Below are 144,179 nucleotides of genomic sequence, written 5' to 3'. Positions count from 1 at the left end.
GCCCTTGTACAATAAGGTTACCAGATTTTTTTCAATGAATCCGGGGACACTTTTCAACTTCAGTCGGAATGATAGTTCGATAGGAAGTTTGCCTTTATTACTAAGATAATATATTAAAACAATTACATTAATGAAATTGAAGAGTTCCCTTTGTTTTGAACTAGTTGTATTTTTCCGAAGAGTGCACCTTGTTGAGAAGATCTCTTCTTGACTCCAGTTTTGTTGCAAATTCTTGGCAAGTCATGGAAAAGTTACTTAGGACAGCTAACATAGCTTTGATAGTGTCAATACCAAGTCTTGATCTCTGAGATGTCCACATCATGTTCATGGAAGAAAACACTCTCTCCACTGCAGCATTGCTTCCTGGTAGACAGAGACAGAGTTGAACCAACTATTGTAGCTGTGGATAGGGGATCATCTTCTGAGAGAAGAATGAGAAAACGTCACTCCATCTTGTACACACATAAGCACCATCTTCATTCCATTTACTTATCTTTTCTTGTTGCGGCAAGGGCAGGGCCGGCCTCCCAGTTTGGCAGCCCACGCCTAGCCGCCCCGCTGATGCCGCACCTGCCTCTCCGGCTGCCCTGGTCCCCTGCGGCTTCTCTGAAGTTGGGGTGAGACTGCCTGGGCTGCTTCGTCCAGGGGCGGCAGAGGGTAAGTGTGCCGTCCCGGGACATAAGTGTTGTAGATTTATTAGACAACTGTAAATTACTCCTACAATGTGATTGCTGTGGGAAACACCAGGACGGAGCCCGGGAAAAACGGGGAGGTCCGGAGCCAGCTGCATCGCCGCGGCACGGCCCCCGACTGCCCCCAACCCTTGGAACAGTTAGGAGGCAGGGAGAGAGACCTCTCCCCATAACCAGCCCAGTTCCGCCCAACAGCTGAGAGGTGGGCGGGCTAGGCAAACAGCCAGGAGGATCTCACGGCCGGCACCGACAGGGATGAGGGATGGAAGGGAGGGGCCTGAGAGGCATCAAGGCCCCAATAAAGCCTCGGAGGGGGAGGAAAAGGGGTGGGACACGATTGGGGGGAAGGGAAGGTTGGCGGGGCTGAGACTGAGGAGGATTGCTCAGCCAGAGGTGTGGCTCTTGCTTGCAGAGAGCAACCCTGGTGACGACAGAAGGGGAAGACAGCTCTAGCTCCCCTTCTGAATGGTCTGAGGCCGAGGAGGCCCCGCCCGACAAAACTCCAACATGGGAAGGCACAGCCGGCAGTAACATCAAGGGGGTGGACTCCCACAACTTAAAATATAAATTCGGGGACATTAAATCAAATCCGGGGACATTCTGGGGATGGATTTTGTCTGGGGACAGATTTGTAAATCCGGGGACTGTCCCCGGGAAACAGGGACGTCTGGTAACTCTATTGTACAAATCTATGGTGAGACCACACTTGGAATACTGTGTATAGTTCTGGTCACCACACATAAAAAAGGATATTACAGAGCTTGAGAAGGTGCAGAAAAGAGCAACCAAAATGATTAGGGGACTAGAGAAACTGTCCTATGGGGAGCGGTTAAGACGCTTAAGGCTGTTTAGCTTAGAAAGAAGGCGGCTGAGGGTAGACATGATAGAGGTCTATAAAATTATGCATGGTTTGGAGAGAGTGGACAGGGAGAGGTTTTTCTCCCTCTCCCATAATACTAGAACACGGGGTCATCTGCTAAAGCTGGAGGGTGAGAGATTCAAAACAGATAAAAGGAAGTATTTTTTCACACAACGCATAGTTAAATTGTGGAACTCCCTGCCCCAGGATGTGGTGATGGCTGCCAGCTTGGAGGGCTTTAGGAGGGGAGTGGACATATTCATGAAGGAGAGGGGTATTCATGGCTGTTAGTTAGAATGGATACTAGTCATGCTGCTTACCTATTCCCTCTAGTATCAGAGGAGCATGCTTATCATATTTCATTTCATTTCATTAACCTTTATTGGCATACCAAAGACAGAGATAGAAAAAACAACAACAAAATACCTCCAAAGGGCAAATCATATTGTGTGCTGTGGAACACAGGCAGGATGGTGCTGCTGCAGTCGTCTGGTTTGTGGCTTCCTAGAGGCACCTGATTGGCCACTGTGTGAACAGACTGCTGGACTTGATGGGCCTTGGTCTGATCCAGCAGGGTCTTTCTTATGTTCTTATGAGGAGAAAACTATGTAAGCTGCTTTGGGTCCCCATTGAGCAGAAAGGCAGGGTACAAATGAAGTAAGTAAGTAAAGAAACAAATAAATAAAAAATCTAGCATTGCCTGCAAATATAAGGTTATGCCCTATTTTTAGGGTTGCATGCCAGATCCCTCTTTGCAACTGGCAGGAGGTTTTTGGGGCAGAGCCTGAGGAGGGCAGGGTTTGGGGAGGGACTTCAGTGCCATAGAGTCCAATTGCCAAAGAGGCTATTTTCTCCAGGCAAACTGATCTCTGTCGGCTGGAGATCAGTTGTAACAGCAAGAGATCTCCAGCTAGTACACATTGTATGTTGCTCTGTGCCTTATCTTTAAGATGACTGGCGTCTCTCGCTTTTGTAGAAACTCTCATTCTCAGTGAGTTCATCTACTAAAAAAAAACATGCTTTTTTGGGGTGGCAAATGGGCAAGCAATAAGGGGGGAAATTCAAAGAGATAGGTGCAATAGAAAACTCACCTGATATGGCAAAACTGTATCCTTGATGAGAAGGTAGCTTTAGAGTTCTTCTAATCTCAGCACCAGCCTCTTAAACTGTCGATTTCTAGTGGGGGAGGGGGGGAGAGGCTGTGTGTATGTTTTTTGCCCTCATAGCTTTCTCAGTAATTATGTTGCAGACTATTAACTGCCTGAGCATTGGCTTGCCTTCGCCATGTTCTGTGCTGTGCAGCCTTAATAAATCCACAAGGTTCCTATGCATAAAACACTGCCATGATAATTGACCACAAAATGAGTTATACATCTCAAACTGAAAGTACACATTATGCAACAGGAGACAAAGGGTCTCTTGCAAACAAGTCTGCATTCTAACTGTAATCTTCTTTACAATTTGCTATTTTTGACATTTAATACGATGACACATTTTGCTAACATTAAACTGAAGATCAGCTTTCCAACAAATTATCTGAATATTATACGCAGCTCAACAAAAGTGAATAAAATTCCTAGAATCTGCAAACTGAGCAACATAAGTTACTGCTGTATTACTGCTTTGGTGGGTTATATGCAGTACTCACACACACACACACCCTAGCAAAGAGTACAAAAATGAATGGAGATACTTGATGGACTAGGACTGCAAGATAAAGAAGGTTAACCGCCCATTCCTGAAAGGGGGAGCCGAAACCACTTAGGAGGCAGCATGACCCCGCCGCCAGTGTCAGTGTGTGTAAAACCGTGATTACACTCACTTACGCTGGCAGCGAGGCCAGTCCCGCCGGAGGCCGAGCACCACCAGACCATGCCTCGCCCCTCCGCCAGTGCAGCCTCTCTGTGGCGCAGGCCACAGCGTAGAGAGGCCGCGCTGGCACAGGGGGGCATTCCAGGGGCGTTCCGAAGGGGAGGAGCCACCGGTTAGGCAGCTTCCTATCCCAGTTTGGCCAGTTATGCCGGCACCAGGAATGGCGGTGCTGCGCCTGCTTTTGACATTTTGAGCTTTTGACATTTTGAGCAGGCGCAGAGCACCGCGAAACAGCTTTTTTGTTTTGTTTTAAGGCATCTGCTAATCGGCTTAGGAAGAGGGGCCGCTGCGCCTCTTCCCCGCTGACTCCGCATGCCGTCATTTCAGGAATGGGCTGTTGGTGTAATAATCCAGTATATATAAGTGTTGCACACTGGCGACTCCTGGTGGAGTTTTCAAGGGAAGAGACTTCAGAGGTGGTTAGCCATTGTTTGTCTCCACATCACGATGCTGGTATTTCTTGGAAGTCTCCCATCCAAATACTAGCCAGGGCAGACCCTACTTAGCTTCTGAGATCTGATGAGATCAGGTTAGCCTGGGGCTATCCAGATCAGGGCCCACTATCATTAAGAAGACTTAATTTCAGAATTCAGTGCTTAACAGTGCAATCCTATGCAAAGTTATACCAGTGTAATTTCACTGAAATCAATGGGTTTACACTGAAGTAACTGGATAGCCCAGGCCAGCCTGATCTCATTAGATCTCAGAAGCTAAGCAGGGTTGACCCTGACAAGTATTTGGATGGGAGACCTCCACAAAATACCAGGGTCATGACATGGAGCCAGGCAATGGCAATCCACCTCTGAACATCTCTTGCCTTGAAAACCTCACCAGGGGTCACCATAAATCAGATGTGACTTGATGGCAAAAACAAAAACCCACCTCTCCATAGAATGGCACAATAAACTTCAGACAGCCCCCGTTGTTGTTGTGATGCTGTATCTTATTGATTGCTGTCAGCTACCTTGAGCAAATTGACTTTTGAAAAATCACTATTATAATGGAATATAATCATTACTGAAACTATAGGAATATAATCATTACCAATACTATAATCACTGCAGCATGCAGAAACACAGTTCTTCACTGAAAAACCATTTAAAGTGTTCTCTGATTATAATAAAAGGGAGAGGAGGAAATATAAGTCTTCTTAACCAACTCATTTTACAAATGCCTATATTCAGTGGTACTTAATATACACTTTGGCACAGATCACAGATATCTGTTTCAGACCAACTGTAACTGTAGAACTATAGTTGTCAGATGATATATGTAATAGTTTTTCTTTCATGAAATAGTGTAGTGGAGAAATTAGAAACAAATTGATCCCACTACAAATGTTATCCCTTTTTATGATCTAGGGCTGCATGTCAAGAGATAAAGATGAGATTAGTGTACTCATGCGCTTGATCCTTGGCTTTCTTTGCCTGACACAGAGCACCATATATCACTCAGCACCCATGTTTAAGAATTTTATCACATGTGCAATGGATGTTAAAATGCTTTATGGTTAATGTGATTCCTGATTAATATACTGCACTAGAAAGAAGCACGTTCTTATCAGAGCCATCTGAACTATACATAGTTGGCTGTTATGAAATGCCAAGTGTTTTAGAATAGAGGCTTTGGAAGTACACAGATTGGTGTAAGGATAGGAATGTTACTTCTAGCTTATACTTTTCCAGATATTTTGTGCTAGGAATCTTTTTAGTGGAATTCTGTCTTTTCTGAAGGCTCCTCCCTTTTGGTTCACCCCTTGACTGGGGCATCAGCTTGCAAGTGTTGCACATGGCAATTGTAGGCTTCCTTGTGAAATGCTCATAACCTTCCCACCCCAATTTGGCAGGTAGTGGTCCTTATAGGATTCATAATTCTAATTTGGTCACATCTAATATTCTGTCTTTCCTGTAAGATAAATTCATGGTGTCCTTCTGTCAACATCTTAGCGTATTTAACAACACTTGATACCTGAGCAACAGTCCCCATCCATTAGTATCAGTTAGGGGTTTTGCTGTTGACTTCAATAGGAGTATATTGCAATTTTGGCTCATTTTTTATATACACATGGGTTTCTTTGAGGCTCCTGTTCCAAACTATGGCACAGAAAAACATGAGTACATGGGACCTTTTCTCCTTCTGTGGCAAACAAGGAATCCTTTAAGAACCAGAAATTCTCCAAATGATGACAAAATTATATCCAACCATTAGGGTTGCCAGGTCCCTCTTCGCCACCGGTGGGAGGTTTTTGGGACCGAGCCTGAGGAGGGCAGGGTTTGAAGATGGGAGGGACTTCAATGCCATAGAGTCCAATTGGCAAAGCGGCCATTTTCTCCAGGTGAACTGATCTCTATTGGTTGGAGATCAGTTGCGATAGCAGGAGATCTCCTGCCACCACCTGGAGGTTAGAAAATCAGTACAGGAGAGAAAATAGTTAACAAAGTGCAACAAAATTTATCATGAATGCTACAAAATTAACACAACAACAAAGATATGTACAACATATAAAAATCCACAATCCACTGAAGAACAACAAGGTGCAGCAAGCCTGTCAACCTAAGTTGTATGGATTTCTCAAAAGTCTCTGTAAGAGTACTTTCACCATTGTAGACAATGTAGTTCACAACATACACAGAATGATGCCAAATTTCACAAGGAGGATATGGCCGTTTCAAATTCTTGGTTGAAAATTCTTCATCAGTCCTTCAGAAGTTTATCAGTCCTTCAGAAGTAAAGAAAGTAAACTTTCTTTACTACGTAGGGTAAAGAAAAGTGTAGCAGAGTGAAGCACTCTGCTTCACTCTGCTACACTTTTCTTTACCCTACGTGGGAATTGCTGACAATCCTGGAATTTGTTTTGTGAAAACTATGTAGACAAATAATAAACTTCTGCAATAAGAGTTTTTCAGCATTCTCCAGGATGCAGAAACCCATATTCTTGACACACATTGGAAGAATCAAAAATTATTATACAACCACTGGCCCGTAATAAAGAACAATTTACACTGTTCCGAATCCTTGAAAATAATTCACTCCTTAAATTGTGAATTGTACCCCATTGTGTTTTAATTTTGCAGTCAGGTACAATCAGAGGATATATAGAAACAGAAAAATTAATAATCGAGGATTTGCCTTAGTCTGAGAGATTCAAGCACATTGTCCTTTCAGAGAGACAAAACCAGATACCGTATATACTCGAGTATAAGCCGAGTTTTTTAGCCATGATTTTTGGCTTAAAAAACTCACCTCGGCTTATACTCAGGTCAATACGGTAATTCGCCTGCCGGGCCCTCTCCCAGCGCGCTCCCGCCGGCCAGCTGATGGGCGGGCTGTCCTGCCTTCTCCCCCCCACCCCACCTGATCGCGCCTTCTGAGCGGCAGCGGCGGCTTCTCCCACCCCACCCCACCTGATCAGCCTTTTGCGAGATTGCAATCGAGCCTTTTGCGCGATCATCGCGCCTTTTGCGCGATCGCGCCTTATGCGCGGCGGCGGTTTCTTCACCCCCCACCCCACCCCGCCTTCTGCTGGGCGGTGGTGGTTTCTTTCCCCCCCCCACCCCCCCACCTCACCCGGGTCGGTCCTCCCGCTTGCCAGCTGACCCTGCGGGGCCTCCTGTGCGCAGGGAGGGGGCCGCCACCTGCCAGTGCGCCTTCCCTGCGGCCCGGGAGCGGCCTGGGAGTGGCCTGCAGGGCCTCCTGCACGCAGGGAGGGGGCTGCCAATGCCACCGCCTGCCTGCGCACCTGGAGCCCGGTCAGGTAAGCCTGCGGGGGGGAGGGGGTGCATTTCCCTCTCGGCTTATACGTGGGTGCCTAATTTTTCCCCATTTTTGGGGTGAAATTAGGCACCTCGGCTTATACTCGGGTCGGCTTTCCCTTTTCTTAGAATGGTCACATATCCATTTCAGAGATTTCCAGGAACAGAAGGGGCAGGCAAATTTCACCAATTCCTCCTCCCACTGCAGACCCCCCCAATACTGTTCCTGTGAATCCCCTTGACCCCAGGAACAGCAGTAGGGGTGGGTAGGGTTGCCAGGTCCCTCTTTGCCACTGGCAGGAGGTTTTTTGGGCAGAGCCTGAGGACGGCAGGGTTTGCAGAGGGGATGGACTTCAATGCCATAGAGTCCAATTGCCAATGCAGCCATTTTCTCCAGGGAACTGATCTCTATCAGCTGGAGGAGATCTCCAGCTAGTACCTGGAGGTTGGCAACCCTAGGGGTGGGGCATATTTGCCTGCAGTGGGAGATAAGGAAATCCTGCTCTGCGAACAGAAATTCCTCCCATCCGTGGAAATCTCTGCAGGGTCCAAGTCATTGCAAGCATCTCTGAATGTAGAACAGCAGACTGTGATAACTGTTCCCCTCTCATATCTGCTTACCATGATTAATTTAGGTTTTCATTATTCCTATCCTGAAAACCAAAATTAATAATTGTAAACAGACATGAGAAGGGAATAGTTACATATTGTGTTGCTTTTACTCATTTAGTAGAGGAATATAACAAAATTACTTAGGAAGTTTTGGTATCAGTTTGGAACAGACATGGATCTAGATTTTAAACAGTTAATCTGAAAAAAATTGCAATGCATGGACTGAATCGTAATTCTTAAATTCCAGCCATGATCCACTGAAGTTTTAGCCCTTTTATTTCAGCCCCATTGATATAGATGGGAAAGCAAAGCATTGATTTAGAACTCTCTGACTGAAATTGATAGGTGTTAAAGATCCTTAAATGGTGCTGAATTGCATCCCTTGTTTCCCATTTTGCCCTTTCTTTAACAATCCTTTATCTGTCTTGGCCATGAGTATTGTGGCTATGAGGAATTTATTGACACATGCATTATGCAGTCTATAAACCATTAGGAATTAATCCTTCCATAAACAAACACAGACAGTCCTGCTGTAGTAATCTGGCACTTCTTTGGTTTACTCATCCCCCCCCCCATTTTTGAAACTACAAATGAAAACGTACTTATTTGTGGCATTTATTTATTTATTTCACTCTCCCAAAAGACTACCTTGACATATGCACTTGGTGTCTGTATAGTAGCTGTGTAATGTAACCAGAGATTAATATTCTGGAAAACCACAATTTATGATAGCTAGGATCGCACAAGTATCAGCTGACAATACTGTGTCACATTTTATTTCAAAGAAGTAGCATTAACAATGGCTTATAGTAATAACAGTAATGCTCCTTCCCCTCAGGGAAAGGCAGAGAATGCTATCTTGCCACATGATCTCATTTCTTTTAAGCTTTGCACTAACCGCTGACATATCACATAAATGCCTCCTTTATTACCTGCCAGTGATTGTCTTCTGTATTGGGAATAGTCCCTGGAACCTATGTCCACATGCCAGCAAAGTGCTTCACTTACTCCATGTGAATTTCTCTCTGTTTAGTGTTCCATGAGGCCTCTTTATACACCTGACCATTCTTGCTAACTCAGGTAGCCTCAATTACACTGCCTATGAAAGGCCTTTGTTCCGTCGCCTTAGTAAAACTGGGACTGGGAGCTGGCAGAGGCCTGGGTTATGTTTCTGTATTTGCCAAGTAAGTAATTTGCCATTTTAGTCAGTTTTTAGCTGTGTCCAGCAAGTAATGCAGCCTGGCCACACATCTCCGCAAGGATTGCGAATCTTATTATTTCAATTGCTTTTAAACAAAGGGGCTATTCAGGCCCAGGGTTGCACTTATCATATCCTTGGTGGATAAAATGATAGACATTTCAAATTGGCTGCATACCTCTTTCCAGTTTCTGTATGGCTAGGTATGGATTATGGTATGTTAGCCCTTTGTTAGTGTTTGTTATTTATACCGGTTGAGAGATAATACTTTCATGTTATACAGTGATCATATTCAAGATGCATTCATTTTGCCAAAGCAAGTCAGCGACTATTTTGAAGGAAGCTGTCAGTCTGTAGTCATCGCTGCACAAAAGACTTAAGCTACATTGGCAATGGCTATGCTTGATCTCTGTAGAAAGATTAATTAAACCCTCTCCACAATCTAGGGTTGTCAGGTCCATCTTCACCACCAGCAGGATGTTTTTGGGGTGAAGCCTGAGGAAGGCAGGGTTTGGGGAGGGGAAGGGCTTCAGTGCCATAGAGTCCAATGGCCAAAGTGGCCATTTTCTCCAGGTGAACTGATCTCTATCAGCTGAAGATCAGTTGTAATAGCCGGAGATCTCCAGCTACCACCTGGAGGTTGGTAACCCTACCACAATCCCCACTGGCATGTGTTAACAGGTGTCATCTTAGAGTGGCCCATGTGTTACTGAGTATTGTTAAAAGCCTTGTGTCAGTATGACTGTGGATCACATTCTGGTTGGAGCCCAAATCTACACTAAAGTAGCCTAAGCATCAGGAAGAAAACCTTCCTTCCACTGTCTCTCACTCCTTAAGCCTGCTGACTTTTCCAAACCAAAACCAAAAGATTTGAAGGAATAGCTCTATCTCAGTAGAGACCCTCTCAATGGCTATAAAAGTACTTTAATAGAGGAACTTGGAAAGAATACTGAGAATTCAATGAAACCAGAAATAAAGTTTACTGAGAAAAAATTAGCAAACTCGAGCAGTCAAAATAATATCACACATCCAAATATTAATAGTAGGCAGGCTAATGAAGAGCCAGTCACTCTAAGCATCCAAACAATAATGCAAGCTACTCCACTCAGGAGGAGAGGCAGGAGGAATCATCAGAAGATTATAGTTACCTATCCCTTGAAGCTAAGCAGGAGGTTTTAGAGCAGAGGCAAAGATCCATCTGTCTTGGATAGCACATAATTGAGGAGTAACCCAGAGGGAAAGAGAAGCAGGGACACATTATGCATGTCTAATTCACAGTCACACAAACATGGGTGGTTTGGAGCCAGTAAATGTGACCTTTGGGGACAGATTCAGACCCCAGTTATAGGAAGAGGTGGAGTCCAAAAACTATTTTTTTTTCTTTCCAGACATAGAAAGAGGAAAGGGGGCAAGGTGGGTTGTTAGGTGCTCATCTGTTACCCAAATTGGTCCCTTGTTAGGCATGTCACATGAAAAGCATCCCTGGACTAGAACATGAATTCTGAGGCAAAAGGAGACCATTTTTGTTCGTTCTATACTTGGGTCTCATTTTCAGCATACTAGATCCTTGAAAAGAGAGAAAGATCAAAGGGAGATAAGCACTCAACCAGCATGCGGCTTTATTGCCTTGTCCAATATACAGAGTAAAAATGGGGAAATCAAGACAAAAATACAAGACACAGAGCAATTGCAGTCATACCACAGCAATTTAAATATGGCATTACAATAAAACCATTCAAACTTGCACAGTTTTACTGTTTGGTTGTATCACTTCAAGCTAGATAATTAAGTTCCGAACCAGTTTCTTTCCACATGGCTGTTCCAGAGCAAACCAACCCTGAAGAAGGAATATGTGAGGGGTTGCCCAGAATGGGACCAGAAGGTGCAGTAGAATAAAGGGGAAGGAATTTTGGGTAGAAAAGAGTCCCTGATCAGGAAGGTGATGCAGTGGGGAAGGATTTGCTGGCAGTGGGGCAGATCAACCACTAACAGGAGATGGTGGGACTAAGGACAGGCAGCAGGTAGAAAGATGTGGAAGGTTAAATTTGAAGTGGAGAGTAGGATGGGGGGAAAGAAAAACATATTCTCCTTTTACAAACTCAGACGCTGAAAGAAGGTTCTGGGAGGAACCACTACAAAGATGAGGAGAGATTGAGATGCCCTTATTATGCATCTGAATTTACCTGGGTTCCAATGTGGGAGCCCTGATGTTGGCAAAATTTAGTGGAGAGTTTGAATTGACAATGGTATTGAACCAAACTTCCTATTGGTGGGATTGAGTTTTTGTAAATGTAGGTAGAAGTCCAAATATGGCCATAAAGAAGAAGAGGGGGAAGATGGGTACCAAGTGAGGATGATCTAGGTGGGATTATTGAATTACTTGAGTGACATACTGGTTAAGGTTAGGATTGTTTGACAAAGGTAGATTGATGGCCCTTCCTGGGCTTTGTGATTAAATTGTCACAGCGACCATTTTCTCAGCTGAAGATCAGTTGTAATAGTGGGAGATTTCCAGCCACCACCTATAGGTTGAATATACAAGCCAATTAGGCAAAGAAATACAGCATGTGATTTAATGAGGCATTAACTTCATGCCACTCACACAAATGCAAAACAATATGAAACAATACTAAAACAAAACCACAAAAAAGCATACATAAATGCAAAGCAGTTCATTCAACCGGGGCAAAGCCTCCAAAAAAGATATCCCGCCCGGGAGTTCCGGGAGATAAATGTAAGTCCAAAAGAGATGGTCCAAAGGATTCAAAATCAAGTCCAGAGGTATGAGAACATGTGGCTAGTCTTGCGTCCACGTTTCGAAGGGCTTCATCAGCTCAATAATAAATTATAAGGTAACCGGCAAATAAAGACGAATTGTGAATACAGCCGGTGGGATGGTCACTCTGTGAAATTGACAAGAATACATAACAGATATACAATCTAATGTAACAATACAAAAAGAACAGCATTCCCAGTAGGACATATCAAACATAAGCTTACCTAGAGATCATGCGTCTAAGAACAAATTGTATATGCGCGCATGAGTTCCTCCTAAGGCGGTGAGCTATTGAGGTTAGCTACTGGCTAAATGTAGCAAACATCCAATAGGAAACAGGGAAGTGGGGGTGCTTAGCTGACTCTGCAAGCGGGCAGTTTAAAGAGACAGAGACATTGAGTATCGAGCAATGGGTAAGGTGTAGGATGACCCTAGTCAACCCTAGTCACAGGTGACATGCCAAAGAGCCACATGTGGCTCCCATGCTTTGCTGCCTTTTTCAGGTGACACAAGCACAAAGAAATCATATATCTTCCCTTGGTAAATTATCATGTATGTGTGTGTTAAGTATAATTAAATTAACATTGGTGCACTTTTGTGGAACATCTCTTTTTGGAGAAAATTTCAACTCATTGTACAAGTTGTTAGAAACATATGGATGCACATGTGCTTTTTCTAAGAGTATTTCCTTGAGGGAAGTAAACTATAGGGATGGTCTATTATACCAGTACCTTGCATTCTTACAGAGCAATTCTGTAGTCGGTATTGAAGGGTGTAACTCTGTTTAGAATTGTTATTCTCCTATTATATTAGTCACAGTTTGAAACTGACCCCTAGCCTTAATACCATGGATCAGACATACACTGTCAGCCTAACCTACTTCACAAGGTTGGTATGAGGATAAAATGAAGGAGAGGGTAGCAATGTAAGCTGGAAGGCAGAACATAAATAAAGAAAATAAATAAATAAAAATATTATTCTAAACCCACTAATGTTTTCCTACGGCTTAGCGGAAGTAAAATAAGAATATATTGCAGAGCAAATCAAGAAGCTTTTATTCAGAAGACTGCAATCATTTGGCCAAAATAAGACTTGCAGAATAACATCCTTCAGTTGTTGAAGGGAAATTGGTTGTAAGTTTTTTTCAAAACCAATTTGAATGAAAAATGTCCTCCTTCCAGAATTGTTCCTTTGGCTCTCAGTAGGATCAACCTTTTCCTCACAACGATCTATTCAGTTAGTCTGTACCAGGCTTCATCCACAGCCCTGTGGTGCCGCTCTGAAATAGCCAGAAAGGAAATGGAAGATATGCTTGGCCCACATCTAGCTCCACTGGCAATTTTACCATCAGTTCTCAGGAGAGAAGGATCAAGTTCCAGTTTTTCTTTTTGAGACAGTACTTTTTTGGCAGCAGCCATTGAGCAATGGAACAAATCTCATACTTCATTTGGATAGTGATGGGAAGACAATTTTCTGCTAATATACAAGTATTATCCTTGTATTATATTTATATAATGTACAAGTGACATCATATTTATATTCCTAATCCTAAATATGATTACTGAAAATTAGGTCCTATGATTTCCCTGTGGAAATTATTTCCAAACAATGATATTCGAATTCTATCATGTCCTTTTGTAATTCCAGTTTGCAATTCTTGTACTTAAAAAAGTAAATAATAAAGTCACTTATTGCTAAAATATATTTACAAGATACCGCTATAGTGAATGCGTAAGACTGCATGTTACTTGTGTGGAATGTGGTTCATTACAGTCTATTTTGTATACTAAAAATGAATCAACACAAGATGCCTTTTTATACCACAGTTTGAATGCATAAATAGCATTACTCTACAAGCTGTCTAAACAATGGATGGTAAGGATAGTAACAACTAACATGGAATATCCCTGGGAAAGTATAATACTGCAAACTTAGAATGGGAGGTGAAAGAAATTGCCTTATTTTCTTTTACTCTCGAAAAATGAACTTAGATCCCACATTTGTTTGCTTTAGTTTGCAGCTTTGCCAGGTGCAAAAGGAGACACTAGGACAGGATGCACTCAAGATATTTGAGTGATTCTCTTTCCCTTTTTATTTTTCTTCAAATCCTGTTGCATATATTAACACATCCTCTTGTCCACATCTGGCAATAAATTATTGCAGTGGCCATTTTTATTCAATACATCTGTTGATTCACAATGTTTTGAAGGCGAGGAGGTAAAGTGTGGGGAATATTTATCTGCCAGAAACAATATTTTTGTGACTTTTAACTGTAAATATTTTTTTCTGATTGCTTTAAAGTTGCCCAGGTAAAGCATCATTTAAAAAAGTTTTTAAGGATACATTCATTGTTGTGTGTTTATTTATTTGAATATTAACACACACACACACACATACACACACCATTGTATTTAAAATAAACAGTTGTAGCTTATAAAATCTATGCAAAACTTTTAAAACTCGACAACTTCCATTTGAAAACTGACTTATAGGGGCCAAGGGCAATTTTAACTAAAAAAGATCTTCACACACACACAAACACACACACACAAAGTTTTCAGCTGATGCCAGCAGCCTCTAAACCATTTGTAGGGCAGGGCAGGGAGCAATTTCCAAAGAGCCCGGCACAATTGCCAAGAAAGCCTTCTTGGGGGTTCCCACTGATTGGATTTCTCCAACAGGAAGGTTCAGCAATAAGCTTCTATTGATTGACCAAAGAGCACAAGCTGCTATGTCCTGGCAGAAGCAGAGAGCCAAGTACTTTGGACTTTGTATTGGACCCAGAAATGTACTGGGAGCCAACTAAGTGCAAGATGGGAGTAATGCGCTTGTTGTAGCAAGCCCCTGGAAACATCCAGGTTCACTTTGTTCTGAGCCAGTGGAACCTTCTATCCCATCTTAAAAGACAGTCCCACGTAGATAGGGTTGCCAGGTCCCTCTTCATCACCAGTGGGAGGTTTATGGGGTGGAGCCTGAAGAGGGCAGGGTTTGGAGAGGGGAGGGACTTCAATGCCATAGAGCACAATTGCCAAAGCGGCCATTTTCTCCAGGTGAGCTGATCTCTATCAGATGGAGATCAGTTGTAATAGCAGGAGATCTCCAGCTACTACCTGGAGGTTAATGAATACAAAAGCTCGTGCTAAATATGTTGAAGAATACACAAAAAAATAGCACTAATGACTAAATGGTAACTGAACAAAATATGCTCATAATAACAGTTATGTAAATATATAACCAAACCACAATTGTGTGTATTAATTTTGTCAAAACATGTAATATATATACTCTCAGAGAATCACAATTGCTATATGCAAGGTTACAACAAATAAGTGTATCAAAATTACACCAACAACCACACGGCAGAAATCTTGCAAACTGCAAATTACATTGACAAAGTCCCAAAGCGTACAAATGGTAAACTGATGGGTTCCAGTGCAATACAACCCTCCTGAATTAGGAGTAGAAGCACATAGAAAAGATCATGGTGAGACCAACAAATAAAAAGAAGGGGTTCCGGTAAAAGTCCCTTTTCACCGAGGTTTCTTTGGTCCTAGTTGTGGTCTTCCACTCAAAACAAGCGCAAAATGCACATCACTGAAGTGAAGAATCCAATAACAGTCACTCTCATCAGACAGCTACTATGCCTGTGACAGCTACTTGTGACAGTTCTGTAGTTAACATTTGGCAAGGTGGTTGTTGCTTGTTGCTTAAGCTCATCAAAAGCTTCTCTAATTTTGCTTTAAAAATCCTGCAGTAATATTGCTTTTATTTTCTTGATGTTCAGGTGTGATCCTGCTTTGACATTTGACTCAAACCCCCACCATTCTCCACCTGTGGCCACCCCAGTCCCACCCCCTAAAACCTCCCAAGGTGGCAGCTGTAGCCATGAGTGCATTTTACTAGCTTTGACTGGTTAGCCAGCTGCAGCCTTCCCTGGGCAGAAATGATCTGGCCACTCTGGTGCATGCCCTGGTTACATCTAGATTAGATTACTGCAATGCAGTATACTTGACGCTGCCCCTGAGAGGTATTCAGAAACTTCAACTGGTACAGAAAGCTGCAACCAGGATGTTGATCAAAGTCCTAAGGACCATATTACTCCAGTCTTGACTCAATTTGTTTCTGGGTGCAATTCAAGGTGTTGATTTTGATTTATAAAGCCCTATATGGTTTGGTACCACTATCCTGAAGAACTGCCTGCTCCCTTATGAACCTGCTCAACCAATGTGGTCATATTTGGAGGCCCTGCTTTGGGTGCCTCTGCCTTCTGAGATTAGGGAGGTGGCAAACCAAGGGAGGGATCTTCTCGGTCATGGCAGCAAAGCTTTGGAATTCTCTTCCCACAGAGATTTGGCTGTCCCCTTCTGTTGACATCTTCTACTAGTGGGTGTTTTTGTTTGTTTGTTTCATTTGGCATTCTCTCAGTCATCCTTTCCAGAACCCTTACTAAAAGAATGCACACATGTGTACGCAAATGGCATGAGTAGTGCAGACAAGGGAAATCACAGTGCCACTCCAGTGGTGTACTTTCAAGTAACTGAGATGGTGCAAGTGAATACTGAGCACAAAACTATCAATTGGGGCAATTTGATTTGGCACGAACTCTTCCATTGGACAACATGAGAGTGATGATGAGCTGTTTTTTCCCTTTTACTGGCCCAAGCCCCACAGGCTGCCAGCTGCCTGGGAAAATGAGACCAGACAATGAGGCACCAGTATAAATGGCCAGATCAGAAACAATCCTGTTCAGATTCAGAGAAGAAGAAGAAGAAGAATTGGCTTACAATCACTTTCCCTTCCCCTCCCCTGTGAGGTAGGTGGGACTGAGAGAGTGTGACTAGCCCAAGGTCACCCTGTTGGCTCCATGTGTAGGCGTGGGGAAACCAACCCAGTTCACCAGACTAGTGTCTGCCACTCATGTGGAGGAGTGGGGAATCAAACCTGGTTCTCCAGATCAGAGTCCACCGCTCCAAACCACTCTTAACCATGACACCATGCTGCATTCTGCATTTATGAACAGGTGTTGTTTGAGTCCGATCTTCATTGGTAATTTCCAGTTGTACATCCTGATGATTTAGTTGAATAGGCAAATTGATTAAGAAGTCCAAATAATCATACAAAAATTGTTCAACAGACTAACCACTCTGTCTGATTTCCTTTATCTATAAAATAATTAGGTTATCATCACCTTTAGGATCAATGTACTTTTTGGCATATTAAAAAGGTTAAAACAACATTGGGTAAAGCTCATGAAGGGAAGGGTTTAAAAAAATTCTTTTAGCTACTATGCACTGCTCCTCTCCTCTTTGAAAATATTCATTCATTATAGTTTGTCTGGAAGCATTGAGAGCCAAGTGTTTCTGCCAGTGTCACCCAGCACTCTTTGCTCACTGCCTCTTTGTAAATTCCCAAGAATTGGCAGCAGCACTGAGAAAGAGTAACAAATTCAACAGGGCTACACTCAGTGTCTGAGCAAGAGGGAGAGAAAAATACAGAAGACTAAGAATAGGAGAGAGGATGTTGTTTACTCTAAACAGTCGAGTTAGAAGGGGTGCATTCTTACCCATTTTTTCACACACTGAATCCAGCAAGCAAAAAGGGAATTTCTCAAATTCAAAGTTTCTTCTTCTTCATCATCATCATCATCATCATCGATATTGGGTATTGGGTGGAAGGCTTGAAAAACCCAGCCTATTTATATTCAAAACGATTTGCAAAATTGGAGATGGCAAACAAAAGTAGGGTTTTTTTATTGCAACATCGCTTGCCTCCATCACTGCATGAGGTAAGAAATAGTCCAACATTGCCTGTCCCTATGCAAGGCTCCATATTTTCTTCTGTTGCAGACAGAACCCTAGCTCATAGAATCATAGAGTTGGGAAGGGCCATACAGGTCATCTAGTCCAACCCCCTGCTCAATGCAGGATCAGCCTAGATTATCCTTGACAAGTGGTCATTCAGCCACTCCTTGAATACTGCCAGAGAGGAGGAGCTCACCACCTCACCATGAAGAGGGAAACTAACATCTGAACTTTACTAACAACAGCCCCTTCATTCATCCCACATGAAGTTTAATTACAAGTTTACAGGGAGAAAAAAAGATGACTACTTTTTCAAATGGCTTTTTGAAGAACTCTGTGCCACTCACAGTGCATTCCTGAGAGAAATGCCTGTGCCAGGATTAGGAGGCAATGCGGCTGCACTGTCTCCAAAGAAGGTTTCAGCCCTGCCGAAACCTCCTCCTGGCGCCAAAAAATTGTGCAACCCTCATTGGGTTGCACGGGAGATACACCACCTAAATGTTGGCGTATCTCGCCAAAAATTCCCAGGCATTCCCAGGCTGAAAGGGCTTTGGAGGCCACCTAAAGGCAGCCCCACTCCCAGCCCAGCACCGTAATGCCCTAGGAACACCTCCCAGGACGCCGTAACGCCCCGGGAACGCCTCCCTGGACGCAGGAGTGGCCTTTGATGGCATTCATCTGCCACCGGAAGGCCGTGTCGCCTTCCTGGGCCAGCACTGCACCCCGCAACCGGACCTTCCCACTGGCGTTCGGGCCACTAACGCTGGCATTAGCTGCCCGGATGCCGGCGAGGCACCTTCCTGACTTCCTAAGGGCTTTTCCCCTTAGATCTCAGGAATGTGCTATCAGAGATTCACATTTATGCTCTTCCACAGTTCTCATTTGTTTGCATCAGTAGTTTTTCTTATCCAAGATAAAGTCATGGTGGATTATCATCTAGACTTTCTAAGGGAGCATCAACAATGCAATTCATGCACATTTATTCCAGTTACTATATTAGAAAATGTGGAGGAGAACATAGAGGAGGATGGGGAAACTGACCTGCTGAAGATCCATGGAGTTTATAATATAGTGGAGAGCAAGAGACATTGATCCCACTCCAAAGGGTGAGGCAAAACATTTTCTCCTCTTTCCCCGTGAACTATTACATCCAGGGCTATGTAACCAGTTTCCTATCCCAACCTCTGCACTGAGCTTTACAAAGGAAACATGCAAGTGTGGTTGACTGATTGTTTTCAGGAATAAGTGAGGAGCAGGAAGCCACTCGATAAGATCCAGAGCTCACCCATTTTTGCCATGGGATGGGGAGAAATTCCCAGTGAGTTATTTCAGTCGTTCCTCATGATTCATAAACTTGTTTTATTATGTATACATTTATTTTTATGTTTACATACATTTGTTTGCTTTTTGGTTCTAAGACCTAAGAGCTAAAATATTTTTAATTGACAAGAAAAGTTTAACCCAAAAAAAGCAGACAAAAATTGTTACAGTAATATCAGCAAACATATAATTTACCCACTTCCCAGAAACATCATTTAAACCAAAAGCTTGCCAAAACACAAACCATTTTAACAAAATCCCTGCTCAGCCATGACACCTAATTGTGGATCAGTCTTACTCCTGAGCTTAACCTAAGTTCCAGGAGGTGCCACTGAACTCCTGTTTAATTTTGCCTCAACAGAATAACATGATTAACAGAACAATCCATCTGGAACTACCTCCCAGGGTTGTGAAAATAAAAAGGGGGTGGGGACCCGTGTTTGCCCTGACTGATGAAAGACAGAGCTTATCATATCTATCTAGTACAATTTTATCTTGCCCTTTCTCCAAGAAGCTCAGGGCAGCATACATGGTTCTCCCCTCCTCCATTTTATTCTCATGACAACCCTGTGAGGTAGGCTAAACTGAGATCATGTGACTGGCCCAAGATCTGTCAGTGAGCTTCCACGGTAGAGTGAGGATTTTAACCTGGGTCTCCAAGATTCCAGTTTGACACTAGCCCTGTTCACATGTTACAGTGAATGCACTTACATCCTCCATGTATATGCATACATCTGCTTGAAAGAAACAGTTGATACATGTTCACTTTGCAGAAGAAAGAATGCATTTTTATTATTTATTTAAATAATTATACCTTATGTGATGGACAGCTGAATACTGATGTTTTGTCCCAGTCTTGGAACCTTTTATTGACAGGGGGTTGAAAGAGAATTCTACATTTTGGAGTTGAGAGAGGCAGTTGGGAAATGACAGTCAGAGAATGACAGTTAGTAACGGAGAGTTGGAAGTTGATAGTGAGAAGCTGAGAGTAAAAGGCTAGCAGCCAGGATGGAAGGAATACAGTTGTGTGCAGGATCCAGAAGGATCCTGTGGGTGGGAAGTGAATCGAGTGTCCTTCCCTAAGGGAGATAGTTCCAAAGTAAAGGGGGTGATCCCTAACCAGTTTTAAGAAAGAAAACTGGGGAAATGTGTGTTTTGTTCCTGCGTCCACCAACTTTAGAAATATTGTTTTCAAAGAAGCTTATGTCAGTTCAACTAAGCAGTAGCTGCCAAGTGTTCAGTCTCTCAAAAGTAGCAAACACATGTCTATGAAACCTGTCAGCTACATTCTTAATACAAAATATCTGTTGTATATAATTATCCTAAGCTTCCTCATTCCTGTTGTTGTTACTGGAAAAATTTATTCTTGAACCCTCCCTGAAAACCTGACCTTACCATTTTCCCAAAAGAGAAAAAATAAAAGTTTTGAGTTTTTAATTTGTTCAGCCTCTCTTATGCCGTACTCTGCCTTAAACAAATAAAGGGTTGGTGATGGCTTCCTCATCGTCCTAAGTGTGGGTCAGAAAAACAACAAGAGGCAACTTATAAGTCTCTGGAGTGAGTGGGGTGGTGAAGAATAATATCCTTCATACCTTGCTTTTATTTTTGGTTCAAGGTGGCATTGTATGCAACATAAGAATTTCTCAGTGCACATATTTTTTTCAAATAATGTACTCCGTACATGGATTGTATGTGGGTTCACTATAACTTGAGAACAGGGCTATTATAACCACTATACAACATATGTATCTAGTATGAACAAATTAAACATACAAAAGACTGCTGTAACTAGTAATATTGCTTACTAAGATGCAGACAGCTGGTTGATTCAGACACCTTTCTTATTCTTCAGAGCTTTTAGACATATTTACTGTATTCATGTATAGCACTTCCCCACTTGTTCACCAAACAATAGTAGCACACACCTAGCATTTAAAAATTGTATTTAAAATATTTATATGCTGTCTCTGTTCAAATATGCACCCGAAATGGTTTATAATATGTCAAGAATACAACTCATAAAGCAAATTAAAAAATGGGATCCAAGCTATCCTCAAAACCAATAATAACCACATAAGCCATAAATAAAGCACATAAACCACATAAAACAGCACTGACAGGGTACTGAAAGCAACAAATAAAGTAGTTTATGTTTCCTTCAGATTGAATTAATTTTCCATTGGCAGGCAGGGAAGGACCATCCGGAGCGGGGTGGCTCAATAAGGTTTGGAATTGGTGTCTGAGAAGCAATTGAGGGAAGAATGATGAGTTCTTGATGTCGCCTTGGTTTAAAAAGACACAGCAGCAGGGCCTAAAAGGCTAAAAACAACTCATCTAATTGCTATGAATTTATCTTCTGGTTCAAATCGCATTTACCAGGCATTTAACATTCACATTGTTACTTTGCCAAGTAACCTTACAAAATCCAACTTCATTTTAATTTTCTTGGTAAATTTTTGGATCTCCATAAAGATTGCTTGTCAGCTGCCATGTCATTGGCTGCAGTGATTCACACTGCAACATTTACCCCGCCAACAGAAAATGCTACAATAAAGCTCACTTCCTGTTTGGCAATTAAATCTTTTAAGATGTGATGGTCTGCATCTTGAGGTTCTGGTGATGGTCAGTGTCATTAAAAGTGGTTTTCTCATCTTCGGCCAATAAATAGTATGACGTTTGTCTGATTAATATATTGTTAACAATCAGGGCACAATTCTCCCAATAAAATGTATTGTTAGTTGCCTCTGTTATGATTAAGGCTGTGCCAAATTTTCTCCAGTGACGTTTTTTGGGCAAAAATGGGAGTAGGGGAGGGCTATAAAAGAAATGGGAATGTTATTTTGATTATGTTAAATGGAAAGGGTAGACTTTTAGATATAAGGATCAGCTTATAAAATTTACTATATAGTATAGAAGGAATTTATTAACCAAAAAGTAGAATATAAGAACAATGTATAAGATGTTTGAAATGTAAGATGAAATAGACTCCCCGAAGGAGTTCAAATTGTGTGAATGTATGTGTATATAATTTGTTTGTTTGTTTATTCTTGAAAATGTTAATAAAATACCTTAAAAAAACATTTTTTTTAAAAACCTTCAAATATATATTTTGGTAAAGAGTGTCACAGTTACTGCATTCCCCTCTGTTCTGCTCCCAGAAGTCACTTCTTGCTTACAATGTGCTCCCAGCCAATCAGAGACCATGTTGTGAAAATAATGATATCATAGCACATGTACCCAATCAGATTTGGATGCATGATGACATGACTGAGGGCAAGCGAGTATTTACCATTGCTCTGAAGGGGTGGGCAGAGATCTAGCTTATCTCTTTTGCTGAGACTGTTAGGGACACATTATCTCTTCTCCCAACACTTGCTCCCCCACACTATGGGTAAGCACTGTCTTCTCCTTTGAACTCCTGCTCAGAACCTGCCAAAAGGAAGAGTGGTTCTGTGGAGAGTGAAAATATTCATGAGACGACCCACATGCACTCATCCATTGGGCTCAGAATTAATTGTGACTATTTACATTTGTGTGTGAGGAGAAAAGCTGAAGCACTAACTTTTAGGGCAGGCAGTTTCCTTAACTTACAATCTGCTATGAATGCTTATTCTAAACAAGTCTCATTGAAGTCAGTGGAAATTACAACAGGTTAAAAGCACATTTTTCCATTTCTCTTGATTGTAGATCAAGATTCCTTTGATTTTTATTGTTCTGGTTGTTGGGAAAGATGTGTATATACTGTGTTCAGATATTTTTCAACCAGCACTAAACATTCCTATCATAATATTGCAAGGAATCCAACATACAGAGGGAAAGGAATTTTCCACAGGAGAGGTCTTAAAGTATGAACACAGGTAGGGCAACCTGGAAACAGAAAGCATTTGAAGTGTCCTCTAGACTTCAGGCAGACTGACTTGCAGCTCAAATAACACCAGTAGCTGGCTTAAGCCAGGTCCAACATCAGCAGCTGACACCGTCAGGCATCTACTGGGTCACTGGTAGGAATTAAAACAAAACAATAGAGACACTTAAGGAGAACTCTGCCTTATCTTGTTCCCCAGGCTTTCTCTTTCCTATGCTTGCTCCCTTTCTCCAGCCTGGCTATTGAGACTTTCAGCTACCATGGGAGTGTGGCCCTGTTGGCTTGGCAGGCAAGCTGAGACTTTACCTTTGGCTGTGTTGCAGCCACTCCTTCTGGCTCTCCCTTGCAGGAGCAGAGAAGCGTGTCCCCATCACCACAACAACTGAGCCACCACTCTCCACCCCAACACAAAGGATACTGCCTCTTCCTTCTCAACAGCCACAGAAGAATGCATCCTATTGCTGTGGTGACTAGACTGCTACTACCCATTTGGCTGCCTAGCAACAGTTCACCTTTCCCCTCCTGGAATGGTTCAGCCCAGAAAGTTTGACAGGTGTTCTTATGGCTCTGGGGCAAGTTTTACATTGTGAAGGCAAGGGAGAGCATGGATAATTTGTTGCAAAGAGGCCCATAAAAATGTGGAGCTGGCCCTCCTATGAGCCAATTAATTTCAATTATTTACAGGCTCTGAATCCATAGCATGTTCATTTAAAAAAGGCTCTGCTAATTTTAGTCAGTAGTTTTCTCCATGTAAATGTGTTTAGACATTAGGTTTACATTAATTTGATTATACACATATCCTGGGTTTTTTTCTACTCTGCAACCCATGGTTATAGAGTAGAAAAGATTTTGAAGTGTAAGGATTTGTCACTGGCCACCAAAACTAGATTAATTCATGCCATCGTATTTCCTATTACTATGTATGGGTGTGAAAGCTGGACAGTGAAGAAAGCTGATAGGAAGAAAATAGACTCCTTTGAAATGTGGTGTCGGAGGAGAGTGTTATGGATAGAAACCGAAAAACAGCCGAAATTCCCCCGATTCGGCTGTTTTTCGGTTCGGACGAACCGAACTCAAAAAAGGCGGGAAACGGGGGAGCCGAATTTGCCGATTTTGGGGGTTTGGTGAATAAATTCAGCAGATTCAGGGGCCCCCTGCACCTTCACAGGGCTTTCATGAAGGTGCAGGGAGGGGGCAGGGAGGGGGCCCTCCAGCTGGGAGGCGCAGATCTGTTTAAAGGGCCCCCGGGCACGCGGGGGGGCGAATTTCCCCCCGAACTCCGGATCCCCCCCGAATTTCGGGGATCCGAAGCGGGGGAATTCGGACTTCGGCACGGCCCGAATAAAAACGGGCCGAATTTTGCCGAAGCCAAACTATACCGAATTTTTTTTTCTTTTTTTTAAATAAATTTTATTGGTTTTTGAAACTATAAATTCTTCATAATTTTAACAGCAATTTAAGGATAATATCAAAGTCACGATTGTATCAATTGTTGTCTTAATTACAAGTAAACATAAAATAAACTATTTGACTTCCCCGCCACCCCCGCCTGCCTCTCAGTAAAATATTTTAATCCATCGTTAATATATTCTGATCCTCATATTGATCTCATGTCATATAAAATGTTACTTTCTGGATCAGAGTAAAGAGTAACCTTCCATTTTTCCCAAATCTTATAGATATAATAATTCATTCAAGCCTCCCATTTTCCCATAGATTATACATTAACTTTTCAATTTAATATAACATGTTAATTTCTCCATCTCCACCTGCTCTTAAGTCTTAATAATCCAATCTTCTAGTACTTCCGTCTCTTTCCATTTGGTTGCAAGTAATAATCTTGCAACCATTGTAATATACATTAAAAATGTCTAGTAAATATTGTATCGTAAATAGCCATGCCATCCATTTTTGTTGTCAGAACCGTCCAAATCCAATAGTCATATTTAGGCCAGTCCTTTAGCCATGATCTAATATTTCCTTCTGCATTTGAAGTAGGTCAGCCAAAAACAGGAACAAGAGCTCTTCATTCTTTCTCATCTCCTCAAACGGACTACACAAGCCAAGATTATTTTCCATGACCTTCATCTTCATCATGGCTAATTCCTTAACTGTATTCTGATTGGTTTGTAGTGCATCAATCTGTTTTTCTTGACCTTCAAATTCCTTCTTTGTGTCCTTGAGTTCTTCCATAACTTTTTTGACTGAAGTATCCATTTCTTGCATATCTATTTTCTTTGTCACCGGCAGGTTACATTCTTGATCTTCTTTCTTCTTTTTTATATCCATATGTTCTTCCATGGCTTTTTGTACAGAAGAATCCATTACTTGCTTGTCTGTATCGATGATCATCATTTGGGCCTTGACATCTTTTATGTCTTCTGTAACCGAATCCAACTTCTGATTGATGGTTTGTGATGATTTGTCAAGAATAGCCACCATTGAAATCAGTTGAGCCATTTGTATTGATATTTGTTCTAGTTGTTTAATTGTCTCCTCAGACTGATTAGCTAACATGTCCTGCACTTTTCTCTCCATGGTTAAGTTCTGTAGATTCTCCTTTAATTTATTAAAGGCAGGGCTGTACAGTAAATCAGACCAGAGACGTTCCAAAAGTTCTAGTAGGGATCCGTTATTTTTAATTAATAGCAAGTATTTCGTTGACCAGCTTAAGTTCTTTTTCAAATTAAAAAGATTAACATTTACTCTTAAAATCACTTTTTAAAGTTGACTGTATCAGCGAGTTTTACCGGACGCTCTAGGTCGGCAGAACTAGGAAGTATTCCAGGGATTACCTCGTCATGGACCTTCTATCGTCTATTCTCGATGGTTGTTATCTTCAGGAACGGTTTTGATGTAGCACGAGTAAGACGTGTTTCCAGTCCTATAACTTACTTCCTGTTTTTTTGCATGCCGAGCAGTAGAGAGGGATAGTAGATGAAGCGCAGAGTCTTCCGGTCAAAGATATCCCCGATGTTGTAAACGTGGCTGGAGGACTCTTTTTACACTGGAAAAGTTCAGAGATATCTCCCTCCCCTTCCTTTAAGAGCGAGTCGGATTGGCAGATCTTAAGTCATTATTTAAAGTCGTTGTTTTACTTTAAGCTGACCAGTTTGATAAGACTCCTGCCGCTTTATCTGATGGATCTCGTATGGCAAAATCATCCGTTTCAATTAAGGGAGGAACGAGGTTACCAAAATTATCTTCTTCAGCCCCCCTGTTATTCGATGATGCCCGTGAAGAATGAAAGATTCTTATCTACTCACTTGAGCGTCTGGGGGTGAGGTTCTAATCTTAAAGTGTTCCTTATGATGTTTATAAGATGGTGGAGGGTAGAGTCTGATGCCAAAGTTGCGTTCTGGCGATTCAAATCCCTTCGTGCCCACGGGAACAACGTCTAAAACTCCGGGGGGCTTAGTAAAGCTCCCTCGGAGTATTTAGGAGATCAAACCGCGTAGATGGCTGCAGGGAATTCCTGCTTCCCAGCCCACTTGCAAGGGCTGGGTTGGGGTGCAGTAAACACCCCAAAAGAAGCGCAAACTTGGATTCCCCCCAGGAGCCCCTGGGAGAACGTGGCACTCAGCCCAGCGTCACCACCGGAAGTCCCGAATTTGTTTTTCAACAGCCCTAGTTACGGATACCGTGGACTACCAAAAAACAAATCAGTGGGTTATAGATCAAATCAAGCCTGAACTGACCCTAGAAGCTAAAATGACTAAACTGAGGCTATCGTATTTTGGTCACATCATGAGACGACAAGAGTCACTGGAAAAAACAGTCATGCTAGGAAAAGTTGAGGGCAGCAGGAAAGAGGAAGACCCAACAAGAGATGGATTGACTCAATAAAGGAAGCCACAGCCCTCAATTTGCAAGATCGGAGCAAGGCTGTCAAAGATAGGAAATTTTGGAGGACTTTCATTCATAGGGTAACCATAAGTCGGAGTGACTTGACGGCACTTAACACATACACACACACACACACAACCCATGGCAGTTTGCAGAAGGGTTCTTAAGCCATCTTCCACAGACTAGATCCCGATCACCAAGGCGAATGCACCTTCCAACCATTCCTGGGGAGCTAAATCTGCCCAAAGCCAAATTATTGGACCCCGTGGCATTGTCGTGAGCTTGCCACGGCTCTGGGTGGGAAAATATGGCAATATTCTGCATGGGGGAAAGCTATAATTTTAATATGAAATCAATTATGAAATCATAATCAGTTATGAAAGTAAGGTCGCTATTCATCATAGCCTATGGATGGCTGTCTATGCAATTAAAGCCATCTTTTAGCATATTTAAGCAGATTAAAGAAAAAATAACCATTTACTTCCATCTTGTATCAGTAATCTTCAGTTTAGCAAATTTACATTTAAGAAATGCAGGAAAAAAGTGCATTCAGTATTTTGTCTCAGTTATCCTTTCATACATCCTTTCATCCCAATCATTCGCTTCAAAGAAGGACTCAAAGACGCTCAGTGTGGAGCGCAGGAACCACTGGATACATAATTGCGTAAAATTCACGCTAGCAGATCATTGGTCCAGTATGTGTCTTCAGACTGTCTGAAGATACATACTGGACCGATGATCTGCTAGCGTGAATTTTACACAATTATGTACCCAGTGGTTCCTGCGCTCCACACTGAGAGTCTTTGAGTCCTTCTTTGAAGCGAGTGATTGGGCAACTGAAGAAATTTGTCTTTGAAATGGGATTTTTACTGAATTCCCCTCTCACCATTCACTGAACTATTTGCTTTGGATGTCTCCATGATGTCTTACTGATGATTTTGAGATGATTTGTCAATGTGCATTTATGAATTGATTTGGATGTTCTTATGCATATTGCAATACATATACACGCTGACTATTTATATAATTTCGCTAAGATTCTTTAATATACATATTGTTATTCATAGTGTGTTGGGATACAATTGCTTTATGATATTACTGTATATATGCAGTTTTGATTGTTGTATCCATTTAGTCATCAGTGCCACTATTTTTTCTACAATCTTGTTACTTGGCACGAGTCCCCCTTTTTTTACCACTTGGAAGTTGGCAACTCTATTCATAAGATATATACAATGAAATACATGGGTTTTCATTAAGAATTGAAACGCGGTGGGCAAAATCTAGTTTTTCAGCTCCTAGTGATGATTAACTTTAATGGCTGACAAGCAGAGAACTGAAAGCAGAAAGCAGTGATACTGACACTCCCTGTGTGTATGAATCTGAGACTAATACTACACTGCAGCTGCCATTAGAATCCAGCAAGTATTAATTCTTCATGAAGAGACTTCTTCAAGAAACATCACAACCAGTGATGTAATGGAATGTTGACTCAAGGAAGTAATTACATATTATGTGGAAAAAGGAAGTTTAAGTGCTAAGTAATGTACTTAAGTGGTTCGCTTGACTGATGTCTTGACCCAACAGGGCATAGTAGCAGACACTAACTTATGGCATAGCTCCAACAAAAACAGCCATCATCTATGTCCAACATAAATCATTAACTACTGTCTCATTCCAGGTGTACATAGGTTCTGGAAGAAATAGGTGATAAAATTTATGTTTGTAAATATAACTCTGTCAAAACTAATCCTGTTACTGGCAGATTAAGATGTTACCCATGCCTGGCTGGTAAGAGAATACACATATTTTCAGGAAATAATGCACCAAGTATATAATTAGTTTTAAATGGCAAAGTTACAGAATGCTGTGTTCACCATAATTGACATCTTCCATTCATCCAAATAACAGAAGACTTCAGTACTTCTGGAGGTCACGCACATAGAGAAAGAATAGATGTTGATAGGAGTCCTCTTCCAGAAAGGCACCAGGAGTTTCTATCAGCCACCACTTGTCCTGCTACCCTTGATTTTGTGTCAGCAACCTTTTAGATGTTGTTGAAACTCTTACCATACTGTATACTTTATTCTTAGAAAACAGATTTAAAATTTTTGTCATGGCAACACATTGTATAAATGTCAGCCTCTTCTAATTACTGTACCTACAATATGGACAACCCTTTTGACTTATTTGAAAATAAGGTGTGCGAGTAAATGTAGTTGCTCAAGTAAGTGAGCAAATTGAGCCACTGTTTTTTGAGCATGCATGTCTAATGCACCAAGTATATAATTACAGATATAAAGCAGACTAACTACAGTAGCAAAGGGGAAGCTGTGTACTTGCATAGGTGTAACCAATGCATAAGTTTGGACAGATGAGTGTGGTGTCATCATTAAGTTAAGCCAGTGGTTCCCAAACCTTTTTCAGGCCACCTCCCTCTTGGTTCTATAAACACATCCCCAGTACCCCTTACCCTACCCTACAAAAGTATTATTCAGAATAGCAACTCTCTAAGGAAGATACCAATGAAATTCAAAACAATTACATTTAATCGCATATTTATTAAAATCCAATTAATACTTTTTAGTTTAATTTATTCAACAAAATTGATGGATTTGATCCAATGATACCAGCTTTTCAAAGTCTGATAGTCATTTAGCATGAATCTTTGCTACCACGTTTAGGAACTACTTCACTGTTCAGTAAATGAATGGGGTTGATGAAGTGAGACCAGTTTCCTTGCAAATAACTCTTGAGCCAAACCTTTTTCTTTTATAAAGTGTACGTAAGTAAGAAGCATAGATTCATTGCCTAGCAAAGTTGACTCATCCAGCTATAATGCAAATTCTGTTGTCCTTAGTATAGAATCATAAAATCACAGAGTTGGAAGGGGCCATACAGGCCATCTTGTCCAACCCCCTGCTCAATGCAAGACCAGCCTACAGCATCCCTGACATGTCCAGCCACTGATTGAAGACTGCCAGAGAAGAGGAGCTCACCACCTTCCTAGGTAGCCCATTCCTTTGTTGAACAACTCTTACTGTAAAAATATTTTTCCTAATATCTAGCCGGTACCTTTCCACCTGTAATTTAAACCCATTATTATGAGTCCTTTCCTCTACTGCCATCAGGAACAGCTCCCTGCCCTCCTATAAGTGACAATCCTTCAAATACTTAGAGAGTGATCATGTACGCTGCATAATGTATCTTCCACATTTTCAGCCATTTCATCTATGCGTCTTTGCACTGAATAGTTGCTGAGGGGATCATCTTAATTATATCATGTGGTGACTTATGCAAAATAGTCCTCAGAACCTCACTCACCAGAGGGAGGATTTGTTCACCAGTTGTATGTGGCTTTCCAGACTTCGCAATTAACAATGAAATGTTTATATGGTGCACACAAACCATCAATGTTTTGTTGTGAGGCATTGCAAAACATGCTTGACAGTGTTAGCTGCTTTTGAAATTTGTCTCAAAGTGATTGAAAAGAAGTTAAGTTCTTGTCAGCTTTGTCAGGATGTGCTAGAGTTGTCATGTCCCCAGTGGCCATGACAATTTGGAACCCCCCAATTTGGGGACACTGAATTAAACTAAAGTTTCTGTCTGCTGTGCTGAATGTATTTTTATATTTGAAAGATGTAAATATTGCGATTTTTGTGGACAACATGCCATAAATAAAATATGTGGGTTGTATCCAAAATGCCCCCCACAGTGGTTGCCAGTTCTCACTGCTTCCATGCCACAGTATGCTGTTCTGCAGAGGGATGCCTCGACTCTCCTCAGTAGATGATCATGGAAATGAAGGGAGCAACAGAAAGTGGGTGCTAATGTCAAAGTGTATGCATGGAACACTAGATATCATTACTTGTATCCATGGGTTGATTTCCACAAGGCCCAAGTGAGGGCAGAAAGGTGGGACATAAATTTTGTAAAAACTTTGTAAAATAAACAAACAAGAAAACAAAGAAAGACAGGGATCACGGGATATGAGATCCTGGGGATCCAGGACCCAAACTATGAATTCTGTCACAGCCATATATTAGACAGTCATATATCTCTAATTTCATGTGCACTCTTCCTGCTCCGGATCAGGACCATGGAATGGTTAAGAAAGAGATTCAACCTCACACATATGCACACACGCACAATGTTACCATGAACAGAAACAGGGCAGGAAAGGAGATATTTGGTGTATTGCAGACTTCGGCAACTGGTCAAGTAATCTCCCCCACTCCCTGCAGCTAGTAAGAACAGACAGTGCTGAACTAGTAGGGATCAGTGGTCTGATTTGGTACAAGGAAGCTACAAATATTCTTATATATTTCATTGTCTGAAAGCAAGGGCGGTCTGTGGGAAATGTCTGCCCTTCCTATTAAAATAGAGCAGGCAATGTTCTACAGCATTAAATATAATGTTGCCCACATTGCCTTTGTCAAGTTACCAAATCTAAAATTGTTAAAAAGATTTGCTATCAAAGGATTGTAAAACAAGCTCCCACCCAGTAAACATAGAGAGCAGTGTACATGGCCTCATGCTACAGACAACAAGCCGCTCACTGGAAGTGTTATTTGTTCTCTCTGTTTTAATCTCCTTATATCTTTTCTCTTCTTTCCTGACCTTACTAAGGAATTTGGGGGTGGGGAGGGGTATTTTTGAATCATGGTGATATCATGGGTTAACCCCCCTCTCTTTTGCTTTTTGAATGTAAATTCTTTTTTGACATTCTTACTTATTGCCCAGCATTGACTCCTTTTTGACAACAAAACCAACTGCTCTTTGGTTATGCATAGTTAACATTTTGCTAATGGGAAGCCAAGATTCTCTCAGCAGCTCAACAACATTTTCTAAAGCACACTGCCGTTGTTGTAGCAACTGGTGGCTGATCTGTGAATAAAGCAGATGTCATTGTGGCCGGATAAAGAGAGAACAATCTATCACCCAGATACTGCCACTCCTCCTGCCCAAACAAGTCATCAAAATGACAACGTTGGTGCCACGGCCATCAATTAGGGTCGGTGCATCACCTTTACTCTTCTCGTTATGAAATAAATTGGTGTTATGCTACTAATGTGGAGAATGCATCAGCCCACCACCAGTGGTTTTCCCATAGAGAAGGCTAAGGCACGGCGTCTTTGCCAGCTCCTTTTAAGACTATGATTCATTTTGTACTTTCATCCAAATGGGCCTGGCCTAAATAAACACAATATATATTCTCAAAAGTTCCCCCCTCTATTTCCAGCATTAAATTTAAATTCAGTCCATTCAGCATGCAATTAGAGATGGCAAGCACTGACATATTCTGACTAGTGCCCGTAGTTAGTACAAAGGGAGCGAGAGAGTTGGATTAGTCCCCTTTCTAACTTTTGCAAAAAGGCTCCATCTACCTGGGCGTTCTCTTGCTCTGAGAGTGTCAACTCTTGCTCTCAAAGTGGGCCTAGCAAGTCATCCTGACAGAATGTAGCCTGTTTTCCGATCTTAAGGGTTTTCTATTCACATACTGTGGCAGAACAATATGGAAATGTATTCCCCAGAACACACCTCTGCATGGAGGTTTTGAAAACTCTTGTCAAAGTTTTTCATTGATGAAAGATCATGAGATCTCTGTAAGAGAAGAAAAAGGTAAGATTCCCATTTTGTATACATAGAAAATGAAATACAGCCCATGTGCCTTGGTAGTTGACTATTTCTGCCTCAAGAGGTTACTGATTCATTTTTCTCCAGATAGCTGAAGCTCTGCCACCGAGCAGTTCCAATGAGATTCTTCCATGGATCACTTTTTCCTGCAACCATTTTGTCACAGGCTCCAGCTGTCATTAACCTCTGCCTTGATTGGGTGCCATTGGATGTTGGTGTTACAGCCTCAGATGGCAGGAGTACATGATAGAGGATAATATCCAGACAGGAGATACAAGTGAAAGGATTTGTTTATCATCTATAGAGAATTAAACAACAGGTACAATGTCCCTAGTAGCTCTCCAATAGCTCTTCTGGCCACCTTTCTGGCTCAGGACATGATGCGCGTTGAAGTATTGAACTGCAGCTTCATCTTTCATTTAGAATCCCCTCCACTCTTTCCCTTCTGTCTCTATCTTTTCTTCCTTTCCCCTCTTCCAGCCCTGCCTGTCTCTTTACCTGCTTCTCTACCCACCTCTTTGTCACTCCTATCCTTTGTGCTTTCTTTTCCATTTACAAACTTGACATTCTCTTTGCTGTCCTCCACTGCTTCTTTCCTTTCTCTCTCCTTCCATCATCGACCACCACTCCTTAGCTTCCTTCCACTCCTTATGAATTATGCCCTGTCCCCTGAGTGCATCTGCTCCATCCCCACTGGCTCCCCACATGGACAGGGAGGCTACTCCTAGGCACTGAGTTACTGCTGATGCCAGAGAAGTCCACCTTTTGTGTCATGTTGAAACACTTCCATTTTAAATCGAGGTTAAGGCGTTCTTTCCCATATTCTTTTCTAATCTAAAGCTGCCTTTTCTAGTATGTGAGTGTGGTAATTCCTTTGCATTTCTCGGGTAGAAGGATCTATCAATTTGCTAATTATATGGTGGCTTAAGGGCCAGACTAGACATGACCGAGTCCTCATGGTCACCAAGAGGATGCCACCATCTATTTAAAGTCATTTAAAAATGTCACAAGGATCCAATCCTGATTGGGCCCAAACTGGGTGCTCTTGTTCCCCCTAGAGTTGCGAGGTCCTTCTTTGCCACCAGCAGGTTTTGGGGGCGAAGCCTGAGGAGGGTGGGGTTTGGGGAGGGGAGGGATTTCAATGCCATAGAATCCAATTGCCAAAGTGGCCATTTTCTCCAGGGGAACTGGTCTCTATTGGCTGGAGATCAGTTGTAATAGCAGGAGATCTCCTGCTACTACCTGGAGGTTGGCAAGCCTAGTTCCTCCCCCAACCTTTCAAGTGCCAAAATCAGCATGGGGATGAACAAGTGGGTAAACCCCACTGGGGATGAACCCCACTGCGCTTCCTCATAACATTTTAAAATTACTTTAAAATGGCAGGACCATCCTTGTGACAACCACAAGGGTGCCGTTACAGAGCCCTTTGGAGGGTCTGGTAAACATGACTGAACTTCCTGCTTCCTTACCCTGAAGCAGCCATATGGCTGTAACCATTGTGAAAAATGGTCTAAATCTAGGGTTGCCAACCTCCAGGTACTTAGCATGGGAGAATGGGTACAAGGATGCACATAGACAGATTGCAAAATAGCAAATATATAATGAGTGACAAAGCTAGAAAGGACAAGTGTGCAACACAAATTCTTAACAGCTAAGTTGCTAAATATGTACAAAATTACAAGGTAAGTATGCAATAGTCTTTTTGGTGTAAATCAGGAGGCAAAAGTCCTCTTCTGGATTTCAAAGATAACCAGTTCCTTAGGATATCCAGTTACAGGTATAAATCCAAAAGTTGGGGGACGGCCGTTTCACATTCGTTTCTTCAGCCCCATAATATATCAATCATTTTCAAGTAAATCAATTATATCAGAAAGTAGTCTGTTTCAATTCAACATTTTATCATACTTGTATCCCTTTGGGAACTGGTTGACATTGCTGCTGCAGAATGTTGAATTGAAACAGACTACTTTCTGATATAATTGATTTACTTGAAAATGATTGATATATTATGGGGCTGAAGAAACAAATGTGAAACGGCCGTCCCCCAACTTTTGGATTTATATCTGTAATTGGATATCCTAAGGAACTGGTTATCTTTGAAATCCAGAAGAGGACTTTTGCCTCCTGATTTACACCAAAAAGACTATTGCATACTTACCTTGTAATTTTGTACATATTTAGCAACTTAGCTGTAAAGAATTTGTGTTGCACACTTGTCTTGTCCTTTCTAGCTTTATCACTCATTATACATTTGCTATTTTGCAGTCTGTCTATGTGCATCCTTGTACCCATTCTCCCGTGCTAATTTCCAAACCTTCCGGTATAGGCACGGAGGTACCATTGTCTTTGTTTTGCTAGCCTCCAGGTACTAGCTGGAGATCTGCTATTACAACTGATCCTATCAGTTCACTTGGCGAAAATGCCTGCTTTGGCAATTGGACTCTATGGCATTGAAGTAGGGTTGTCAACTGCCAGGAAGTAGCAGGAGATCTCCTGCTAATTCAACTGATCTCCAGCCGATAGAGATCAGATCACCTGGAGAAAAATGGCCGCTTTGGCAATTGAACTCTATGGCATTGAAGTCCCTCCCCTCCCCAAACCTCGCCCTCTTCAGGCTCCACCCCCAAAATCTCCCGCTGGTTGTGAAGAGGGACCTGGCAACCCTACATTTAAGTCCCTCCCCTCCCCAAACCCCACCCTCCTCAGTTTCTGCCACAAAAACCTCCCACTGGTGGAGAAGACGGACCTGGCAACCCTATCTAAATCAAAGGAATATTCCGATAATTAATCTTTACGACGCTGCCTGAATTGCCCTGGCTTCGGCCTGGTGAAATGCTCTGCCTAGTAACATCAGGCCCTGTGGGACCTGAAAGAGTTCTGTAGGGGCTGTAAGACAGAGCTTTTCCACCAGGCCTATGACTGAGGACAGCTGCAGGTGATATTAATGCAGGCCTCCCTCCTCTTCCCCCCTTTTTTACTTTATACAACTGATATTATTGGGGGGATAGCCGACTGGTTTATCTTGTTCGGCATTCTTGCTATTGCTGGCACTATTATGTGGCAACCATCTTTTAATATTTAGGAATGGTGCTATGCTTTTAAATGTTTTTAAAGTTTTGTTGTTATACTTGTGTTTTAATGTTGTCACCCGCCCTGAGCCCGGCTTTGGCCAGGGAGGGTGGGTTAGAAATATGAAAACTAAATAAATAAATATCTAGCATCAGATATGTGAATGTTTTTAATTTTTAATGTCTATTATTCTGCCTTTCCCATTTTTAGAAGTTATCTACTTTCTACTTACAGATGCCTTATAAATTCTGCTTTCAGCAGTTACGTCCTTTTCAGTTTTTTATTTATGATTCTGCACCTAGATATCCACAATAACACTCTATCTTTCTGTGTCTGTATACTTCAATCACAAGGTTGTTTCCCTGTTAATGGTTATTTGTTTGTTTATTTAGAGGCTTTAAGATCTGCTTGAGGCAGCGAACATAAGGAAATAAAACAATAGATATTTGTTTAAAACAATTGTTTAAATAATTTGATAACATCTAATCAGTCAACGATAGAACCATCCCCAGTAATGAGTTCAAACACCAGTCAATAAATCAACAGTGTAAACTGCTGGGCAAATTGCAACATAAAAGCAGGCCATAACAGCATAAGCAGTGGGCAAACCTGGGCAGTCAGTAAAGTAACAATGAAATTGGATGAAATTTAATTAAAAGTCTGGATGACAGGAAACCTTCTGTTCTAGTGCCTAGAAGCCAATAAAATAGGTACCAGGTAGAGTGGTCAACTCTGGCTTTGGGAAGGTCTGGAGATTTGGGGGCAGCCTGGGGATGGCAGAGTTGGGGGGCAGGAGGGAGCTTAGTGGAGATGCCATAGAGTCTGCCCTACACAGCAGCTATTTCCTCCTAGGGAACTGATCGCTGGAGTCTGGAGATAAGATTTGCCAACCTCCAGGTGGAGCCTGGAGATCTCCTAGAATTAAAACTGATCTCCAGACTACAGAGATCAGTTGCCCTGGAGATAATGCGTGCTTTGGAGGATGTATGCTATGGCATTATAGCCTACTGAAGTCCTTCCGCTCCCCAAACCCCATCGTCCCCAGACTCTACCTGCAAATCCCTAGGAATTGCACAAACACTAGAATTGGCAACACTATCTGGAGATAAGGTGCAATTTCAGGAAGACTCCAGGACCTACCTTGAATGTGGGTGTTTGAGCTAGAGAGCCAGTGTGGTGTAGTGGTGTAATGAGTAAGAATGGCAGGCTGTAACCTCCGGTGGAGCTTGGCGAGCCAGAGGGAGTGCTTTCCAAGTTCTCTCTTCCTTTCACCCCCCTTGCTGGGACCCTGAGGATCAGGGCCGGGTGAAAACCCTCCGGGGGACTCCCCCTCTCTTCAGAGAGCCAGGTGAACTGGTGATCGTGCTCCTTTGGTGCAATCCGGTGATTTCAGCTTGGGGGTTTGCAGAGAGACTGACCAGGCTGGCCTCCACCATTTTGGTGTAACTGTGTGAGTGTGAGACGAATGAGTGTTAAAGAACTTTGGGAACTTTAAACGAAGCTTACTTCGGGGCCATTCTAGAGAAAATTAAACCAAGAAGGGGGATGAAAAATTTTGTGGCGGCGGAGACAATGGGGGAAAGCAGCGGCTGGGCTAATCATAAGCAGCTGACAGAGATGGGCAAATGGAAGGGGGGGAAGAGCCGGGAGAATGAATCAAACAATTTAAAAACTACAATAAAAAGGCAGGTAGCTCGGTTAAAGAAGGAAAGGAAAGAGGGGAAGATTGGAAACATCAGAAAAAATAAAGAAGAGCAGCTCAAGTCTGCAAAACAAAATCGAAAGTAAAAGCGGATGGTGAGCGAGCAGCAGGCGCCATTACGCAGCACTGAAACAAACAGCCTCTCCTGATCTCAACAAGCGGCTAATGCTCCCTCTCCTTTTTAAAATCATAAACCCCTGCCTCACCTTCTAAAATCAGGAATCATTATCTGCCCCCCCCCCCCGACAAGAAGAAAATCTCAACAACATAACCCCCCACCAGGAACTTTTTTTTCATTTCCTTACTGAGAAGCAGAGTGCTGGTCAACGCGCTAACGGATGTTGGAGTGAAAGCACCATCTTGTGGCCAAAGTTGAAAAACCATTTTTTCCTCTTTCCTACCTAATAATATAGGTTTAAGCTGACAGCATAACAGCATAACTAACTCATTATTCATTTTCATTATTGCCTAATTTCTATCTCTCTTGCTAACTAATAAGATATTACATTATAGAATCTATCCTTTAACTAATGAATTAATATAGCAAAAAAATTATTTAAAATTAATTTTACTAATTTCTTAAATACTTACCTAACTAACTGACACCTTGTTATCAACAACGGGAAATTATTAATCAATCTCAGAGGGGGGAAATATGTAATTTACCTAATTATACATTGTATTATATTGCTGTAAAAAAATTTTTTTTACTTGGATTATTTGAATAACTTCAAACTGCTGTTTTTGTGTGTGTGTGATCAGACTATATAGCCCAATTAGATTTTAAGTTCAATGAATGAATAATGCTGATTTAAATGTGATGAATGATGACTATTTATTTAAATTTGATGAATGACTAATAGTGTATGGAAAAATTATATTACCATATGCAATTAAGAAGAAAAAAACAAAGACAACAACAGGTTACAAAGAGAAGAAGCAAGGATGCTAAAAAAGACAAATCATCCAGTGAAGAAGAGCTAGAGGGTCAGAAGCAACAACAAGGCACAAAGAGAAAAGGCAAGGCCAATAAAAAAGATAAATCAGCCACTGAAGAAAAGCTGGAAGGTCAACCATCGGAAGCAATGACCAATGCGGTGGCAAACGCAGTGGTCGAACAACTTATGCCACAGCTAGCGGGACTAGAAAGCAGACTAAAAGAAGAACTACAATCCTTCAAACTTGAAACAAGAACATCCCTTTCAGAAATCAAGGTTAAGATAGCAGAGATCAAAGATCTGAAAATATCTAACCAGCAGATTTCTGATACTGTACAAGAACACGAAGTCTGGAAGAACAAAGCTGATCCAAGAATTGATATCTTAGAGATCCAGAACAGAGAAGCCAACCTGAGATTTCGCGCTCTTGAAGAGGACTTTGGGAAAGACAATTTACTACAGAGTTTCACAGATTGATCCAAGATTACTTACAGCTGGAAGAAGAACCTTGCTTAATTTACAATATTTACAGAATTAACTCAAGATACGTAGCAAGAAATAATCTTCCAAGAGACATCCTTGTGAGATTTATGCAGAAAACAACGAAAGATTCAATACTAAGACTGCAAAAAGACAAACCGTTGGAATACAAAGGCAAAAGAATTCAGATCTTTCAAGACCTTCCGAGTTCAGTAGTGGAAAAAAGAAAGGATTTCAACCAACTTAGGCAAATCTTACTAAGTAAAGGAATTAGATATCAGTGGATTATCTCAGCGGGGCTGGAGATATTTCTCACTACTGGAAAGAAAACAGTTCTCAACCAACAACAAACGAATAGGCTCATAAAAGATCTGCAGACTTCAGGCAAAAACGGTAAAGAGAGATCACCAAAGAAGAAAAAAGATTCCCCAAGAACTATCCCCAACAGAGGACAAGAGAAACAAGGAGGAAAAGCTAATACTGAGCAGCAAGAGAAGAAGAAGGCAGAAAGAGAAGAGGCATTCAAACTGAAAGAAGCGTCGGCTTTTTAAAACATCTAGAAGATGGAGAAACTTCAGATAATCTCCATGAATATTAATGGACAATTCACCATCCAAAAGAAATAGAGCATTCCATCAATTGATTAAACAAAAAACAGATATAATTTGCATTCAGGAAACACATATTAAACAAGCTCATGAACACTTATTAAAGAATAAAAGATTATCACACATCGGCAAAGGAGAAGAAAAAAGGAGTGGTGGTCTATTTAAGAAACCCACATCTCCAAATAATCACTGAGATTAAAGACAGTTTAACAATGCATGGATTTATTACAATTACAAGATGCGTGGAGAACTAAAAACAATACCAAAAGAGGGTACACACACTACTCACAAAGACATGATTCATATTCAAGAATCGATATGTGCTGGATTTCCCAGACAATGTTGAATAACTTAGAAGATGTGGAAATATTACCAAAATTATTATCGGACCATAATCCAATAGAATTGACCTGGAGATATTACAGCCCAGGATTTAGGAGATGGAGACTGGACGAAAACTTATTGCATAAAAAAAGTGCTACTCCAATGCAAAAAAGAATTGAAAGAATTTTTTGCATTGAATCTCTCGCCGGAGGTTACAATTGCAACGGTCTGGGATAAGCTGAAAACATTTGACAAAGATGACTTATGGTGAAACCAAAATATTACCATACAAGAGATTACTTCAGCAATTGCCAATCAGAAAACGAACAAAGCTCCAGGCCCAGATGGCTTTTCTATGAGATATTACAAATGCTTTGAAGAAGAAGTAGCCTTACATCTGCAAAAGCTGTTGAACGATATACCAGAAAGTGGAAACATTCCAGAATCATGGCAAGAAGCGCATATCACATTAATTCACAAAGAAGGAAATGATCCACAATTGCCTGCTTTGTATAGACCGATATCTTTACTAAACATGGATTACAAAATATTTGCTTCTATCTTGGCTGAAAGATTAAAAAAGAAAATAGGTCAAATTATACACCTTGATCAAACTGGTTTTATCCCAAAAAGACTTATGCGGGACAATATGTGTTTCATCATTAATGCCATAGAACATGTAAAACAGAGGAAATGCAAAGCGGCTTTTATTTTTCTAGATGCAGAAAAAGCATTTGATAACATCCAATGGGACTTTTTACTAAAGATTATCGAAAGTTTGAACTGTGGCAATAAATATATACAATGGATCCAGAGTATATACCAAAGACCATCAGCAAGATTAGTCATTAATGGGAAGCTATCTGAAAAATTTGAAATTAATAAAGGCACTAGACAAGGATGTCCATTATCTCCACTTTTGTTTAACGTGGCTTTGGAAGTACTAACAACTAGATTAAGACAAGATGAAAAAATTGCTGGTCTGAAAACCTCCGCCGAGGAGTACAAATTAAAGTGCTATGCTGATGACGTGGTCCTAACTTTGGAAGATCCGGCAGAATCAATGGAACATCTCAGGAAAGAAATTGAAAAATATGGTCAACTATCTGGATATAAATAAATAAAAATAAAACAAAGATTATTTTAGAAAACATGGACAATTTTGAGAAGCAAAATATCCAATAGTTGACAGGATGCAAAGTTACAGAAGAACGGGTAAGGTATTTGGGAATCTATCTCACTGGGAAAAATCAAACATTGCTAAATGACAATTATCAAAAAATGTGGCTGACAATACAGAATGACTTAGAAAGATGGACTAAGTTGAATCTGTCATGGACGGGCAGAATAGCACTATAAAGATGAATTTGTTACCGAGACTGACTTTTCCAAATGCTTCCAATACAAATAGAAGAAAAAAAATACTGGCTGAATGGCAAAGACAAATTAATAAATTTGTGTGGGTGGGCAAAAAACCAAGGATTAATTTTAAAGTCATGCAAGATAAGAAGAAAAGAGGAGGACTGGCATTACCAAATATCAAGTTATATCATCAAGTGGCAGGATTATCTTGGATTGCCAACTGGATCAGAGACCCAAATCAAAAAATGCTGAAGATAGAAAAGGGAACATGGGATCGTGGTCTCCATCATTATCTGTGGAAAGCAAAAAGATCAGAGATATTTGCATAGAAGCACATTATTAAAGATGGACTGATGAAGACATGGATCAGGAACAAAAATAGATTAAGTCCTTTACCACCTCTAATGATGTCTCCAACAGATACATACTTAAGCAAGGGAGAAAGAAAACGCACAGATTTTATAAGATACCAGGACATGTTAAATGGACAAGAGGAAATAAAATCTTGGGATGAGATGAAGCGGAGCAAAAAAGTAGATTGGGTAACCTACAATCAAATGATTATGAAATTACGACAAGACTGTTACCAACAGGCTAAACTAAAAAAGAATACAGAATTTGAAAATCTAGTCAGTAAAGAGACAGAACATATTTTGGGGAAAATCTACAAATTACTGCTTAAATTTGAAATAGAACAAGAGCAAGTTAAAGTATGCATGATTAAATGGATGGAAAATTTTAAGAAAGAGATAACAATGCAGCAATGGGAAAGACTATGGACTAAGTCAATTAAATTTACTGCCAGTAATAATTTGCGAGAAAACTGGTACAAGCAATTCTTCAGATGGTATATTACACCCATGGATATTAAAAAGATAGACAAAACATGATTGCCGCTGCTGGAAATGCAAAGACAAAGACGGAACCTACTTTCATTTGTGATGGACTTTTGAAAAGGTGAGAAAATACTGGATACAGATTCACCAAGAAATCCAAAAGATTCTTAAGATTAAATTTCCAATGAATCCGGAAATTATGTTACTGGGAATAGAACCATAGAATTTAGAAAATAATCATAGAGAACTTTTTGGATATCTCACAACGGCAGCAAGGACAGTATTGGCAGCATCATGGAAACAAGAGACTGTTCCGGATTTAGAAAAGTGGCAACGAAAAAAGGAAGAATTTGTGGTGATGGCCAGACTAACCAACATCCTGAAAGAAAGAACGATTGCTGATTCACAGAAGAAATGGAAATGTTATTTTGAATATGCTAACTGGAAAGTGTAGAATAAAAATTTAATAGAGATAGAAAATAATAGTCATATATCTTGAATAAGTTATAGATAAAGATAAATTTAGAGCATAAACATAGACAAGATAGTAATGCTTAAGTAAATATCATAACAATAGAACAATGTTTATGTAAACTGATTCCTTAAGTAAGCGCAAAATGTATGAATGGAAGTATATGTGTATGTTTGTTTGTTATCTTTTCTTTTGAAAATGTTAATAAAATATCTTTTAAAAAAAAGAATGGTGGGCTGTAATCTGGAGAACCAGGTTTGATTCCCCACTCCTCCACATGAGCAGCGGACACTATTCAATGAACCAGGTTGGCTTCCCCACTCCTCCACATGAAGCCTGCTTAGGGTTGCCAGGTCCCTCTTCGCAACCGGCAGGAGGTTTTTTGGGGGGAGCCTGAGGAGGGTGGGGTTTGGAGAGGGGAGTCACTTCAATGCCATAGAGTCCAATTCCCAAAGTGCCCATTTTCTCCAGGGGAACTGGTCTCTATCGGCTGGAGATCAGTTGTAACAGCAGGAGATCTCCAGCAAGTACCTAGAGGTTGGCAACCCTAATTTTCCATCAAAATGGGGTGCAATTTTTGATTTTACTTTTCATAAAGGAATCATTTCTCACAAATTCAGTCCCATGCTATAGTGTCTTGGGTTGCCAGGTCCCTCTTTGCCACCGGTGGGAGGTTTTGGGGGCGGAGTCTGAGGAGGGCAGGGTTTGGAGAAGGGAGGGACTTCAATGTCATAGTCCAATTGCCAAAGTGGCCATTTTCTCCAGGGGAACTGATCTCTATCGGCTGGAGATAAGTTGTAATAGCAGGAGATCTCCAGCTAGTACCTGGAGGTTGTGCAACCGAAACAAAAGCTAGTGCCCCAAAAGTGACTACTGGAATACTCAAGCACTTATGGCAAATTGGAATACTCAAGCACTTATGGCAAATTGGAATACTCAAGCACTTATGGCAAGGCCCCAGCCCAGGATAAAAGGCAGTCAGAGCTGAGGCCAGGGAGGAGAATGGCCTCGGGTTGGGCAGGCTGAGACCCTGGCTTCCTCTGAGGGACAGGCTAGCTCAGAGTCCCCCCCCCCAGAGTGGTCTGAGGCTGAGGAGGCTCCACTGCCATGGCCTCCCGCAGCAGCTGAGGTGAAAGAGGTAGGGCTCATGGAGTCGGGACTCCACATATTTCAATTATACAAAGACTTGAAAATCCTGGGTAAGCAGCAGTCACGTGTAAATGCTTGGCGAGGCCACCTGTTTTAGCTTGCAGCATTTTCAACACCTTATTGTCAGGACAGTGCAAATGTTGCTGTTTCATGAAAGTGGTACATAACAGTTCTGCTTCCTAAGAATATAAGCTTGCTTTTAAAAAAAAATCAGTTTCTAGCCTATACAGTTTTCAAGATATGTTTCAGCGTTGTAGGCTGGGTGAAGACAGAGGACAGAACTGTTACTGTTCTTAGATGATTGAAAGACATGAATTGTAAATCAATATATATATGTAAAAGTTAGATTCTAAAAAGCAGGAAAAATCAAGAATGAATTTGATAATTTTGAGAAAGCTCAGTGCTAATTCAGTGACCATTCTTTATGAGGTTGGCCCTTTCTTTCTTACCAAAATTCACATTGTTGTGAATCATTCTCTGGGAATGTCAAGCTGCCCTTTTGCAAAATGTTACAAATCTTCCTAACGTAGCTTGAGCAATGCGTGAAACAACCATCTTCAGTACATGCACACTGGGTTAAAAATATAGTCCCCGGGCATAAACTATGTGAATTAAGCCTCAAATAAAATCAAATGTTCAGAGGGGGAAAAAACCTAGATGTTTAGCTATGCCCTCTCTGTTTTCTCTTCTTCTTCTAGCAATATATAAATTTTGCCACTTACCAAGTTGGCTGATCCCTGGTTACATTTTTGTCCCGTTAGCATCTTTGCTGCTACAAGTACAATAAGGATTTCTACATTAGTTCCCCTTCAGGAAGAAAAAAAAAAAGTCAGCCCTGAGTGCTGTAGTTAAAAAAAATGAACTGTGACCTTTGGTAGAATACCACTGAATGTTGTGCCTATTGTGTACTACAGTGGTTATGGAGCCTGTTTTTTTACCTGACAGTTCCCGTGTCCCCCACCCCACCCCAACATTACATGTTGGGCCACATCCAGGAATACACTGAGTACAGAAACGTCTGTTTTCTCAAAGCTGCAAGTTGCATCAGCAAGCATAAACTTTCTGGTATACAAGAATTGTCACTGGAATGATAAGGGTGAGAGAATTGGCAAGCTGAGTGGCTTTGGCAACTTTGCTAGAAAACACAAAGCCCCCCTCTTACTGCAAACAAAACCATGCCTTAGTTACACTGAGGCTAATTTGCTGCAAACCATTAACCTTTGTTTCCTGAATGTTCTGCTTTTTCGGCTTTAATGTTATATTCGTTTAAAGCAAGGGAATCCTATACTAGGACTTGAAGAAAAACATTCCTTAATAGCCAATTAGGAATCCCTCTGTTGTGAAAATTGCCCCAAAGAAAGAGAAAATCTTTTAGGCAAACTCTGTGCCAAGAAGGTCATAATGTTTGATAAAACCCAAGCAATGGGCTAAATACTGTGAGCTACATGTTGGCATGTGCTGCATATAAATGCTCCCTGGTAAACCTCTGGCCAGCAAAAGAAATACAGTGTAAAATGTGGCTTTTGTATTCAGGGTATGTTTATGTGCATGCATTTTTCTGATTAGCTCTTTTCCTAACAGCAGTAGGTTTTTAAATACCACTGAATGAATATTCATAGACATCTTGAGGGATACATTCTGGTAGCTTCCACCTACTGCAAATTTGCAATGCTGCATTCTTCCAGATAAATCATTATTCAATTTCAAGGTTGTTGGTTTTTTCATTTCATTACTTGTTTTAGATTCACAGTTTCAAAGTACATATATTCTAGAATAGCATTTATAAAACAGTTTAAGGTTAATTATATTATCTAAACTGTGCCTTTTACATGGACACATGAAGCTGCCTTATACTGACTGAATCAGGCCATTGGTCTATCAGGGTCAGCACTGTCTACTCAGATGGGCAGCAGCTCTCCAGCATCTCGGGCGGATGTCTTTCATATCACCTGATCCTTTTAGCTGGAGATACCAGGGATTGAACCTGGGACCTTCTGCATGCAAGGCAGATGCTCTACTAGCCTCCTTTTGTCCATTAAAGAGCTCAGGGTTCCTAGGAACTCTCTCAGCTAGGCATGAGACCTAGATTGGCTTATCTTCAGGCCATTTCTGCACCATGTGCCATTCCCTGACCTTATATGGCAAGGTTCCAACTTGAGCTGCCTTTCATTGCTTTTAGTGGTTTTCTTTTGTAGCTTTGTTCATTTTATTGTGAGATTTTAATTTTCTGACTATTGGTACTGATATTGTAAGGCTGCTACAGAGCAGGGCCCAACTGAAATCTGGTGTCCTGAAAGGTTGAAATTACATGCAAGGACCTTGCAAGTACGGAGCTTGTCTATCCTCTTGCTCCCTTTACAGTTTCCATAACTCATATTATGATGGCTAATACCTTATCTCTGTCAGAGAATCAGTGGCCAAGTTTCTGAAATTCAGTTCAGTTTACAGTACCAGTAATCAAAGCAGCTCGGGGAGAGGGAGGTTATTTGTAAAGACTGGTGGTAGAAAGTGCCGTCAAGTCACAACTGACTTATGGCAACCCCATAGGGTTTTCAAGGCAAGCAATGTTCAGAGGTGACTTGCCATTATTTGGCTCTGCATAGCATCCCTAGTATTCCTTGGTGGTCTCCCATCCAAATACTGATCAGGGCTGACCCTTCTTAGCTTCTGAAATCTAATAAAATTGGGCTAGCCTGGACCATCCAGGTCAGAGCATCTGTGGAGATCAGACTACATGTTACTTTTATCATATGGATGGAAGTGGACTATCACATGATTCTTTCATTTGCCCTGAGCATTTCCCTGACAGCTATTACTAGTAATAATACTGGAGTGGATTTGGCTATTGTAATTGAAACAATCTCTTGATCTGTTGCTAGATATTCCAGAAGAAGCCATAAGGAGATTATTTTCCACTTCATCCATATGATGAAGGTAAAGAGTAAACTCAGAATGAATGCTAAAACAGGAATGTTTCATAATATGCCCAATGTATTTTCATTCTGATAGTTTTCAATAGACACTAACAATCCAAAATGTGTGCGCCCAACTAAGAAAACATGCCTCAAAACTGTACGGCATAATGGTTAGAATGTCAAATGAGGACTAGGGAGAGCTGGACTCGAATCCCCGTTTTGCCATGAAGCTCACTGGGTGACCTTGGATTAATTCTTCTCAGTCTCAGCTACTTCACAAGATTTTTCTGAAGATCACGTGTTAGTCACAGAGTTGGAAGGGGTACTGTAGGTCATCTAGTCCAATGCCCTGCTCAGTATAGGAAATACAAGGGTGGAGCATTCCTGACAGGATGACAGCCCAGGCTATTCTTGAAGAGTTCTAGTGAGGGAGAACTCATCTTTGTCTCCTAAGTAATTGATTTCATTATTGAGTTTCTTCCAATGTTCAGCAGGAATCTAAATCTCATTTTGTTTTCTTATGTTCTTATGTTCTTAAGAATATATGCTGCCCTGAGTTCCTTGGAGAGAGGGTAGGATAAAAATCTAACATAATAATTCAAGCTTAATTCCCATACAGTTGTTCTTTCTTTCTGGCATTTTGTGGAACACTCTGTTAGGCCCAAACTAGACATGACAGTGTCCACATGTCTGCCACAGGGACACTGCCACCATTTTAAAATGATTCAAAAATGTCACAAGGGCCCACAGGGCCTGTAGCACAGCATGCTGAGGCACTCTGTTCCCTCTCCAACAGGTCTTTTCAAGTGCCAAAATGTGCAAGGAGGAAACAAGAGTGTCTTAGCCTGCCATACTGCAGGCCTAATCAGGATTGAACCCTTACAGCATTTTTAAATCACTTTAAAATGGCAGCAGGGTCTAGGGGTGTGCATATCAACATGCTGAATTCTTTGAAAACCCCAAAATATATTTTCTGTATTTGGGGGGGGGGGGATTTTACCAGCAAAAAAAAATGGCAACAATAAATGGGGACCAAAAAAGTGGACCCTAAATAATGCCAAATTTATTCAACATTATTCGGGGCCACTGTTGTGGGGAGGAGAAGGGAAGGTGATTGTAAGCCAGTTTGAGTCTTCCTTAAGTGGTGGAGAAAGTCGGCATATAAAAACCAACTCTTCTTCTTCTGCCATTTCTTTTTAGCCTCCCCCCTCCCTCTCTCCTTTACTTACCTGCAGTGTCCTTCGCTGCAGCAGCAGATCTCCAACTGGAGATCAGCTGCCACGGTGAAGCGGACTGGAGGTGGGGTTGAATGGAGCTTGAGCTCTGCTGCCATGCTGAAGCAAACTGAAGATGGGGCTGGCTGGGAGTTCAACATGGAGTTCAACTGTGGCAAGATGCAGAACTGAACACTGGGCTCACTTTGAGCCCAGCCTTCAGCTCTGCACCTTATTTTTCGGGTTTGAGTTTATTAACCCAAATTTTTCAAGAAATTTGGGAAAAGCCGAATTAAGTACTTGGCTTTTTCAGGTTTTGCGAAAATTGCCAGGTCTAATAAACCCAAACCTGAAAAATACCAAATAAAACATTGGTGCAAACCCCTAGCAGGGTCCCTGTGGCAGACACAAGGACACACATCTCGTTTGACCCTTAGAGACTGGTATGGGCAAAATGTGAGAGAGCTCAAGTTAACTTTCATTTCATTTCAACACCCAGTGGTACTATGATAGCACGCCTGCCAGTATAGCCACTCCGCTGGAATGTGAGCATCAAGACAAAATCGGGGGTTCAGCAGCATTTTCTAACAGTTTGGTGAATCCCCTATCCAGCACCATTATCCCAGTATGTTAAAATGATAAAAATGTTATCTAACATACAGTGAATTTCTCTCTAAATACAAGTAACCCAATTACAGTGATTTATTTCTAAACTCAATAAAAAATAAAATCTTTGAACTGAATTTAGCCACAAGAGTTTATACAGTTCTTCAAATATCTCAGTACATTTTACAATACTAAGATGTTTTGTTTCTTGCTTTCTAAGACCCAGCCTTAGCATACCAGATGGGCCAATTTAGAGTACAGTTTGCAAGATTTTGTGCTAATTGTCAGTGCTGAAAGACATGTCTCTGTTAGTTTTGTGCAAACTTGGCAAAAAGAAAAACCTGACATATTGTAGTTGGATCCTTGTTTCATATCAGTATATCTTGCAAAACTAAATCCATATTTGTGATCGACAGCTGTCATATTTCTCTTGTCAGTAAGATTTCTTTAAATTGTATACATAAGATTTAAAGTATATTCTACAGAGTCTCATTAATAATCATTACCAATATGTTCATGTTTCAGTATTTTGAAATTTTTTCAGTACTCAAAATAACAGAAAGGGCTTTGCTCAGTCTGAGTTGAGTAATGTTCTCTGCAACACTGCATGGATCTTGAGATGCAACTTTTGGATTACACATGGCTTCATCAGCACCCCTTAATACTCTAGATGTCCAAAGGAATGCTTGAGTTTCTTGCACAACTTTGTTATTATTAAAACTCTGGTCTGGTGAGAGCGATCCATTTGTTTGCACATGTAGATAAGATCAAAAGGCTGTAGAATGGGCAAAAATACCCTCTGATCCAGTACATGCAGACTCCCTGTGCCACATGAATATTATCTGAGTCCTGATAGGCACTGCTGGCTCAGGTAACACTGATCACCTGCAAGATGGGTAGGGAAGAAACAAGGATTTCACTCTGACCAGAAAATCTCTTCCATATTTTTGCCTTCTTAACGGATGGACACAGGGTAGAGTGGGACTAATCCCGACTCACCTGCATGCATGTACTCTGAGCAGCTCTATCAGGTGTCCACAACAGTCTTCTCTGTTACATATGTGAATTCCTGGGCCAAAAGTCCAAGAACTTATGGGGAACTGAAGAATATGGGGCACTCTGGATCAAGGGCTTAGAAATACCATAATTATCTTCATGTGGAGCTACAAATGGTACAAGCTACTTCATGTGCCATTGCAGCCATGGGTATTTTTTAGAATGAGATGGTATATCAGTTTAATATTTCTTTCCCCCAGTTTATTAGTTTTTATGGATGTTTGTTTTCAGAATATCTGCAAAGTTACTCATGTAACATTCATTCAGCAATTCATTCAGTTGGCAAAATGTTGGCAAAATATTTTCCTATGACACTGCAATTGTGTGCATTTCAGTTCATGCTGATCCTACCTAAGGAAGTCCACAGAAACAAAGAACAATTAGGCCAACCTCCACAGAACCCTAACAGTCTCTTTTTCTGCTGTAACTTTTCATGCTATCCAGGCACATTTAGAATCAGTTCTTTCCCATCTGCTAACTGATGTACCAGATTTGTCTTCAAATGAGAAGATGTAGGTAGATTACCTTTTCCTCACTGCTTAATCTAGAAGTCAGCTGTTTTTTAAACAATATGTCTGGCTTGAAATTCAACTTCTAAGCAAGAGAGGAGATGGTCAGAAGCATCATAAGTGTGCCTTATAAGATCCAGGTTGTTGTTTTTTAAGTTCAAGTCAAAACACAAAATTTCTGTAGCAACCTATTCAGTTTTCCTTAGCTCACTACAAGGTTCTTTAAAACTGCTTTTTGTACATCCACTTCTTTATTATTGTAAATAAAACTATTTAAAGAAACCAGACCTTTAGGAATTATTGTGCTAGTGATACACTGGGTATCATCAACATAGCAAAATATACAGAGAGCAGCAATTTTACAGAATGTTATCCAAGGATAAAAACATGCTGCAAATGTAACACGTGGTTGTAACAGTCTGTAATCAATAAGCATCAGATTTCCAAATGGGATGTTTGAGAAGTCCACTGTACACAACAACCAACCCTCTTATAATCAAATGTCTGTGTCATGAAACCAAGTTAGCTGCTGCACAATAGCTTTATCTAGTGAGAGTTCGTGGAATATGTCTACTATGCAGTCAAATCTGAGCATCAGTTTTTTATGATCAACATATCGAGTGTAAAAGCCATAGAGTTATACATTCGTCAGATTATGGGTTGTTGGTGAAAACTTGCTGTGAATTCATCTGGCATTTTGAAAGCAGCCACTTAAATAGGCCGTTTACTGACATGGTCCTCCTGTAACTCCTCCATTCCAGTGCTTTGTGGACTACACTTTGAAAACTATCAACAACAAAGTAAGTAAACTGTAGGTGTTATAAAGCAATGCTGTTGATCCAATCCAGCCTCTCATCTCTGCAATGAGAAAGTCACACCTGTGGAATTTCTGCATTAGATTTCGGGCCCTGGAATGGTTATGACTATGTTTCCTTCTGCCCCTTAAAAGCTATGAGGTGTACTTCACCATTCAATTTTCCTGCCACTACAACAGTGTAATGAGAGAACCTGCACTTGGGGAGCGTCAGTCTTCCTCAAAGTTCTTAAGATATCAAAAGTCCTACCTGTCTAGGACAATTGTCACCCCTGCCCATGGCACCCACTTACTTTCCCCATCCCCTACACAGTTATTACCTCTAAGGCCCAATTCATAGATTACTTAGATGGTATAGCTGTCATCAAGAAGTAAAACCATGTGGGTCCTATCTTAACCTAAGTGCTTGTTTCCCACCTAGTTGCCCATGAGATTCAAGCAATGTTCAGCCACATCAGGGAAACACCGTATATAACTCCATAAAGCTGTGTTTTCCCATATTCATTTTTTCCTTTTTTTTCCATTGCTGATCTCACATATATAGTCCTTATAATGGATCCTGCACAAATAATTGTGAATTTGGTTCACACTGATGAGCAAAACCTTTTTTCTTGTGAACATGTTTATATTCTTTTCCACATAAATAAAGTGGAAAGATAAGAGCTACCAAAGAAGACAAGAGACTAGATAGGTATGCATTTCTGTCATAATCTTTATGAGACAGGATCACCTTACAACTTGTCCACTGTCGTTCTAACCCTAAACACATTTACTTAGAAGTTATTATCATTTATTTTAATAGATTAGGGAATAAGCATTACATGTGTGAAATACTAAAAGGTGTAATGCAATATATATATATATATATTTTAAAAAATGCTGCTCTGCTTCTTCTCAAAGAAGCCGAGTTGGTTTTTATACCCCAGTTTTCTCTACCTTTTTAAGGAGACTCAAACCGGCTTACAATAGCCTTCCCTTCCTCTCCTCACAACAAGCACCTTGTGAAATATGTGGGGCTGAGAGAGTTCTGAGAGAACTGTGACTAGCCCAAGGTCACTCAGCAGGCTTCGTCTGTAGGAGTGGGAAAACCAACCCGGTTCACCAGATTAGAGTCTGCCGCTCATGTGGAGGAGTGGGGAATTAAACCTGGTTTTCCAGATTACAGTCTGCTGCTCTTAACCACTACATCACGCTGGCTCTCAAAGTCTTGAATGAGGTCATGGCAATCCATTTATATAAGCTAAAGTTCCTATTACATTGGAATCTGTAGTTGGATCGCTTGTGTTTTTTCCAGGGGTGCAATTTGGATAAGGGGCACAGTACTGAAAAGGGAAAGGGTTAACTATTTCTTCCTGATGGTTCTCCCAATGAGTTTTTTGAGCCTAGAAAGTGAACACAGGGAGACCTGCTCAGAATTGAACTGTGGCACTGGGCAAGAACAGGTTTAACTCTTAAGCTTGGCTCTTTTCTTGATCAAAACTAGCCCTCACTTGGGGAGTAGGGTGCAATTAGCCTAGGAAGCGAAGGAAGACAGGCGGAAACATAATGCTAGGGATGTCAGGTCCCCCACTATGGCAGGAAGCCTCCCAGCAATCCCCCATTGCCCACTGTAACCTCAAAGGTGAGCAGGTAGGGTTGCCAGGTCCCCCCACTCCTCTGGCGGGAGGTTTTTGGGGCAGAACTGAGGCAGGGATCATGTGCATGTGGCTGCACCAGTGCGATCGCATCACTTTTGGTTTACACGTGGAAGTAGTCACATCGCAATGGGCCTTTTACCACTCAAACTGGGATTTTGAGTGGGAAAAGGCCTGTTGTGATGCGGCACTTCCGGGTAGGGCTGTCAATTCCGTTCGTCCTGAACCGAAAAACAGCTGAATTTCCCCCGATTTGGCGGGTTTTAGTTTGGGACGAACCGAACTAAAAAAAGGCAGGAAACGGGGGAGCCGAATTCGCCAACTTTGGGGGTTCGGCGAATAAATTCGGCAGATTAGGGTTTCCCCCCCCCCATGCGCCTTCACGGGGCTTCCATGAAGGCGCGCGGGGGAGGGCTCTTTAAACAGATCTGCGCCTCCCAGGGAGGCGCAGATCTGTTTAAAGAGCCCACCGCGCGCCTTCATGGAAGCCCCGTAAAGGCCCGCGGGGGGGGGAATTTTCCCCCGAACTCTGGATTTCGCCCGAATTTCGGTGATCCGAAGCGGGGGAGTTCGGACTTCGGCATGGCCCGAATTTAAAAGGGCCAAATTTTGCCGAAGCTGAACTTTCCCGAATTTTTTTTCAACAGCCCTACTTCTGGGTGTAAACCTGAAGTGATGCAATCACATCAGTGCGGCCGTGCACACAAGCGATTCCTGCTTCAGAGTCGGGCAATGGATTGGCAAGCGATTGCCTGCCAATCTAAGCAACCTGGCAACCCTATGAGCAAGGGAAGAAAACTGAGTGCTGTGGATCCCAGCCATTGTCCACAATTCAGAGGACTGCATACCCAAGATTCACATAGCTGTGAGAAACAGGTAGAATAGGTTCACTGGATGCAGGTTGAGTCTGTGCAAAGTTTTGATGAAGGAATTTAGCCCATTGATTTTGGCTAAGTATAGGGTTGCCAACCTCCAGGTGGTAGCTGGAGATCTCCTGCTATTACAACCGATCTTCAGGTGGTAGAGATCAGTTCTCCTGGAGAAAATGGCTGCTTTAGCAATTGGACTCTATGGCACTGAAGTCCCTCCCCTCTCCAAACCCCGCCCCCTCAGGCTCCACCTCCAAAATCTCCAGGTATTTTCCAACCTGGAGCCGGCAACCCTACTGATCCCACAAACTCCTTCAAATCAGTACTCTATTCACTGAGCCTCCACTTGGGTTTCTTCAGGAGAGTCATGATTTCTTTTAATTTGTATGGATTGTTTCATAGTTTAGGGTTTTGTAAGTACGGTTGCAACCTCCAGGTAGTAGCTGGAGATCTCCTGCTATGACAACTGATCTCCAGCCCATAGAGATCAGTTCACCTGGAGAAAACGAGCGCTTTGGCAATTGGACTCTATGGCATTGAAGCCCCTCCCCAAGCCCCGTCCTCCTCAAGATCCACCCTAAAAACCTCCCACCAGTGGCAAAGAGGGACCTGGCAACCCTAGCTAAGTATCAGGTTACAAGGTAGGCAGAAATGCTAGTGGAGATCAAATCCTTAATGATCCTGGCAGGATGATCAAAATAATGCCGAAGAAGCAAACTATTTAATTGAACAGAACTGCAGGAGAAAAAAATCTTAGGAATAAAAATGGAAATGCCAAAGCATAGAAACCAATTGGCACAAAATGAGGTGGGGGGCGGGGAATGGATAACTGAAAGTTAGTCTAAATGCGACGTGATCTTGTTAGCTAAGAACTTTTGGGGAGATAAACAGTAAGGCAAATGCCAAAAACCAGTTGGACAAAACCCGTAAGCTTCGTGTCTTATCTATGAGAATCAGACTATGCGTGTCATGCTAGTTTTTATAGTCATAGTCTACAGTCTTCCACTGATAAAATCAAATTTGACAGTAGCACAATATAGAGGTTTAACTGACAGCACACACAGCACATTTGCTAGTCATAACGCCACAGTTTAATGACTGATGCATCTGGGAAGCTAATTCAGATTTTTTTTTCTGAATGGGATAAAGGAGCATCCAGTTAATACCAACCATGAATTCAAGCCATGTGACAAAACCGGTGCTACATACCCTGTTCTTGTTCTGCACATTCTGCAAATTGAACTGCAGTAAAGAGCCACTTTGTACATACATCCGGAGAGAAAAACTCGTTCTGTATATTGTACATTCACCAGTGGTGGGTGAATGCATCCCGAGTGCTACTTTCGTGTCAGCAAAGTAATCAGCCGTTATCTGTTAAATAGCCTAAGAATTACAAATTGTGTGCCTGTTTTGAGAAAAAGTACAGGTTATAGAATTATACAAGCAGACATAGTATAAATAAAATATTCATATAAAAATAGTCTCTTACAAAATATACTCTCTTATCCTATGTTTCATTTTCCAATGATGGAAACTTGTCTGGACTTTTGCATTTATATGCGATGCATTGTTCCAACTGGATGTTTGTAATGCTCCTTTGTTTTTGTTTTTAAACTGGAAAAAGGTTAGGTACTGGTAACTAAGCCCTGACCTGGATGGCCCAGGCTAGCCTGATCTCGTCACATCTCAGAAGCTAAGCAGGGTCAGCCCTGGTTAGTATTTGGATGGGAGACCACCAAGGAAGACCAGGGTTGCTGTGCAGAGGAAACCACCTCTGTTAGTCTCTTGCCATGAAAACCCCAAAAGGGGTAGCCATAAGTCGGCTGCGACTTGATGGCACTTTACACACACACACACAGGTAACTAAGTGGAAATGACTATCAGTTTGAGATTCCAGACAACTAGCAGCAAACAGCCCAAAAAAAATTATAAAAGATGCCTGCTTTTGTACTTAATATCTATTATTGCAGAACAATATTCCACAATCAAACTAGTAGAAATATCCAAGTAAAGAATAATATATACAGCTCAAGGGGTTTTTTTGTTTTTGTTCCCTTGCCATATCTACAAAATTATTCCACAAAAAGCAGGCTATCTACTTTAATTGCAGAATGGTTCCCAAAATGTTGGCAGAGGTTTTTTTAATTAAATAAATTAATATTAGTTTTATCTGGATAAATTGTTAAATATTGCTATTATTATTATGCCCAGATGTCCCAAATCCCTGTGCTAAAATCTGCAGCACGACAAAAGGCAGATAAACCAGTGTCTATATGGAAAACATCAACAATTCTACTTGCTGTAGCGCATTGCCTGAAAAAAATGGAAAGACTGAAACAACTGGCAGAGGCTTTTCTCAAGTGTAGAACTCCCTAAATCTGCATAATCCACACTCTTAAGCAAAATTCACACTGGCGCATTGTGACCCCATCCTGTGCAAAGACCATGTTAAAGCAAAGTTTTGTTCCTCCGGCCCTCCCTTTCTGCATGGTGGCTTGTGTATTTCAAGATCTCTCATCCAGTCCCAGGGGGCATATCGCCAAGGTCTCGACAAGTATTTTTTCCCCTTTAAGGCAGTCAATAAATTATGTTTGGAAGGCGCAGATCATTTGAGACCATGTTTTCCTGCTTATTTTTGGGGATCAAGGATCTTTTTTGCTTCTGCTTCCTTTTTAGAAAGTTGCTGTTGGTTTTGGCTTATTTCTCTAGGTTTTCGAAGAGTATCCATGAAGTCCTGACATATCGGAGGGAAAGACAGGATCCACTTGCTAACTTTTCTTTTGGAATCCTAGGTCTTTGCTACAGTCTTGTATAGGTACACTGAGCTTATGTGCAAAAAAATGTGTTTATTCCAGGGCCATAGATTCCCTCTCCCAAGCCACACTTTCATTTACAGGTGTACACTTCTGTTCGTTCACTGCATGTATTACATTTAACATAACAGCACCAATGAAATTTACAGTTGCATTGCCACACTCGTGAATACTGGTGAGTATTATAACCTCGTCCACAGCACATCAGATCACAGCCATTCGTCTGCTGGGCTGTTTTGTTGCACATTCTGCCTTGTGTTCCCACACTACCAGTAACAGGGTCCTCTTCACAGTAGTTAGGCGATTTCTCTATATACACTAGATCTGTATCCATGGGTTTACGGTAGGAGAGCGGCTTCTTGATCTTCAGGAAAGTTGGACGCTTATTACGACTTGCCCTTACTGGTTCAACCTGAACAGCTTCATTGTATTTGTCTTTAAGGATGTAGCCCAGCTCCCTGAATTTAGGTAGAGTTGTCCAGCAGGTTTTAGTAGTACATGATCCTGACACTCCATGGCACTTGCATTCCAATTTCATGTTCTCTTCAAGGATCTAGATTGAAAGGATGAGAAGGTGTTACATGTCAGACAAGAGAGAATGGGAGACAGTGTTTCGCTCTTACATTGTATCAAGAACTGGTGATCTGGTGTGGTTGTTCTAGGCTCAGATAGTTTGTGCAATTGTATTTTTTGCGACTTTGAACACACACACGCACACACACACCCCTGAATGGCAAAACTCCAGTTCATGACCTTCAGTTCTAAAAATACATCAGTGATCCTTTTGTTGATAATAGAAATATTTGTCCACAGCAAATCAATTTGATGGGAAATGGCGAGTCTTAAAAATAATTTGTAAATGGCTATATTAGTGCATTATAGAAGTCTAGCAGGTGAATGGACAGAATTGCTGTCTTGCAAGAGAAGGACAACACAGTAGAAGTTTCTTCATCAGTATTGCTAACATTGTGCTATTTGTAGTTCAGCAAAAGAAACAAAGTTATTGCTTGATCTAAATAATATTTCATGAGAAACCTATCTCATTTTTCTAACTCCAGTGAAACATTCAAAATAGTTATCTGGAAATTTCATCCACCTTTTTGTCATAGGTAGACAGAAACAACTCTTCATCTAATAAACTAGCAATCCGTCTGGGCATGATGGGTGGGTTAACATCTCTTGATTGGGAAATTCTTGGAGATTTGGGGGTGGAGCCTGGGGAGGGGAGGGACCTCAGGGCAGTATAATGCCATAGAATCCACCCTCCAAAGCAGCCATTTTCTCCAGGAGATCTGATATCTGTGCTTTGGAGATCAGTTGTACTTCCAGAAGATCTCCATGCCCCACCTGGAGATTGGTGACATAAGGTTGAGAAAGGGCCTATAGACATGCTGTCTGATCTGGATCAAACCAGTCTGATCAATCATCCAAAAACTTGGGAAATCAACCATCCAAAATTAGCCCCATTTCAACATTATGGCCCTGCATGGTTTATCATTGGAATCCAAGGAAGGGCAGGTGCATCCGTCAATGGACTAGTTTCAGTCTTGTCTTGCTCCTCACCATATATAGAAAACAGCATATTGTATAAATACCTCTTTTTAAAAAAAAAATGGGTATATAATGAAGGTTGTGTGTGTGAAATGTAGGGATGCCAGCTTTCAGCTCATCTGTAGACTACAGAGATCAGTTCCCCTGGAGGAAATGAATGCTTTGTACCCCACTGAGGTCCCTGTCCTCCCCGGGCTCCACCTCCAAATCTCCAGGAGTTTCCCAACCTGGATCTGTCAACCCTACCCCCCCCACACACACACACCTGTCAACCCTAGTAAAGTACCGTCAAGCCACAGCTGACTTTATGGTAACTCAGTAGGGTTTGCAAGGCAAGGAGACTAACACAGGTGTTTTGTTATTGCCTTCCTCTGCATAATGACCCTGGCATTCTTTGGTGGTCTCCCATCCAAGTACTAACCAAGGCTGATCCTGCTTAGCTTCTGAGATTTGACGAGATCAGGCTAGCCTGGGCCATCCAGGTCAGGGCTGCAGTGAAGGTCACTTTTTTGGTAAGAAATAGTAAGGATTTAATTTCTTATTCTGAACCAGGATAAACATTTTTATTGCTGATGTTACAGTAACAGTGCATTTACGTATCTACTGTGGAAATGATTTTTACCATACTTGTTAGGTATTTTGCTTTATTGTTTAAATACACAGTTGGGCATTATCAATTACACCGTGTTCAAATTCCCAGAGATGTCTTTTTCCCAAAGATTGCTTTACTGCATCATATGCACAGCCAGCAAAAACAGAGGCCAACTTGATGTACATTCCTTTGACGTCTACATTTGAGATGGTCTAAATTAAAATGAGATGTAAACACAAACGTACACCAGGCTTTAGATTGCACGCCATCCTTATGACTTTGTTCAGAGCAGTCTACTCTTTAGAATGCTCAAGTTCCCGTTCAGTTCGCGTAACAGACAGTGACCACAGAGGGAATAAACAACTCCATTGGAAAGAGCTGAGTAAGCTGCTGCAATTGATCAGCATATGAAAGGACTCATGACATGTGTTGAGCTTGCTGTTCTCAGGGATGTATCTTTCTTGATGCCAGCTGGAACCAGTTTGGGGACTCTTCTTGTCCAAATCAGGACTGGGCATGAGTGGGGGTGGGAGAAAACATCCAACTAGATAACACGGATTCTTTCTGTCTTTTTAAAGAAAGATCCTCCTTGCATTCTCTGTGAATGAGTAGACATGTGAATTGATACACTAGAAACCCTCCCCCATCATGTCTGGTCTGGCCCTGAGCAGGGTTGAAGTCGCATTTATTGGGACCCAGCTCCTAATGATCAATTTCTCATTATTTTCATATTTAGAAAAACATATACAGGGTTTCAGTTTGCATGTTCCATTATGCACGAGTACCCTGCCATCTACCAAATGCCAATAACCTACGCAATGTATCATAAAATGTACCATCCAAATTTGACAATATACAGATAATATACACGTATCACCCTGGGACTCAATAAGGACTGGCGGTGGCTAGCTTCTTCTTTACATACAGTACTTATGTATATTATTCATCTAACTTTTTGCAGGATGGAGTGAGCCACTCCCACTGATGGGATCATTTACTCTATTGACTGGATCTTGTTGGCACCTTCAATATGGCCTTAGAACGCTGGGCTTTCTGCCTTCTCTTTGTAATATCCCTCCACCCTATTTGTTCTCTTTTGGGGGGGTATCTGTGTGTGTGAGAGAGAAAGTGTGTGTGTGTCAACTGAGTGTAGGGTTGCCAACTTTCAGGTCATAGCTGGAGATTTCCCAATTACAACTGATCTCCTGGCAACAGAGATCAGTTCCACTGGAGAAAATGGCCACTTTGGCAATTGGACTCTATGGCATTGAAGTCCCTCCCCTCTCCAAGCCCCACCTTCCTCAGGCTCCACCCCCAAAATCTCCAGGTATTTCTAAGCCCCCGACTGGCAACCCTAACTCAGTGTAATACTTCATATATTTGACAAAGTGTGCTCTGGTTCACAACAGCTGTGGACAACAGTATACTACTGTGTATAATAGAGCTCTGGAACTCTTCCCGAGGGAGAGTCATCTGCCCCCTTCTGTTGTCATCTTCCACCAGGGCCTGAAGACTTTTTTGTTTTGTTTGGCAATCCCTCAGCGATTTTGGGGATGTGGAATGGTATAGTATAGCCTGATGAGATCAGATCTGGGAAGTTAAGCAGGGTCAGTACTTGGATGGGAGACCACCAAGGAAGACTTAGCAAAGAATAGCAATAGCTAATCACCTCTGCTTAATCACTTGCCTTGAAAATCCATGCTGGGGTTGCCATAAGTCAGCTGCAACTTGATGGCACTTTACACACACACACACATGTATTTTGACTCTTTTAAAAATTGATTTAATTATGTGTGTCTGGGGAGGTTGATTTTAATGGTTTTAAAATGTGATTTTATCATGCATTTTTAAATTGTTACCATCCTTGGTGCCCCTTGTGCGGGCAGAAAGGAGGGGTACAAGTTTTGTAAATAAATAAATAATAAATACTGTGTATACGCGACTTGACAGCACTTTACACACACACACACACATAGTATGTATTGCATATTATCTTGTTCTCAGTGCGCTGTATTTCTACTTACATAATGCCATTTTCTGCATAATTTAACATGTCATGTTCAGTACTTATGCTTTGTTTCTGATTTCTGCTAATTTCCAGTTTCTGCAATTCTAGTCTTATTACATTGCTTGTTAGACGTCTCATCCTATTGATTGCCTTGCCTTGCATACTCCTCCTTGAGCCTCCATAAGAAAGGGAAATTATAAATAGCATTATTAACTAAATACATAAAATCTTATGCAACAATAAATTTCTTTGTTTTTAGGTAGCACCAGATTCTTAACAGGTACACTACACAAAGATATTTAAGAGTAAATGATGCTCGGTGACTCAAGGAAGACCACCAAGCCAATATAACAGCAGAAGATCAGATTAGAAAATAACATCAGTTTGATGATCTTTAATTCATGTACTCATCCATTGTATTTTTGGAAGGAACTTGAGAAACAGAAGTACAATTTAAAAAAATGGGACATTACTGAAGGCATTAAGATTTAGAAGTCTGGAACCAACCACAAAGAACTGAAGCATAGCATAAGTATTAACATGACACATTAAAAAGTACGGAAATTATATAATAGGATCCTGCTTACAATAAACTATCCATAGCAGTATAGACCATAGTCCCTAATCATTTATCCAAGCAAGTTTGTGAACCATTTTGTACAGTGCAACCCTATTACCTGTGTAGAAAAGCCCTCTTGAACAGTTCAGTTTTGCATAGTTTGTGGAAGGACAGGAGAGTGGGAGCTTTCTTGACCTCCTCGGGCAGAAGCCACAACAGAGAAAGCACATGTACAAGCAGTTGTTGGTTCTGCCTATTTGCAGGTTGGCATCTGCAGAAGCCCCTGCTGACATGAAAGAAATTGTTGTGGCAGAGCATAGGAAGAGTGGTGGTCCCACAAATAAGAGGGGCCAAGGCTATGAAGGGCTTTGTATGTGATAATACCTTAAACTGAGCCTAGTAACAGATGGGCGGCCAATGCAGCATCTACAGAATGGGAGTAATATGCATGCTCTCTCTAGCTCCCATTAATAGCTGAGACATGGCATTCTGGACCTGTTGGAGTTTCTGAGCTGATTTTGAGGGGAGACCTCAAATGTACAGTGCATTATAGCAGTCAAGTCTCAATGTTATTGTGGCATGGATCCAGGTGGCCAGGTCAGATGTATCAAGGCAAGGGGGCATTTTATGGGCTAGGCTAAGCTAATAGGCTGTCAAAGATAGGACATTTTGGAGGACTTCATAGGGTCGCCATGAGTCGGAAGCAACTTGATGGCACTTAACACACACACAAGCTAATAGAAAGCATTTTTTGCAGCTGCATTAACTTGTTTCTCTAGTAATAAAGCTTGATCCAGTATGACCCCAAGGCTTTTAACTGAGTCAGCAAGGGTCAGTTGAACATCAAAAGTGAACAATAGGGGTTACCGCACTTTGTATTCCCAGCGATGTATTAAGAGTTTGAAAATGTTATAAAAAACATCGCTTTAAAAGGGTTTTTGGATACTACTGCTTATAAATGGTTGGATGGTTGGAAGATGTCTTCTTCACAGCTAAAGGGGCCAAACAAAGTGCGAACAGTATTTTTTATAACGTTTTCAAACTCTTAATACATCACTGGGAATACAAGTGCGGTAACCCCCAATGTCCTTCAAGGCCTTCATATTCCCAACCAGCATTACCTCTGTCTTTTCAGGATTTAGTTTCAATTTGTTCTCATTTAGCCAGCTAACCACCATGGCCTGGCAGTGATTCAGGACCTCTACCGCATCACCAGGAGATTTGGATAAGACTATATAGAGCTGAGTATCATCAGCATATTGATGACAACTGACCCCAAAACTAGTAATGATTTATCCTAAGGGATTTACATAGAGATTGAAAAGCATGGGGATAGAACTGCACCCTGTGGAACCCTGCAAGATAGGTCCCACACCGCTAAAAACTGGTTTCCAATAGCAACCCTTTGAGTCCTATAGATGAGGAATTATTTGAACCAGTTCAACGCACATCCCCTGATATTTCCTTCAGACTCCAGGTCCAGGCGCCTCAACACGATAGCATGATCTACTGTATCAAAGGCTGCAGATAAATCCAAAAAGAGCAACAGAGGGGCTTGGTCTTTGTCTACACTCAGAGGGAGTTCATCAACTAAACCTTGCAAAGCTGTCTCTGTCCCATAGCCTGGCCTGAAGCCAGACTGAAAAGGGCGTAGAGTTATCCAAGAAGACTTGGCGTTTCAAGCTACAAAGTAATTCTGGCACAACGGGGTGTGAAGATAAACCTAGGGTTGCCAGGTCCCTCTTCGCCACCGGCGGGAGGTTTTTGGGACAGAGCTTGAGGAGGGTGGAGTTTGGGGAGGGGAGGGATTTCAATGCCATAGAGTCCAATGGCCAAAGCGGCCATTGTCTCCAGGTGAACTGATCTCTATTGTCTGGAGATCAGTTGTAATAGCAGGAGATCTTCAGCTAGTACCTGGTGGTTGGCAATCCTAGATAAACCACAACTGTCCCTGGGCAGCAATTGGTGGAAGCACACTATCAGGCATATGTTTTAAGTATATGCTTATGGGGTCTGAACTGATTGAGACTGAGATTGAAAGAGATCTTTGGGTTGTAGTTGAAAGTTCAATGAAAATGTCAATCCAGTATGCGGTAGAGGAGGAGAAGGCAAAGTCCATGCTACAAATTATTAGGAAACGGATTGAAAATAAAATGGGCAATATTGTAATGCCCTTAGGACATCACTGTTAATAGGTCCTTTTATTATTAAGCTCACGTGATAGGTCTACATATTAAAAGAAAGTATATCTTATGGTCTCTCCTGGACTGTAACATTTCAGAATTTCAGAAATGAAGTTGGTACGTTCCTTGATATTTCCATGCATACATACTTGTTTTGAAAACTCTCTGCACATAGAAAACCTAGCATGTCTGTGAAGTCTCTATCTGAATTTAAATTTGCTAGTTGATTATGGTGGTTGATTAATCATTCCGATTTATTATGAATCCTGAGACCTTTTCTAAAGATAATAGAATTCAAAAACAAGCACGATCATCTGGGCTGATTAAACAAAACCCTGTGCCAAATGTTTTATTTGAGGCGTTTTTTATGGAATTATCCCAATAATCTCCTGACTTTGTATACTCAAGTATAATATATAACTACCATAAAAAGCACAGGTGTGCTGTTTTGTAAAATTTACAGTTTTACATTAAGAACTAGCCATTTTAACTGTGTATTCCATGATAGTTAAACCATGTATTTGTGGGAAAGTGTGTAGGGAAAATCAGGCCTAACATAATCTCCGATTCAGAAGATGCAGTTTATAGCCTCACATAGTACGTACACATTGGAGGTTGCCCAATGTTAGCCCCTCTAGCCCTTCTTTCAATAGGCCCATAAAAAACTGTAATTGGCTTCCTGGAATGTTCACAAACAGTCTAAGTGCCCGGGAGAAAAATATTCACAAAAGAATGTACCTGAATCTGTAATATCAGTGAGACAAAAGCCCCTCTTTTAAGGATGAAATTTTAAGGATGGGAAGAACCATATCCTGGGGAAAGAAGGCAGGCTGAACACTGAGCACTTGAGTGGGAAGAGGTACTATTAAATAAAGAAGCTAAGTAAAAGTATTCATAGATAGAGGGTCCATAGAATATATATTGTGAACATCAGAGGGGCAAAAAAGACCCTAGTCTATGATCCTGGAATCTATTGCCAGGCAGAGTGGTCAAGTGAGGTTTATGAAAGGCAGCTTCAAATATTCATGAGATTCAGAGCCTTGTTGCAGTGTAGATGTAGGATGGGGAAAGTGTGTGATGTGCTGAGGGAAGATCAGGTGGAATTAGGAGTAGAGCTCTCTTGGGGATAATAAATGTAGCAAGTTGGAAAAGAACGAACAATGAGAAAAGAAGGGCTGGGTAAAAACTTCATAGAGTACAAGAACAGGAAAGGTTGAATGCTGTAGCTAGTAAGAATAGTCACGTCTTATATGGAGTCAGACCATAGTTCTATCAAGATCAGTATTATCTACTCTGACATCACCTACTACCTTATCCTCTTAACTGGAGATGTCAGAGATTGAACCTGAGGCTTCTAGCATCAAAGCAAATGCTCTGCCACTGAACCATGATGGCCACAGGCAAAGCTAGCTTTACTAGAGAATTAGTCATATTCATGGAGATGAGTTCCACCAATGGCTACTAGCCATGGTGAGTAATGGAACCTCCATAAAGATAGGCAGAAAACCTCTGAATGGAATACACAGGGCAGGATCAGGGGAAAAGCTAGTAAGACAGGCGACTGAAAGCAAGGGAATTGAGGAAACAATGGGCAAAAAGTGGGAATAAAGCAGAAAGGACTGTGGCAAAAAATGGGAATAAAGCAGGAAGGACTCACACAGCTATTGGGATGAAAAAAGGTTGTGCAATTGTAGAATGAGAATGAGTCACTGAGGAGCTTTGGAAATGAAGGCCAAAGAAGCAATGGGGGTGGATTTTATCTTCCAGCTACCGGTAATTTGAAAAGTAAGGCCAGCATGCCAGAGGCACTAGGGAATTGGAATACCTTATCACAGTGCTGGTTGACCTGTGGAATGCAGAGATGACACGGGCGATGGACACAAGTGGTGCTGTGCACCCTCTTCCCTCCTGCAGAGCCTGGAATGTCCCTTGGTTTACTGAGGAGCTTGGAGTGGTGAAATGGTTGGGCAGATGGTTAGAGTGGAAGCAGAAGAAAGCTTGAAGTGAATGTAACAGAACACAGGTGTGAACTCATTATAATGCCTACTCCATGGTGGCAATGGCAGTGAAGCAAGCTCTTTTCTCTGCCACTGTTGCATCTGCACAGTGTCATTCAGCATTGCTTTTTCAGATGGGGAGGGACCTCTTATGCCCCTGAGGAGGTAGACCCAGAAAAAATACAAGCCCTGCTGTGCGACTCCTCGCAATTCTTTTTGTGGATAAAATTGCCTACATCGACTGCAACTCTGATACTACAGCTGATTCAGCTAAATCGCAAGATGCTCTTGGAACATAGTTTGGTTTTAGTTGCCTAGATGAACTTCAGTCGGTGAGGCCTAAAAGTGGACAAGCTGCTTAGAAGTGTGCAGCCTACCACATATACACATAAGAAAAGCCTTGCTGGATCAGACCAAGGTCTATCAAGTCCAGCAGTCGGTTCACACAGTCGTCAACCAGGTTCCTTTAGGAAGTCCACAAACAAGATGACTGCAGCAGCATCCTGCCTGTGTTTCACAGCACCTAATATCATAGACACAATTCCTGCCTTTCTTGCCTGTTGGTGTCAAGCTTGGCTGGTTTGGTTGAATGGGTGCAGAAGGTAATAAATGCCTCTCTTTGGGAGGGTATAAATTCCAGCTGCTTAAAAAAAATAGCTTCAGCTGCTCACAAGGTCATACATTTTCCTCGCAGAGAATCCTGCAGGCCTGGAGTTGTGGATAAGCCCTAATCTCCTGTGTAAAACTTCAACCTCTGAAGATATGAAGGAGCTGAAAGCCCAGAAAGAAGTAGGACAAAGTACCACATATAATTTGAAAGCAGAGGACAGGTGGACTGAGGACTTGCAGATTACAATTTGTGTGCAGTTTAGTTCTCATATCACTTAATGTATTTTCCCTATTATCTACATGCTGGCCTTTTGCAGAGATTTCCTGTCAAGTTTACCTGCTTCATTTCTTAAAGCAGTAGAACAAGTATTTCATAGATCTTTGATCCCTTCAAATGCAAATTAAGTACTGTGAGATACCCCAGGACTTCCCCTTTTAACACTTAGAATGTTTGCACTTGCATACTGCTGTCAAGTGACAGTAGAAATACTTGATCCTGCTAGATTTGTCAGGGAGTTCTCAGGATGTGCTAACTTTGTTTCTGTCCAGCGCTGAAAGCTGTTTAATATCCCACCTAATAAGTGTGTAGCTGCATTCAGATGTCACAGCAAACCCGTTTTTCATGACAGGCACAAACCTAGCTTATTGTCAGGCTTGCATGCTTCCCTCGCTCCTCCTGGTTTCTGTCATTAACAAACTTACTAAATAGGGCCTATGTCCTGGTGTAGAGTATAGGCCACTGGTAAAACGATTAATGAAGGTTAATGAGATATTGTTGCAGAACAATTTTTTAAAATGTTCTTATAACTTTTCCACCTCTCTCTCTCTTTCTCCCCCTCCCTGGCTGTCACTAGCAAAACAATTAGGACAAGGTTCTCAACGCTGATCTTTAGTGGTAGCCACAAATATTCATACAGAACATGCATGGTGGTTGCAACCACTGCAGTCCCATGGCAGTCAATATGGTGCTTTACTAGTCACATCAAAAAGCACCGGTGGCTCCATGTAGCCGTTGGTGCCACATTTGAGAAACCATGGAATCGAATATTGGTAAGATCAGCTGCCATAAGATTATTTGTCAGGAAAAGATTTTCATGTGTGCTCAGGGAGGTTCTGATATACATTCTTTTTTCTTGACATGTACAAACAGATCTCTGAAAGCACATTTATAGTTTTTCCAGTGAGCCCACACAAAACGTTTGTTTGGGTTGAGAAAGATATGAAAAGGCAACCTAATCTTCTTCTCCATGTTGCAAATTTAGATACACTGTTGATGTATTTAAAACTTTTTGAAGTATTAGTAGCCACCATGGCTGCACTGACTCTGGAGCTGTGACACTTTCCCAGGTATTAAGAGGAAACATTATGATAGCTACCTAGGTGAGCTATCAATTAATTACCCTGTAGGCTCAAGTCTTGAGTGTGGTTTATCTGGCCTTGTGTGGATGGATCTGATCAGTGTAAGGATACTATGAAATATGTGGTGGTGGTGATGACAATGATGATGTCACTAAAAATCCCTTCAAGCCTTCCAATTCTATAATTATGAGACCGATTTATGCCCTTCAAAGCCTGTTGACTTCAATGGACTTAGATGGGGATAACTCCACTCTGGATGGAACTATTACAGTACCATTTTAACCAGGTCTACTCAGAAGGCTACTCAGGTCTCTTCAGTGGGAAAGAGTTCTTAGGATTGCATTGTTAGTGTCATCAGTAACTTGACTGGTCCCAAAGAAAGTATCTGCAAGGAGGACATCTGGTACGCCTGCAACCTTACCTACCTGAAAACAACTCCCACTACAAACAATAAACACCCGTAGGAGCAAGGTGTAATACGTTGAATTAAACAATGTCTACTCAGGAAACAATATCTGTTTCTCTAATGGAACTCCATAAACTGCAATAGTAAGCAATTCCATTTGTATGTGGTGGAAAGTGCCGTCAAGTTGCAGCCAACTTAGGGTGACCCCATAGGGTTTTCAAGGCAAGAGACATTCAGAAGTAGTTTTGCCCTTCCCTGCCCCTGCATAGCAACCCTGGGCTTCCTTGGTGGTCTCCCATCCAAATGCTAACCAAGGCTGACCGTGCTTAGCATCCAAGATCTGGTGAAATCTGCATAGCCTGGGCCGTCCAGGCCAGGGCTTTTGTTTTATTTTTAAGGATCCTTTTGAATGATGCTACATTTTTATGTAGATTCCTTCAAAAGAGGAAAGGTCACAAAGCTGTATGTGTATCTGGACACATACTCAAGAACTAGGGTTGCCAGGTCCCTCTTCACCACTGGTGGAAGGTTTTTGGGGTGGAGACTGAGGAGGGTGGGGTTTGGGGAAGGGAAGGACTTTAATGCCATAGAGTCCAATTGCCAAAGTGGCCATTTTCTCCAGATGAACTGATGTTTATCAGCTGGAAATCAGTTGTAGTAGCAGGATATCTCCAGCTAGTACCCTACCAAGAATATCTTTGACCTCTGTATTGTCTTTCCAGCAATTTAAGGGCTGCAGGAGAGATTTCAAATAAACCTCTGGCTACACAAGCAGTTCTCCCACACACATGCACACAGCTTCATTGGACTGTGCCCCAAAACCGGAAGACTTTAAAAGCAAAGATCAGCAATGTTAATCAAATGACACCAAAGTCTAAAAACATTTAAAATTGCATGATTAACACCTGAACTTCAAGGCCTAGGTGGCTTTGCTGCTGATACCATAATATCCCTTGATTCCACAGGTATCAGAGCAGCCTCAGCCAGTTTTTAATTATTCAAAATAGGATGTTCTTCTAGACTTCCTGGAGTCTATGGTAATTTTCAAAAGTTCCAGACACGTGAGGGCATTTAAAGCTTTTTTGCTGGCATGACTGAAGATACCGTGGCACATATTTTTGGTTACCTTGCATGTACAACAGTTTCTCTCTCTCTCTCTCTCTCTCTCTCTCTCTCTCTCTGTTCAAAGCTCCCTGACTTAAAGGCCAGGCTGAAGTTGGCAAATGTGGAAAAAGATCTTCTTATGGAGTCATCTGCACAAATATATCCCACAGTAGTATAGAGGCCAGTGCTTGTTGGCATCTGTATTTTTAAAATTTGTTTGTTTGTTAGAAAATGGTAAACACCCCACTCCTAAACAGTTCATCCTGGAAATTCAGGACATGAATTAAACAAGGGAAGGTAGGATGGCAAATATACCCACAGCCATGATTGTGAGGCAGTCACTTGCATTCACAAGTAGAGAAAAGACAGCAGAAATTCCAATAAAGGCCAAATGAGTATCCTATTGCACATGAAACCAACACATTTTGAATTTCAGGATGAACGTTTATCAACCTCTGATTTGTAGACCTGTTTGGAAGTTCTTTAAAACTTGGACCACTTCCTGATCCACTTCAATTTATCATCTTATATTATTCTTTTTTCTCCTTACAGATTTGATCTATTCCTACTGCAGATTTCATGTAACATAGGGTCTCTTCTTAGAGGCCCTGCCTGAATGCATATGGGCTAGAATAGTGTACCCTGCCCTGTCTAAATATCCACAAAGCATCATCAGATACAAGCTGAAGGAGAGTTGATTTTTATATGCCGATTTTCTCTACCTTTTAAGGAGAATTAAACCAGCTTACAATCTCCTTCCCTTCCTCTCCTCACAAAAGACACCTTGTGAGGTAGGTGAGGCTGAGAGAGCTCAAAGAGAACTATGACTAGCCCAAGGTCTCCCAGCTGGCTTCATGTGTAGGGGTGGGGAAACCAACCCGGTTCATCAGACTAGCGCCCGCCACTCATATGGAGGAGTGGGGGAATCAAACCTGGTTCTCCAGATTAGAGTCCATCACTCTGAACCACTACACCACACTGGTTGTCATGGTGTTTTTGTCAATTACATGAAGTTAATTAGTAACTTGAATGAATCTGGTGAAAGGAGAGCTACTCCTAGCAGTATCTGTATATCAACAAAATCCTGTTTATGATATTCAGTTCTTTGGACCCTTGGACATGCTTCTTTAATTCTCATCATCACACAATGCTTTGGGAATCCAGATACTTCCATTGATCTTGTGTTATATCATCTTTAGAATAAGTAATTATTTCAATGTATTCCTTTTGTAAGCAATGACCTCATCTCCAATAGCCACGGAAGATTTTGTTATATTTTCTCTGAATTGCTTTGAATTACAAAAGCAAATTTCAGTTCAAGAGCTGAAGGTAAAGCAAAGCACTATCAAATGTAGGACATGATAGGATTACTAAGTCAGCACACCTATATCCCTCTGTGTAGAGAAACATCAAATAAAAATCCACCTTGATGTGCCCTTGGTTTCCAGAGCCTACTAATGCAGCCCGTGTCATGATTTATAACAATGACTCATAATGTGGCGTTATATTTAATATGATGTAATGCTGATGCAAAATGCCATTCAGTGAATTTCAATGTCACAAAGAGAGATCAGGAGAAAGAAGGAACACCATGCAATAGTTTGCTTTTAGCACAGTCAAATGTTGCTTGAAAGGTGTTGGCTTTTTCCTGTACACTCATTAGTATTCAGTTAAGACTGACTGAAATGGATTTCTGTTTTCTTTAATATAAGCAAGAAATGGTACGTTTTCTCAATTGTGATCACAGAGCCTGTGTACAAAGGCTGTTAAACTGGCTAAGAGTCTATTCACAGATATTTTCACAAGCACTAGGTGACTTCCCAGCAGCCGCCTTATGGCAGCAATCTGCATCGGAGCCAGTTCACCATCTGCCCTAGTTCCCAGCTGGCTACTGCCACAGCACACGTGGCAAAAAAAGGGTTTGATGTGGAATTGTACAGATATTATCTCCTGGTGGGCCAACAGACATGCAAATTGACCTATGTGGCCAATGACACAGTTGTCCCACATGATGAATTCATAGTGCTGCCATGGAAGAACAGAGCACATCACCTACAATTTGTGAAACCTTTCCCCATTTTTTCTGACACACCTCTTACGAATTCCATGTTGTTGCTGTTTTACTTTTCAGCAATGACACCTAATATTTCAACATGCATTGAAAGTGAGCAAAGGAAAATTGGTGGTAATGCTAGAGGCTACTGTGGTGTGGTAAATAATATGTTGAATCTAGAGTGTGTGGTTCACATCCCAGCTCACGCAACTTCACTTCCTCTATCTTGCATAGTTGTGAGAATAAAATTAGATGGACCCTGTGTACTCCACCTTAATCTCCATCACAGAAGAGTAGGAGTTGCTTATATTAGTGTGTAAAGCACCGGATGCAGTGATGGTGCTATATAAAAATGAATATATATATCTGAAATTATGTTAACATTTAATAGCATAATGGCTAAAAAAATGATCCAGGGAACCTCTTCTCCTGATCTTGCCTCTGCAGTAAACTTCCTAGATAGCTTAGGCTAACCATTCTATCTCAGTCCTACATATGTGGAGAATAATACTGGCCTGCCTTACTGGGTTGTAGTAAGGATGACAACATGATAATGTATGTGAAGCACTTTGAACACAGAAAGCACTCTATCAATGTGAGGTATTATTATTCCTGCTGTTCTAGTGGCATCTCATGAAATTAGAGGAGTCACTGTGATAAAGAACTCTCATGTTAATGTTACAGATGACTTATGCCGAGGAAGAAACCAGTTTTCCGTATATCTCGGGTCAAACACAGGACTGTACAGGAGTTAGAAATTTAGAGATCTTGTAAAAAATTGACAGTGATGCTTCCTGATCTGAAGAATTTGTGAGGTAAAAGGGCCTTCCTATCACATGTTCTTAATATATTTATATAGCAAAAATAAGCACCATATTAAACACTTTCATTAGTGGTCCTTTCTCCGCTTCTTTGTAGTCATTCAGTAATATCAGCTGTTCCTGTGTTGTGCTAAAACATTAATAGATTGGCAACACCCCTGAAAGCAATGCAGCATTTCTTCAATGGACAGACATGTAAATATTTCCATATCAAAACAGCTTACATGCCTGTCCGGAACTGGCAAATGGCCAAAGATAGCACAAGCACTATGCTTCCAGATAATACCACCAGTAGAGGGGAAACCAACATGCTTGGATTATTAGTGCTGGGTGATTACTGTGTAGGATTGCCAACTCAGGGCTGGGAAATTCCTGGAGATTTGGGGGGAGGTGCAGCCTAGGGAGGGTGGGAATTGGGGACATCAGCAGGTATAATGCCATGGAATTCACCCTCCAAGCCAGCCATATTCTCCAAGGAAACTGATCTATGTAGTCTGAAGATCCATTGTAATTCTGGGAGATCTTCCACATGAAAGTTGCCAACCATGTTAATGAGTATCTATGAGCCAGTTTTGTTATAGTATTTTTCTTCCATAAGACGATGTAGGAATGGGGCCAACTTAAGAGTGAACACTTTTCATTATAATGGGCTGGCATGCATGATATTCAAAGATAATATCAGGAGATGAAGCTTCAGTTCCTAAAAATCCAGTTCATGATGGAGAAGGAGGAGGAGGAGAGTTGGTTTTTATATGCCGACTTTCTCTACCACTTAAGGAAGAATCGAACTAGCTTACAATCACCTTCCCCTCCCCACAACAGACACCCTGTGAGGTAGGTGGGGCTGAGAGAGTGTGACTAGACCAAGGTCTCCCAGCTGGCTTCATGTGGAAGAGTGGGGAAACAAATCCAGTTCACCAGAATAGCCTCTGCCGCTCATGTGGAGAAGTGGGGAATCAAACCTGGTTCTCCAGATCAGAGTCCACCGCTCCAAACCACCACTCTTAACCACTACACCATGCTGGCTCTCACACCATGCTGAGCATATTGAAAGGACAGCCTCAAACATATCAGCATGCACAGGAATCATCCCATCAGCCAAGCTGTGGCTTCAGAATAGTACAACTGAATCTTGCACTAACTCATGCACCCAGTCAGGGTCCTCATTTCTTTCTAGGAAGTCATATCTGCCTCCATGAAGTTTCTTCCTTGAACATAAAATACTGCCTGTGCACATGAAAGATTGTGAGCTCTCATATGGGCAATGGAGCCCATTACATCATACAGGCATTATTACCCACTCCTTTCTATTAAAGTGGTAACTAGAGAGGTAAATATTACTCATCTTCATATGCTTTGCCTTATAAGTAGGGTTGCCAGCTCTGGGTTTGGAAATACCTGGAGGTTTTTGGAGTGGAGCCTGAGGAGCGTGGGGTTTGGGGAGAGGAGGGACTTCAATGCCATAGAGTCCAGTTGCCAAGATGGCCATTTTCTCCAGGTGAACTGATCTCTATTGGCTGGAGATCAGTTGTAATAGCAGGAGATCTCCAGCTAGTGCCTGGAGGTTGGCAACCCTACTGGATAAGCAGGTGGCAGCTGTGGCCAGGAGTGCCTTTTACCAGCTTTAACTGGTTAGCCAGCTGTGGTGTTTCCTGGGCAGGAACGATCTGGCCACTGTGGTACATGCCCTGGCTACATCTAGATTAGATTACTGCAATACAGTCTGTGTGGGTCTGCTCTTGAAGAGTGTTTAGAAATGTCAATTGGTGAAGAATGCTTCACCCAGGATGTTGACTAGGGTGGGTCATAGGCACCATATCACTCCAATTTTGTTCTATCTACACTGGCTCCCAGTTTGTTTCCTGGCACAACTCAAGTTGCTGGTCTTATTTAAAGCCCTATATGGTTTGGGGCCCATGCCTGAAGGAACATCTACTCCCCTATGAACCTACCTGACCACCATGGTCATCTTCAGTGGGTCTGCTCTGGGTGCCTCGGCCTTCTGAGATTAAGTGGGTGGAAACCTAGGAAAGGGCCATCTCAGAAGTGGTACCAAAACTCTGGAACCCTCTCCCGAGGGAGATTTGCTGTTGCCCTCTTCCACCAGCATGTGAAGACTTTTTTGTTTCGCTTGTCATTCCCTCAGTGATCCCGCCTTCCTCCCCAGTGTTTTAACACTTTTGTGATTATTTTAAACTTTATTTTTAACTTGTTTAATTATATATTTATTTTTGGTTTTAATAGCTTTTTGTGTGTGTGTGTGTGTGAAGTGCCATCAAGTCGCAGCCAACTTATGGCTACCCCTTTTGGGGTTTTCATGGCAAGAGACTAACAGAGGTGGTTTGCCAGTGCCTTCCTCTGCACAGCAACCCTGGTATTCCTTGGTGGTCTCCCATCCAAATACTAACCTGGGCTGACCCTGCTTAGCTTCTGAGACCTGACGAGATCAGGCTAGCCTGGGCCATCCAGCTCAGGGCTAATAGGTTTTTAGGATATTTTAATTTGTATGTAATAATTTGTTAGGTGTAGCATGGTGTAGTGGTGGACTGATCTGGAGAACTGGATTTGATTCCCCACATGAGTGGTGGATGCTAGTCTGGTGAACCAGGTTGGTTTCCCCACTCCTACACATGAAGCCAGCTGGGTGACCTTGGGGTAGGCACAGTTCTATTAAGAGCTCTCTCAGCCCCACCCACCCCACAGGGTGTCTGTTGTGGGGAGGGGAAGGGAAGGTGATTGTAAGCCAGTTTGAGTCTTCCTTAAGTGGTAGAGAAAGTCGGCACATAAAAACCAACTCTTCTTCTTGGTGCCTTGATGGCCCTGTAGGGCAGAAAGGGGGGAACCTTGTAAATAAATAATAAATGTACAGCCATGTGTACAGTCAAACTAGCCATGACATTTTGCCCACCTATTTCAGAAATCATATGGGACAATTACAATTATATCCAAAATCTGAAGTACTGTCCATACATCTTTTAGCTCTGTGGAATTAATACTTTACTCACTAATCCTTCGGGCCAACATACACTTTGGAACAACTTAGACTTTTTTTAAACATTCTTTTCCTGCTAAATGAAAATTGGCCACCCCTCCCAGGTGTCACAAATAGATGGAGCATCATGTATTATAAGCTAATTACCGTCCTAAATTACGTTTAATTAATCAGACTGAAGGACAATTACAGATGCACTGTGCGTCCCCAAGGAGCCTAAAGTAATGTTTCTAATTCAATGCACAGGAACAAAGTTGCACTTATTAAAAGTATATTTAAACCAAACCAGAAAGGATGCTAAAAGGACATTAATATTTTAAGCCACAAAAATAAAGTCTGAATACTCCTCTATCAGTACATTTTACCACCCTTAATGTTGCTATTGTTTGAGACTGAAAGTGGCTTTTCTAAGGCTCAGATGCTTGGAGGATGCTAATTTTTGTTAGTACGTTAAAGATATATGTGTCCAAAGCTACTTGCCAAACCCCTCCATTCAGTTCTGAATCACTCCAAGACAATGCCAAAAAAAAAAAAAACCCCACAAAAATACCATGACCCAGGTTACAAAGAGGCAAATAAGATACTGGTCGTTATGAAAAAAATATTTTGCTTCCTCAGATATATCCAGACTCTACGTTCAAAATCTTTTCTGAAAGCAGCAATATATATCATCAATATCACTGTTTCCTGATACCTAGTACCATGTAGAATACAAAATATACTGCCATGTACTCCAAATACATGGTGGAAACACTGTGGCCACAAACGTAGGTATTTTTACCTACATGCCACATGACAAGGACTTCTGGAAAATTATACAGGCTGAATTTCAGGTTATTCTATGTCTTTCAGTTTCTGAGGAATATTATCAGTTCTGGTAATATTCTTGATCCTTCAATCCCATTATACTAAAGCAGCATTATTATTGTACATGTAAAGTGCCGTCAAGTTGCAGGAAACATATGCCAACTCCAGCAAGGGCTGTCAAGGCAAGTGGGAAGCAAGACATGGTTAGCCATTGCCTTCCTCTGCAGAGTCTTCCTTGGTGGTCTTCCTTCCATGTACTGATTCTGCTTAGCTTCCAAGATCTGTCTAGATCCAGCTATGCCATGCCACCTTCCCTTAAACATTATTATTAACTAACTCATTGCAGCAAAAACCAATTTTACGAGCAAATGACCCTTTTAATGGCTAGCAAAAGTTATCAGAAGTTTGTGGCCTTGGGACAAAGAAACCCTGAACATTATGTAGTAATGTAGTAATTCCATCTTGATAACAAAAAGTCATGTCGCTCCAGTGGACAGAAGAGATCAATATGGAAGGTGCCAAAGGTGTGGTAAGTTCCTACAGCAATGCCCAATGCCCCTTCCCCAGGGCAGGCAGGAAACGTTGATATGAGAAGGAATCATCAAAAGATCCAGCAGCCGTTCCTCACCTGTAATGTAAAGACTGGATCTAAGAGGTTACCACAGAAGGCACTGCCATGTGATCCAGTGTAAAGCAGCCACAAGGAGTATATTTTTCTCTTAACATTCCCAGCAGAGTCACCCTTTTTAAAAGCAGGGATTAATTTTTGAACAGAAACTCCCCCCCTCCTTTTAAAATAAATACTAAAAAGTTAACATTGTTAACCAGAAGCAAATCTGATTTTCAAGCTATGAATTAGCTAATGGAAACATTTCAGTCTTAAAACACAAACCGATTATCATGACCTGTTTTGCTTTCACTTGCTGTTTTATTATTGCAAAGAAGAACTGTAGGACAAATATTTGCCAAGAAGGATCGCTCTACAATGTGCACGTTTGCATATTCATAAACTGGTAAGCGACATTTGCTACAATGTTCTATGCACCTAAATGTTACTGTAGACATGGGATGGCCACATTGAGAGGTGAGCAAAGGTGAGCCTACCTTTCGCCCCGCCTCGTTGTTGTGCAAGTTCATGAGCGTCCTTGCATTCTGTTTAATCTCCCTGGCATCCACAAACACTTTGGCGAATCCTATTCCATAGCGGATGTCTGCAGAGCAGCCTCCCCATTTCCATCCTTCATCTCTGTGGTACTGTCCCTGTTTTTCCTTGTCACAGCCACAGTCGCTCAGGTTCCCCTGGGTGCAGGCGGCAGTGATTGCATGTGCTACTCCCGCAGCAATGATGGCATAGGTGAATGCTGCTTCTCTACTACCTGAAATTAGGATACATGGCTCAGTAAAGGACACAACATTTGGGGGGGGGGAGAAAGGAGAAAAACGTGCAAGTCCATGCAGTGAAAAATGCTGCAAGGTTATTATTAGACATGCTATAAATATGCAGGCATAAGCATTTCTTGACAGTTTAAGAGTCTGATCTTTTGGTTGATGTTCAGGCACTCCAAAAAGAACCAATACACATGCTTGTAGTGAAGCAGCGCATGTTGCCATGTTCATAAATGTAGGGTTACCATACTCGACCGTTAATGTAGTCAGGCTCAAGGGTGCAGGCAAGACTGCGATATCAAATGGAAACTTTAAGAGGACTTCAACAGGATTTTGAAAAACTCAACAGGACATCTTCAGCTCCAGTTAGTCTTTTGGCTGTACAAGTCAACGTCATTCTATTCAGGTGATAGTCAGTGTGATGGATACATAATGATAACATTCTTCCCAACAGAAATCCAGAACTAATATTTCCTTTATGCCATTTGGCCAGGGATTTGCTGAGAATGGTACAAACACTCTAGTTCTAAATGTCACAATTAACTTGGTTTGTTTAAGCCACAGATCGGTTGCATAAAACCCTGGTTAGTCTACCAGACCTACATAACAGGACATGTTTTGTTTATAAACCCCAGATAGTCTGTTTCCTTTATTTATATCAAGAAGGCTTACAAGTTCAAATTTTAAAAAATATACAAAAAATACATTCCAACCTCCAAGCAGGATCCCTTAATAATCTCCAAACTTTCTTGCATTGCTGGCAAAACATATGCAGTTTGCTCACTGCTGTTTGGTTACTATAGATGGACAGGAAATGAGCAGGAACAAACCTAGGCTGAACCAAACTTCCTCAGGGATTCTGGAGCGCTCTTGCCCTTCTCTTACATAACAACATAAGAAAGGCCCTGCTGGATCAGACCAAGGTCCATCAAGTCCAGCAGTCTGTTCACACAGTGGCCAACTGGGTGCCTCTAGGAAGCCCACAAACAAGACAACTGCAGCAGCCTTATCCTGCCTGTGTTTCACAGCACCTAATATAATAGGCCCACTTCTCTGATCCTGGAGAGAACAGGTATGCATCATGACTAGTAGCCATTTTGACTAGTAGGCATGGATAGCCCATGACATGTTCACTCCCCTCTTAAAGCCTTCCAAGTTGGCAGCCATCACCACATCCTGGGGCAGGGAGTTGCGCAATTTAACTATGCATTGTGTGAGGAAATACTTCCTTTTGTCTGTTTTGAATCTCTCACCCTCCAGCTTCAGCAGATGACCCCGCGTTCTAGTATTATGAGAGAGAAAAGCTTCTTCCTATCCATTCTCTCGACACTGTGCATAATTTTATAGACCTCTATCATGTCTTCCCTTACCCACCTTTTTTTCTAAGCTAAACAGTGCTAAGCGTTTTAACCACTCCTCATAAGGCAGTTGCCCTAGCCCTTTCTATCTAGCCATCTCCTTGCATTCCCTGAACATTTTTTGAAACAAAATAGAACTCTTATAGTCTGCACGCACACACACACACACACTTTCCCCCCTCTTGTTCATTTATTCCATCCCTTAAACTTGTTTTCTCTCAGAAAGAAAATTAAAGTTCAGGAATACACACATAAGGACTGTTGGGTCACATACTCCCTCTCTCCCACAATACTGAGTAGGTTTTGGAGTTTTGAGTTCTCTTTACAGGAAGGAAGGTATGACCGTAGGTTGACTGTGAACCGATTTTGATTGTAGCTGAGTTTTGTGTGGAAGAATTTCTTCCATGTGTAACTGAATAAACATTCTTTTCAGACTCTAACACTAGGTAAGTTCTACATAAGTTTGTAGTTATTTCATAATTCTGTTCCAAATATTGGTTGTTGAACCTCATGATTTTTGCAGCACATGTCTGATGTGTCAGTCTATACAAAAAACAGAGAAGAAAGTATCCTACAGTGCAATCCTCAGCAGAGTTACACAATTCTATTGAAATAAATGGACTTAGAAGGGTGTAACTCTGTTTTGGATGGTACAGCTAGGCACTTCTATTCTCCACAGTATCACTCTCTGCAAGTGATCTATATATTAATGCTTGCCTCTTAGTGGTTCTTTTACAGAAAATACCTACTTCCTTACCATATGCCACAAATAGCTAATGGCATAATGGACACAAAGATGACATCAACAAAATCAGTTAATAGGCATTTTCATGGCCACTTAGCTACAGGATATATATTGATAGAAGTCTGTACTATCCTTTTTAGGTTTTAGTTGTTACTTGTTTATATAATTGCATATACATATAAGAAACTTGTACTTTCAAAATGTATAAATATCCTGGAAACACTAAACTTTCTAATGAGCTCCTTTGTCATAAGCACAATTTAACTGATTGTAATGCAAACTGAAGGAAATGGTATTAATATACATCCATGAAGTGTTGTGTGTGTGTATAAAGTGCTGTCAAGTTGCAGCTGACTTATGGCGACCCCAGAAAGGGGCTTTCAAGAAAGTGATTAAGCAGAGGTGGTTTGCCATTGCCTTCCTCTGCAGAGTCTTGCTTGGAGGTCTCCCTTCCAAGTACTGACCCACCCTGCTTAGCTTCAGAGATCTGACAAGATTGGCCTATACCATGCTGCCTTTCCTCCACATGAAGTGTTGCATTGGCATAATTAGTCTCCAAAGGATGTCTCACACAGTGTTAAATTTTGATGTAGTAGAAGATGAAGATAGAGTACATAAATGAACGGTGAGCATATTAGCTTCTCAGCTAACAACTGCCCACAAAAGCACTGCACTCTTACTGAGCTCACCAACAGTGCAATCCTAAACAGTTATACTCTTCTAATAGGGTTGCCAACCTCCAGGTACTAGCTGGAGATCTCCTGCTATTACAACTGATCTCCAGCCGATGGAGATCAGTTCACCTGGAGAAAATGGCCACTTTGTCAATTGTACTCTATGGCACTGATGTCTCTCCCCTCCCCAAACCCCGCCCACCTGAGGCTCCATCCCAAAAATCTCCAGGTATTTCCCAACCCGGAGCTGGCAACCCTACCTTCTAAACCCATTGGACTTCAATTGGTGTAACTCTGCATAGCCTTGTACTGTTTGTTTACCACCTCCAGTCCTTACAGAACGAAGACACTTAGGAAACTTTGAATTGGTCTCTTAGATATATGCAGAATAAGCACCATCCTGACTTTCCTAGCAAATTCTCATAACCTGAATCTGAGAGTTACAATGATTAAAACTATTTTGGTGAGGAGCAAGTCAATGTGAGAATTAATAGTACTTCTGAATTTACTCTAAAACCATAACACTATAATGATGTCTTTAGAATCATAGAATCATAGAGTTGGAAGGGATCACCAGGGTCATCTAGTCCAACCCCCTGCACAATGCAGGAAATTCACAACTACTTCCCCCACACACACACCCAGTGACCCCTACTACATGTCCAGAAGATGGCCAAGATGCATTCCCTCTCATCATCTGCTTAAGGTTATAGAATCAGCATTGCTGACAGATGGCCATCCAACCTCTTCTTAAAAACCTCCAGGGAAGGAGAGCTTACCACCTCCCAAGGAAGCCTGTTTCACTGAGGAACAGTTCTGTTAGAAAATTCTTCCTAATGTCTAGACGGAAACTCTTTTGATTTAACTTCAGCCCATTGTTTCTGGTCTGACCTTCTGGGGCAACAGAAAACAACTCAGCACCCTCCTCTAAGTGAAAGCCCTTCAAGTACTTGAAGCTGGTTATCATATCCCCTCGCAGTCTTCTCCTCTTCAGGCTAAACATACCCTTCAACTTTCCTCATAGGATTTGGTCTCCAGACCCCTCACCATCTTTGTTGCCCTCCTCTGGACACGTTCCAGCTTGCCTACATCTTTCTTAAATTGTGTACCAAAACTGAACACAGTACTCTAGGTGAGGTCTAACCAGAGCAAAGCAAATCGATACCAGCACTTTGCGTGATCTAGACACTATACTTCTGCTGATACAGCCCAAGATCACATTTGCCTTTTTAGCTACTGCATCACATACTGCTGACTCATGTTCAGTGTTTGGTCAACTAAGACCCCAAGATCCTTTTTTGCACACACTACTGCTCAGACAAGTCTCCCCCATCCTATTAAGTCCAAGCCTTTTAAAGCTTCACTATGATCCTGGTCTATTGCAGTCAAGATACCCATAAAATTGTGCTTCCAGACCAAAACCCTAAATCTGTTCCCTAGTTCTGCCCATGTCAGTTTGAGCCTGGTCAATAAATGGCTTCTCATGTGCAGCTGATTCCTCTCCATAGTTCCATGTTCATCTTCTAGCATGTCATAGTTCTGTTGGGCAGGTATCAGTGCTTTGGAAGCATGTGCGACAGGAAAGCCTTTCTACAACAATATAACATCCAGCAAAACTGGCATTCACTGAAACAATTACTTTTTCTGGTGAAAAAAACATGGTAACTTGTGAAAATAAATGTGTGTTTTTGCTAGTATCTTCTTTAAAAACAGGATTACACCCTTGAAGTAAGTGGGCTTTTGTATTTTTGTATTGTATTGTAATACAGATTATATTGCATTGATACTCGATGTGAGCCACTCTGAGCCCGGCCTTGGTATACGTTTAAAAATAAATAAATAAAATAAAATAAACATTTTGTAAAACAAAACAAAAAAAACCTACACAAGTCGCAGTAGATTACCACAGTTAGTTTTGGTATAAATTGGCTTCTTAACTACATCAGTCTTTCTTCTCCCTTACAGACTGTATCATTTGCAGGGGGGTTTTTTGTTTTGTTTTTTGTTTTTTCATTCTCCCTTATTGTCTGTAAGGGAGGGGAAATCCCAATGCAGTTAAGAAGCTGAGCTGCATCAAAAATGCTGTGTGGAAAAGCCCTGTATCAAATGGCCTTTTGTGACACTGGGACCATATGAGTTACATAAATAACATGCAATACCTGTTTTGTGGACTGTTGCTAGACTGAGTAATGTATCAATCACATCTTTGATATATGTATCACTTTATATCAAATTAACTCTTTGTACCAAATTTATTTTAGTTAAGATATTCAGACCTAAAATATCCTGTATTTTCAGCGACTGTACATTATCATTATACCTCCAATTCATCTTAAATTCAGCTACCTGCCTTTGTGTGTAGGAGCACTGTGGGGGAGAGACATTACTGATGCCATGATGTCATTTCTGGGTGAGCACCAGGAAGTGTTGTCACAGTGTTTGTCCCACTCTATGAATTGCCCTAATCTCTATTGCGGGAAGTTCCTAGAGTGCCATGGAAGCCATGACATCATCCCCCTCTTCCATTTTTTTTCTCCCACTCTTTCATCGTGTGGGGATGCAGCTCGGGGGTGAGAGATTGCCCCCACAGGTATGTGTGAGTATCACTTATTCTGTCAGAGAGTGATGCCTTGAACTATGATTCAGTTTATGGCCTTCAAATTTTTAATCTAGTCGCAATGCATAATGTGCTGCACTCTAGAGGAAACCAGAGATAGTTTTCCAAACTCCTTCTATGGCTCACAAGTTCAAACAACACTATAAGCATGCTATAATCCTGAAGACTATTGGCTGTGTCAGCAATTGGGGCTGCCTTTACACATTACAATCAGGGGTTTTCAACATCACTAGAAACCTGGACAAGTTCCTTGAGGCTCCTCCTTTATCAATACCTTAACGCAGAACTCTGGAGAGGTAGCATAAAAAATTCCTAAATAAATAAATGTAGGAGAATGACTTGGCTTGTGGATGGCAAGACGCTGAATGCATCCAGAAACAGACATGCATTTTAAAAACTACCAGAATCAAAGATCTGAAGAACTCTAGGGATCCCTTTGTGACATATACCCAGTGTCCCTCCTTGATGTCAGAATTAGATCAGATTGCATTAAACGGTACACTGTAATGCACATAAAAGGCTCCTTTATTCTTCCTTAGTGAAAACTTCTTTTCATCTCTAAAGTACTGAAGGACAGAGAGGACAGCAAAAAAGACAAGAATCCAAAGCAATTTACCACCCTGGAGTTATAAAAAGCTCGAGTCCCATATTGATGAAATATCACATTCTTGCCTCATTTAATTTATATACACTGTGGTTTCACCGATGACTCATGATCCAGAGCACCCGATTGTTCTTTAGAATGTAAATGAAGTAGAAAATATTCTGGCATTGGTACTTGTAATTCAGCTTTCTTATTGTGTTATTTTAAGACTATTTTATCCAGAAGATTAATTTTCCCCTTGAGTATTTGTTTTGCCCTGAAGTAACAACTGTGATCCTGAGCTCAGTGTGTGCATATAGCAGCCAGGAGCCAAAGGGAAAAGAACAGCATATAAGTGGGAGAAAGAATCACTGGGAGAACAGCAAGGGAATTTATAAATTGCTGATTTATTTGTGCTTTTAATTTCATTATACAGTTATCCCAAGTACTACATTATAGACAACATAGGCTGCTTCAACATGGTGACAGTTCTGCATGTAGCTTTTGTTTGTCACTGCAAAAGCATTCATAGTGATAATGGAGCACCCACATGGCAGTTTACCCCAAACATCCCTTGCCTCAGTCCTCTGTGGCTGCCGTTGCTCCCCACACAGCCCATGACAGCATAGGGTTTTTAGGTTTTTAAAAATTAGGAATTGGCCTCCCCCCTGGCGTTGAGTAGGGGGTGGAGGGCAGGCATGCTTTGGCATCCCTGAATCTGGTGCTGGACCTGGAATGCGATTATTGGGGGGGGGGTTCAAGGGTTCTTAGCCAAGGGATATTTCTCTCTCACACTCCTCGTCTCTATTTTTCTCTCCCTTTCCTTCCTTTCTTTTCTCCTCCTCTCTCTGTCCTCTCTTTCTCTCTGGTTCTCTTTCTCCCCCCCTTCTCTGGTGCTTGTTTGCTTTCTCTGCCCCCCTCTAGTTCGTTCGTTCGTTCTCTCTCTCTCTTCCCCCGTTCTCTTTTTCTTTTTCTTTCTCACTCTTTCTCTCCCTTTTTTTAATTTCTTTCTCTCTTTGTCCCCCTTTCTCTCTCTCTCCCTCTTTCTTCCCCCTTCTCTCTTTGTGTTTCTCTCTCCCTCTCTTTCTCTCTCAGTATCTGTCTGTCTATCTATCTATTTCTCTCTCTGGTTCTCTCTTTCTTGGGATGTACTGAAACAAATGACGGGATTGTCCGTTAGAAGCAATGGGAGAGGCTGCACAGCCCACTGAAAATAATGGGAATCTGGATTGCCAATTGACTTGCATGGGCTCCATTGAAATACATTACAGCACAAAAAGAGTTGCAAAGAAATAGTGGTACGGAATTTCCAGTAAGAGCTCTAAGCCCAGATACGCTACTCTGGGACCGGAAGGACAGGCCCTGGAGCTAGCAGAAGTGTTCTGGGACTGGATTGACAGCATCCAGAGTGGAATGAGGACCCCTGGGACTTGCACAAGTGTTCTGGGACTGGAATGACAGCCAGGCGGGAATCCGGTTTGTCTCCAGGCTGGGAACTGATTCCCTTCCTGATTGTTGCAGATGAAACCTAAGCTAAAGGCACAGATGCTGGGCAGGCTGGAGTTTCTCCTGGTCATTTGGCAACCCGAGTGTAAAGTTGTATGGGCTGCCAGGCAGAGCTTTGTCTGGCTGCAGAGCACTCTGTTTGTATTTGGTGAGGGGAAATAGAGCTGCCTCCATGTGTACCCCCCAAGACTGTCTGAGAAAAGTGGGTACCTGTCCTCTGGGTCTTCACTTACTTGGTGTTGCTTGGTGTTGAAAGATAACTGAATTCCCCCCCCCCCCGATCTCTGAGGCAAAAACGCGGCCCTGGTGAGCACCTGCCCTCTTGAAGCGAATCTTTTTTTTCTCATGGGAAATGGGATTCCTTTGGAGCAGGAGGAGATGGTGGGAATACAGTGAGGCCCTCCTTTGGCAAATGGGGGTAGGTGGGGTGGAAGTGTTACACAACATAGGATTTCTGTGGGGCTGGTAAGGCATGTCTCCTGATTTGTAACTTTTTCAGCCTCTCTTGAGTGGACAGATCAGGAGAATCCCAAATGGAGAATGTGGGTGGGGGGGAAAGGTGGGGGGGAAAAACATTTTCCCCCAGGAAGAGCTGCTCAGAGCAAGAGGCCAGATGCCTTAACTGGAGTGGGTGGGGACTCTTTTGAGGGGGGAGGGAGATTCTCAGATGACTGCAGCCTGTTAGGCAGGGTGTGCATACTCCTGCCAATGTCTTTCATCTGAACCACATTTTTCAGGAGGATGCTTTAATTAAAAAAGGGATATTGTTGTGATTTTCATGCTGGTTGATATATGGCTGGTATAGGAAAAACCCCTCCTTGCCCAATGTTGCAGTCACAGTCTAAATTGGACCTCCCCAATGGCTCCAAAGTGAGAAGGTGTGGCTTCTCATCTGGATTCTTCCACTTGTTTTGCGGCTGACAGGTCTGTTGCTGACTTAAAGGTGAGCATTGCCTTCTTGCCAACTTTCCTGGGGAAAGCTTAAAACTTTTTAATTAAAACAAAAGAAAATTGATCAGAAGGTGGAGTTTCATGAAGCTACCCTGACAATGCATGAAGGGAAGAACGAACAAGCTGAAGAACGTTTTGATCTTCAAGATATCATCAATAGAGAGAATAATCTAAAATTCAGAGGCTTTTCGGAAAGTTTCGGATCTGAGGACCTGGAAACTGAATTACAACAATTGCTCCAAGATACTTTTGATCTCAAGGAAGTTGAAAAAATATTCAGGATTACTACAGCTTTCTCCAAAAAATTTCAAGCCCCTAGAGATATCGTAGTTAAATTCACACATCAGAGAGTGAGAGATGAAATACTCAGACTCCAGAGAGAGAAAAGATTGACATATGAAGAGAAGCAAATTCAGATCTTCTCAGACCTACCTCCAGCAGTTATTCAGAGACGGAAACAATCTGATGAATTACGGGCTATTCTACACAAGTACAATATAAGATTCCGTTGGATTGCGCCCTACGCATTAGATATCTCTTTATTGGATGGGAGAAGAATAGTCAGAAATAAAGGAGAGGCGGAGCAGCTAGACGAAGAACTACTGTATTCCCATCAATACCGTCGCTACAGGAGAAGAGAGAGTCAAAACACACCAGCAGAAGAAAGATCTGAAGAGGAGAGGAGAGGAGAAAAAGAAGAATAAAAAACTCAAAGAAGCGGTTTTAGGACTAGTTAAAGTTGATCCAAGTACACCAAGGGCGGAACGTAATCAGTTCCATCAGCTGGTAGATGTGGCAAAGCCTTACATATCACCTGAATCTCTTCTAGAGATTGATCAAGAAGTAGAAAGACAAGCAAAACTTCAGGCATTGGAGGCCCCAGACTCTGAAGAACTAGAAGAAGAACTGAAAGCGGATGAAGCTTGTGCATATAAATAAAATGGAAAAAACTAATATCATTTCAGTTAACATAAATTGACTAAATTCTCCAGGCAAAAGAAAGAGAATATTTCATAAGTTATGTAAACTGAATTTGGATTTGATTTGTATTCAAGAGATGCATATAAAAAAAGTTCATGAAAAACATTTTAGAACACAAAAAACTTGGTACGGCAGTTTCATCATCAGCATCCAAAAAAAAGAAAGGGGTGGCGATTTACGTTAAAGAGACTAAATTTTTCATAGAAAATGTTAGAACTGACAAGGATGGTTGATATGTCCTTCTATTACTGCAAGGGGCAAATGGACTTAAATTCACAATTGTGAATATTTATGCACCAAAACATACTAAGGAAAAGTTTTTTAAGACCTTCTTTGAAGATCTAACTGACTTTCACCAAGGAGAAATATTGATAGTAGGATATATGAACGGGGTAATGGACCCTAAGATGGACAAATCAACAAGACAAAAAGGGAACAAACTACCGAAGATAGTATTTCAGTATCTTCAAGATGGGAAGTTGATAGACGCATGACGCTTTAAGTACCCCAATAAAAAAGATTACACTTATTATTCCAACAGACACAGTTCTCATTCCAGAATAGATCTTGGATGGATTTCAAATTCTTTATTATCAAATTTGGAGGAAGTGGAAATTTTACCAGTGACATACGCAGATCATAATCCTCTACAAATGAAATTTCATGGAGACAGAAGAGGACCAAGAAGGTGGAGAATGAATGATAATCTGTTTCTTAGGACATTGTGAAACAGTTTCCAGAGGAGGTGAAACTCTTTTTTGAAAATAATTGTACCCCAGAGATGGAATCAAGAATGGTTTGGGATGCAAGTAAAGCTAACATGAGAGGAAGACTGACAGCAATTGCCTCCAAAGTGAAAAAAGAAAGAGAAGAAAGACTACAAAACCTACATTCCCAACTAAGACTTTCAGAAGAACAATGCCATAAGTCGGGAAATAAACAGGATATGCTGAAGATCTTAAGTCTCAAACAACAGAAAGTTTGGAAGTAGAAGAGATGCACAAGAAACTGAGATTTGTAAAACACAAATACTTTGAACAAGCAAACAAACCGGGGAGACTATTAGCTAATACTCTGAAAAATGAATCTGCAAAAAGAATTACTGTTGTATATAAGAATGAAGAACTGACAACCAAGGAAGAAGACATTCAAGAATTTTTTAAAGAATACTATGTACAATTATATCAGAACAATGATACTGTACAAACAGATCTTGAATCCTATGTTCAATCTGCAAATCTTAAAAAATTTGAGGAGGAAGATCGAAAAATCTTAAATCAGAAAGTTACCAGACAAGAAATAAATGATGTCCTGAGAAATTTAAAAGTAGATAAGGCGCCAGGACCAGACGGAATTTCAGTGAGCTATTATAAGAAGATGAAGAACATAGTAACTCCTCAATTGCAAAAGGTATTAAATGATTTGCTTCAGGAAGGCAAAATTCCAGAAACATGGAAAGTTGCACATATGTCTCTAATTCTGAAGGATGAAAAAGAAAGATGTTCCCCTAAATCATACAGACCAATTTCACTTTTAAATGTGGATTACAAAATTTTTGCCTCAATATTAGCTCAATGGCTGAAGAAGTGTATTACGAAAATAATCCACCCAGATCAAACAGGATTTATCCTGAAAAGGCAATTAAAAGACAATGTCAGAGTTGTCCTGACTGCAATTAATTTTATTAAGAACAAAAGAGAAAAAGCAGCAATGATATATTTGGATGCGGAGAAGGCTTTTGATAATGTCTCTTGGAGATTTCTGCAGGAAACATTGCAATAACTAGACTGTGGTACACAATTTTGAAAGCTGTGAATTCTATTTACACCAATCAAAGCGCAAGTCTTCTGATCAATGGGATGCTAACTGATAAATTGATGATACAAAAAGGAACAAGACAGGGCTGTCCTTTGTCACCACAGTTGTTCAACTTGTCAATGGAGATACTTGCAAACAGGATAAGGAACGATCCTAAAATAGAAGGAATAAAATATGAAGACCAAGAATATAAAATAAGAAGCTACGCAGATGATGTGGTGTTAATATGTCAAAAACCAGAACTTTCATTGAATGAAATTCAGAAACAAATTGATCTATTCAGTTATTACTCTGGATATAAGCTTAACAAAACTAAAACCAATATGATTCTTTATAACGTCTCAGAAGAAGAAAGACAAGACATTCAGAATAGATTTCAATGGTTCACACCAAAGAAGAGTGTGAAGTATTTGGGTGTTAAGATACCAACAAGATCTGACACACTTTTTGATTTAAATTACAAAGAAGTATGGGCGAAGCTTGAAGAAGATCTACAAAGGTGGAACAGACTTCAAATCTCATGGTTGGGTCGAATAGCAGTATTGAAAATGAATGTTATGCCAAGACTCAAATTTCTTTTTCAAACAATTCCAATTGACATAAACCCAATGGTAATGACTAAATGGCAGAGAAGAATGAATAAATTTATTTGGAATGGTAAGAAACCCAGAGTAAGATTTGCAGTGCTACAAGATGAGAAAAGTAGAGGAGGATTAAATCTACCAAATCTCAAATTATATCATCAAGCAGCCACACTGGCTGCACTGTCAGACTGGATTATCCTCCCTGAAGACAGAATGATAAGATTAGAAAAAGCTGATCTTGGACATGGATTTCATCAACTACTTTGGACCAAAAAAGTTGTAACTAAACTCAAGAATGTAAACACAGAGAATTTACCAATACAGATGATGAAGGTATGGAATTTACTTAAAAGATTTCTCAGTCCCTCACCACCAGAAATGTCTCAGTCCCTCACCACCAGTCTCCTATTGAAGCATACACAGACTTTGCAAGCAGGATCAAAAATGGGTTACTCGCTTATAATGACCTAGTTAAGAAAGATGGACAAATAAAATCATTGCAAGAACTTCAGGAAGAAAATGTAAAAATCTCTTGGTTTACATATCACCAAATAATTCATGTATTAAGAAAGGACTATTTACAAGGATCCAAACAAAGAAAATTGACAGAATTTGAAACTTTGATTACGAAAAATCAGGACCACCTTTTGTCAAATATATATAAAATATTGTTGGCTATAGACACCACATCAGAACAAGTAAAGACATGTATGGTGAAGTGGATGCAAAACTTTGGGGAGATAATTCCATTGCAAATTTGGGAAAAACTGTGGAAAACAGAAATTAAATTCTCAAGATCACAAGCCGTAAGAGAGAACTGGTATAAAATGTTTTTTAGATGGCATTATGCTCTGAAAGAACTGCAGAAGATGTACAAAGCAAATCAGGCTAACTGTTGGAAGTGTTCAGAAACAGAAGGAACATATTTCCATCAATGGTGGACATGTAAAAAAATTCAAACTTTTTGGAATGTCATACATAAAGAAATACAAGAGATGTTGAAAATGAGCTTTCAATTGGAAGCTAAATATTTTTTATTGGGAATAACTCCAACTCAAATACCTGTAAAGTATAAAGAACTTTATCAATATGCAATGACTGCTGCGAGACTGTTAATAGCACAAAAATGGAAGGACAAGGAGACACCTGACTTAAAGATGTGGATTACAAAAATGCATGAATATGCAATGATGGCAAGACGTTCGGCCATATTGCATTATGAGATGACCAAAGAACACATGCAAAAATGGCGGCCTTTTATGAAAGATACTGATGTTCAGAAATATGTTTATTAGACAGAGTTATTAAGAACAAGAATTGATGTAGTATAAGAAAATTGTATTAGATTTAGGAAATGCCATTAATAGATTAGAGAGACATTCTATGTAGATGATGAAACAGTCCATGCACCGGTGAAAAACAGTGAATGTAATTCTATTTTCCTTTCCCTAATTTCCCCTTTTTTCTTTGTATTTTGAAAAATATAATTAAAATATTTTTTAAAAAAATCCGGCTGCAAACTAGTAGCTGGCAGGAGGGAGGAGTCCAGAGGAAGAGCCCTCAACCTCGAAGGGCAGAATACTTTCAAGCTTTCATATGTTAATGGATCTGGTCAAAGTCGGGCATGGTCTACTATCTCACACCCTACTACATTGTCACATCCAAACTGACAAAAGACTGCTAGGAGCCAAATGGCTAGTTAACCTTTCCTCTTGAAGCAGGAAGGACTGGAATCTCAGAACAGAGAGAAGAAACTCCCTTATCTTATGGCTTCTGGCCAGTAGGGTTGCCAGGTCCCTCTTCGCCACTGGCAGAAGGTTTTTGGGGGAGAGACTGAGGAGGGCAGGGTTTAGAGAGGGGAGGGACTTCAATGCAATAGAGTCCAATTGCCAAAGTGGCCATTTTTTCCAGGGGTACTGATCTCTATCAGCTGGAGATCAGTTGTAATAGCAGGAGATCTCCAGCTAGTACCTGGAGGTTGGGAACCCTAAACATGGCTGGCTTGTGACTCTGTTCCTTAGCCGTGACTTTTTCCATTATCAGCCTCTGCATACCTTCAGAAACCACTGCATAAAAGAAATCAGCTAGAAATTTCAGAAATGAGCTCAATACTAAGCTGGCAACAACGCTATTTGGAAAGAAAATCTGAAATGCTTTGACAATCCTCTGGAATTTGCCTGTCTTTTTCCCTTCTGGGGAAAAAGCTCCTGGGTGGGGTGAGGGTATGTCTGGAAAACAGTGCAAAGGGGAATGGTTAAATCCTGCCCACCTTCTGCCCTGCAATTGCTTTTAAAATCATTGAGAGATCTGATCATAGATCTCTCACCTCTTGTCTAGTTAGGCCTCTGCGCACAAACTCAGATCAAAATCTCAACAAGGAAAACTTCAAACTAATCCTTGAAGAACACATCATCTATCTGAACAAAAGTGAAGCAGAAGGAGCCAGTGGAAGTGGGTAGAAAAAGAGTGGGTAGGCAATTTCGCCTGGTTCCTCCTCCTCACTGCAGCTCTCCAGGCTATGTGGTCTTTTGTATTTGTGTGTCCCACAACCTCCAGGATCAGTGCTTTGGAGGTCTCAGGGAACTACTGGGGGATGGGGAAAGGCAGGAAAGACCTGCTCCACGAGTGTCCTCAAATGTATGCTTCATAGATTCCAAACCATCATAGGAGACAGTGATGCTGATGTGGAAACCAGGTGAACTAAGACTAGGTTAGGACAGGCAAACTAATGAAGGTGTAAGAGCCAGTGTAATGTAGTGGTCACACTAGGGCAGGGGTAGGCAAACCGCTGCTCGAGAGCTGCATGCGGCTCTTTGGCCCCTTGAGTGCGGCTCTGGGCTGCAGGATCGTGGCCGCCCACCCAAGAGAAGCCACCTTCCCCGGGCGCGGAGGGCGCAGGGGGGGGGCTGGCTTCCTTCAGCAGAGGATCGGGGCTGCACGTCGCAGAGGAGGAGAGCCTGGCATCCCTTCCCTGCCCCGGCTGGGCTCTGCGCGCATGCAGAAGTCCCGCAAAAGTTCTCCACCTTTCCGCCAGCCCAGAGACGCCGTGCCTGGGGGGGGGGGAGATCTTTGCAACGTGCTGGCCCGAGAAGGAGGGAGGCCCCGATCCAGCACACACACACCCTCCCCCGCCTTCCTCACCTGCAAGCTCCCTCGTGGCCTGCCCTTCCCTTCCGCTGCTGGAGAACGCCAACTAGAGGGAAGGGGGAGGACACCCCTCCGCCTTCCTCCTCCTCTTCTTCCTCCTCCTCCTCCTCAGAGGCCAAGGTGCTGAGGAGGGGCGGACGGGCGGACGGCAGGCCGGCTGGGGAGGGAAGGAAGGAACGAGCCCAGGCGGCGGCGGTGAGGAGGAGGAGGCCGAGAGGCGAGCGGGGAGGCCGAGGCGGGCGGGATGCGCCAGGGCGGCAACGAGAGGTCAGTGGGGGTTGGGGAGATGCAAGGCCATTGTTCACATTAAGTGTTGGTCAGTCATTGTCATGATTTAATTTTATGGATACCTTACTTACAATTTAATTTTTATCAATAAATAAGATCATTATTAAGTAAGATATCAAGTTTTATTCAGTGTACCTATAGTTTAATTAAGACTTAAAACTTTAATTAAAGTTTATTAAGTTAATAAACAGTGTACCTACCTACGTAGTTTAAGTTTAAGAAATTTGGCTCTCAAAAGAAATCTCAGTCGTTGTACTGTTGATATTTGGCTCTGTTGACTAATGAGTTTGCCGACCCCTGCTCTAGGGCTTGAGAGAACCAGAGTCAGTTCCCCAAACAGCCATGAGGCTCGCTAAGTGGCCTTAACCCAGTCACTTTACCTCAGCCAGGATTGTTGTGAGGATGAAACAGAGATGTGGAATACCTAAGATTGCCAGCTGCCTGAAGAAAAGTCCCTTTAACAGAGGTTCGATATGGTGTTATTTACCAGGTGATGTTATTTACTTCGCTGCCATGAAAAATTCAGCTGCCAATTTCTACATATCAACATGATATTTTTCTCCAAGCCCTTTGGCAATCCTAGGAGTACCATGTACATCACCCTATGTTCCTTGGAGGAAAGGTGGGATAAAAATAGACACTAAGAGCCATGGAGGAGAAGAAAAGGAAAAAATAATTTCAGATGATCCAAGAGAGATTTCTGTAAAGATCTATTTGCATGTAAAAGAAAATGGGAAGAGTAGTCCTAGACAGCACTGTCTTTATACATGATTGGCTGACATGGATAGAATTAAGAGAAGTAACAGCACTTATTCTGACTAGGAGCTACATATGGGATTTTTCTGATGCTATAACTGTCATACTTTATTCACAATTTTACCAGAAATACTTTATGCACACTTTTACCAGAAATAATTACAGAAACAGCCTAAAAGCCTAGAGGGGGAGGACAAGCACTAGAAGAGGAAGAGGAAGAAGAGGAGGAGGAAGAAGAAGAGTTTGTATTTATATGCCCACTTTCTCTACCACTTAAGGGAGACTCAAACTGGCTTACAATCACCTTCCCTTCCCCTCCCTTCAACAGACACCCTGTGAGATAGGTGGGGCTGAGAGATCTCTAACAGAGCTGTGACTTTGCCCAAGGTGGCTTTGTGTGTAGGAGTGGGGAAACAAATCCAGTTCACCAGATTAGCCTCTGCCACTCATGTGGAGGAGTGGGGAATCAAACCTGGTTCTCCAGATCAGACTCCACCGCTCCAAACCACCGCTCTTGAACACTACACCACACTGGCTAGAGCAAGTGAATGGACAGAACTTCTTCTCCCTCTCCCATAATACTACCACTTGGGGACATCAAATGAAGTTGATGGACAACAGGTTCAGGACCAACAAAGAGAACTGTTTCTTTACTCAACAAATAATTAAATTGTGGCATTAAAGAGGGAATTAGATGGTTCATGCAGGACAGGTCCAACAGTGGCTATTAGCCATGGTGAGTTAAGGGAACCTCTATATTCAGAGGTAGTAAACTTCTGACTCTAGTGCTAGGAAGCAGCATCAGGGGAAGGCTTGGCTTTGCCTTGTTTGTTGGTCCTGTGGGGTAACTGGTTGGCCTCTGTGTGAAATGGTATACTGGAGCAGGGTTCTTATTGTTCTTATGTATACTGTGTTCAACTGGCTCATTATTGTTAATAAAAGAAGGTTAAACTATTTAGATAAACACATCTGGTGTCAGGTTGGTCTAGAGACTTTCAGCACAATCCTATTTATATTTTCTTGAAAGTCAGTCCCAGTGATTTCAGTGGGACATTAAAGGTATGTCCCATTGAATCCTAAGATTTACTTCAGAGTAAGCAAACATTGGATCCACTGTTAATTCTATGCACAAATAAGCAGAGAGAAATGGGGGGAGGGTACAGTGGACTAAATGTCCTATTAGGATGGACATTAAAAAAAATATTTTGCCCTACTAGCAGTATCATAAATTAGTTATTTTGGAAAATAAAAAAGACAAATTTGTATTTATCTTGCTGGAAAACATACGTTGTATTTTCTGTTATTTAAAGCCAAGAGGTCGGGGGCAGGGGAGTTATCTAAAGAGGCATGTGCTGAATAATATGTTGACTGTGAAAATATAAAGATGGAAAATGCAGCAGAGCTTGCCAATTATGTGCCATAGGCTACATTACTTCACATCTCTATAGCAGCCATAATTCATAGACAGCAAATTGGAGAAAAGAACCCATCTTCTCCCTGATTATCTGGATTTGCCTGCTTCTATTCCATCATCTAGTACAGACGGGATCATAAAACAAGGCCTATGCAATGAAAAATGGAGGCCTTGGGAGTTATAGAACATGTCAGTTGTTCAGATAAACAACCTGATCCTGCAAGGTGCAGAGTACCCACCACATTTCACTGATGTCATCAGAGGTAGAGAAGGCTATTCTGCAGCTTGTGGAATCAGGCTGAACAACTGTTGTTCAAATAACTCCACACACAAAAAACACTGCCTTTTTAAAATGTTAGCCATGCAACACTTCTCAGCTTTATGGATGCTTGAATTAATTTTGCCCATTTATTTGCGCTTCAGGAACAAAGCAAAATCTGAATGAAATTCAAGGTACAATTCCCAAGGTAACAGTGACAATCTGGCGAATATACACTTACATCCACTCATTTCATTGAGCTTAAGGCTGCAACCCTGTACATGCATCCCTGGGAGTAAGCACTAGGAAACACAATGCAGTTTATTTATTCAGAATACACATAGAATTTATTTATTGCATAAGATCAGGCTGAAAGTGTTGCATACTCTGCTGGATTGTGACCCAAATACTTTTTAAAATGTCCATTATCATTCATATTTATCATTTTCAGGAACATGGCTTCCTTTTTATATCGCTTACCTTGTCTATGACACTGTCAGATATGTTTTATGTGATTTCATTTTCTTTTCAAGAAACCCATACATTGAACTTTCAGTAGGCGTTAGCTACCCTACTCCAACATACTGTAATGTAATCTTTTCATTTTTCTAAAACATGTACTCACAAGATAGATTTTGAAGGCAGGTATGAAAGCCTTGTGATGCAAATTCCTGCAAAAGTGACCTTGGGGCAATGTTTTTATCGTACCATGACAGTCACTGCCTAGAAAGATTGACTCTTTGGCATAAAGCATCATGCTGGTTTTTAGATTCTTGGTGCCAGATTTCCAGCCTGGCTCCTGTTTTTGCAAGAACACTTTCTTGGCTGCAAAAATACAAACAACTAAAACCCCTGCCTGTGCCTCTGTTTTTATAGTTACAGAATGTCACAAACACAAATTATTTACAAGTGTGTATTGATCCGGCTGAAGTCAACAGCAAAGTCTTCATTTGTTTCTCAAGGACTTAGACCTTCAGTGACTCAGAGCTAGTGCAGACATTACTAACCCTTGTGAATTATTGCTCACCTGATTGATCTACTTGCATGAGCAGAATAACATAAGAAGAGTCTATTCAGACAGGGTTGTCCTTTCTCTTTCATGAACCAGGAAGTCACAATTTGCCCTTTTTCCTACTTATAGAAAAGGACAAGAAGCCTTATCACTTGCCCCTACCTGAATAAACTAATCTATAAGGAGATAGATCACGATGGCTAGCCATGTTAGTCTGTCACTAGCAATAGAACAGAGCAAGAGTCCAGTAGAACCTTAAAGACTAACAAAATTTCTGGCAGTGTATGAGCTTTTGTGAGCCACAGGTCACTTCTTCAGATATCTGTGGTTTACAAAAGCTCATACCCTGCCAGAAATGTTGTTAGACTTTAAGGTGCTACTGGGCTCTTGCTCTTTTCTACTAATCCTTAAGGAATACACTATCCTAATGGTACAAACTGCACCAATGGAGAAGAGTCATTCAGTCAGTTTTGTTACCCATGAGGTGACATTCTGTAGTCACCTTACAGTGAATGGCAGGTTAAAACCCAATCTCGTGGTGATTCCAAGACATTTTCATTCTTCCTCCCTATATCTAATCATATTGTGTGTCTTTCTCAGGGGAATGATGGAAGGGCTGATGAATAGACAGCAAACCCAGTTGTGACCCAGTCACACATGAATGTTCATTGCAAAGCCATTGTCAAATGTAACAAAGGCCCTAAAGCAGAGACTTCCGTGATGATTACAAAGGGGTAGCCTTGTTAATCCAGTGGCATGTTAATTGTTAAGTTTGATATGCGGTTTCGTGAGTCACAGCCCACTTCTTCAGACAGATAAAGAAGAGCCTTGCTCATAGCAGGACAACTGGAGAACAGAACAGCAGGCCAGGATCACACATAATTATACAACATGCCACAATAATAACAGCCTGCAGTTACATCTTGAAGGGACCATGGGCACAGCATCAGTTCCCCTCCTCTTTTTGGCATGGTCATGGTCAAACCATATAACATCAACAATTACACAAAGCATGAAATTACAGACTGGTGTTGTCTTACACATCTACTCAACAGTAATGGCAACCACATAATCTCATAGATCTCCAAATGTCACTGAACAGTAAACTGGGAGTGTAGGAATCTGCAATTATATTATAAGGTATTGACTCTTAAATCAAACAATTGGCTTTTGGTGGGAGACCAATTTTGTGAATCACCCCAAAATGGCGTGCAGTCTTACTAGAGTAGAGGACAAGCACAATTATGAATGTTTTAAAAAATAAATGAATAATTTGTCCACATCATTGGTCAATATTCCAATGAACTTACTTTCATTACAGTTTCAGATTCAGGCTTCAGGAAGGTGAATTTTCCCGTGATTGTTAATCTGAACTGGTAACCCAAAATAAGCAATCTTGCTGTTTTTTGTGTTCTAGATATTTGGGACCATTTTGTGTGCACACTGCAGACAGCATTCTTTTCAAAGCACAGACACTTTGAGGGTCTCCTGCACAAGAGTCATGGCACATAATGCCACTGAAATCGCATGGAATGCAATCCTCCCTCTCCCCTCCAGACTCCCCAAATCTCAAGAACATGGCTACTTTTTACACCCCCACCCACCAAAGTAGGTGCATTTCTATGCACGAGCACCACAAATAAAAAACAGTAAGTGCTGAAAGCTGCCTTAAAAATTTCCTCTGTGAGACTTGTTGGCAAATGTGATTGGCTGGAAGCATTCTGTGTGCCTCTCTTGCCAGGATCCAATTGGAAGGAAGGATGCCATTGCTTGGGGAATGAGCAGAATCAGAGAACAACAGGTGTGCATTCATGCTGCATACTCCTTCTCTGCAGCTTGTCTGCAAAGATGATTAGCTAGGAGTGCTATGCCCTTGCTAGGATCCGACTGGTTTAAAGGAAGCCATTGCTTGGGGAAACAAGCAGAAGCAAAGAACAACATGCACATGCTCCAGCTGGCTTGGTAAGCACCTGAACTCAAAACAATACAGATTTTCAGGAGGGTAGTTTTGTTTCACTAAGAATCCCAGATTCCTAATACTGCTCTGGGAAATCAAAATAATGATCTGTAACAGCAATTTTTGTGTTTATTTTCAGGTCAGGAGTTCTATTAGTTATAACCCCTAATTATAATATAATCAAAAGTACTGTTACTTAATTGGGCCAGATTCTTCACTGTTCCCACTTAAAAGCCAGAGTCATTTACAGCTATATAAAATCTGAGTCATTGCTTCTGCTAATGTGTGCTGCTACTAATGTGTGCTATTATTCAAATAATGAATAATGTATTTTTAAATGTATTTTATATGATCATTTATATTCTACATTGGATGATGATTTAAGCCTTAATTCAGGCTCACATTTTCACAAGGTGGAAAAAAAGCAAATTCCATGTTGGGGATAATTAGGAAAGGGACAATATTGTAATGTCCTGTATAGAATCATAGAGTTGGAAGGGACCCCCAGGGCCATCTAGTCCGACCCCCTACACAATGCTGTGTCCTCATTTGGAATAGTATGTGTTCTGGTAAACATATCTTTAAAAAGATGGGAAAAGCACAAAAGGTGGCAACCACGATGATTGAATGGAACGGAGCACCTTTCCTGTTAGGGGGAATCCTAAAGAATTTTGGACTGTTCCATTTAGAAAAATAAGACTACTAATCAGGGACATGATAGAGATTTATATAACTCTGCACGGGATAAATAAAGTAGCTAGATATAACCTTTTCTCCCTCTCCCACAATTCTAGAACTCATGAGCACTCAGTGAAGTTGATGGGCAATATATTCAAGATGAACAAAAAGAAGTATTTCTTCACTCAGTGAGTAATTAAATCATGCAATTCAATGCCTGTGGACATAGTAATGGCCACTAGCATACATGGTGTTAACACATTCATTGATGATAGGTCACTAGCCATGGTGAGTACCTGGAACCTCTATATTCAGAAACAGCAAGCCTCTGACTAGCAGAGCTAGGAAGAAACGTCAGAGGAAATCCTAGGTCTCTGTATCCTATTTGTTGGCAATCCAGGGTTACTGGATGGCTGCTGTATGATACAGAATGCTGAACTTGATAGATCACTAACCTGATTCAGGAAGGCACTTCTTATTTTTGGGAGGGGCTGTGGCTCAGTGGTAGAGCCTCTGCTTGGCATGTAGAAGGTCCCAGGTTCAATCCCCGACATCTCCAGTTAAAGGGACTAGGCGAGTAGGTGATATGAAAGACCTCTGCCTGAGACCCTGGAGAGTCGCTGCTGGTCTGAGTAGACAATACTGACTTTGATGGACCAAGGGTCTGATTCAGTATATTGCAGCTTCATGTGTTCATGTTCATATCACTGGAAGAATCCAAGTTCCAGTATTATCAGAAAGGGAACAAATATCTATTTCTTCTTTTCTCTCTCTTCTTTTATCTTTCTACTGTGTTTAAGACCACTTTATAAAGTAGATTACATTGAGACCAGTGGGACTTGCTTTCAAGGAAATATGTTTACAATAGCATTATTATTCAAGGTGTACCAACCTTGAGCATATACACACATAATTTCCATCAACACATAAAATATGTAGGTGAATTCTCACAAACCTAAAGCAAAACCTATGATCTAATGTTGCAGTCATGTAAAAACATAATGGTATTACAAGGATCCATTGTAGTAAAGTTGTTTGATATTAAATCCTTATTTTAACATAATCATCACAACGACTACTATGTCATTTTGTAGCCATCATAAGGTCAAAACAGGAGAAAATAAGGAATAACAAAAGTGAAAATGGCAATCACAAAATGTTTTCTTTCTTGTGTGTGTGCGTGTGTGCGTGTGTGTGTGTGTGTATGTGTGTGTGTGTGTGAAGTGCCATCAAGTCGCAGCCGACTTATGGCGACCCCTTTTTGGGAGCCCACTGTTAATCATACTAAAGAGATATGAACATTTCTCCCAAGGGAAGTTCTCCTCTACAAGCCTCACTGAAATTAATAGGGCCTGCACAACAGCCATGTTCTTCCATGTTCAAGTTCAACTCACATTCATTTCAAAAGAGTTCTTCAAGAGAAGTTCCCAGTAGATACAACTTTTATAATGATATTCTCAATGTGTTCCTATTTCCTCTCCTAACAATTTGTTTCATAGGAAGGAGGGCTTTCATTATACCAATCTTTACTGGGGCATTGACTCTGAATTCAGACATTAATATGTACTGAACTTTCAAAGACTGAACCATTGTTGAATTGGATTTGATCATTATCAATCAATTTGTACAGAAATCAGTGTTATATAATTTCATACTGCTCCATTTCACAATACTGATGATAGATTATAGAGGGTCCCCCCCACCCCCCGTTCCAAACAGTTAAAGGTGGTTTGAAAGAGGGATCACTGCTTGCTGCTATGCTTGCTGCTATGCTTCCCACTTTTGCCTCTGGAAAACAGGCAGTGCCTTTGTATAGTTTCAAAAACCTGCCAAACCTGTTTAGCCAGAAACAACAGTGAGGAAAACTAGATGTGTCCACATCACCAATAGTGAAGCCTCTATCACATGAATTTCACTCTTAAAAATTATTTCTTCCCCTAGCTTAGCCATTATTCCCTCCAAGTCAGAGGACCTACCTACTCCCAGCATTGCTTCCATTTTGCCCAGATTCAGCTTCAATTAGACCATACTGATGGATGATTGTCTGGGAATATTTATTGCCACCTCTGCAGAACAACACTGCCTAAGCTGCTTAAAACTATATTAAAGAGAATCACTATGATGGAAAAATTGAGATGGCTCCAGCCTACAAGCATGATTTCAAAATATCTATGTACAGTAGAGTTGCCAGGTCCCCCATGGCCACCGGCGGGGGTTGGGGGGTAAGGTTTCCTGATCCAGCTTGGAAAGCTCCTGGAGATTTGGGGATGGAGCCTGGGAAGGACAGGGACCTCAGTGAGGTATAATGCCATAGAGTCCACCTTCCAAAGCAGACTTTTCTCCAGGGGGAATTATCTCTGTAGTCTGGAAATGAGCTGTAATTTGGAGGGGGGGATCCCCAGGTCCCACCTGGAGGCTGGCATCCGTAATATACAGGCCTGTTTCTCTCCCCCCACCACCACAACTTCTTTGAACTCCAAACTCACTTTGGAAATTCCTCTGGATTTAAAAAGTGGTTTATACTTCAGCACAGAAAACCACTGAAAGGGAAGTAATTGGGAATACCAACAAACATTACCAACTCCATACCTGGGTATGAAAGTCATTTCACTAAACCACGACTGCTGATCTAGACAGCAGTCAGTAAGACTCATCCCCAAAGACCAAGAAAGCCTGCTTAGTCTTTACCTCTTCTAAGAGCACTGAAATGAAACCACTGAGATAATATGATGAACAGGGGTTAAGATAAAAATGAGAAAGCTAATTAAGCAACTCCTATGGCCTAATTTAGAGACAATGTGAGAGGAAATGACACAACATAACTAAATGCTATGGTATGGCCACTTCCACAGATCTGCATATTTGGGAAAAAAATTATATCACAAAGCAACCCATCCAACCAGGGCACCCTTTCAGATTTCAGGCAGGGGAGAGAGATTAGGGAGCCTACATTCAGCAAGGTCCAAAGGCTTCGCTGTGCTCATGTTCCAGGTTGCAAAAAAGCAGTGCATGTGAAAACAGTTTGTTGTTTTTGTATACCACATCTATAGCTTTCTTATCAGATTAGGACAACCTTTTACTTTCAGAAAAACCTCTTTGAAGAGATTCATGCCTTTGGCTGATCTATGTAGCACTAAGCTGACTTCTGTGTTTGCAACAATAGTCAATCCACGTTTAGACCCAGTGAGCTAGCCCAGACAGATGTACTCCTGAAGAACAATCACAACTGGTCTGAAACACACAACGGCAATAGCCTACTCTCGATATTCTGGACTAACTACACAGAAACGGGTGACAATGGGACACATTATATGGTATAGGATACATTAGGAGGGGAAATGTTTGAGAAATTATGTTTCCTGTAGTATTAACAAAATTTATTTACAGTGCAATCCTAAGTAAAGTTATACCCTTCTAACCCCATTGACTTCAGTTGATTTAGAAGAATGTAAGTCTATTTAGGATTACATATTTAATCCCAAACTATCTCCTTAATATAGACTTGCAAACAATGAGAAGCATCAAGACTCTAGCATTATTTTCTTGTTCAAGACTGCTCTTGGCTGTGTTCAATCCATAATTTAGACCCTCTGCTGACTTTGCACAACTAAGCATTGGTGGATTAAGTCTAAATGGGCCTGGATAACCACTCCTAACCTATCAAAGAGCCCTGCCCAGAAGTGCCTTGGGCACTCCTGCCTCTTTGTGCTGCCTTCTCCCTCTGCATGCCCCTAAGGCTACCACAAGAGTCTATCAGGGCTCCTTCTTCCAAAGATTCTTTGAACTTTGACTGGCTCCCTTCCAACAATCCTCAGGTCTGGAGTCATAGACGCATGCATTCCTCTTCTGAAAGTGGAATTCATGCCATTACACATATCACAATTTTGACTGTGGATTAAAAATACCATATGATCACATGCCTGGAACTCTGCCCTTGACATGTCTCGTTGTGTTCAAATATTGTCAAAGCAAAGGATAAGCGGGGGTGGGGGGGAGTGATACTACAAATTGTGTAAAGAAAGAACATCAGGGTTGTGTCTCGTTTAGGGAGAAGCCATTAAGAAATCACCATTTTGCCTCAATTACGTTAAAAGTTATGTGGAAGATGGCTAAGTTACGAAGCATGGAAATAAAAGATCCACATAGCACAAATGTTACAGAGGCTCCCAGCTAGTACATTGGACATGCCGCCTATTATTTTGATATGAGGAAAAGATGATTGAAACTATGGGTAGCAAAATTAGCACATTGCACATCTGGAGAAGAACATGGCTACGGACAAGTGACACCTTACCTCAGATGTACTCCCAAGGGAGCTTTGTTATATAAGCACAAAAAAGGATACAATATTAATAATGTTAACTTTTAAAAATAAATTATAATCTAAGGGCTATGGAAGATGCCATGCCTGTATTATTCCATTACTGGATTTTGATCCCACATTGTTCCAAGCATACCCTATACTTATAATTAATAAGTAAATTACTAATATTTTCGAAGGTTTTCACGGTCAGAGTTCATCAGTTCTTGTAGGTTATCCGGGCTGTGTGACCGTGGTCTTGGTATATTCTTTCCTGACATTTCGCCAGCAGCTGTGGCAGGCATCTTCAGAGGAGTAACACTGAAGGACAGTGTGTTACTCCTCTGAAGATGCCTGCCACAGCTGCTGGTGAAACTTCAGGAAAGAAAATACCAAGACCACGGTCACACAGCCCGGATAACCTACAAGTACTATTATTTTCTTTGCATAAACAAATTAGCTATAAATAAATCAGTTGTGTTCAAATGTATCCCATAATTAGCAACAGTCCAGCATCCATTGTTACATCCAATAGTAGGCATGTTCATACCCAATAATAGTAATGGTCTTAGGACAATGAACTGTTGGATTGTGGTCATCAACTTTCTGGGAAATATCTGTGAACCTTTTACTTACATGATAAATAAAACCATTAAACAGAGATAAGTCACATTTGGGAGTTTAACATAGAAATTCTTTAAGCATTGATTAAATTCAAATGTATATGTAAACATCAGTATAATCCCTAGCTATGAACACTGGATAAAATAACCAACATTTGGGAAAATATAATGTAACTAATATTGACATTTACTGCAGAAAATCAGAGATGGTTATTGAAATGTCAATTTTTGGATTTTCCTGTTTATTTTAACCCCCAAAAGTAAAGCTTTCTTATCATCTTGTGCAGCACTGGTCTTCAATTGTATTTCTGGCACCTTGGAAACTCACAGCTTTCCCACACACCACAAATATCCCATAATCCATTAGTAAGCCTTGCCTGCTGACTCATGGTTTAGAAATCACTGCAATAGAACTGGAAGTTCCGTAGACACAATGCATCAAATGACAATTTCAAAGACTTCTGAACTGAACAAATAATGTCCTATTTGGATGAATGAAAAATACATTTATAATCTCACAACAGTACAGCAATTAAGCTAAGGGAACAATCCTAAGCAAGTCTACTCAGAAGTAAGTCCCATGTAAGTCAATGAGGCTTACTCTTAGGAAAGTGACCTTAGTATGGCAGCCAGTAAGAACTTCTCAGATATGTAGTTCTTTCTTGCATCATGCATTGAAGTTTACACCAAGGTACAATATGTTGCTTAATCCAAAATTAAAACTGCCCCTTGGTGGTGGAAAGGGCTGTCAAGTCACAGCTGAACCAGGGTGACCCCATAGGGTTTTCATTGGGAGGGGGGAAGCACTCTTTTAACTACTTTAATATGCTCTTATGATGTTTTCACATTGTGGACCTTAACAGCAAAATCCTATGCACAATCCATTGAGCTCAATGGATTTAGAAGGGTGTAACTATGTTTAGGATTGCAATAACCCTCCCCCCGCATTGGTTTATAATGAAATTGGAAAACAACACTGGCCACAATCTCTATTCAGGTATATTTTTTAAAAAAAACTTTTTTTAAAAAAACTAGGCATTTGTAATGTTCACACATATCACAAAATAGTGATGTAAAAAGGGCTCAGGGGCATTTTCAGTTATGCGTGAAATGCCAAAATAACCTTAAGCACGTTTGCTTAGAATTGAATCCTATTGAGTTTAGTGGGACTTTCTCCCTGGCATGTCCATTTACAATTGCAGTCTTGCAGCCCCAGTACATGTTAGCTCAGAAGGCCCACTGATTTCAATGAGGCTTTTTCCCCCTCTAGAAAGTGTGTTTACTGTAAAGAAATGTTTGTGCCTAGAATAAGAGAGGTAAAGACATAGATACACTCAATAGCAGGGATACCAGTGGAGACAACAACTATACACCTACAGTGCACAGGCCTCTGCTACTTCCAATACTCCCAAAGGCAAGGCAAACCAGGAGAGGTCAGCAACTTCCGCTGAGGCACTGTCTCCTAACCACTGTGGTGCTGATACTCTTAGCCTATCATCCTCTCTTCTTTTGGAAGCTCTTCGGTGGACTTCAGGCTCCACCTGCCAACCGCTCTGTGGTAAAGAGATAACATACCCACTTTCAGCTCTTTTCCAAAGACCGTCCTCTCTCCCAAGGCAGAGCAATTCCACCGTCCATTGCGAAACTGAAATTGACACTCGTTGATTCCCATTTGGGAGCCTTCCCCGATCACGATGATGGCATCGGGCCTGCTCTGACAGATAGCCCTCTGCCTGGGAGCTAAGCCGGGGATTTTGTTACAGATGATGCTGGCCCCCAGAGCCACCACGGAGGAAAAACCCCTAGAAGGAGCAAACGGGGAAGAAAAGAAAAGAAAAGATTGATCTGAACGGAGATCATCATCGGAAACGCCCCCCGCCACTTTGGTGTCAATCGATTCTCTAAGAAGGGTCTTAGTCGAGCGCCCTTCTGAATGGGCGGGAAGTAGCAGGCTTTGCACCTCAAAGTAGACCCCCGGTGCCTTTTTAAACCCCGTTAAGCCTCTGATCTGCCCATCGAGACGTGACGGGTAGCTTATCATTATGGACAGTATAACCTTTCACGAAGCCAAACGGTTCGTAACTTCGGTGACATTCCCACAATAGTCCCGGGGCAAGGGGTGTCGAACCAGAGAGAAATCTGGCCATTTATGCATGGGAGGTTTTGCCTTGGGTTTGCCGCTCTCTAGATGCACATTTCCCCCATCCATATTCTTAAAACTCTGCGTGGGGGGTTTATTTTTTAGTTTTGAGAATTTGGATGGGGGAAAATGTTCATCCAGAGAGAGGCAAATTCAAGGCAAAACCTCCCATGCATAAATGGCCAGAGTGTGCCTGCAGCCTTCCCTCCGAGGCATTCACAACAACCCTCCCCGGGTGTTGTTTGCTAATGTCAACTGGCAGGTTGCGGCACATACTCAAGCCCAACCAAAAACAGCATTTTACTCAGCCAGCCCGTGGCCAAGGCAAGCCCAGCGCGGCTCTGCTTGTCTGCCCGCCCTGGGGGTGACGATCAGAAAAGGAGAATGGGAAGAACCAGGAAGTCGATTTAATGGCTATCAGAGCCCCCCCCCTTTATCCCCCCTTTATCCCCCCTTTATCCCCCCCTTATCCCCCCCCGCGGACTCTTTATATAGTTTTGTCGGTCTATAATTAAAAGAGCGATAAGGGGCACGTGGGCTTTTGCCAAAGTGTGACCCAACTTCCTGAGACATAAATTAAAGCTCGCAGCAATTGACGTCCTGGACAAAACGCTCACTCCCAAAAAGGGTGGGCGCAGCATCGTGCTGCTATTGCGCTTGAAACTCCCAGAGTCCCTGGCTTGTAGGAATTAAAATCTCCCCGCTTGAAACAAAACAAAACTGTGGACTGTCGCCTTCTTCTTTACTGCACTCTATCGCCAAATCCCCGGGTTTGCCGTGTTAGGGCGAGGTATAAGCGAGCACGTGTCCTATACCTGTGCAAGTACACACACAGAGAGAGACAAATACACCAGCTTCACACAAGCAGGTACCAGTTTCAAAGAGCACCACGTCGACCTGCGAATCCAGGAAAGTGATGACTGCCTACGGTTTCAAAAAGCAGATCTGGATTTTAATCCCCTGGTGCTTTCAGGATACCGTAGGCACAAAGCTTGTATAAACAGTTTCAGAAATGAATATCCTGAGCGCACCTGGAGACAAGCTCCCTTGGAATCAATGGGACCTGCTTAGGATGGCGTGCGCTCCCCCCCCCCCACACACACACACCGCTTTCCGCACAGCCCTCTGGACGCGCATGTGTGCACTAAAGTGCGCTGCAGCGCTCACTTTGTCCTGCCGCTGGTGACAGAGGAGCTGGCGCTGGGGCTTGAGCTGCGATCCACAAGTCACTTGCGGGTGCGAGAGAAGCTCTACATGGACCCGCAGGTAATTCGACGCAACCGGCAGGTTGCCGCTGAGCGAGCGGGCGCAGGTGCCACGCGAACGGCTCAGCCTCTGAGACGTTTTGGTCGTGCCCCAGAACTCACGCAAGGGCGAACGCGGAGGCAGCCCTTGCGAAGAAGCGAGGTCTCCTGAGCATGTGCAGAGGGCTGTGGACGCGGAGGCGGCCCGTTTCCCCCCCAAGAGGAGAGCGCTATCGGGCTGCAGCTCTGCCTGCCTCGCCTGACCCGTTCAGGGGCTCGCTGACCAGCAGAGCCTTCTTTCCCCCCCAGGCGGTCCAGCCGTCAAGTGGCCCCCACTTGCCATTCGAGGCATGCCTGACGCGAGGGTTTCCTCCGCATTCCCCCAGAGCCACACACGCCACACTTCCCCGGGAACAGCAGCAAAGCAAAACAATATTGCGGCCCTAGCTTTAAGAAAAAAGAAAACCTCTTCCAGGCTTTCCTCGAGTTGAATGCTAACAGGTCTGGACAGGTTAGGCACAGTATGTTTGCGTTTAAAGAGTGGAGTGGGGGGGGGGAGAGAAGAGAGAGAGAAGAGATGACTTACCCAATTTTGATATAGACAATCCCTAGGCTCAGAACGATGTGGAATATCCAGCGCCTGGTTTTCCTGTTCATATTCCTCGGTTGCTCTTGGCTTTCAGACCAACATGCAAAACTGGATCTTCTTTTTTTTCCCCGCAATAAAAAAAAAGTCGGTTTCTCTCCCCCCCCCCTCCCTCCTTCACACTCTTTGCGCGCTGGTTTAATTTCTCAGACAGTGCAACGCCAGGTCAAAGCGAAGGCAGACAAAACAGACCAGCCCTCGTGCGATCGGAGCCACCCGGAGCGAGCGGGGGGTGTTTGTAAATCCCAAGAGACAATCACCATGGCCCTCCACGGGGTCTCTCTCTCTCTCTCTTCACTCCCTCTCTGCCCTCTCTACTCCGGATTTGTATGCCTGTCACACGTAGCCCTTGGGAGCGCGCTGGGGAATGTATATGCTTTAATAATCTCTGCCTCTCGCAGCACGCAGCAGCAGCCGCCTCTGGAAGGATTTCCCCTCAGGTTCAATGTTACTATCTATCTTTTCCTCTCTTCTTCAGCTTACTTGGGCGTGTTCTCCAAGGGAGGGAGTCGTCCAGTCGGGGTGGGGTGGGGTGGGGGGTGGGAAGGAGAAGAAGTGGAAGACGGGGGGACGGCGGTGGAAGTGGAAGAAAGGATCACCTGCTTGCCCCCCCCCCAAAAAAAAAATCCCGGTGGGAGCAGTGGCGAGTAGGTTTTTCTCTGCGGTTCTGATGAAAAAGAAGGGTTTAGGAGGCGAACTCCAGCGGGTTGAATGGCAGCCCAAGGCACACGATCAATGTCTGATCAATTTCCACTCCACGGGCTTGGGAGGCTCTGTTTGCAGAGAACCACAGGGGCCTTCCTGACCCTCCCGCTGCTTTCTAGGCGATACTCTGGTTTATCTCCTAATCCTGGCCGTCCGCTTCCCTTTATCCCGCTTTCCCTCTCTCCCGGTTCAGGTTGGCGTGTCTTTTCGCCGGTGCGGCTTTTTTTCCTTCTGCTTCTTCTCTAAACTGTCCCACCAGCTGATCGATTGTTTTGCGCCCTGTCAGGGAGGGAGAGGAGCTGAACTTTCCGAGGGCGTGTGTGCGTGCGCAAGAGAGAGGGAGCTACTACAGCGGTATCGCTCTGCCATCCCCATTCGCACACACACACGCACGTGTGTGTTTGGCTCCGTGGGCCCCAAGCGCGCCTCTTTTGCCTCTCTTATGATCCTGCGCGTGTGTGGTTTCGGTCCCCTGCCCGTTTGAGGGTTTCCTTCCCTCGGTTGCAGCCGGTGCTGGAGAGCAGCCCTGGCTCAGCCGCAGCAGCATCTCCCGGCCGAAGGGCGTTCAGGGAACCGGGGCAACCAGCAGCAGAAGCAGCAGCAACCGAGAGCAGCCTCCGCCGCAGCGGCCGAGGGAGCTGCTTAGGAAACAGACCTCTGTTTTGTTCAGCACCACTAGCGAAAAACCTTCGAGCTCGGGACAATTTAGATCCTATCGGCCGCTATTGACGGCGAGGCTAGACTCTCAGACAGGCAGCCCCGGAAGAAAAAGCCCATTGTTGCCTCCACCACTTTTGCCTATATGCTTGGCTTGCCTTTTTCCACTTCTTGTGATTGATTTATTTCCAGGACAAAAGAGGGGGGAGAGGGGGGAGGCTCTCGCCGCTCACCCAGTTCGCAGTCAGGTGTCCTACTAGGGGCTTCTTTGTGGCGGAGCTCAGGGGACTGTTGCGGATCGGGTATCACGGGGATTTTTTTTTTTTTAAACAAGCCCTCCCACCCCCGCGGCCAGCCTTTTCTCTTCCCAGTCGGGAGAAAGTGCAAAGCGAGGGTTTCAAGGAGAAAGGCTTTCCAGCGAGAGCGCGCCTCTGAGACACGCATTGATTCCGTTTGCGCTTGACTCTGCTGGGGTTGGCCCTCCCCTGCTTGATCTACCGTCCCACGCAGCGTAGTCCCACCTGCTTGATCACCTGCCTCCCCAGGTTCTTCTCTGAAGGCAGATTTCCCCTCCCACCCCTGAGTGTACACTCCACCGGCCGGAGGGGATGGGCTTCTGTGTGGCTAGCGGGACTTGTGACTGCTGTTATGACCATGAGCTTATTATTGTACCCTTATCACACACACAAGGGAGGATTCCTCAAATGATAACAGGGGTGTGGCACTGATGGAAACTGCGCAGCTTTGGGCACATTTTTTATTATTATTATTATTTTTATTGTAAAGCACTGTTGTCTGAGATGTCCCCACGGAAACAGGTGATCCAGAATGTAATTTAGCACCTTTGACAGAGTTATGAGTAGGCGAGCAATTTGCAAATACTTTTAATTCCACTGATCTGACAAAACGCCTGAGCGCGGATCTGCAGCCCTCGAGGGCAACGGCAGCTATTATTTACTAGGGCAGAGATCCACATTCCAAACGCGAAGGGCTCTTCTTCTCTGCCTTCTCCAGCCGGAGAGGGAGAGAGGAGGCGCGCCGGCGTTGCATTATTCTGAACCGCTTATGTCAGGAAATAGTCATTTGGACGGAACGATGCCAAGGAGGTTTATTGATTTACTGGTCCCTCATCCGCCCCCCGCCCCCCGAGTTTTTGAGCCCACTTCAGGCGACAGCTGTTGCATATGTAACCAAACATCACATTTTATATTGCACGGAGAACAGCGTTCTTGCACCCAGCTAACACGAGGAATACCCCACCCTCCGGGGGGGGGGGAATCCCTCCAGGTAAGTAAAGGAACAAGAATAGATCAACTGAAGTTTTTTTTCCCCCACCGACACAGAAAAGCATTAGTTTTCTTTGTAAATGCGCCACCTAGTGGAATTAAAGATGCCCAGCAGGAACTGGGGAATTGCTAATAAAGTGACCGTTAAAGCAAAATGCTTTCATCGGAAGGTCATTTTACTTTACTTTAACAGTGTCCAATACCAGGGTGGATTGGGATTTTGCTGGGAATGGAGGCTGGGGGAAGCCTCGGCTGCAAGCCAATCATGATAATGTCTCTTTTTATATATATATTTTTCCTTTCCTGACTCAGGAGATTGTTATGTAGGTGATTGGGTGGAGGGCTGTTGTCACAGATCAGGGCCTAACTTGAAATGATACAAGTGTAAGCACTCAGTTTTCCCCCAGACTTTGATTAATATGTGTCTGTCCCTCCCCCAATGGAGAATTTAAATGGAATAATTTAAGGGGAAACAGGCCCTCCCACAAGAAGCAGAAAATAGAAGGAAATTCCAAGGATGAAATATCCCATTATAAGATGGGGACCGATGGCTAGACAGCATCACTCCTGAGAAAGATAACAAATGTCACCATGCCATGTTGCAGCCCAAAAGGCTAACAAACTGCATTCTCACTTTTGGGTACCACAGTCCCCGAAGTTGAGAAGGATTCAGAGGGAAGTTAGGAAGGGGCAGGAAAATGAGGTGCTGGAAACAGAAAATCCAAATGACATTGGCCGATGTTCTTTTAAAGGATACCAGTGCGGGAGAACCCCAAATTTGGTATCCTGATAAAATAAGTTGTATCATAAGCCAGGACAAATAGATGCTGAAGAGGATACTGCAGTCTTGCAACTGCTATACCGATGCAAATCGCAACAAGGTAGATTGGTCAAAGTTAACTATTTTTAAAGCCTCACAAGAGGGAGAAATGCTTAACTTGCCTGTTGAAATCTTTGGGACTTAAAATAGCTAGTGCCCATTTAATGAAGTCAAACATTGGCTGGCTTCGAGGTGCTGGTTGATAGAGAGTACATATAATTATCAGAGAGAACTAATCTGTACGTTTAGGGTTATTAAACCCCAAAGCATTTCATCTCTTTGTCCCATAAGATATTTACTATGCTGCAAAAGCAGATGTGCTGCAGGGACAGAAGCGGTTTCTTTCCAATATGATATATTCACGTTCACCAGATGCTTACCGGGAGACTGCCTTTCCACCTCTTTATTTAGCAGCGGCAACCTTCCCCTGAACAAAGATAACAGGTCAAAGCTCCACCCAAAAACCATTTATCATGTGTTTCCACATTTGTATTCCTATTGTTAATTGTCTGTCGGGGTTGCCTTTGGGGTGAGACCGTGCAACAGTTTAATACACTGTTAGGACAGCATCCAGTGCTTGGAATTCAATGATAAATTCTTTCAGGAGACACAAAAGGAGGCCTTCTGGCTCTCGGTAAAGTCCATCTTGGGACTGAAAACTAGACTGGCCCTCTGCTTTTAGTGTAGATACAATTTTGCTTTTCAGTGTCAAGATTCAAATCCACTGGCTGCGCTGAGCAAGGAAGCTTACACAATGACCGTACACAATGGTTGGCTCTGGTCAGGGTTATTAATGTCTCATTTTTCATATGTATAAAGAGTTACTCAAGCAATAGCAACAACACCAACCAAACCCCCCCTCCCCCAAGCTTGGCCTCTCTGTTTGAATTGAAGAGATAAGGTTGTTAAAAGCCCTTTTGGTAACTAGATCCTAAATATACATGCCACCACAGCCCTCCCTTTTTTATCAAACTGCTCTGGTTTGTTGTCAAAACACCTCCTCAACAGCCAGCCTGGAAAATCTTCGCAATGGCAGGATGGGACAAAAATCACAAAAGTTGCAGAGTATTTGAACTATCTTCTAATCTAAACACAACTAATAAAAGCAGTCATAAACACGGTTTCTTTTCCATGCTAAGTCCCATAGCATCAAAAATATTCTTTAAAAAAAAACAACCCAAGGTCAGAGAAAGTTCTTCATGAGGTTGTTACAAGGCATGCAAGCTTTCTGAAAAACCCTTGTCTATTTTTGTGATAAAAAACTAGATGGACAAATCTTACCAACCTTTTATTATGCATCTGTCCAAGATCTCAAGATCTGACACTCACTCTCTGTCCACTGTGACAGTACTAATGGGGTACTTTCATTCCTCATTGGATCAAACTCAGTAGATCTGCTTGTGCTCAGCCGAAGACCAGGAGGAAAGGCCCACAGGAGGACATCAGCCTGTAGATTCTGAAGCAGCTCCTTGCCACAGTCATCTCAGGTAGGTACTTTGAGCTCCAAGATAATTATGTGCTTCTCAGACTACTGTTGGCTCTGAAGCTTGGAGGAGTTAGGTTACTCCAGGGGAGAGAGACAGGGAGTTATGCTGACCAAGAGCCAAGGGAGGAAGTCTGGATACAGGTGCCGGCTTTCACTTTTAAAGTTTGCTCACAAACCTGCCTTAAAGGAATGCATCCTTAGACACTACCCAAGTCTGTGTTGTCTTAATTAATCCTGGAAGGTAGTGCTTGTATTTCCAGTCTGACGATCTGGTTACCCTTACTGCCGAGACCTCGGTTTTGCCATTTCTATTTTTAAAATTTATCTACAAGTGTGATTCAGTTGAAGTGTCATTCCAGTTTTCAGCCATGGTTCTAATCCTCAGAAACGTGCAGTCCAAGGAAAGCAGCATAATAAATGCATGAAAATCAAAAGAGAAGAATGATCGTATGTTGTTGGCATGCACCTCTTTGGATATTTAAAAAGAAAATGTTTCTTTCTTCTTTAGTGTTTGAAACAAGTTTGGGTAAGAATGCTTGAGCTAGATATGATTACGCTTTGCTGGAAGTGTCAATCCCGAAGGTCCCTGCCATGGAAGAGCAACCAGGTAACCAAGGTTCAAAAAGAACAGTGGCTAATGTAAATGGGAAGGTCAAACGGGAATGGGATACAAAAGCAGAAAAGACAGCAGAAAGAAGGCATGTAGTCTATAAGAAGCACAGGAATGCAAGGGGAACAGCCTTGAGAGGTCTGGGAAATGGGAAAAAATTTCCAGGGTCAACGTCGATTCTAAGGCTGCAGTCCTGGGGGGGGGATCTCCACAGGAGCCGGCATGACCCTGTGGCACTTTATCATGGTGTGACCCTGTGGGCACTTTATTATGGAAGAGAACGGCCGTGCCAGCATGGGGGAGGCATTCCTGGGGGTGGAGCTTCCTTTAGGCAGCTTCCACAGCCCTTTCAGCTCAGGAACGCCACCTTGAGTGATGGCGGGGCTGCGCCATCTTTTTGGGTGGTGTAGCCTCGCTTTTTCCAATGGGGAATTTTCCCCCGTTTCCCCTTATTTTATTTTTTAAAAGGTTTTTTTTTCTCCACAGGGCCTCAGAGGAAGCAGCGTGGCTCCGCCACTCCCAGCCGCCGCTGATCTACCCCCCCCCCCTTTAGGAATGAGCTGCCCATAGAGTTCATTGAAATTACTGGGCTTAGAAAGATGCAACTCTGCTTGGTATTTACTAAAAGATGGTTTATTTGAGGCTGTTGGACAGGACAAGCGTGAGTGTAGCTACACCTCTGTAACATGGCTTTGCAGAGATGCAGCACATGTAGCAAGGAATTAGGGATGCCAACCTCCAGTTAGTAGTTGGAGATCTCCTGCTATTACAACTTATCTCCACCTGAAAGAGATCAGTTCCCCTGGAGAAAATGGCTGCTTTGGCAATTGGACTCTATGGCATTGAAGTCTCTCCCTTCCCCAAACCTTGCTCTCCTCAGGCTCCACCCCAAAAACCTCCCACCAGTGGTGAAGAGGGACCTGGCGACTCTACAAGGAATAGAAAAAGGAAAGGAGCTTATTAGTCAAGGCTTGGGCAAGCTGAAGTTTAGATGAAGGCCAGCACCTGAGAAAAGGGGCCTATACCATTACCTTTCTTGGGATGCAACATTTATCTCAAATAGCCTAGCTATTAGTAAACAGCAACATGAGATCCAAAAAGGAGTTGGTGTGGTGTAATGGTGAAAGCAGCAGACTAAACCTTGATATCCCCAGCTGTAAAGTTCATCTTGGGACAGCAAGTCTCTCTCTCAGCCTAGTCAGCTAGTCAGGGTTGTTGAGAACCTAGTCAGGGTTGTTGTGAGGAAAAATTGGAGGGAAAACCACAACTGTCACCCTGAGCTGTTTGGGTAAAACAAAAATGTGATTTATAGAAATAGAAATGAATTTTCCATATGTCCCTAGAAAGAGGGGAGAAGTAATGCATTTAAAACACAGCTGTTCAAGCAAATATTTTGTAGGTAAAATATGAAGTTAAGCACGCTTCAACCTACATACACCCTGATCGCTGCAGATTTACTCAAGATCTATTTTTACACTATGCTGATATTCATCTGTCAAAAATTGTCCACACAGGGTCAAACAAACAGCTCTCTGGAAACATGCTCACCTACAAAATATTTATGCATATGGATGGTATAGGGATAGGAGCATGTTCACAAAGCACTGCTCCAGTGGGACTATGTATACCCATCCATCAAACAAAAGTAAAGTGTACATCTAAGAGGGCACACTGTGTTTTTCTATAATTGAACACCTACACAGTGTTGCAAAATAAATGAGGCCCTTGCTTACATGAGGGCAATGCTTGCTGAGTCATCAAAGCATACATGTCTTGAGCATTCTGGACTAAACCATGAAGCTAATTTTTGTTTATGCCAAGTTTTACTTCTGTTAGACACTGTTTGCATCAGTTTGCAAGCGTCTTTTCCAAACAATAATTTAGGAGTAAATGAAAGGAACTTATCACACATATCATTGTGAGAGCTGTCAACTTAATGCCATATTTAGGGGGGGGGAATCGAGTACTGACATGTTCCTTCTGTGGTTCAGAGAAATGTTACGTCTGGGGAAATGAATAAAGGTTAACCAGTTAGCAGTGTTCATCTTTTGACCAAGAGTGCCATATAGGAAAATCTTCTGGTCTCAATAATGGAGAGTTTCTTGTGATATAACATTTCCCATGGCAACAATTCTTGCGGAAATACACCTTTAAAACTACATTAGATTATAATGAAAATTAATTTTAATGAAATTTAATTAATTAAAAATTAAAAAATATATATTAGAATTGGTCATCCCCATGTAATTATTTTTCTAGATCAATCCCATGAGCAAAAGCTGGGGGGGGGATATAGAATTTTTAAATAATAATAATTTATTTATTTTTAACTCTAATAATTACAGAGCATTAAACAATAAGCCTAGCATCAAGGTATGTTTGCTTTAAAAAAAAGGATTCGAGAATGATCATGCCAATCCTCTGCTACCCACACCCACAACAGCATCTAACCAATTTATACACACACTTACAGCCCATTCCTGAGCTGACGGCGTACGCAGACCGTGGGGAAGAGGCGCAGCTGCGCCTCCTCCTAAGCCATTTTGCGTATGCCGTTAAACAAAAACAAAAAAGCCGTTTCATGGCTTTTGTTTGTTTGTTTGTTTAACCAGGGCCTGTCGCCCCATAGGGAACAGCGAGGCTGCCCCTGCTAAAAAGCGTACTGGGCCGAACCAGGATAGGAAGCCGCCTAACCGGTGGTTCCTCCCCCCGGCCCGGCCCTGGAATGCCCCCCTGCACCAGCGCTGCCACTCTATGCCGTGGCCTGCACCACGGAGAGACCGCGTTGGCAGAAGGGCGAGGCGTGGTCCCGTGGTACTCGGCCGCCGGCAGGACTGGCCTCGCCACCAGCGTAACTGCGTGTAAATCCATGATTACACGCACTTATGCTGGCGGGGAGGTCACGCCGCCTCCTATGAGGTTTCAGCTGAAATCTCAGGAATGGGCTGTAATTCACAGTTGCAGGAATTACTTATACCAAGTTCCAAAAAAAATCAGAGGGGGAAGGAAATGGAATATTAAAAAGAAAGGACAGGAAATACATGGAAAATAACTGCAAAGGAAACAATGGTAGCTTTTATTCCCCATGAAATTGGAGTAAACTCTTCTCTTTTAAACCAGAATTGTCTTTACAATCATACTTCATGGACCAAAAGGTGGAAGCACCTCCTCAAACTGTATTCATTCGAATTCTTTTGTGCGGCTGGCAACATTTCTTAAAGAATATCACATACTTCATTCTTCTTAGTGTTGAGCAGTATGTCCACACAGAAAGTTACTTGTTTTGTTTTTTAATATCCTGCTCTCACCCATTGCTCAGGGTTTTAGAATCTGCAGCAATGCTTCTGAATCAGAGCGGGATTTCTTGTTCTATATAGCCCTGTATAATGTTGTAGGTCCCTGTACATGAATGCAGTACAGAAGCTGGTAGGCAGATTAGCTAGTAGTGAGTAGGAGTTTCAAAAAGCATGCACAAATTAGATTTTTTTAAAACCCTCTTTTTGAGTGCTGTGCTGAGATTGAAAACTATCTGGTTTAGAAATGCAGTCTGTTATGACATCAGAATTGGATGAGTTTAGTAAAATGTGGCTTGTGTCTTGCCTACAAACCATTGTTGTAACTACAGCTTAATCCTGACAAGAAACGAACTGAAAATTGCCATTTCCTCTGATTTGGATGTCAAAATGAGTTACTCTTTGTTCTGAACTAGACGGCTTTGCTGACTGCATACAAAAGAAATTTCAAAATGCAGGCAAGACTTAGGATGTCTTTTTAAATACTTCCAGGAAGACAAAGGCAAAGCCAAGCAAGTTGCAATTAAAATGTGTATAAAATTTGTTTTTTTCATTCAGAAGTTTCTGGTAAAAAAATCTCCAGCGTTTCAAAAATCTTCCCTGGCAGCATTTGTTTTTAAGATCAAATACTATGTAGCTTTCCCTTTCCAGTATAACAGGAGCTACTTGAGGCAGGAGCATTTGGAAACATATTGAGGATTTTTACAACAAATATTCTGCATTAAAAAGGGAATTTCATACTTGGTGTTTAATTTCCCCTCTTTCAGCGCTGCTTTTTTACTTCTTCTACAGTGTTTGGTCCCCTGCAGGAGCATTCACAGTGGCAATGGAACATCTACAGGGGGAGATTTTCCATTCTTTCCTCCCTATCCCTCATGCCTGCTATCTAGGTTTGTCAACCTCCAGGTACTAGCAGGAGATCTGCTATTACAACTGATCTCCAGCCGATAGAGATTGGTTCACCTGGAGAAAATGGCCGCTTTGGTAACTGGACTCTATGGCATTGAACTCCCTCCCCTCCCCAAACCCCACCCTCCTCAGGCTCCACCCCAAAAATCTCCCACCAGTGGCGAAGAGGGACTTGGCAACCTTACCTACTGGGCTCAAGGCAGCAGCGGCTGCTCCAGGACTGAGAGGGGCCCCTTGCAAGAAGACAGTAGGAGCCTGAGGGGCCCCAGCAGGAGTGGGGTGCACCACCTGCAGGAGAGTCTGATGCAGAAGCCAGCAGATTGGCAGTCTGTCCAGGATAACACCATCAGAAAGTCCTCTGCTGCTTAGAAAAGTGTAGTTTATTTCACAGTGCAAAGATATAATACAGATACTTCTTACACACTCTCCGCTCATAGCACCCCACACAGAGCTTCAGTTCCACTCCATTATATACACCTGGTGGACGCAGCCACCAATCACAGTAGATGCCTAGTCATTCTGACATGGCTCCTGTATTGCATCAGCCTCCTGGTCATAACCAGATCAGGCCAGCTCCCTCTAGCTCTCCAGGGACTTTCCAGGCTGATTGCATCATTACTAGATCCATCTGATCTAACCTGCGCCTGTCAAACTAATCTGACAGCCTTGTAATCTTGACAGTCTCCCTCCCACCAGACAGCATCTGAGTATAATAGTAGGAGGTTTGCCAGCCCAGGACATTAGCTGGGGGCATGGGGGACAACAAGGGCCTCTGGCTAGCCCAATATAAACCCAGATGGGTGGGGCAAGGCAAGGAAGGGGTTAAGAGAGGAATGAGGCTCAGAGAAGGGAGGGGTGGTGCTGGGCTTGGCCAGTGTGGGCAGAGCCAAGTCAAAAGGTGGGGAGGTGAGGAAGCCAAGCAGGCTGGGAAAGGCTGAGGAGAAGCCGATAAGGAAGGAAGAGGAATCTAAAGGAGAAGCTGGGGCCTAGCTACCAAACTATGGTTGGCCAGGTAGAACTGCCCCAAGGCAGAGGAAAAGCTCAGCCCACTGAGGTTTTGAAAGGGCAGAAGCAGGTGGGTGAATGGAACTGTGCTTGTGAGGAAGCCTTGTGGACGTTGCTAAACCCAATAAAAAGGCAATTAAGGGAAACCATTGTGTCTGGTGAGTCTCTGCTGCTTATGGAAGCCAGTTATGACGTCCCACTGCCCTCTAGGAGGGGGCACCCCCCACCTTTTGGCTTCTGCATTCCACCCTCTCGTCTGCTTCTCCTTGTGTGCTGTGCCAACTGAAGACCTCCTGGTTTAAAACTGCAGTTAGGTAAAATGTCTGAACTGGATAAATATATTGAGGTTTATTTTTGGCCTAAAAACCAGGATTCTAAACCATGATTTAATCCTGACAAGAAGCATTATTTGGTCTGATTTTGACATCACAGCAAATTGCTGTTTGTAACAGACTAGGAGAAAGGGCTGGCAACCACATACCCTGAGGCATAGGGCTTCTAGCAGGGCCCATTGCTACTCACCCCTTCGCCCACTCACTTGCTAGTGCTCCAGCACATGTGCATGCACAGCTGGATGCACTGGCTAGTGCCAAACGGGAAATGGTTGAAGGCAGCTGTGAGCATGGACAGTGGAAGGTCTTGCAAGCAGGCAGGAGAAGGGCACACAGGCAGGTGAGAGGCATGAGAGTGGGTGGGAGGGAAGGCGGATGCAAGGGAGGGTGTCTGGTAGTGAGGAGAGGACGGGGCAGCAAGTTCTCAGGGTCTCCCCAAACATGGAACAAGCTCTGCTAGGAGATGTTCACTCTATGAGACACACGCACAAAAGCCCAAGGCTTCTAACTAAGAGTCGTCTGAATGTAACTCCTGTGTGTGTGTAGGCAGGACTTCTCTGGGGGCAGGTCGTTCTGTTGCATCTCTGCATCATCAGTGGCAAAACTGCTCATCTCCAGAGGTGGCTGAATGGAACAGGAAGGGCAGAGATGCAGAGGGGAGCCATGGGGACTCACAGGCCTACTTCTTGTGACACACTACCAGTTCTCCAGCAGCACACAGGAATGTATCCTCCTTACAATTTGGGAATTAATGAAGGATCTAAGAGCCAGACATGTGGCTATGTCCTCCCAAGCATTTTGTGTTTCAAGGAAAAGGGATTTTAAGAAGTGCTTACCTGTCTTAGCATCCTACCTTGGCTGCAAGCATCTAGTTGCATCAGAGAAGCTAAAGTAGGTCGCGCAGCCCATTTTTAAGTTTGCTGAAAAAGTTTCAAATGTGAATACACTTTAAATGCTGCTGATCTTTGCGTGATTCTTGAATAATATCAGGTTAGGAACCCTGGTGTAGTTGAAAGGACATTGAAACGAACCCAGGTATTAGCTGTTAAATTACTTCACCACTTGGACTACCCTACACATGCCATCAGTGGGGGCAGGAGGGAAAGTAATCATTCTTGGGATTTTCACCTTATCTAAGACCATCGTGAACATCCAGGAATTCTCAACTGCCTGGCTTTGCCAAAAATTAAATAGTTGTAATAGCTTACTTCCTGCCATTATAGCAACAGCCTCTCTATTTATTTTCATGCTGTGCAGCCTCCTAAAAATAGGAGCGTTTTTACTTCTTATGAGCTTACAGTATAGCATTATATTATATAATCTTTGATCACCTTTCAATGTTATGTGAATGTTGATGACTCTCAAAGAGTCATTCTACCTGTCTGGCTTTTAAATACTCTACTGCAGATATTTAGGGTCATACAAACATTTTGGTTACCCAAGAGTTCAAGGGAGTTGATATCATGCAGCTACCTTGTAAGTGAACTTATCACTGTTAGTCCACCCACCAAGGTTTTTCCTCAGGATAATGGCTGTTTGGGTGATTCATCTTACAGACTCTGCCCTTCCTTATTTGCACAAAATATCCTACACCCGGCAATAATTTCTGGGTCAGGCTGATGCCATGCATGTGATTTCCTTTTGGACATGGAGACAAGGAAAGATCAAGTTAAAGGTTAGACCTGCATAGGTCAGCCTACCACACTTCAACTTCTAGATCATTTCAAGTGCTACTAATAGGATGTTATCAGACCACTGAGTATTTTTCTGGGGTACAGCAGATTGCCTGGGTGAGTCAGAGTTGACTGTTGTCTCACCAAGCAAGGGAAGAAATCGCCCTGCTGTTGTGCTGGAAACTTTCACCGCTTCTGTCTCTAGTGGAAAACAGTTATCACTAACACATCCTGGCCTGTAATTTGCCTCATTTATTATTGTCTAGCACTGGCTTAGAAATGCACAATAAGCACTCCAGGACTGACATAGGGATGCAGTTCTTGAAGGAAACATAATTCACAGATGCCAAGAACTTGCAGAGTTTTTTTCCCCTCACTCAATCTGAGACACACCTTCAGGACTATGAAATATATAGTTCAAGCAAACCTGGGAGCTGAGAAAAAGAATGGCCAATGTAGAATAATAACTGAATGCAATTAAAAACAAAACAAAACAGTAGACCTGGAATGTTCCTGTTTCCATCACAGGTCCCTACAAAATGGGGAAATAACAAAGGTTGAATGATTTAACGATAATATATTACATAGTGTTGGAAGCTAAAATAAAAGCTATAGGTCTCTACTTAGAATTTAGCCATTCTGTGTTCGATGGCGCTTGTTCTCAGATAACAAGCGCCATCGAACACAGAATGGCTATTAACAGATTTAAAATTGCATCCTGGTCAAGTATGGGGGGGGCAAAAAAAGGATGGAACTCAGTGATGCCACAAATGCAGGAACATTCGCAGTGGCAATGGAACATCTACAGGGCGAGATTTTCAGTTCTTTCCTCCCTATCCCTCATGCCTGCTATCTAGGGCTGTCAACCTCCAGATACTAGCTGGAGATCTCCTGCTATTACAACTGATCTCCAGCCAATAGAGATCAGTTCACCAGGAGAAAATGGCTGCTCTTGCAATTGGACTCTATGGTATTGAAGTCCCTCCCCTCCCCAAACCCCACCCTCCTCAGGCTCCACCCCAAAAACATCCTGCCCGTGGCAAAGAGGGACCTGGCAACCCTACTGCTATCTCTCCTCCCCCCACCAGAGGGCTTGTAAAAACCCTATAATACTGACTTTTTGTAAAGGTAAAATCAGTTCTGATGGGAAAGGGGGGATTGTGCTGAGATGTGGGCAGAGCAGTTCAGAAATCTCCAACTTCCTGAACACTGTGCCCCACTTTTATCCCAAGGGGGACCCACAGTGGCTTACAACATTCTCCCCCCCCCTCCATTTTATCCTCACAACAGCCCTGTGATGCAAGTTAAGCTGAAAGTGTGTGACTGGCCCTCAGTTTCATGGGAAAGTGGAGATTCGATCCTGGGTCTCCCAGATCCTAGTCCAACTCTAACCACTACACCACGCTGACTCTCAATAATGTGATGTCAAGTAAGGTTCTCAAGAGTCAAATAAGTGTGGACTGATATTTCTGGAAAGACTGGAACAGCGCAGGTTCAGGAAAACTGGAACAAACCAAGGGAGACTGCAGAAGGCAAGAGTAGGAGTACAGATGGAAAATGACGTTATGTGGATGCTCTGAGGACACCCCCCCCCCCATTTGAGAGTGGTGGAGGCACTTCATTCCATGTGAAGGCAGCCCAAAAGCATACGAGGATTTGGGACTCTTCAATAATTTCCAGTTATGTGGAGCATATATATGTTCCAGCTGCATCGTCCACAATTTAGATCGAGTTGAAAAGAGCCCTCATGTTCTGAACGATTTGAAGCCAGAGGTTGCAGACTGTTTGCCATTCAGAGGAAATGACTACAGCTTTTCCTATAGTAAAAAAGACCCACAGGCAATTGAAGGTGACAGTTGTGTCCAGTTGAAATAGGGTGTGTGTAGGGAGGGTATGCAGTCGCAGAGGTTAAATTTGCAGTCAAACTGCCTTTTGTTTCTAAGAGGCCATGGAGAATGGGGCATTGTCAAAAACAATATTTAAAACAAACTGATTAGCATCTCACCCTGAAAGCTATTTAACTGGGCCAAGCTAGTTGTCATGCATTCTGCAGTTGCAGACTGAGGTGGTTGTAGAAAGGTGAAGTAGCAGGGCGGGGGGATGTTTTATGCTTTGCATGTATTGTAACTCTTAAAAAAAAACACCTCTTTTTAAAGTTGTTCTAATGAGGTATGTTTGGCAGAGGGGTTTATTTTAATGGTTTTCTCTTTTATCAGGTTTGTTTTAAATTGTCAGGTTTGTTTTAAATTATCAGGTTTGTTTAAAGGGCCTTGGCGGCCCTTGTAAGGGCAGAAAGGCAGGATAGACATTTTGTAAAGAAACAAAAGAAATGTATGGTACCACTTCAAGCTGCAGGTGGGAAATCCCACTTTGGAATATCATGCTATGTTTTTTTGTTTGTTTGTTTGTTTTAACTTCCTGCAAACCAGCCAGCAGCGCAAACGAAGAGGCGCGGGAGAAAACCCTCCTTCCCGCGGAGATGCTCTGGGAACCTCCAAAGCTGCCGGCCCCTCCAGGCGGGCGCGTGCTGCTGCCCCGCTGTTCCGCCTTCCTCCCTGGGCGCTGCGGCCAGGAGACCAACAAAAGCAACCGACTCATCACCGCCACACAGCATCTGTAGGAACCGAACCGTCGCTCAGGGAGCCATCCGTGATTTCCTTCCCGGAGCCACCCCCATCAAGCTCGAAGCGCGAACAGACCAGTAGCTAATTCCCAGTGGGTCGCCTCGTTCGTCTGTCTGCGGCAGCAGAAAAGGGCCAGAGTCCAGGAGCACCTTCAAGACTCACAACAATATTTTCTGGCAGGGTGGGAGCTTTCGGGAGCCACAGCTCACTTCGTCCGATATTTTTGCTCGTCTTTAAGGTGCTACTGGACTCTTGCTCTTTTCTACTCGACCAGTAGCTGTACGGCAATGGCTTGGCAAGAACTACAGTTCCCGGGAGGCTCAACAACACCGGAAATATTTGTGCTGGTTAGGCGGCGGGCCAGGAAGAGGCGGAGGACAGAGCGCGCGCGCGGGTCTATTTTCTCGGGCGCAGGTCAAGCGTTTGTTCAAATCCCTGCAGAAGAGTAGCGGCGCCTCTATGTAGGGCTTAGCATTAGTCTAATAAAACGGGCTGGTTAAGAGGCTCCTGCATCCTTGCAGAGCTCCCTCCTAGTAAAAGCGCAAAAGAAACTGGCACAGGGGCGTCGTTTTTCTTGCAGATTTCATCTCGCCCCCACGCGCGCGCTCACGCACACCCCCCGCTATGGAATAGGGGTCGTTTTGTTCTTGCAACTTCTCGCGAGGCAGGAATTCAGCAGACAGACAATAGTCGCTGCGGGAAAGTCTTCACCTAAACGATTAGAATTGATTATTTTTATGCCTGGTGCTCGGGGGTGGAGGGAGAGGCCGAGGACGTGCGCTTTTGGGAAAGTGGCACGGCGTATGGATTTAACGTGATTTAATCAGGGCAGGACCCCCCTGCAAGGACATCTCCGAGCCGGAATGACTCACAGTTCCTCGGTGGTGGGGGCGGCGTGGTAGGAGCGGCGTAGACATCACCCTCGATGCGCGTGCGTAAAGGATGAGGTCACCCTGGCATATTCCAGAGAGCTGAGCATTGTCTGCAATCAAACTTCTGCATTAAAAAATTATGTAGCCTAATGATTTCAGTAGCCAAATAAGCACGATAAGGAGCGCTGCTTCTGCAGCAATTGTGTTCATCAGGTTAAAAAAAAAAAAAAAGATCCTGCTAATGTCCTTTTACGTTTGCTCAAATTGGTAAAATTGTAGTCGGGCACTTTTTTTTTTTAAACACTCGCAAAACTACCCGACTTCTAATTTACCAACAGATAGATCTGAGTCCAGTAGCACCTTAAAGCCTAGCAAGATTTTTGGGGGTATGAGCTTCCAACTCGTATCTGACGAAGGGAGCTTTGACTCGACTCTAAGCTCTCAAAAATCTTGTCGGTCTCTAAGGTGCTCCTGGACTCGAATCGGACGGTGCTACTGCAGACCACAGCGGCTAGGATACGGGCAGAGCCTCAACCATGCAATCCCAAACAGAAGTGCGCCCTCCTGCAAGCCACTGAAGTCAACGATCTTAGAAAGATAGGCTTCTGTCCGGCGCTGTAAAGCGAATACTAAAGCTCCACCTTAACTGCTCCAGCAACTACGCTAGGGCAGGGAGGGAAGAGAACCAGCCCGGAAGTTTGTTTCGGGTGGGGCGGTCTTGGAAGGAAGATGAGCGGCGAACCGCTGACATTAGATTGCCTGGTCCACATTTTCTCGTACCTGGAGGCACCGGATTTACTCAGAGCAGCCCAAGTGAACAAGGTAACCGGGACCTGTGCTGCGCCAACAGAGGCTCCAAATCCGCCGCTTCTGCGCGCTGCGTGTCTTCGCTGTGGGCACGGAAACGAGACAACTTCTCGGGCTACCCTGTCCCCTCTGGTCAAATATACAAGGAGCTGCTGCAGAACTCTTCAGATACGAACACCTGTCCGGTTCTTTGGTCTTTTGTCGCTGAGTGTAGTTTTATAAAATTGTGCTTTATTATCTTTGATAACTATTAATCCTAGTATTTGTATTGGGGAGAGGGTTGAAGAAATGCCGTAGGGTTAAAGATTGTCTAATACAGAGGCTCCCAAAGTGGGCAGAACCACCCCCTGGGGGGCGGTGGGATTACCTAGGGCAGTGATGGCGAACCTTTCAGAGACTGAGTGCCCAAACTGCAACCCAAAACCCACTTATTTATCACCGAGTGCCAGTGTGGCAATTTAACCTGAATACCACCCCCAGAGGGGGCCCAGAGGGAGAGGCTAGGGTTGCCAAGTTCCTCTTTGTCATTAGTGGGAGGTTTTTGGGGTGGTGCCTGAGAAGGGCAGGGTTTGGGGAAGGACTTCAGTGCCATAGAGTCCAATTGCCAAAGTGGCATTTTTTTCCAGAGGAACTGATCTCTATTGGTTGGAGATCACTTGTAATAGCAGGAGATCTCCAGCTAGTACCTGGAGATTGGCAACTAGTTGCTTAGTGTTTTCTCTCTACATATCAAGACAAATGGAAAGGTGTTTGGAGGATGGCTTGTGGGCATTCCAAAGGTGGAAAAGGACTGCACGCCCCTCCGCCCGCACTGACCCAGAGGGCGCCGAAGAAGCCGCTGGAGGGAAAGAAGGAAGGAAGGAAAGAAGGAAAGGGAGGGAGAAAGGGAAGGGAGGGGGAAAGGGGAGGGAGGGAGGGAGGGAGAGAAAGAAAGAAAAAGAGAGAGAAAGGGAGAAAGAAATGGAGCGAGGGAGAGAAAGAAAAGTAGGGAAAGAAAAGGACGGAGAAAGAAAGAGGCCACTCAAGCATGGGAGGTTTTGCCTTGGATTTGCCACTCTCCAGATGCACATTTTCCCCCATCCGGGGTAGGGCAGAGCCGGAAAGGCCAGCGGCTTGGAGGAACCGCACGTGCCGGCAGAGAGGGCTACGCGTGCCGGAAGTGGCACCCGTGCCATAGGTTCGCCAACACGGACCTAGGGGGCACTAAGAGGCAAGGGGGCAGCAGGGGGCGCTAGAGAGGGGCCCCTTCAACTGGGTTGTTGGATAGGGTAGGGACACTAGGGAGTGCTGAGGTTGAGTTTGTAGAACCGAGGGGGCGGTGGCCCAAAACGTTTGGGAACCACTGGTCTAATACTTACAGTCGGAAATGCAGGGGGGGGGGGGAACGAGTTTTTTTTTTTTTTTTTTAATGTAGTCTCTGGACAGAAAATGACAGAGTATCAAAGTGAAAGGAGCCCTGCATCTTTGATCCCAGGGGCATTTATTCCCGCAAGGGCTACTTTCTGGTGGGCCACCATGGGATTGACAACAAAACACCAGAAGCCAGGATTTCATAGTGAAGTATTTCCTAGGCCAGCTATCCTGGCATTCAGGAATTCAGTCCAAATCTAAGAGCTCTGTGAGAAAGTGAGCAAGAACGACTACAATCAGAAAAACACTTTCCTGGCAATAAGCCCCAGTGAGTAAAACAGGTCCTGCTTCTGAGTAGACTGGATCAGGATTGCTTTCTGAGTGTATTCTAGTATTGCTTCTGAAAGATCTGAAATTACATCATATTTGCTGTTTTTATTCGGCCCCATCTTGGAAGTGTCTGTGTTGGGGCAAAGTATCCAATGCCAAAAAGGGATTTGTCCAACGTTGTTCATATCAGTGCTTACGTTTATTTATTTATTCAAACATTTATATCCCGGCTTTCCTCTTGGTTTAAAGCGGCTTAGGATAATGGTTAAAACATCCTCAGCTAAAACCAAAGATAAAATAGCAAGCCCAAAATCCCTCCCCCCTCAGCCCCTTAAAAGATGCCTGCCATTTAAACCCCTTCAAAAGCCCTGGTAAACAGACAGGCCCTGTTTTTGCCAAAGCTGAAGGGATTAGAAAGAAGCTTGTAGGGTTGTGACCCTTTTTTTCTGGGAGAGTTCTTGTGTGTTTTACAGTTGTATGACCAGCAATAATTCAACTGGAACTACTTTTCCCAACATGGTAGTTGCATGCCAGGAAAAACAGCACCCTCTGGATTTCTGCTAAATCATGCTACTTAATGGCACCGATGCCTGGCCAAACCTCTTTCTTTTGTGCGAATGCTGAAGGATGAAGTACTTTAAAGCAACAAATAATGGATGAATCATGCTTCATATTTCAGTGTTTACACAAGGAGGGGTTTCTAGAACTGTGCTTAAAACTATGGAATTCCCACCACCACCTTTGTCTAGCATCCTATGCTTAGATTCAATGGGTCATGTGGTACTGCTTCCTAAAATTTATAATTATTTCCCTTCTTAGACATGGCTCGAAGCAACAGAGACAGCTTCTCTTTGGAGGTGAGTACATCTTTGTAATTGTTGAGAACTGGATTTGAAGAATTCCATTAATATAGATGATAATCATACAATGTCTCGTTTTTAATTACCATGTATGTTTATATAAAAAGTAAACTCTAGACACAAAATCAACAACAGGAAAGTTAATAGAGTTCCAGGTAGGAGACACCAGGTTTCCAAAGATTGCATTAGACTTGGTCATATGGATTAGGCTAACAGCTTCATGGAAAATGTGGTCTTTGAGTTGTGCTTGAACACCCATCAAGTGAAAAAGGCAGACAATAAATAAGGTACATTTTAAAAAGTAAATAAACAAACTATGGATGCCCTTTAAAATGAACACACATATTTTTTTAAATGCTTACACATCTTACCTTCAGTTACACAGTGAAGATCTTTGTGTTTTGGTGGCAACAGATGTTTTTAAAAATCTGCATAGCCAATCAGAAGCCCTGCTGGGCAAAAGTTCCACCTTGCCTTACCTGCTTTCTAAAAGCATTTGGCAGATGCCAGGTAAGGTGCTGGTTGATACCATGGTGTTCATGGGCACAATGTTGAGGACTCCTGTTCTAATTAGCCTTGAGATGAGTTCTCAAATAAATGTCACACAGTTGCAAAAAAACAGGTAGTGCAATCTAAAGGTACATCCAATTGCAGAGATGCAAAGAGGTGTCATTGAGTTGAATGTAAGTCATGCTTGGTTTCTAGAATGTATATATTCTTATAGAACTTAATCATTATTTAGCAGAGAGTAACTCAAATTAACGTTGCTGAAACAACTCCTCATATTTTTCTGTAGTGTAGAGAAATATATTGAGCTTACATAAATCAGCTGTGTTGAAATAAATTCTCATGAATAACTGTTTGCCATCATAAATCCCAGAAAAACTGTAAATTGGCAATTGATTATAAATTGGCAACTTGCGTTTAGCCATCACAATTTTAGTTTGAGTATCACTTGTGTGCTCAGAACAACAACATGAAATGGACATTTCAGCAAGATAGAAGAGCTTGGAAATGTTCAAATCTAGATTCTGCAGGGGTGTCTTTTCTGCATGTTTTGGCAAGAGATAATTTGAATTCATTCTTAGATACAATGTAGGCAGAGCAGAATTGCTGTGTATTCTCATTTACTCATAATAGCTTTTACATATGCCAGTGTGGTTTATGAATCAGTGAAGAGACATCTTCAGTTTCCATATGTTTGTTTTTTTGGCAATACCCCCTCACAGTGAGTCTTTAAGATTGGCACATGGAATGACTTGCAAGCAATTTTGTGCTTTGCAATATAAGTAGTTCACTTTAATGACCCAAGCATGTCTTCAGGGGCTATGTTCCTCAACTGTCAATTAAGAAACTTAAGTTCTTGGACTTGGCTGTATAAAACAAGCAGCTACTGCATAAAGCTGCTGGAGATGAACTTTGACAACTGCAGTCAAGGAGGTTTTGGGCTCCCCTTGTGTGTAGTCAGTCAAGCTAGGTTAAGTTCATCATGTATCTGTAGCAACACTACTGTTGCGAAAAGACAGAGGTGGTAACGTATATGTATTCAGGAAGAGTTCTGTGCGTAGAACCACCAGGGAAGAATGTATGGAATCGAGCTAGAGATTTTTGGGCAGTTGAGAGTGATGGAAATGAAGGCCAAGGATATGGATATCATGGAGAAAGAGAGCTGAAAGATAGACTGCAGCAAGAATGTGGAGAGCTTTAAAAGGACAAGGAATTTGTTCTGGATAGGTAAGGGAACCTAATCAGACCCAACAGTTTGCTTCAGTTATATTACTGAAGGGGTATGGCTTGCCAGAAGTGGAGTTTTGGATAAAGGGGAGAGGAAGAGAGCATGAATGAGAATTTTAGGTGAGGGTGCAGAGAGGAAGGGCAGGATTTCTGTGTGGGGATCTAGCTGTTTAAACCTGATGATCTGAATAATTAATTTCTATTGAGTTGGCCAGGGTAGATCGCAGAGACCCTAATGTTAGTGACTCAATGAAAGGTTGTGACGCTATTGTGTTTTTTGCCCCTTCAATCCTTCCTGTTCTGTGGCAAGCAGGACTTTCATATCACCCCACAGAAGGTGTTGGAGGGTGAAGAGAAGGAAGGGCGCAACACACAACAGAAGGTGTCAGGTGCAGAAGTATCTTAAGACCTGCACTAAATACATAATTCATCTCCCACATTTCTGTCTTTTCCCTCTGCCAACTTTTAGAAAATATGGGCTCCTTTTTGTCACTAGTTATATTTTGAGACTGGCTGTGTTATACTGTTTTGACATATTCCAACAGTCCTTTTCCACTGAACCAGAATGAATGTTTACCATTTAATGGATTCTTTAGAGGTACTTAGTGTAGGCATTGAAAGTCCAGGATGTTAGTACAGTGACAAATCTTGACTTCTTTTAGCCTAGTTAAAATGGGTTGCAATAAACAATTTCAAAACATATATGATTGCAAGCTAGAAAAACCAGCTGTATCATCTGTGCTAATGTAGCATTTTCACTGCTGTCTGCAAGTCCACGCTGTTTGGCCTCACTTCTATGCAGTCTTTTCAACACAAGCCAATCATCAGATTTGGCAGTTTGCCTCAATATCACAGAGGTAGTATATTGTTGCTTTCTAAGCTTTGTGGCCAAACTCTATACTCTGCAGGAAAAGCTACATAAGGGGTTCCTGATATTTTTAATGTTTCTTCAGAGCAGTGGTGGGTAGCTCCACATTTGACCAGAACAGCAGTGCTGGGGAATAAGGTAGAAATCCGCCCGCCCTCCAATAACACATCTAAAGTATATAAGGTAGTTGTGAAGAATTACCTACCAGCTCCTAGTGATGGGCCAACTGGTAATGCAATGAAACAGTGGTGCAGGAAACAATATTTCAAGGTAATACTGTCATAGTTTGTATTCACAGAAATATGTGCCTAAATCAGTGGGCATTCTGCAATATCTCAGTGATCCCAGGAATGCAGACCTGGAAAAAGTACTATCTCCACCGTTCTAACATTGAGCATAAAATGATGTCCGGACGGCCTTCGGTTGACTATACATGTAAAGCCATGAGAGGACATCAAGGTATGAGGTGTGGCAAAAACCCAGTACTTCCTCTCCTAGAACAGAGAATTAAAGAACAACAAAAAACTACTACATACAACACTCTATGTATTACATTCTGGGCTGATAAAATTTGCTATGTTACAAAGGAATGCACATAATTGTCTGAGCCATCTTAATTAAGAAGCACCTACCCCCCATGGCCTTCCTGAAGTGTGATTTTAAATTTCTCTCAGCCTAACAAAGTTGTTTGGTGTGACTACTGCAAGTCTGGAAGTGTCTTTGGTGCACATATCCTGGTATCAGTGAATTTTATGTTTTCAACTGAGGGAAATTTTTAAACTTACACTCCAGAGCACTGGTTCCCAACCGGGGGTCCATGGACCCCCAGGGGTCCGTGAGAACTAAATCAAGGTCCGCAAAACAAAGTTATAAACCCATAATAAATTAATTTTTTCAATTAAAAGTTCTCTATTATAAAAATATATATTCAAATATTATTCTAAGTTTAATGTTTAACTAACAGTTATGATTAAAGTTTATTTTCAAATTCTCTGAATTTTTATTTTGAACCTTGGGGTCCCTGCACTGAACAAAAAAGTCCTAGTGGTCCCTGGTCAAAAAAAGGTTGGGAACCACTGCTCCAGAGGCTTGCTGAGGAGCTGCTTCTGAGGAAAAGAAGATACATTAAGTGAGCTTCATTCCTCACCAATGCCATCCTTTCTCCACTTGTTTGCTAAAACTCCTGGCAAGCTGCTTTTGTGGGGGTTGTGTGTGTGTGTAATTTTTAGCTATTGGGCCTACTTTTTCCTCTCACTGTGATCCCAACCAAGAAGAGATTGTGTTATGGAAGTTATGTCAGAATTCCAGATAGCCGTTTGGATTTGGCTTCATGATGTCATTGAGGGCAATGCAGAGTGATTTGTGTGTTGCAGTGGCTCATTCTGGATGGGTGGGGAATGTGACTGCACTGCCTGGCCACCCATAGACCATTTGGGAGAAAGGGTAGCCAGAATGCTGAGGTCACCACTGCCACCTCAGTAGCTGTCCCACCATCCAGATAATTCGGGTACTTCTTCAACAGTAACTCCCATTGGCTAAGGTAGGCAAAACTTCCCCCCCTTACAGCCCCTCCCTTTCTAAAATTGAGGCCCTTGCTTTGCAGCCTGTGTACAAACTGAAGTTGATTAGGCTTCTTTTGGCTCAGCCCTCCTCAATACATTGACATAGCCAATTCTATTCACGGTTATTCTGAACGTTTAATTGCAGGCATATGAGATGCTGAGCAAGGCAACCCTGATACTAGCAAAAAAAAAAAAAAAATGCCCATCAGAGTTATTGCTCAGGTTTTATTTTGAATGGATGCTCATTCTCTTAGTGAATCTCAAATTAACAGATTTTCAAGCTGACAGATTTATTTCCAAAGGAAATCCTGTGCTATGTTGTTATAGGAGACATAGGAGATATGGCTTACCTGTCGCCTAATGAGCACACATTTGCTATGGGAAAGGTGAAATCTATTGTGTGCACTGCATCTGGTGATGGGACTGTCAAGGCATGGGATGTCCAAGAGGTAAGCTGAACTCCAAAATGGGGAAAGAGACAACCTCTCTTTTCTCCTGACTGGCAGTCGCCCTTAGAGCTTTGGCGTTTTACTGCAAAGAGGAGCACTTATTAATTAATTTTACTAAGACCAAAATCATGGTCTTCTCTCACAAGACCAGAAAACATAAGTGGCAGATAGACGGCCATGAGATCGACCAAGTCAAGATGTTTAGATACCTTGGCATAACATTTCAAGCCTCTGGCTCATGGTCAGCTCAGCCGTCCCAAGTGTCTGAGACATCCCAGAGGACTGCCATGGCAACTTTGAGATTCTCCCTTACTAAAGTGGGTGCCCATATATCTTCTGCCATGAAAGTCTTCCAGGGGAAAGTGATCCCTCAACTCATGTTTGGGTCGCAGATATGCCTCTATAACAGTTTTCACAAATTAGAAGTAGTCCAGTCAAAATTTCTCAGATCCTTATTCGGTGTCCCTCAATGTATTTCAAATGCACTGATTAGACTGGAAGCCGGGATGGTACCATTAGAAACACGAGCCTGGTACCATGCCATTTCTTATTGGTTAAAGATTAAATTGTCCTCATCTGGTTTAACTCCCCTAATCTTTGCAGATAATTTATCCTCAAGATGGATTAATCTAATCGAGGATAAACTCCAACATTTAGGTTTATCAAGTACAACTCTTCTAAATCTTGGCTATCAAGGAGCAAAAGCAATAGTCAAACAGAGGCTTTGGGACATTGCCCTTCAAGATGACAGATCAAGGGCTTACTCGGTCCCAGTAGTGGAGAACCGTAAAAAAATTTTGGCCCCTCCAAATTATCTCAATACCTTAGAACACCCTAAACACCGGAGAGCCTTCACCTTAGCCCGTTTTAATGCCCTTCCATCTGCTCTTCTTGACGGGAGGTATGCCAGCCTCCCTTACGAATTCCGCCTCTGTCCATGCCAATCTGGAATGGTGGAAACTGTTGAACATGTGCTATTACACTGCCCATTTTATCAAGACATACGCAAAATGCTCATTGATCCAATTTTGTCTAGCTTCCCAGATTGAGACAGAGTTCGCTATACCACTCTATTATTAGAAGATTCTGTTAAAGATATTACCTATCAGGTTGCGAGATTCTGTGCTAGGGCATGTGCAATAAGGCAGAAGCTGCTAAAATGATTTTTATGTTAAATAGACTATTTTACCAAATATCAGACATTCTGTTTTAATTATTATGATATCTCTTTTTGTATAAACTGGTCTTTGACCGTAATAAATAAATGATGATGATGATGACTGGCAGTCTCCTGGACTAACAGCCACCCTCCACATACCCATTATATTAGCAAATTATTATTATTTATTATTTCTCTCTGGGACCCAAGGCACATTACAGGTAAGATAAAGGTTTTCAGGCAATCAGTGAATAGATTTTAAAATATAACAATGTTTGAATCTAACAGCAAAGATTCCTCATAAGACAAAACAATGCAGTTGGGCAGGGACTGTAGAACAGGGAGAGGAAAAGCAAACAGAACGCAGTATGCAAACATGGTTGAGACCCAATAATATATTTTCCTACCTTTACACATATCTGCACACACACCCTGTCCTACTGAATTCAAAACTGAGCTTCCTTTACTGTGGAAATAGCCAAGGGTCGTATCCACGCTAATTTTTTCATCAGCAGAACAGACCTTTCCTGCCTCCGTTCCTCTGCAGCCCACCAATCTCTATGAAATGCTCTCATGGAAAGTTAGGTTTTTCAACAAGCTTAAAAAGGTAAAGATCCCCTGTGCAAGCACCGGGTCATTCCTGACCCATGGGTGACGTCACATCCCGACGTTTCCAAGGCAGACTTTGTTTGCGGGGTGGTTTGCCAGTGCCTTCCCCAGTCATCTTCCCTTTACCCCCAGCAAGCTGGGTACTCATTTCACCAACCTCGGAAGGATGGAAGGCTGAGTCAACAAGCTTAGAGGGGGGAAAAACATGGCCAGCTGAAGCTTTTCATGGCATGGAGGTAAACAGCATCATCTGCATAACATCCTATGAAGTCTCTCTTAAGGGAGGCAGGACTTTTTTTCTGCAGGAAGTTGGTAACCCTAAGGATAGGGGACCCTGCAGAACAACTCGCAGGGAGGGGTTCTGCTTTGGGAAGGGACACTCCATGGAAATTGCCAGTTTAGTCTGGGTCAGTCCTCACAGTTGTGTAATATAAAAAAAGCACAAATATGAAATGTAATTTAATATGTGGGGATGGTGAATGTGTATATATACTGTTTAGTTTTGAACAGGATAAGAAGCAAACTAACCATCTTGTACTGCTACTGAAGCAGTAGGGAAAGGACTATGGCATTACAGCAGGTGTAACCAAACAAACTAACAATGGGCCTGATCTAGTCAGATGTTTATGTCTGCTGTTAAGCACATGCCGCTATCCTGCAAACTTGGTTATTTGTCATCTTGGATATGGAATGGGGAGAATGCAAAGACTCCCTGGACTTTGTTTTCTTGCTGGTATAGGTGCAAGTATAGACCAAAAAAATCAATGGAAGTCGAAGGGAAGAATCAAAAGAATACATATGGTGATTTTTAAGACAGCTTGCATGAGAGTGGAATTTTCCAGTCTCCCTATTTCTGTTTAGCGTTTAGGTGTGACTTGGGGACAAGCAAAAATGAGCTTCCTTTGGATCACAGTTTGTTTGAAATTATGTAAATTTGGTTAAAAGCCCTTTGGCTGCAGCTCAGGACTTTGAAACACAATGAACATGACTGAATCATCGTAGTGATCCAACAGACATAAAATCAAGAGAACAAGTTCCAGCCAAGTGGAGGGAATACAGAGAAAGAAAAATGAATAGGTGACCTTCTATACAGCAACAGCATACAAAATTGCTACTAGAATATAAGTGCTAGGAGACCTTTCCATGACAATATATGCAATACTTTCAAAAATGCATAGCAGTCGAGCATATAATACTGGCTGCACTAACAAGGTCATATTTTTAAAGTGGTGCTCATCCGCTGGCATTTTCTATTGTTTTGATCAGGGTACACAGATTTGGTCGAGTCCCAAACAGGAAAAGGGGCTAGTACAAGTTATCACACTCCCTCAGCATAATCTGGTTGTCACAAGAGGTTTGCCTGGGACAATCAAACTTTGGCATGGGGACACAGGGAAAGAGCTTGGAGCATTTTCAATAGACTCCATATTACGCCCCGCAGTTGCCTACACAATAAACAATCAGCTGTTCATATCGGTAAGTAGAGTCTAACAAGCTTCCTGTTACCTTGATCAATGTTTGCTAAGAATGTGGAACAGTGCGTTTTAAAATCTTAGAAACAGAAATCATACCATAAGCTGGATCAGACCAAGGTCAACCTTGTCCAATATCATTTGCAAGGACCCAAACCATCAGCTGGTGTCAAGTGGTTCACCAGAGGGCCACTCAACTCAAACATTGTTTGAGCCAGCATGGTGTACTGGCTAAGAGCTGTGGTTTGGAGTGGTGGCCTCTAATCTGGTGAACTGGATTTGTTTCCCCACTCCTACACATGAAGTCAGCTGGGTGACCTTGGGCTAGTCACATTGTCTCAGCCCCACCTACCTCACAGGGTGTCTGTTGTGGGGATGGGAAGATGATTGTAAGCCAGTTTGATTCTTCCTTAAGTGGTAGAGAAAGTCAGCATATAAAAACCAACAACTCTTCTTCTTTTGTACTGGGAAGAGCTGAATTCCAATGTATATAGTATAGATCACTGGTTCCCAACCGGGGGTCCATGGACCTCCAGGGGTCCGCGAGAACTAAATTAAGGTCCGCAAAACAAAGTTATAAACCCATAATAAATTAATTTTTTCAATTAAAAGTTCTCTATTATAAAAATATATATTCAAATATTATTCTAAGTTTAATGTTTAACTAACAGTTATGATTAAAGTTTATTTTCAAATTCTCGGAATTTTTATTTTGAACCTTGGGGTCCCTGCACCGAACAAAAAAGTCCTAGTGGTCCCTGGTCAAAAAAAGGTTGGGAACCACTGGTATAGATGAATCCACAATTTCCATGTCTTGCTTCTGGATAATTTATTCTGATTCTCTATGGCTGTAGGGCCCACACCCAATTTAGAGATCAAAATCCCTTTCGGTTAGTTAATTCTGTCCTGCTAGAGTAGTGTGGCTACAAAGGGTTTATCGAAGATGTTTTTAAATCACAAAAGGAAGTGCTTTGTTATTGTTAGTGGCCTCCCAATGCTTTTTTAAAAAACAAAATTTACTTTGTACTGGATTTCTGCTATAGTATTTAGGTCTACTTTATAAATATGAGCTGGTTTAGTTGTATGTAATGAGTGGATTGATAGAAGTCCAGGAGCAGGAAAGCATTACGTTTTTTTATGTAACAGGGAAGGGGCAGGGGGAGAGGTCAAACAGGCTGCTAACAGGAAATGTTCGTGTTGCATACCCACTGTTTTTAATCACTACTAGAAATAAGGTATTAAGATTACTGTGGTGCAAATCATGATACTTTTTAGTGGAGGCTTGTAGAGATGCCTGTTCGTATCCCAAAATCTGCACCAACTATCTCATTTCAGACTGTGGCTAGATAAATGGTCGCTTATGTAGATATTCAGACAAATTTTTAAAATACCATGTCTCCCTAAATACATTAGAAACATCATGTTCACCAATGTAACTTCAAACATCAATTCAAAGCACTTTCTTGCAATCTGTAGCCCACGTTTGAATAGCAAATAGATACATTCTTTGTGACACCAATAAAGCTGGGTCCCTCAGGAATTTGCCAAAAACAGAGCCTTTCTGGAAACACTGTTAACTCACTCGGGTTTGACCTTTTATAGCAGCAGAGTATATTCATTTTATTTGGTTTTTCTAATTGCCTTGCCAATAAAGCAATAAAACTTAGTCCTATTAGTTTTTTACTAGCCTGGCTCTCCATACATAGATTTAAAAGGAGTTTAAAACCTAAGGGGAAAAGTTAAACTCTTAAAAACATGAGGTAAAGGAGGGAAAGGGCAGTTCTAGAATTTATGGGATGGAGGTGGCTTTTTATTTTTACCTTGAAATATTTTTGAACACAGGAAGTATGGCCCTCTAGCTTGCGCATGCCCTGCTCTCTCAGCCATGCTGGTCTGCAGTAGAAGTACTAGATTCGAGTCCAGTAGGACCTTAGAGACCAACATGATTTTCAGAATACAAGCTTTTGAGAGTCCCTATCTGACAAAGGGAGATTTAACTCTCTAAAGCTTATACCTAGAAAACCTTGTGGGTCTCTAAGGTGCTGCTCAAAGTTCTTCCAAAGGAGGGCTAAGGGACAGTGTAGACAGGAAAGAGCTGAAAATTTTCACATGTAGCTCTGCCTGGTAGTGTGGCAGAGAAGTTCTTTTCTACATCTGGGAGAAGATAGAATTGTGAGGCCAGTCTCTGGTGATGAGCTTTAAAAAGAATTCGCCACATAACTTGTACATAAATATTTTTGTAGTTTTATTAACCCTCCTGCTTCAGTGATCTCTCTACTCTTCATGCTCAATACAACACTTAACTCACAGCAGCAACCCAAAGCCACGCTACCCTAACAGCCCATTCCTGAGCTGGCAGTGTACGGGGACGGCGGGGAAGAGGCTCCTAAGCCAATTCCCGTATGCCGTAAAACAAAACAAAAAAGCCGCCTTTTTACCGGGGCCTTTCACCCCATAGCAGCAAAAACGTTTGGGGACATAAAAGGAGAGTTTTGAAGGAGATGAAAAGTTTCTTGAAAGTGCCCCCCCCCCCCGTTTTGTTCACTCCGACTGTAGACCTGGAGGCAGTTGCTTGGCATGATTCCCCCCCCCCCCAACTACAGTCGAGTAAGGCCATGGATGTATTGCCCTCCGTTTGACCAAAGGCGGAGAAAACAATGAGCAAGCAATGATGGAGACTAAAGGCAGGTGGACATTTCACCGTGTTCAAATGCCCCCTCAACAAACTGCTGAAAATAGGGCCTCCCACCTTTTTAACCTGTGAGTAGCAAAGCTACACTGGATTGCGGTTTTGGCTCAGCCTTAATGTTAACCATATTTCTCCTTTGATTTAGGTAGCCACTTCAGGTGAACAAATCTATACATTGGCAGCTCCTTCTCTAGGTCAGATTTCTTGCATAAAACCATTCCCAAATTGTGGTGTAGATTTGTCACCTTGTTCACCAGATGGCCGATCAATAGTAATCCTTCCTCTGGATGACAGCAAAGCACCAAAGGTACTGTTATGCTATTGCTCCTTTTCCTAAATATTTCTGCCCTGCTCATTAGCATTGATTAAAAGTGCTGGGTACTCATGTATTTACAGTGGAAGTAAAAAATATACATTTGAGACCGCTGAACTTTTGTTCCTTGTTAGACTAACGCTTTTAATAAATATAGGGGAAAAAATCAGCACTCTTATCATTCTGGACTTCCCTTATTGAGGATGCAAACTATATATGCGTTATGGACTACAGTACTCTTTTACTTTACCTTCAGGAAAACCTTTCTACCTTGTCTATCAAGGAACTCTTGCACATTAGCTGCACAATCCCTGCATATTATGGATTATTCTTTATGAAGCTGTAGGGTGTACTCCTGCTTTCTGGGTGTCTGCCATCACCATGCACAGACATCCCAGAATACTTAGTCTGTGCTCAACTGCAGCGATGTTAAATGAGTACCCAGCTTGCTGGGGGTAAAGGGAAGATGACTGGGCAAGGCACTGGCAGACCACCCCGTAAACAAAGGGGATTAACGCATGGGCAGAATATTCTTGGTTCGCTCCTCCCTTATCTCACAATAATTTATTCCGAGACAGGATAGTCAAATGCATGACGCTAGTCCATCCCACTATAGGTCCGAAGCAAGTAGCTGCTGGAGGCATTTGAGCCACCCATATAATGTGGGATAGTAGTGGAGTGACCGCCGTGTCATTGCCCAAACATTGCTGAGGGGTTATCCAATCAAAGGCCAATTCTCTCCCTTTTTTTTCTTGGGACACCAGCGTTCCGGTATACCATCGTGACGGTGTGAAGCACCCCCCCCTACAGGGCTGGTTGGGGGGGGGGGCGTCTGTCTGGCCTGGAGAGGGTCGGAGCTTGAGGTGCCTCTTCAGCCTCAGACCAGTCCGAGGGAGAGTCTGAGCTTTCCTCTCCCTCGGAGGCTACCCAGGTTACTCTATGCTCAGCCAGCCTGGGTCACAGCCTGCTTCCTCCCTGGCTACTATTCAGGCCAGAGAAGCTCCGCCCCTTACACCCTCTGCCCTCCCCCCGGAAGTCCATAAAAGGAGCTCTCCTTCCCCGTCACGTCACTTCCCTTCCTAGCCAGCAGCGCGGCTCGCACCTGCCCCGCCCTTGCTCACCCGCAGCTCAACTGTTTGTCGGGGCTGGGAGCTTGAACAGAAGGAGGTTAGTAGCGGGCTAGTCGTGTGATTACACGCACGCCGGCGTTCCAGTAATGTAGCAAAATAAAGAAAAATAACAGTTTAGTATCGAAAAGATCGCTAGAAACCAGGGATTGCTTAACCCGTTTTGTTGTTGTTTTTGCTTAAATCGCGCCTAAGGTGGGTCTGATGCGCTGCCCTCGGACAGTCATGCGTTTAGACCACGGGAATTCGCTACTTTTAAGGCACAAAGGCGAGACAAATTGGCCATGCGTTAAACCCCAAAGTCTGCCTAGAAAATGTCGGGATATGACATCACTCCATGGGTCAAGAATGACCCGGTGCTTGCACAGGGGACCTTTAGCTTTACCTTTTACTAAAGACTTTAGGTTCGAAGATAACAATCTTTCCCATTTACCAGGCAGGTATCCATTCTGTATCATAAACTGAATTTGACATGTCTTTCAATTTCAAAAGAAGGTTGACAATCTAGGGAGCAATTTCAGGATTAATACATTCAGCAATTTTCATGTTGTCAGTGCACTTAATTTTCTGAGCGGACTGCCGTATTGCATTGAAAAGAGGAAAAAGTGCTAAAAAGTAGCAGTGGTGCCAACAAGTGAGCCGCTGTGACTAGACAGAAAAGAGACCTTTTAGCAAGATTATCTAGGTTGTTATATAGTTGGGAGTTTCAATTGTAGGCAATGACTTTGAAGCAAAGAATGTTGCAACTATACTGTTTCTTGAGTGATGGTTTCCCATACCACATGACAAATGCCTTTGGAAACTGAAGTTCCAGAGTGCATTTGTGATATGGCATAGAGCTCAGCCATTTAGAGAAAAAGTCAAGTCTCACTGGGCATGGTCCAGCCCTTGGATACACCTAAAATAATTTGCAGAAGTGAGACAAATATGTATGGCTCTCATTTTCGTATACCAGGTACTTTATACACATTATGCAACTAATCCAGAAGACGATCAACTGATGTTTTCTAGTCCTCTTCCAATCAATACTCGTGTGGTTGCCACCTGTTGGTTACCAGCAGAACCAGCAAGGATAGCCCTAATGCATGTAGAAGACCTAATGCTTGAAGGTTACCAACACTCTATCTCAACCTTTGATATAACCATACAGAAATCTAAGTATAAAATGAATATTATGGGTAAGTTTCTTTAAATTGTTGCTTTAAAGCAGTAGGCTTTTACTTGTTACTTTATTTATTAGCAGTCCAAAAGATATAAAAGACATAACTTTAACATTCAGTCTAAGTCACTCTTTCAAAACATTCCAGTAACATGCACTACTTCGCATTACAGCTGACATTCTGGAGGAAAAAAACCACTCAAGTGTTACATAGTTTCAGCAGCAGTATTCAGTATCACTGAGTCCTTCCCAAACTACTTACTAATGGTGAAAGTTTATGCACCAAAACTGACTGGGCAGATCAAAGTAATACTTTTAGTAGTATACAGTAAGTACTGCCTTTCTTGTATAGGTGGACTTGTCCATCATAAGAACAGCATGTTCTGAGGGGCTTTATCTTGCAGAATGAGCACAGGGACCATTCTCTTCTATTTTCTGGATTTCTTAATACACGATTGTGCTGAATGCATACCGGTAATAGATAACGTATTTCAATCTTATGAAGATAATCCTTTTGGTCAAGCAGATTTTCTGAAGCCCTTGGACAATATACTATCTAAATGGAAGCCCTTGGACAATATACTATCTACTCAGTACAGTTTTATCTCTGCTTCACTCTTTTCCAAAGTAACACTATACCACAGCCACCATGGAGGTCTAATCCTGACAGAAGGCAGGGCAAGGTGACTGGAGTGTTGTAGAGCAATGTTGCAGTATCTTTAGGGGCTGGGGAGCAACAGAATTTCAATTCCTAGAAAAGACTATAGAGGCAGCTTTTGCACTAAAACTATGGAAACAAGGCATCTCACTGTTCCTTTCTGTAAAAGCTCAACAGGTTGCAACCTTCAGATTACCACAGAAATGTGTATTTCGACAAGCCAAGAACGTTGCAGGATTTGGTAAACAAACACTTGTTATAGCATTTGATATGGAGTTGAAATTATACTCTCTGAATGGGACTGAATTAAGCACTTTCCAAGATCACCAGAAGATGATAACATCAATATGGGTGGTATGTACTGTTACTACTACTTCTCTCCCACTTGTGCTGTACCATAAGGAGGACGTAATTAAAAGGACCCTTTTTTTTTGGCAGGATCCCTTTCGTGTTGTTACATCATCCTTAGACCTTTCGCTCCGTGTGTACACCTGGAAACATGACAACAAAACATCTTCCCTCATTAGTCGCTATCATTTAGTAGGAGGATCTCATAGATGGTCAAGGTAAAGTTTACCTTTTTAAACCAAGTTTTCAACTGATTGCTGGCTTTAGAATCTTCTGGCTGTTTCAAATGGGGGAAAACATTTAACACAGAGTGACCCCGGTCGGGAAAGGAGGAGTACAAAGCTAACAAATAAATAAATAATGGTGGCCTACTCTTAAAACTACCAATAAATGCTGACGCTTCAGCTTACCAGATTGAAAGTCTAGTTCGCAATCACTCATTCAGAGCTTACTGATTACTACTTAAAGGATTCTATGAAATTAAGAGTTGGAAGGGCTGGAAGGTAACACTAAGGCCAGGATCTAAAAGGAAAAAATGCAACGAACATGACAAGTTCATTTGTAGCAGCATCTTTTGTACCTAAATGGTGTTTAGTGGCAGCTTATAACCCCATAGGCTGCTGCTCTAGAGAGACTGGTGTTCAATACACTCGCTGATCCCTGCTCACAGTGCTTTGGATTGTTGTTATGGCTGACAGAACACTTATTTGTGTGAATGAGGCCATCTGGTCTGTGTTCAGTTGGGGTAAGCCTATGCATGCAAAAATTTCCTTTTCCTGATTCTCATTCGTATACTAAAGGAACTACTGGCATATGTTTTATATGTTGCTTAAGGGGCTGACAAAATAACGAAGGGGTCATTTTTAAAGAAGCAATGAGGTTCTTAGGCAAGTTTGAAAAAGGCACTGAGACCTGATTATGGTGAATACACAGTTTGAAGGGAATAAATGCAGCAGTAGTAATATCATACTAAAATAGAAGCAAATACTAGAATGCTCACACTGAAATGCAATTTATTTAGGAAAAAAATTATGCCACCTCTCCAGGAAACCTGCACAAGGCAGCTTACAAAACAAAACATTGGGTTATTTAATTAAAACCCAGCATTAAAAACCCAGCCACAGCACAAAAAGGCCATAAATAATAAACCACTAAAATATGTTTCCAGACTAAAAACACATTAAAATTGTGTTATCAGGTCTACCCAAGCTTTGAATTAAAGGGGTTAACAAAAATGTTTTGGCCTGGAACCTAAAAGAGAGCAACCAGGAGAGCCTTAAAAGGAAGAACATTCTGAAAGCCAGTGTGATGTAATTTTTAAAAGTGTGGACTAGTATCTGGGAGGCCCTGACCTGGATGGCCCAGGCTAGCCTGATCTCGTCAGATCTCAGAAGCTAAGCAGGGTCAGGCCTGGTTAGTATTTGGATGGGAGACCACCAAGGAATACCAGGGTTGCTGTGCAGAGGAAGGCACTGGCAAACCACCTGTTAGTCTCTTGCCATGAAAACCCCCCAAAAAAGGGGTTGCCATAAGTCGGCTGCGACTTGACGGCACTTTACACACACACACACACACACACACACACACAGAGTACCTGGGAGACCCGGGTTTGAATTCCCACTTGTGCCATGGAAGCTCGCTGAGTGATTTTGGGCTGATCACACTCTTTTAGCCTAACCTACCTCACAAGTTTGTTGTGAGGATAAAACGGAGGAGAATGGTATAAGTTGCCTTGGTCCCTCATTGGGGAGAAAGGCGGTGTACAAATGAAGCAATTAAAAATAGGCTTGGTGTTCCTATTGAAAAGCCGTCTCTGAATGCAACTCGCCCCCTCTGAAAGCAGGGGTACATACAGCAGGACTTGTGTGGCAGATGTTAACTGGCAGGCTAGACAATATGAGAGAAGGCAGTCCTTCAGCTGCCCTGGCCCCAAGCCACTTAGGGCTTCCAGCAAATGCACAGCATTGCCTGTTACATCTTTAGTACAACCATATTGCTTTCTTTATGTTCTAATGGTTTGTACTTCTTGATGTGAATGAAATTATTCTAATAGTGTTCCGTTCTATTAAAGAAAACAATATTTCAAATTCTTTTAAGGTTTCATTTAAGACACGGATGACTCAAATCCTAATTCTTTATTTGGAAAAGTAACACATTTCAAGAATGGTTAGTTTTATGAAATAGTCTAGAAAGCATCCATTTTCCTAATACAGTTTAAGTGGCCTTAAACCAAACCATTCACTTCTCTCTTTACTCCCAGTAATAAATCTAATGCAAAAGGAGGTGAGAAGGTAAATTGTATGAAAATGCAATAAGACCAGAATACCTATAATTTAAAATTATGACTAGCACAAACAATCGGAAGATGTCCGACAACAATGTGAGTTGCCTGATGTAAGACCAATTAAGTTTAAAATAAGCACATAAGTAACACACATACAGGTGCTAAGACTCTTAAGACACAAAGATGCTTCAACTCTACAGCAAGATTTCCGCTAGGAGCTGGGATCTAAAGATGTAAGAAAGTGATTCTATGCATGCAGAGAAGTGGTTGTCTATTTTCCCTTACACTAAGCCCATTAAGTCAGTATGCAGTAAGTCCCTGTGCATACTGTGTTATATGGTCCTCAGACGTCACCACGATAGCTTAACATTAAGAATCCTTAATGCTAAGTTCCTTGCAAACGAGAAACTGTCTAGCATAATTTGCAATGGTGCATATGATAAATTGTATTATGAATTCTTTAGTTGTAAATACTAGTGCTTAGTGACCATTTTACGTTCTTCCCTTTTTACCAGAGGCTTTACAAACGTGGCCTGTGATGATGTGAGCATTGCTGGTGTAGTGGCTGGAGTGGATCAAACAGACATTTTAAGAGTGTACCGCTTTGACTTGTAAGATTTAATTCCATTTAACATTCATCTAAGAGACTCCACATTAATCAGCATAACAGTCTCATGGGTCTATAGTTGTGTGTACAAGGCGCACAACTACGTTTTTTTTAAGTATTATACAGAAAATTCCATGTGATGTAAGTAGCACAGAATGAGACAAGCATTGATATGTTTATAACCAGAAATAAAATACTTGGTCAGCTGCTTGTATTTTGTATACTCTTTGAATTCTTGAGTTCCCATTCTTTTACGTTCATTGTGGGGGGGTGGGGACCCTTATCCTGAAATAGCTTCTTTTTTTATTAAGCATTTTATTACAATGTATGAGAAAAACATTTTTTTGAAAGAACAGGACAAATTATAACACATTTCCTGCAAAGTAACACTCATTCCTAAAGCATCATAGTTGACAATGCATGCTTACAATGATTTCCAGATTTGAAGGCAGGATGAGACAGATTTCTACAGTCCCAGCAAAGACAACGGTATATGCACAAGACGCAGATGAAACCACTGCAGCAAGTCTCGCTGCATGCTACACTGCACAGCAACTACATTACTATTAGTTCCGATGTGGAGTTCCCTCATTCTTAGTCCACTGATGCCGGTGGGCTTGGAAAGATGTGTTTAGGCCTGCACTACATCATACTTTAATCTAAAAAAAAGTCAGAGAATCATACATGTCTGCAGTCTTCTCCCCAGTTCTCTTACTAGGATAATCCAAAGGCAAGGATTCATGCCACCTGCTTATGCAAGCACTGTTCACTTTAAACCTAGTTACTGGTGTATTTGTCTGCACTTCTCTCTGATGCTAGCAACAGGTTCCCTCTGTAAAGTGCTACATCTTCTAACAGGTCACATTGTCGAGAATTATCCACCAGGAAAGCACCACAAGAAAGTAACCCAAATGGGACCAACACAGAATTAAAATTTACAAATTGTTAAGTTTTTCTGCTTTTTATGTGGTGCTTTCCCTTCAAATGTGTTGAAGCACATTTCAATTCATTACCAGCCCCCTTTTCTACTCAGTACAGGCACAGTTCAAAACAACTTGTTCATTTAAGAGTGCAATCCTAAGTAGATCTAGTCAGGATCTTACGGGGTCTATTCGAAGGGGCTTACTCCCAGGAAAGTGTTCTTAGGAATGCACTGTGTCTATACCTTGTGCACCCTGCAAGAGAGTTAATGTAGAAATACCTTATATGGCTTT

General features: G+C 42.2%; 2 protein-coding genes across 2 annotated transcripts; one reads left to right on the top strand and one right to left on the bottom strand.

The window, feature by feature from the left end:
- Nucleotides 1-55,452: 55,452 nt before the first annotated feature.
- WNT7A (Wnt family member 7A) lies at nucleotides 55,453-106,352 on the bottom strand. Its single transcript, XM_056852411.1, has 4 exons — nucleotides 106,249-106,352; nucleotides 103,854-104,080; nucleotides 75,746-76,017; nucleotides 55,453-56,153 (listed from the first exon to the last, which is right to left on the bottom strand). Exons 1-4 carry the CDS (start codon nucleotides 106,317-106,319, stop codon nucleotides 55,674-55,676), a joined length of 1,050 nt encoding a protein of 349 aa, XP_056708389.1. The 5' UTR covers nucleotides 106,320-106,352; the 3' UTR covers nucleotides 55,453-55,673.
- Nucleotides 106,353-123,287: 16,935 nt separating this feature from the next.
- On the top strand, nucleotides 123,288-143,014 carry FBXW12 (F-box and WD repeat domain containing 12). Its single transcript, XM_056860893.1, has 10 exons — nucleotides 123,288-123,402; nucleotides 125,887-125,924; nucleotides 128,828-128,988; nucleotides 130,419-130,540; nucleotides 133,575-133,784; nucleotides 136,615-136,776; nucleotides 138,865-139,087; nucleotides 139,896-140,080; nucleotides 140,165-140,292; nucleotides 142,874-143,014. Exons 1-10 carry the CDS (start codon nucleotides 123,310-123,312, stop codon nucleotides 142,971-142,973), a joined length of 1,422 nt encoding a protein of 473 aa, XP_056716871.1. The 5' UTR covers nucleotides 123,288-123,309; the 3' UTR covers nucleotides 142,974-143,014.
- The last annotated feature ends 1,165 nt before the right edge of the window (nucleotides 143,015-144,179 follow it).

Source organism: Euleptes europaea, chromosome 1 (genome assembly GCF_029931775.1).
Source record: "Euleptes europaea isolate rEulEur1 chromosome 1, rEulEur1.hap1, whole genome shotgun sequence".
NCBI classification, from domain to species: Eukaryota; Metazoa; Chordata; class Lepidosauria; order Squamata; family Sphaerodactylidae; genus Euleptes; species Euleptes europaea.
The sequence above is the reverse complement of the archived record's forward strand: the minus strand, read 5'-3'. Positions and strand labels throughout refer to the sequence as shown.

Excerpts from the sequence above, each read along its gene's own strand:
- FBXW12 (XM_056860893.1), top strand. The coding sequence starts at position 123,310 with ATGAGCGGCGAACCGCTGACATTAGATTGCCTGGTCCACATTTTCTCG. Across the intron at positions 140,081-140,164 it reads TGATAACATCAATATGGGTG|GATCCCTTTCGTGTTGTTAC; the intron begins GTATGTACTGTT and ends TTTTTTTGGCAG. Across the intron at positions 140,293-142,873 it reads GGATCTCATAGATGGTCAAG|AGGCTTTACAAACGTGGCCT; the intron begins GTAAAGTTTACC and ends CCTTTTTACCAG.
- WNT7A (XM_056852411.1), bottom strand. The coding sequence starts at position 106,319 with ATGAACAGGAAAACCAGGCGCTGGATATTCCACATCGTTCTGAGCCTA. Across the intron at positions 76,018-103,853 it reads TGGAAAAGAGCTGAAAGTGG|GTAGTAGAGAAGCAGCATTC; the intron begins GTATGTTATCTC and ends TCCTAATTTCAG. Across the intron at positions 56,154-75,745 it reads ACAACGAGGCGGGGCGAAAG|ATCCTTGAAGAGAACATGAA; the intron begins GTAGGCTCACCT and ends CTTTCAATCTAG.